The 144,179-nt window shown below is 47.9% G+C and overlaps 1 long non-coding RNA gene across 1 annotated transcript; it reads right to left on the bottom strand.

Annotated features, from left to right (window-relative positions):
- Positions 1-5,031: 5,031 nt before the first annotated feature.
- Positions 5,032-95,973, bottom strand: LOC144145540 (uncharacterized). The gene is made up of 3 exons (XR_013317521.1): positions 95,870-95,973; positions 39,023-39,068; positions 5,032-5,256 (listed from the first exon to the last, which is right to left on the bottom strand). It is a non-coding gene; the product is annotated as an uncharacterized LOC144145540 (long non-coding RNA).
- Between the last annotated feature and the right edge of the window lie 48,206 nt (positions 95,974-144,179).

Raw genomic sequence — 144,179 nt, forward strand, 5'->3', positions numbered from 1 at the left:
CTGTGTTTGTCGTCTAATCTACGTCCTGTCCTTCGCGCTGTTTCTTACATTTTTAAACATGCACCAACCAGCCCACTTGCTCCCCGTTCTAACCCACCTTTTGTAGTGTTGATAACCATTTCCCTAGATGTTGGTTTGTTCAAAGTAGCTTGAATTTGTATGGCACGCACGACCACCACTCAACACCACGTCTGTATTTTCAAGGTGCTTTTGTTTTATTGTTCCCCAAACTTCTCACTAGATGTGAACTGTTTAGTTTCGTAAATTTGCTTTGTTTTTGCGACCACCATTCAATCATTACTTTGTTTCTACACTTTTCTTGCGTTGTTTTCCACCCATTTCTCTTAATTTGGGATATTTGAAGTTGCATAACTATCTTGCGCTTGTACCCTGGGTTTACATGTTTGCTTTTTTTCCTATTTTTTGTCAACCTTTCGGATTTGTGTGACCTAATTATAGTCATGAATACTTGTAATTATACTATGCGTACCCTGTGGGCCAGGGCAGATAGGTATCAAAATTAAAGTGGTTGTGTTGCGAAAGCATTTTACGTAATTTGGAAGTCGATATAAACTGTTTTACCTGAACTATTTTGTGTTTTATGTGTACTTTGAAAGCTTTCTTACTACCCAGCTGCACTTACAGCTGGGTTGGCAAGAATGTGAGTTTAATTAGTTTAATTTTTGAATTGTTTCTCTGGTAGTTTATTTTCAGAAGGCCTGTACAGCTGTGTTTATTTTCAGAAGGCCTGTACAGCCTGTACAGTGTCAAGGGTGTTTGTGCTGATGAGGTCTTGTTTGCTGTTTCTTACGGCCACTTGTTTCCGATGCGACATTTCTTGTTTACAACTGTGCTTCGGGTGCTTCTGCAAGAGTTTGTGGTCAGCTTGGCACTTCACATATGAGATTCCATGCAGTATGCAGCACTTCAAAAATGGAAACACATTATTTAGAAACCAGGTGCCAAGTAGCAGCAAACAGTGCTGAATAGCTAGCAAGACATGTATTTGTAGTATAAAAGCCCACAACAGGTATGCATCCTTGAAAAGGGGGCTGGCCAAAGTCCCAAGTAATGTATAAAAAATGTAAATTTTAAATACACGTTCATCTCAAAATCATACTAACGTACACTAGTCATGAATATAACGAACTAATATTTGTGCCAAAGATAGAAAAACAATGTAGACAGACATCTATATGCGTCTTGCATGCGTACCACTACAATATTCATAAGATGTACCACTAAGAAAACGTCCCGTAAATAGCATATAAAAGTACCATGAGACGTCTATTGTACGTTATCCTTCGTGTGATTTGGATAATTTTTTTTCAGTTGTAGGAACGTTGAACAGATGTAACTTCGAACCCAACGGTACGTCTCCTAGACATCTGCAATGTCGATTGCTGACGTCTCCAGGATATCTGCACCACGTAACTTGGTTTGCTGGGAGGTGTCAGCAACAAAAAGAAATTACTTAGCTGTGTGCGGAAAATCCACTAATCGCGATTGTATTCATTGAACTATCGAAGGGCAACCCCCCCAGCCAGCTTCAGACGGTTGGATCCGCATACTGGGTGTACAGTTCAATGAAAACGGGGGAGCTCAGAGTGTCTGAGACAGCTCAGACCACTATGGCGAAGTCTCCCACACAATACGTCGCATCTCTGGCACTTTCAGCAGTGCTTGCCAAGATATCGCTTGACACCCTGCAGAGGCAGTGCTGGTATTTAAAGCGGTCTACGGCAACATGTGTTATGATCTCACGAAGCAGCAACTTCACCAGCAAGATGTCTCGTATTGGGAGGCGCTGAGGGCTATTCCTGGCCTGCCCCGTCACACTGGCGTCGAATAGCTTAACCGTTATGCTGGTTTGCCCACGCTTGGGGATACCATCTCTTCGTGCATAGCAGGCGCCAAGGATCGCTGCCACTTGACACTGCAGGGATGCCGCCTGCTACGCCAGGATGGTGAGCAACTACTAGATGAGCCACCCATCTATCCGAAAGTTCACCAACGGGAGGTCGTGCTGATTACAGAACGGAGACCACCACCCAGGAAACTGCTGGTGCTACAGATGCGGCGCAGCGTGTCACACTGGTGTGAGCCACCGCAGCCACTGACGCAGCAGATCCGCGGACAGTACACATTTATGTGGATGCCTCCAGGTAATGTCGCACGGTTGCTGCGGTGCTTGCAGCTGTAGCTCCAGACAGGAATGAACGCAGAGTTATAGCACGCACCTTGAGCTGCGCGCTATTCAACAAGGCCTACCCCTAGCACGTTCCGTTCTGCTGGCATGCATTCAGCACACGTACCAGTGTGGGCACAATTTCAGAAACTGTGCCGAGGTCTTACAATCTCTTAATAAAATTTTATGGAAACGCTCCGCAGCACACTGCACGAAGCGATCATGCAGCTCTCTGCACAACACCTTTCACACACCCGTAACAGTGCGGTGTATCCCTGGCCATTGAGAGCATAGGTAAGGAAAGCGACCACAGGCTGGTGAGTATGGCATTTTCGCCGTGCCACCGTGAGCTCGATGAGAGCATTGCCAGAGTAGCGCACTTCGGTCCTGACTAGGAGCGCCAGGATATAGACATGCCCGGCGCCTTCACCACCACTCATCGGTTCATCAGAACCCGCATTCTCTGCCTCGGGGTTTATCTGGCGGTGCGCAGGTTTTTCTCAACCGAGCCCGTTCCGGCTTCGCCATACCTTAACCACCAACATCGGCGCAAGGTGGTGGGTCGGCACATTCACTTGGAACCCGCGGCAACGACCCCCAAAAAGCCAACAACATATCCCTTGCAGGTGGTCCGACGGCAACCTGGGCGGGAAACTCCCCTTCCGTAGACCTCGCAGGCCTTCAACAGACCTGCTCTGCATCCAGTTCCTTCCCTTCTCCCTTGAACCCCGTGTGCTCTGCTACGCAAGCCATGGCACATTTAAACCTGACCTTCCGCACCTCATCTGGTCAGGCCTTTTTTTAGTTGTAGCAACGTTGAACATATGTAACTTCGAACCCAACGGTACGTCTCCTGGACATACCGAAATCGCGCCTTGCCGAAATCGGGCCTTGCCGAAATCGCTCCCAAAACCAACCGGCTTGGATTCACTCAGCACTCTGAAACTTTGTCTGTGCAGTCCCCCTTGGCTGGTAATTATTACCGTCCGCCTTGTCCTCCCCTTTCCCCTGCGGCTTCGGGCCATCCTCGGTGAGAAACGAGGCACCAGGACCACGTAATTACACCTTTACTTGCTTTCACCGACCACCCTACCCGATCAGGCCTAGTGTCGAGAGCCCGTGGGTACTGAATGTAACACAAATTATAGCCCGTTACAAGCAGCTTCTGCTTGTGCTTGACAATTACTTAAGCGGATAGAGAACGTTCAACAAACTATAAAACGATGTTTATTTTGAACCGGTTTTGTGCATGATACACTTATCTTTTTACGGGTTTCTCGTAGCACGAGTCATTGGAAAACCAGTGTTCCAGTGTTTGATTACTACAGTGACTGCACGAGAATATGACGATGACGATAGGTGACAATGACAGCCCTAGTATCTAAAGAGCTTAGCCCCTTAAAGTTTTCTGGCCCACTACATCACGTATTGTAGAAAACGTTTTGCGTGTATGGTGACCTGGCTATCTGACCGCGCTATCTGATCGTGAACCTCAATTTCTTTTGCTAACACCAGGCAGGCCGACTTAAAACGGTTGCCGTCCAGCATTCATAAGTTATGCTCTATGTAAAAATCGCCCCCATTGAATGTTTTGGCATACGAGCAGTCTCCCTTGCACAAGCCTTCTTCGACAGTTCATCAGTCCCATGGACAACGTCATTCGCTTTGAATATCCTGGATGTAAACCGCTTCTATCCAAGCCTCGGCTCCAGTGCGAATAGAGGAGAACCAAGAAAATTATTTCTACTGCTTTAAATACCACAATGAAGAACATTTGTGCATGCCAGTTAAGCTGGCTACCTCATCATTCTGTGGTTCTGCCACCTCGATTTCTTTTTCTGATCTTGGGAGAGCCGACTTAACATGGTGGCATCCTACCATTCTTACGTTATGCTGGGTGAGTGAATTTTATCCATAAAAAAATTCTGGATGTGTGCTGTGTCTCTCGCTCAATCCCCCTTCTCAATCCGCCAGCCGCAAGTTGAATATCAAATGTTTAATGCCTAATGTTACCAGCAAGCATTCAAGCCTCACATTTACTGGCCCCTCCAGCACTACGAACAAAATTATTTGTATTCACTACACACAATACAGAATATGCTGGAATGTACTGGCTGTCTGGTCATACAGTGCTGCTGCCACCCCTAGCTGTTTTGGTGATACAGAAAGAGTCGTCTCCAACGGTTGCAGTCGGTACATTACAAATGGTGGCGTGTGTGTAGATTGGATCCATGAACTGATTCTTCATACGTCGTGCGCTGCTGAGCAACCCCGATTCAGCAGTCCATCAGCCTATTTGTGAATCCACTTTTGTGAGAATTCAAATAACATTGCATATTTGGCAGCGATGTTTTGCTTTTTTAGGATACTCACTGTGCTGTTTACTTTTACATTTTTTTGACAAACTCCCCCGCTGTAATGCCTTTGGCTGTGAGGGGTAGAATAAACAAATATAATTTTTCGCGGAGAAGACGTGGAGACCATTCGAGCGCAGCAACATGGTCCCAAGCTTGCACGAAGATGTGGTGTGGGGCGCGCATCCTGCGTGAGCAATCTGATGGCCGCCTTGTAAAAATTGCAAAACAGATCGTTCCGATTTAACATTTTTTGTATCGCCATCTCCCCGCCACCCTATATCCGAGTAAATATTCGGGCTGTGCGACTTTCGTGCTGAAGTAGGCAAGCGCAGCTCTAACGAATTAACCTAAATTAAAATCCGCATTGCTGCGCCTCCTACGGTCACCGATGTTCCTCTGGAGGTTAGCCGAACATAATCGCCGAGACGGAACGTTCACGTCGGAGGCTAAACATTAGAATTTATTTTAAACATTTTAGCACAGTGTAAGAAATTTTTGCTTTCAGTAACACCACGAAGTAGAGATGGCAATCCCGTATTTCCAGAGAGGTATTTATGGGAACAAATCACGTCGCGGATCCTTTACTTTTCTTCCTTCTTCTGAGTCTTTGTGGACGCACTTTCCGGTCGTCATTGCACCAGAATCTTTATTTTCTACGCAGACACAGTAGATGCTACTGCAGTGTTGGCCAAGAAAATCACCCGGGGTACACTGAAAAAACAAGAGAGACTTTGCTTTCATTATTTAAACACAAAATATTTGCGGGCTTTTGAATATCAACAGTCTTCAAATTGAACCATTTATAAAGAAAGCGTTTTCGGTGGCTACTTCATGAGGTATTATTTTATTAATAAAAAATATAGGAGCGAAAAAAGTGCAACGTCTTACGACCACTGCAGGGGTGATGCTGATTGACGTTTCTCGGTAGCCTTAGAAAAGATCTTACCGATAAACAAGTACCAAAGACCATGCTTGAAAACGAAATGGGGAAAGTGAAAATGACGATAAAAAAGGGCGAAGTTTCAAAACGTTTTGTTCGCATAATAGAGACTAAATGAGCACGTTCCTATTATCTACATTTCTACAGGTAAAATTATCATCTAGAATAATGTCCTCAAACACCCAATGACAATTATTCGAAATATTAAAAGTATTCAATGTTTATGCTGTTTCTCATTTGTGTGTTTTAAATGCATCCTTGTCGGTAAACTACGCGTTTTCTGCCTCTAAGGGAGCTATGGTTTACCCTGGAGCAAACGCAAAGCGCTGAAAAAAAAACTCTGTGAAAGCACTGAATAACATAGGGGCGTGGCCTGTTGGAACGGGCCTCCGTCAATGGAACACGGTTTAGCACGTGTTCCCGCATTAGTAAACTCTCAAGGCGCCGCTGGTGCACCGGAGACGAGAATGCATCGCGCATGCGCTGTATTAGAGCGCCGAGGCTTACGCTGTACCACAGCAGCGCGGTCGAATCGGTGTATTCCAGCGGCCTGATCCATGGAGATGCTCCGACACTTTTAGTGTTCGCAGCCCTAACTATCGTAAAAAATGCAAAATTTCAGCGTGCCCTGCACAAAAATATGATGCACCCGAGGGAAGATAATCTCGTTCAATTGCATTGAAAATATCTGTCGTGAAGGCGGTTTGCTCTGTTGCTGCTCTAGCATTACGGTCGCGGTTGAAAAACCGTCGCTACAGATTTAAAATTAAGACCGCAACTTAGCACAAATCACGCTTATGTTACAACACGTGAGCGTAATATAATATCCGAACAAGTAAATATAAAATAATTTTATAAATTCTGACCGTTGTTTGATGGCTCCCAGTTGCATATATCGTGCTAGGAGCAATCAAGGATAAGCAAATGTGACAATAAGTGTAACCCGTGGAAAAAAACCGCGAATAGGAACCACCGAGGCGTGCTTTTTGAACACGCCTTGTAGTTAGTGCAGTCAACATTTCGCCGTGCATTTTGGGGCTGCTTTGAGCGCCCCACCATCTCGTTGTGTGTGCTGTTTTTTTGTAGTCACAACGCTTTTATTTTTACCCGGATCATGTGACTAATCAAGCGAAATAGCGGGAACTCAGTCAATAAAAAAAGTTAACAGGTTCCGCTAAACGTTTAGGAAAAAAATATGCCGCCAGTGAAGCCACTTCACCACTCAGCCGTGCTAAAAAGAGATATTCAGAAGCAATGACGCCGGAATGCATCCAGTTCACCCGGGAGCGCTTGCGTGTGGTGGGACCCGACAGTACGGAAAAAGTAGAAAGGCGGAGAGGGGTCGCGGAACAAGTGTGGTCCTTGCCCGGGGAACACTTCGTCCCTTCGGCTTTCAGGCTTTCAGTCATAGTTTGGTGGTGCGGCTTGGCTCAGTGTCTCGTCAACAAGTCAATACAACGAGTTAACCAGTTCCGCTAAATGTTTAAGAAAACATGGTGCCAGTGAGTTTACTCCACAAACCATCCGTTCCGTGCTAAAAAGAGAAATTCCGGAGGAATCACGACGGAACGCCTCCAGTTCGCACGGGAGCACCTGCGTATCGTGGGACCTCACAGTGCGGAGAAAGGAGCAGGGCCAGGAGGTGTGGCGGAACAAGTGGGGTCCTACTGCTGGAAACACTTCGTTCCTTCGGCTTTCAGTCTTTCGGTCATAGTTTGGCGGTGGCGGCGTGGCTCAATGTGTCTTCAACATTTCGCATTTGCTCTGTGCGTAATTTATAAAAAAAGGTTACGCGCAACATCTTTGCAAGAACGTGCGTCATATGGGTGCGGTAAGTGTTTGCACCAACCTGTAAAGTCATGAAAGCCGTGATGAAAAGAACAGTGGACCGCATTCTAACATTGTCGACGGGAGGACACCTCCAGTGAAGAGAAATCGTGGTGCTTTAGATTATTCGCACTTCGATGCGAAAGAATCCGACGAATCGCGCCGTCACGATGGTTTGGAGTACGTGCGATGTGCGGTGACAACAAACTGAAATTGGAACGATCCGTGCATGATTTTTGTAGGTACCGCGCGCGTTATCTTTGGCGGGCGCTTTCGCCACAGGATAGCCTTCCTTTTCCTGCTGCGCAAATGTGTCGTTAGCGGATCGAGGTGCACCAGGGCAGCCAATCCAGTAAACGATTCACTTTTCATTTTACTTCCGACGTTCTGCTTTTTAAGTAAAGCTGGTTGAAGAAATATTTATTCATTTTTGTCTTAACAGCCGCAATATTACAACGAACCTATTTTTCCACACTTACATATCAATGCTCCTTCAACTTCTTTCTATTGGGGAAAATAAAATGGCATTCATGAGCCGAATAGGTCTTTTGACGGAGTGCAATGATGAAACAAAGTCAGCAGTCCACAATCAACTCAATAGTGCCCAGGTGAGTCTGGCTAAATTATTTAGAGCTATTTTACTTTTCCGTGAAGGAAAGCGACGTGTGTTTCCTGTTACAAATATGCGAGTTGGTAATTTCTCCGCTATTACAGAAACTAATACCAAAAAATCCCGCCATCTCCACGAAGTGCCTGATGATGAGAAAGGGGAAGCTAAAATGCTTATCGGTGAAACCGTGAAACATTGTTATAGGTCTTCTTGACGGCGCACACCATCTGAATCAGTGAAGGACATAAGGCGGCCGTAGCCATGCTCGCGTCTAGGTTTGTAGCCCAGTGGGAATTGCGCCACGTACCTCCCCTTGCGGCCAGAGAGTCGTGGGATCGAAACTGGGCGCCGCCGCGTCAAGACCACCATTCCTCGTTCGCAAAGCTTGAGACTTTCCACCGCTCCGTTTACAAGCCCGTGGATGACGTCGATGTTTGTGGTAATTATGTAGGGCTTGTTTGGGACGATGAGAATATCCATTGCGAATTCGGTGTGTCACATTGTAGCCACCTTGGCCGTCGCCTTCTGCAGAGCCTCTTGTGTCGCGTACCCCCGGTACGTGTCTTGAGATCGCAGGCGACGAACGGCAACCTCTTCTTCTTCCTCTCCTCCTTTTTGGGTAGCAACGAACGCGTTGAACGTTTTGACGTCTTCGGCCAATGTTTGGTTGGCCAATTCCTAGGGGGATCCTGCCACAATCATCATCGTGGTGCCGTGTTCAGCAGCAACGAGGGACGGCACAGGGCCCGAGCATGAAGAGCTTCGCCCCTAAAAGGGAGCATCAGCCAGGCTGTCCGCTGGAGACGGTGTGGTCCCCGGCGTATTCCAGCGCATTGAAGCGCCAAGAGTACATGCGTTCCGGCGCGCGATGGATTCCCGCGTTTCCGCCTCCGGCGCATTTCAATGCTTAGGGCCCGGTGGGTTCCAGCTTTTCCGGTTTTCGCGTCCGGCGTATTTCGTCGTTTTGGGTTAGCTGCTCCTGCCATTAGCCAAACGCTGGAAGCGGGGCTCCAGCGTAACTGGGTTTCCCGATAGGGGTTGTTTAAATAACGTCCAATATATATTCGCTTATGTTCTTTAACTCAGTTGTGGAATACATAAACAAATCATTTCCTGCCCTAGAGAAAATAAAACTATTTCAAAGCGAGTATTTTCTTTTTCAATGAAAGGCTAAAACATACTGTTCAATTCAAGATTTGTTTTTCTATTATGAGACGTTATAGTTCAAAAATAAACCGTATGCATAAGACCACGTAATGAGAAAGGCAGGTTTACGGCACCTAACGAACGTTTTGGAGTGATGGGGCTGCACAATATCACAGACGAGCTTGTGGAAACCCAAAAAATAGCGCAGCTAGAAACACTCTACAAGCACAACACGGAGACACATTACACAAGAGCTTCACATCACCTATGAGACCCAACAAGAAAAAAGGTCGATGTCCTTACCGACCTGAGGGCACGTATAAACACAACCCCTCTGCCCAGAAATATGCATCCCGTGCATACCATACAGCGCAGGAATAAAAGAGCCAAAGCGCTTAAAGCAATTCGAATGCTTTGATGACGTGTCCTACGGGGATGCGGCCGAGTACCGTTGACATAACGCCAAGGCCGCAGCACTAGTCGATGGGCAGAACCATTACAAAGGCTCCGCAACGATCGCAACGGACACTCCGGAGGTAGGAGAATGCGCAGCCTTTGCCATGATGCTTTGTTAACCTACAGCAAAATTCATATTAAGCGTTTCCAAATCTGCAATCACGAATTTTTAAACTGGGAGGATCTCACGTTAGACCAATGAACCGTTAGAGAATTGACACAATCAAAACGCCTAGGGGTTCAAATAATATGGGCACCGGCGCCCGCTGCACTAACTGGAGAACGAAAACATTCAAGAGGCAGTTTGATGGTCTGAGCTTCCGAGACTGCACAGAAACACCGAGACATCGTTCCGCAGGGGGGTAGGGACCGCGCGGTGAACCATAGGGAAATAATTGACCAGTACCGCTTAGGGAAGGCCAGATGTCTCGGAGCTCAGTGCACCTTCGAAATGTGGTGGTTAGTGCCAGGCGGCTACTTCAATCCTACACTTTTCCGAACCCGGTTACACAGAGTCATTGTCATCCCGGGCAATACGAAAATAAGTGTAAATTATGTTCAGCAAAGGCTGACCTCGAACCCATTTTATGGGCCTGCCCCATTAGAGTCAACAGCACACTCTCCAAGCACTAGACATCTGTGATGTTATGGGAGGTTCAGGGCCGTCGTTTGATTGGATCACAAGTGACGAGAAAGGTGATCATATTGAGAAAACTAAAGTCTTTATGCAAAGAGGCAAATAGAAAATATTAAACGGCAAACAGATAAAGCAGTCGTGACGTCAGGCTAAGCACACGCACACGCGCTAGCAGCTAGTACCGCGAAAGTTCGAGTCGACAGCGCATGTACACGGACGCCTAAACGTTTTTGGCGTCGGCGGTGGCTGAGGTGAGCAGAAGTTGCAGTCGATTACGCGGCGTTTTGAAGGCATCCAACAAGAGTCACGGCGCCATGATGACGCTGTTGTGGATTCGCCCGTAGAAGCTGGTCAGACTGGAAGGACGAGCTGTAATTGGGGAAGCGCTCCAGCAGTCCGGTCGACTGCCGCGGGAGCCCTGGGTCTTCGAAGGATCGGCGTACCCGCTGTCCGGTTCACGTTCGCAGGTCCACGGGGTAAACAGTCCGCCGGTTGCTCCAGATCGCTTCCCAATGACCGTGATGATGATGAAGATGATGCCCCAAAAAAGTGGCGCATACACACTTAGTGTGATTGGCGAAGAAGAGGTTTTTAAATGAAAACGAATCAGATAAATCAAATAGTACAGCAGAAGAAAGGATGTAGTACCTAGATTAAAAAGAGATAGAAAATCAGAAAGAAAGAGGAACGAGAAAGGCGAACCATCCTAATAGGGTTAATTTCAGCATGGCACACAAACCGTCTCTGAAAGGACTGAATGGATGGCATGACAAACATCCCCATGGCAGGGCATTATCTGTTGGCCCACGAAAGACATAAGAACTGTGATAGTCAATGGCAATACTGGGCGTGGCATGGTATTTCCCAGCAACATTCTTCGATGATTACAAAATGGGCTGCAATGTTGATCACACTCAATTTCGAGGCAAAAGTGGCACATGGGAGAGGCTGTCAGATCTGTCCGAAATACGTATCGAATAATTGGGGCGACAACACGTCGAAAAGAAATTTATACAGGCTCTATGGCGGCCACACGTGAGTTACGTCGAGTAAACAATAACTTAGCTATCTCGACTGACATTCATGACATACTGGATACGTACCCTTGCCCTCTGCGGCTCTCGTGGGTCCGGTGAAATACTCACCCCGCTCACACTGCGGCGGATGGTGCCCGCCATGCTGCATTCTTTTCACGACCGTTGCCTTTAATGACACTAGATACCACAGCGCAGTTTCTCGAAAGGAAAGATCTTCGTCGCGCTACATGAGCTCTAATTCAACCGTTTTGAACGGACCTCCCTAGAAGGCTCGCTCGCTAGGAGCAGGTCTTGTTTCGAAGACTCCGTGTAGGTGTAGCCCTCTCTCCCGCTGTTTCCCAAAAGTTGCCGCCACGTTACCATGCCCCGTTCGCACAGAACTGCCCCTTTTGCACAGCTCCTGCCGAAGATGCGGACACTGAACATATGCTGTGGACGTGACCTTCATTGGAAGCGGATAGAACAACACACCTTCGAGGCACAGGCCTGCACTCTGGGAGACCACCCGGCCTTCATCGGTGGATTTGGGGACCCCATCATCGCTCCCTTCTTGCGTTTCTTCGTGAAACGGGAGGTAATCTATACTTGTTACATAGTATTTATGCCAACGGGCATACTATCGCAATAAAAATGTCAATTATGCTTTCCACGAGGAAGTGTTTTCCAGTTGGACGTGAGGTGTTCTTGTTCAGGAGAAGTGTGCGGCCCGTGATCTCGCACGTCTTGGGCTAACAGGTATTGGCGACAACGAGATAGCCACACACAAGCGAATACAAAGGGAAAGCACCCCTGCTAGAGGTGCTTTCCCCGAAGAACCTCTACAATCACTAATCACAAAGCCATCTTTTCGAAAGTATCAGCGGCTTCATTAAGGGCTAATCCACATTGGCCAGGCAAACAGACAAGCCTAATTACCATCACATGAGTGGGGACACAGGAATAAAAGTTTTAAGCATATGTCTGGCCGTTTCTGAGCAAAGAACCATGCACACGGAAAAAGCACCCGTGAGTAACATCAGTGTAGATGGCGCCGAATCAAGCTTCTGGAGGGCAGGAAGAATAGCAAAAATTCGAAATAAACGATGAGAATGTGACCGGGTAAACGCAGTGAAAAACACCAGTTCAATGCCGAAGAGAACACGTCCACCACAACACATACCCACCAGAACATATACACCACACCTCATATTGTAAACGAGACCAATTTGAACCGAAAAATGAAATTGCGTGTTGGATGAATACAGCCTGTTGTCTGAGCAGCGGGGACTCATGGAGCTTTGAAAGTGCATCGATTCTTTCGTATTTGAACCTTGAATAGAGTGTTGGGACTGCGGCTTGTAAATACACCCCCCGAATCGGGCGTAAGCAGGTTCGCCTAAGCAGCTGCGCAATCATTGTCGTTGCAGCTTCCCCAATGGCTGGAGCTTATAGGTCGCAGAGACAGAGAACAAAGCGCACCAAATATATAAGATTGGACGGAAATGCATGCTGTAAATCATGAAGAGCTTATCTACCCTCAGACTTGTTCGCTTGTGGGTTAGACCCTTTAGTAAAGCTTCAGCATGGGAGTCTTTCGCTAGTATATGTTTAATGTGTAGGCACCAGTTCAATTGGCTGTCATAGATTACTCCAAGATATTTTAGCGCATAAACCCGAGGAATGAATTATCCATGATAGGATAACGAAATTATATTGGGTATGTGAGAGGGAACAGAAAAATGCCACATTTAATTATGTATAAAGAAAACTTTAAAGTATCCAGGCGTGCTTCCAAGGCGTTCAAGTATGACCAACGAGAATGAAACAAGAAATTATTGTCAGGCGATGAAGAAAAAATGGCAACGTCATCTGCAGAAACACAAGTATGCAAAATTAGGTGAATAGGAATCGAGCTCAAAAGCACATTGAATAACGCAGTGGCGATAACTGACCCTAGGGGGACTCCACGCGTCTGCTTATGCGGAGAAGAGGAGTAGCCATATTGATGACACCATAAACGAAAACTAGCCGGAAATAGAGTTTTTATCAAGCGATGCGCCTTAGAAACTCCCCAGAGAAAAAGTATTTCTCGGTGCGTCGTAAATATCAGGATAAACTGCATTTTTATTCCAGTCGCCAATATGAGAAGTAGAAAACATAAATTCGCAATTACGTACCTCCCTTTCCTTAAGGAAGGTCCTGGCTAGGTTTGCTCCCAAGCTAAATAAAACCTCTCAAGTTGTGGTAATCGTGAGATGTGGCGTGGCGCAAAGTTAGTCGTGTTCTTTCCGTGTGTCAGAACTTTAACCATGGTTTAACGCTAATTAGAACGAGGGAGCAGGACGTGACGATGGTACGGTGCTCCAAAACCGATACAGAAAGCATACAAGGATAGGTACAGTCGCCAGCAAAAGTTTGCGGGATGTGGAGTGCGTGGCCGAGCTGCGCAAAACTACATTGCTGCGCCATCTGCAGCCAGCGCGCGCCGGGTCGAGGCTCACTTAACTGGCATGCTAGGCGTGCTTTGCGCATGCCTGTCCTTTATTTGTTACAAGCCATCTCTGATCACTCGCTTGCCCGTGATATGCTTCCGATATGCGCGGCAGCCGCTGTGGCGCCGCGTGACCATCGCCGTCGTTCTGCTATCACTGGTGCTACAAAATACGCAGCCCGCGGCTGCCGTTTTCGCTGTGGGCAAGGTTGAGTAAATTGATTGAGCGATTTGTTGGAGGGTTTAGCGTGCCGACGCAACGCAGGCGATGAGGCGCGCCGTAGTGGAGGGCTCCGGATTAATTTTGACCACCTGGGGATCTTTAACGTGCGCCGAAATGTCGTACACACAGGCATTTTTGCTTTGCGCCTCCATCAGAGAAGCGGCCGCCGCGGCCGGGAATCGTCCCGCGTCCAGTTGAATAAATGTTATTTTCCAAGCGATGTAATGGTCGACGGCTAAATATATTTTACAGGAGATATGTAGGCTACCTGAAGGAAACTGCGTCTGTCGATAGGGTGCATAGAAAACATTCGCGTCGCCAAATTTAATCTGGCCGCAAATCAAACTTTCCGGTACCATATAGCTATCAGTTTAATGTAGGTATCAAGTAAAAATATCTTACTGAAATTGACCGCGAAGACGACGTTAGCATTACGCCGAATCACATTTACTTGCCATAGTTAGTTTATAGGGAAGCTGTAAACGATACAGAATTCCTGTGTGCTTTCAATACATAAGAGCCTAATTGGTTACAGAAAACTGCTATAACTCTTGTTTTGTCGGAACTACCCCCAAACAAATTATGTGATAATTAGCCGCTCACACGACTACAAAGTTTTGCGAGCCAGTTGCAGCCCCGTTTTTGTCCTGTAGAATAAAACACCAGTCCGTTTTACTGAATAGCCATAGGAACTAAGGAACTAGGAACTCTTCATCTGAATAGCTAGGAACTAAGCGCAACTCTCGCACACAACCTGCTTGTTTCGTGACGTTCTTGCAATCCACCCAACTGGGCACGTCAACGTTCGTCACAGGCTAGAATGGCTCTGAATTTCTTTACATTTCTTTTTAATTGAACATGGGTGTGTGTACCGCGTCTTAGAACCGGTGCACCTCCTGGTCCTCGTAGGAAAAACCTTGCGTACGAACTGGACTATTTCCTCTGCACTCAACAGTTCAGAGTTTGTTTTCTGTTAAGGCAGAGGCCCGTAACGTGCTTCGCACTCATCTGGGTCTGTTTTTATTGCCACGTGCTCTCACCGTACAGATCATTGTTCCTTTTCATGTTCCGCAATCAGAAAAATGCGACCGCCACCACTGTAATATCTCGTGCCATCGTGCTTATACCTGTTAAATGTAGAATTTACGCGCCATCGGGTGTCTATGGCGGTGCCAAACGTGAGATTACGCACGCGCGGGTGATTTTGTAGGTGAAGCATTAAGAGGCCATTAGCAGGTGTAAACAAGAAGTAAACAACAGGTGATGAATAAACAGGTATATTTACCATGAAGTCCTTGCTCAAACAAATTTCTTAGGCTGACAACCTTATGTCCAAATTAATAACCGGCGAAGTTGCAGAGATAACTTCGGCTATTCTCTGCGGCATCGACGAGTACAGAGCCCTCATAGTTTCAGGCTCAGCGCTCAATGCCGAGCAAACGGCGGCCGCGGGCTACGTATTTTGTAGCACCAGTGATAGCAGAACGACGGCGATGGTCACGCGGCGCCACAGCGGCTGCCGCGAATATCGAAAGCATATGACGGGCAAGTGAGTGATCAGAGATGGCTGGTAACAAATAAAGGACAGGCATGCGCAAAGCGCGCCTAGCATGTGAGCCTCCACCCGGCGCGCGCTGGCTGCAGATGGCGCAGCAATGCAGTTTTGCGCCGCTCGGCCCCGCGCTGCACATCCCGCAAACTTTTGCTGGTGACTGTACTTCAGCTAGTGCGATCACAGGGAGATTGCGTGGTGGCGGTGTTTTAATCTGTTTATTTCGGTGATAGGCGTTGCCAGACTGGCTGCTCACGAAGAAACAGTGCTCGCAGTTGCAACGGTTGCAATGTTTATTAGCCACCTTGCTTGTGCACATATAGACGACCTAAATTTTTTTGTCAGGGCGCCAACGCACTCAAATGCAAACTTGCCCTGCCGGCATGATTTGCAGCCTGGATGTAAGCAACGTCACCTGTGCAATCAACTCAGTGCGGTCGGAAATTCGGTGCTGCCGGAGCTTCGAGCCTCACCTTGGGACATTGCTTTTTCTTATTTCAGAAGATCGAGTAATGCCAATTGGTGAAACATACGGCGACATCTGTGGACAGCTGACTTGTAAGTAGTCTGTCATCACTGGATGTGTTTGTCAGACACTTTCAATAGGGTTAACTGCGAAGTCCCCATGACGCACACAGAACTTACATGCACAGGCAAAGGACAAGCGTACACTGTCGTCTTATGTTACTTGATTGTGGGTTTGGGGAGTATGCCTTCGCATTGTTTTGTAAGCCGGTTCGTAACAGGCCATTCGAGATATGACCGTTCGTTGCCCTCGGGGTTGTTTCAAAGCAACCTGAGGGTTACTTAGTGGTGGCGTAAGTCAGCGCAGTCACAAGGAAGTGGCAAGGAAGGTAGAGGAGACTGGGAAAAAAGTTTCTCATATTTCAAAAAAAGCGTCATGCAAGACGACAAAAGGAGCGCAGCCCGCCTGCGTTTCTCTGCTCTTCTGGACAGAGCCGCACACGAGTATGTAAAAGGGGCTATGAGCCTATCGAGCGATTGAAGGCTTGTGGAATGAACCACGACAGACAACGTGGTTTGAAGCCGAAATGTTTTTATTCCCTTTCAGATGATAATGACGGGTTGGAAACACAATCGAGACCTGTCAGCCACCAGCTAAGGCCACGTAAATCAAAACAAAAAAAATTTCACGCCCTATAGAAGAGAACTGAGTTTGCCTTAGCATTACACATGCCTGCAGAGCATAAAAAGAGAAAGCATTATTTAGGAGAGCAATGCAGAGACTCTTTTTTTGGAAGAAACTTTATGCCATAATTAAGAGTAAGATGATACACAAAAATAACTTGAATCATCTGACACTCGACTTTGTCACGAAGCCTGCAGCTACAAAAATATGTATTGTGGTTTTGCGTGACGGTACTCCTACACGACACGTTAACGGAGCTTTGAAGAGAAAACACAAATTTGGTTCATTCAAAAGATTGCCTCGTTAGAAACATATTGACATCACTTTTAACGTAAACTTCGTTCATATGGGCTACATAACTAGGAAAAAGGCAATGGCCATGCGACCCACTAGCTCATTTCCCGCAACAGAACCTTTGATGTCATACCAGACGGCTCTGCCATGGGCGGAGGGCGGCAAAAGCAAACGCAAATTAGGCAGCGCTGGAAAGCTTGCCTAACCAGCTGTTTGTGCTTACATTTAGGGAACATTCTCTTCTGTAACCATAAAAATGGTGGGACAAACAGTGGAAGTTCCGAAAGCACACGTAAACATAGAAGTACCGATGCGTACTGCTGTTGGTACTGCGCGCACTGTGCTTGGCTTAGCTGCACAGCACAGCCGGGCTTTCGGGTTGTCTCAGTTTGCACTCGCCGATTGACGCAAGCAATGGTGTCTTACATGACCATATTTACCGAGCGAGCACTATGTTTCACGAAGGGATTATTTTCGCCCTGAACAGAAACAAGCCAGGTTTAATTACGGCCCAAACAAACCTAAGACAGAGAACGGCTTGCCACGGTACGTGAGCGGCATCTACGTTCAATAACGGTAAGCAAGGCTTTCTGATCGGCTGCAGAGCGGTCGGTTGCTGTGATGTCATTGCAGACCACGAAAAAGCACAATTTAGGGGAAAATCAAAATTTTACCAATTTATTTCTCAGTGACTAAAGCATTGTTTGCATTTGGAAAGGCTCTCGGGCCGCTATAAAACACGAAATACCTCGAATAACCGAAACTTGTACTTTCTCTTCATGGCTCCTTTAACATTAACTAAGGCAGGTGTGTGAAGCCTGTAGCGTTGGTGTGTTTGCAGGAATAACAATACAATCTCGTTTTTTGTGACGTGCAATCATAAGTAAATTTGGTGCCGTGAGTGACGTTTACGTTAGGTAATACCACTGTAGTAGCGGTTGCTGCTGCAAATTACCTTATGCAACAATCATGCCTGTTAGCCCGGTTACACAGAATATTAAGACGTGGGATTACCGATGACTGCATCTCAGTCGCCCATTCTCTCACTACTGCAACAAAAACGTTTTGTGTCCCAATGAAGGACTTTCCTATATTACGAGCTGTGGTATGACAGATGACCATACCAAATGACACAGCCTGTTACAAATTAGCTTTGGATGTAATATCATGAGGAAAATGGTTGAAGGTGTCTGCAAGCATAATTGAATCTGTATGTGGCTGCCGGGCATGAATTCATAATTTTGTGACGCGATTTTCAACTGATGATCCTGCTACATGATACAGAGTTGAATGACTCAAGATATCAGGAGGCAAGGCATGCTGTGCTGCTCACGGCAACAGTGCAGCTGGCAAGCAAGTTGGTCTTTCCAGCAGAAGTGAGTATCGCCACGGCTAATTAGCGGCACTTTTCTATGAAAGTAAGCCACGATGGTAGGGCAGAGGCAGTGTGAGGCTTTGCATCGTTAACTCTGTGGCCACTCACATCAATTTTGCAAACTGCCACCTTAAAGCAAGAAACAGCAATAAACAAAATCACCCAATAGCATTTTTTGTAAAGTCAGAAAGAGAAAAACTTCCACGTCTTCTGAAAGAACATCATGCAACCTCGTAAATGATAACGCGCGTTTGTCTCAAACAATCCGGGCAGGGCCTGTCAGGCCAATATAGGAATGAATTACGGTATAATTTCGAAGCATACTTTTAACCCATCCCTTTTGTTTGCATGCAAACATTGAACGAATTCATCGAATGAATTTTCTTGCGCGCACCTTTAAAGGCTGTGTATATGCCTCCATTCTTTTGCCTTGCTCAAGGGAAAATTTTGTAGGGTGTGTGGGAACTTCGTCACTTCAACGCCTACTTGGCTGGCTTGATATCAATTGCGATAACCACGTGGTGCAGTAAGCGCCTGAAATAAAGAATGGCATAGGAAAGTGTAGCTGTTGCATGTGGTGTGACATGTACCTCACTAGAGTATGTGAGTATTGTTTTACCGCAGCTATGAGGTAATGCAGCTCACTAAATGTTAGAAAAATTTAGGTAGGGGGTAAGAAGGAATATGGCGGGATACTGAAAGTGTGAAGAGAGTTTATTACATTGCCCACAGGCATGTGCCTCGTGTGTGTGCGTGTGTGTGCATGCGCACGTACATACATACATACATACATACATACATGCATACCTACTTACATACATACATACATACATACATACATACATACATACATACATACATACATACATACATACATACCTTACCATAACGAAGTCAGCGGGACGGTCAAACATTTCGTCATAAGCATGGTTTTGGTATAAGCGACAACTCGAGAAAAGCTAAAGCATTTGAGCTTTAATTGCGCTACAGCTGTGAGGAATCAAACACAATGTATTCCGTGAAGCAAAACTTTTTTATTACGGCGCAAAAAAGGCAGTGTGGTTTGGCTGTTTCAAGCTCTTGCTGGGCGCGAGCGACCGCTGCGTTACTTTGGCAAGCATTGCAAGACGCTGCGGTCTCCATATATAAAAGTGGCAGTAGCAATGACCACTTTTATAGAGGGCGAGTGGCCGTCACGGAACCCTACGAGAGTTCCAGGCTGGAAAGCGCTGCAAACGCAGTGGCTAGAGTTTGAGGTTTTATTTGCTGAGCCAAAAAAGATTAACCGCCCATTGTGGGTACACAGCGCCATCATAAATACTGACCGCTTTTACACTAGGGGCATTGCATGATGACTGGGCAATTTTTTCCCGGGCTGTGCAGCGGTTAAGTTTGCGACAAAAGAGTTCTTTGGGGCTCTGCCGACATTGCTCATTCTATGGAACGAGTGTCGGTGTTCGCGCACCATCTCGTTCATGCCATTGACCAATGTCCAGGCACAAAATTCAGTGGCCCTACCACGCATTTGGACGGTTTATATAAAGTCGGATGGGGAGAATCGAGCATGACCGGCTCGAGATAATCGCCGGGGAAACACCAGCTTGCGTTGACGCACCATGGGGATGTCAGCGGCTGTCTGGCCGCTGGCATGGCACATACCCACGTGGGGGATTGGCCAGGAATCGGGCGTGAGAAGGGCTAATGCACCCGCTTAAAGGAGTACTGACACGAAATTTCAAAGCTGAGATCCGCTCTAGCAATCAAGTACAACGACAACACAAATAGGTGTCTGTGAATAAATGCATCTTTCTTTCTTTGTAGTTGTGTGTGTGTGTGTGTGATCTCTCTTTCGCGAACATTACCGAACCGCGCAAATTCAACTCCTGCATTCGCACTTTCACATTCTTCACCTCGGGGAAATGCGGGGAAATATTTTATGTTTTCTGTGACGCATTCACTTTTCGTAGATTAGTCGAGGCTTGCTGCTAAAGTTCGCTGATCAAACCAGTTGGTCAATTGATCTGCTGTTAGGCCATTAGAAACTGATTGCGAAGCGAAAACAGCGCCTAGACATGATTTGTGCTGTGATGACTCTGAGTATTTTGTGGGTATGCAGAAGGTGTAAAGATTATTAAGGTCTGTGAAGTTAAAACAATTCCACACAGCAGACACGCGGTCCGTATTTCGGTTAAAGACGTGTTGTTGATTTTACTTCAGTAGAGCTCAAGCGTGTGTGCGTGTTCAACTGGTACGATTGCAAAAAATCAAAGGTCACTCTGGCGAAAGAGAAGATTTAACGTAGGACAACCAAAATAAATCAAAACATTCTGTGTAAACCATAGAACCAAGGTACAAGAAGCACTTTTCGTGCATGTTGTGTGTATGAATTTCCGCAGCAAACTCGATTGCTACACAGGAGAGTTCCATAAACGCACACCAACAGCGCCCGGAGGTTGCCGACGGTCAGTGTCCCAATGGGATACAGCACCAGCAGCTTGCTGACATGCTGCAGAATCGACCGACTGTTGGCCTGATGTCAACCCTTCTCGTATGATTAGGTGAGTGCCACAGGGATGAGCGAGGAAAGCTTTGAAACTGTGGACTAACCACTTTACAGTCGAGCGCCTTATCTACCACGTAGTGCGGTCAGCCACTACTTCCATCTTGGCTCCTCTTTTGGTACTTGCTCGCCGTGAATGCTCTGAGGGGTGCTGGCAGTTTTACCCGGCCCTTCTTGGTGCTGAAATTTGCCGCCAGAAGGATCGAAAATCGTCTTATTTCGAAGTTTACCTACATTGCCGCGTCAGAACTCTGGTGCTGAGTTTTGTTGCTTTCATTTGGTGTCTATTGTATTTGAGAGTAGGCAGATTGGAGGCGTTTGTTAAAGCGAATGAGGTGTGCGGAACTCCTTAAACGAAAAATGACATTTGCAGAAATGGCACTAAATTTTTCTGCGGAGCAGCGAATTAATGGCACTAAAACATGAGACCTTAAGTCTTTATTGTTATATTTCGTGTACGTCTGGCACGGGTATAAAGCCACTTGTAACATGACAAGGAACAAACGGGCAGGAATTATAATCCAAACTCTCATGAAAAACAGTGATGCAGATTCAAGGGAGACAGGAAATGTCTGGCAAGTAGCCCATAACTGCTTCCAGAATTCAGAACATATAATATGGTGGCAAAAGGCCCAAGACATTGCAGACACGAAATGCAGTCTCAATGCTGACAAACAACAGAAGTTTACTAAAAAAACACACTTTTATACAAAGACCCATTCCACCACTTGCTATGCTCGTTCGTTTCTGTACATTGCAGCTGAAGGTTTTCCAGTGATCCTGAACCGAGCTCTCGCAATGGCAAGCAATGCTACGAAATGCAGAATTGTTAGTGATACCGAGATTGAAAACATTTATGGGAACATTTTGTTTGTAGTGCGTGCTGAGCGTACAGGCTATGTTTGATTCTAATCAAGAAAAAATTGTGAATACTTTCGTGAGGAAGCGGGGAGTGCAGATGACGGTAAAACTATTTACTGGTGCTTCATTTAGGTCAAGGGGTTCCTTATACGGAATCCTTGTGTAAGGCCCACACAGCTGTTGTAATGTCACTTGTTGTAAGGTCACTTGTATATTGTGCCGGTGAGAAAAAGGGAGAACTAAGGTGCCAGCATCTATGGCATGAAGGGTAAGGATGCTGCAAGTCCTCAAAATTGTGCCCTTGTGTACCAGGGGGATGAGAGAACGGAAGAAAATTCACACAAAACAAATAAACCATCTTCGGAATCTCACCTTCTCAAGTTTTTTTGTTGTGAGGCAGACTAGGGCAGAATGTTCAAATAAGATACGAGTCAACAGGTTGGGGGGGTAGGGCGGGCGTCAGGGAAAGTTTGTTGTCGTTGTGGGCCCCGTGGTACGGTAATCCCTCGTTATAACGAAGTCAGCGGGATGGGCGAAAATTTTATGATAATCAGGGTTTCGATATCAGCGACAACTCGGGAAAAGCTAAAGCATTTGAGCCTTAATTGCGTCACTGCTGTGAGGAATCAAAACAAAATGTATTCCGTTGAGCAAAACTTTATTAAGGCACAAACAAGGCAGTGAGAGTTGGCTGTTTCAAGCTGTTGCTGGGCGGGAGCAACCGCTGCTCTACTTTGGCCAAGCATTGAATGCCGCAGCGGTCGCCGCACATAAATGTGGCAGTGGCAATGGCCACTTTTATTTAGGGCGTGCGGGCGTCACGGAACCCTACGAGAGTTCCACGCTGGAAAGCGCCGAAAAAGCAGTGGCTCGAGTTTGAGGTTTTATTTGTTGCGTCAAAAACCGATTAACCGATCATTGTGGGTGCACAGCGCAATCATGAAAACTGAGCGGTTGTACACTAGGGGCATTGCATGATGACTTGGAAATTTTTTTCCGAGCTGTGCAGCCGTTGTGTTTGCGACAAAAGCGTTCTTTGGCGCTCTACCGACATTGCTCATTCTATAGAACGAGTGTCGGTGTTCGCGCACCATCTCGTCTATGCCATTGACAATGTCCAGGCACAAAGTACAGTGGCCCTACCACGCATTTGGACCGTTTGTCTAAAGTAGGATGGAGTGAATCGAGCATGACGGGCTCGAGAAAATCGCAGGGGAAACACCAGCTTGCGTTGACTCGCGCTGAGTCTCCACCGCTCGGCGATGCCTCTGCTCGCCACGTCGCTCTAAGCGGGTCAAGCCCTTCGTGCTCTTCGAATAATGCGGACTAAAATAGATGTGTTTGGGTTGGGACCAGAAGAAATTTCGAATAAAGCGATATTTCGAGTAAAGCGAGTTGTTTATAAGGAGGAATTACTGTATTTTTAACGAATTTAGGTCGAGACACAGTGGTGTGCATATGCGTCAATGAGGATACCCACGAGGCCCACATCTGGTTTTATCATGCCAAGATAACTGGTGTAAGTACCATTACTTTTATAGGCCCGTTGCCTCTTAGGTGTTCATCGCCTGTTGCAGGTGCCCAGCAAATGAGCTGAATCAAACTGGTGCTCAGAAACTCGTACGTCAGGCTACCCGTACCTTTCTGATACTTATTTATCGAATTTAGGTGATTACTTTTTTAAAGAAACGTCATTTAAAGAAGTCAGGAATTGGCTTAGACTTCGCGATGTGGCGTTCTTGTCACCACTAGAGACTCAATGCAATTTCGCAGCCACAGGCTTGCAGCTTGCAGGCTTGCGGGCTCCAGTTTGCATGTTCAAACGTTGTGAACCCAGCTCTAAGCGTTCCGTTTCTGCTTGGTTACACCGCCAAAAGGCCACGAGAAGTGCCCTTCTTCGCAGCTCTGCGTTGTCCACCAAGCTATGCGAGTGGATTTTCAGCAGAAGGTTGTTTTGGATGTCGAGAGGACTTGAAATCTCCAAGCACAGTGTAAGTTCAGTGCCAGTAAGATGAACGTGCACAGGTGGCGGGCGCAGTAACGAGCTTTTCAACTGCGCTGCCAAGCAAATTGCGTTGACAGGACCCAAGAAAAGTCGGTACTACGAGGTGAAGGATGTCGCTGATCTGAAAGCAAAGAGAGCGTTGAATTCCTGTGACGACAGAGATAATTCAGGCACAGGCGAGGGAGATGGGAACCGTTTAAGCCGTCGCATGGAGTTTGTTAAAAGCCAGCCGTGGCTGAGTCGCTCGTCATTCAGGTTAAGCCTGAGGCGATTGACATCTGTGTGCCAAAACCAACCCCCTGACTTCGCGGAAAAGCTGGGTAGTAACATTCTAGCGCTTTGTTATCAGGAAGCAACTGGAAAAGGCGTACAGAATGGGCAGATCGGTAATGCCGAGCAGACTCCGCTTTATGCCTGTGGCCTACACAGTGAATGAGAACAGCGCAAAACAAGTGAAAGTCGAAACTGCCGGCTACGAAAAGCAGCGCACTAACGTGATGTTGTGTTGCATGGTCGATGGGCGAAAGTAGCCGCCAGCGGTAGAGCATTCCAGCTCACAAAGGGTTCTTTAAAAATGTCGTACGAGACCACGAGAATGCACGGATGAGTAGTGCCCTCACCAAAGACTGGGTGAAGAGTTTAAGGTACAACTCCTGATCACTTCTACCGTAGTTAATTGACAGGTGCAGTTACGTCCGTGATTTCAGAATGTGCGCCAGACATTGCTGTAATACCCGGAATCATTGTGAGCCAGCTAAAACCACTCGACATGGCCATCAAGAAGCCATTTAGGAAGATGCGTCGGAAGCGGTACAATGACTGGTTGACCCCGCACGACCAACAACTCACACCTACCAGGCGCATCAAGCGAGCTCCACTCACCAAGTAGCAAACTAAGGTCACCACAGTGTGCAGCAAAATTTTGGCAGAGCTAATTGTACGGGCAGGCTTTTAGTACTTGCGTAACTGCAGCGTCTCTAATGCGCCGGACGGAAGTGAGGACAGCGCTGGGGGAAGAGGACAGCGATGTCGACGAAAACGAGGACGAGTGAGCGTTGAACATGCACGACGAGCCCCATAAGCATAATAAAGTGGAGGTTCTAGTCCAAGTCCAACACCTTTTTTTTTATTCGGCTTACATCCGGGGTAAGCATCCCTAATTTTCCACCGTCTAAATTTCGCGGGTCTACCTAGAAATGAGGCTGGAAAAGATTCCCGTGAATATGGTGACTTTATAGTTAAAGTGGTGTTGTGAGGAGTGCATTTCCAATTCTTTCAGCGAACTTTGTCTCATGACTCGGATGTGAAAGTAATATTGTACACCACCCCTTCGGCAATAGTACTTATCTGTTAAATTCATATTGTGGTTTTGCTGCCTTTCAAGCAATCTCGCAGATTGGTTTTCAGGAAATGGGCATTCTGAAAGCTTATTTGTAGTGTAGTGTTTACAGAACTGGATCAGTTTGCAGTTTCTGTTTCAGTAGCAAGTTCATTTCAACTGTTTCTGTTTGCTTGCGTTACTGCTTGTAGCAGTGAACTTATTAGAAGACAAGGAGCTGCCGTATTTACCAAAATTTAGGCCGGCCTCAATAGTAAACCGACACACAGAATTTGGAAGGTCATAAAATAAAACAGCTACCTTAAATGTAAGGTGAATGAAAAAAGGCAATGCACTTGGGTTTAAATCATGCGCTTTACTGCGCTTGCGCCGCTTGTATTGGTATGTTAAATTCTAGCTCATCGACGTCGTCCTTGTGGACATGGCTGTCGTTTTTGTTGCTAGGTGCTTCCCAGAGGGCAGTGTACTCACTTGCGTCCAGCACATTTGAGACGCTGCTGTTATGGAACGTGAACTCAATTAGCTCAGCAGCCTAATTCTGCAGTTACCCTACTTTGCTGCTAATCTGAGTAAAGCACACCTAATGCGCCCGGTAAATGTGAGTTGGTGACTTTGCAGCGTCAACCAGTCCTTGTAACTCTTCCGCAGCTGTTCCCAAAATGGCTTGCTGACGGCAGCGTCGAGTGGTTGTTGCTGGCTCACCATTCTCCCAGGTATTACCGCAATGTAGGTACCACCTTCTGAAAGCACGGACTTAACATCTATCGAGTAACCACGGTAGGAGTGACTCCTAGGAGTGACCAGGAGTTACTCTCTAAACAGCACAGTCCCCGGCATTGCGAGTTTTCACCCAATTATTGATGAAGGCACTATTCATTCATCCATTCTCATGATCTCGTTCGACGGCGTTTTAAGATAAACTCTATCAGTTGGGAGGCTTCTCCTTTAAAATAACATGGGTGGCTGCGTTGACCCATCAGATGTGCAACATGACGTCACGGTGGTGTGCGGCTTCTCGTAGCCAACAGTTCTCACTTTCACTTGTTTACCGACCATCTCATTCACTGTGAAGGCCACAGCCAAGCCAAAATACACTGGAGACTGATCGCGGATACTGATCTATCCCACTCTTTTCACACATGCTTCATGACAACAAAGGGCTGGAATGAAACTATCCTCTTCTTAATGTCAGGGGCTAGGTTATGTCCTACAGATGGCCGCCATCATAAGCTGAACCCGACCTGCTTCATAAAACAGCCCTTCCTGGCCTTGAGCTGAGTACAGTGCGCGTCAGGCTTGTCTAGGGCAAGCGAGCACGCTGCTTCGGAGCGTGCTGGCGACAACTGCTGATAGCTGCTGGGTTAGAGATAGCTTACCATTGCGCGTGCGCCGATCTCGGACAGGGTTAGGCCGGTCGTCGTTTCGCATGTGCCGCTCGAATTTGCAGACGCCACCACCCTCGACGGGCGCTTGACTTTCACAGTGGCAGCTGGAAGCGTTCACAGGCCAGATAGACGCGTCGTTCGACGCGGTGCAATAACCCAGCAGGCGGTTACGTAATACTACAAAACGACCTCCGGTAATCTTCTGAATCTCACGTTCAGAAAACGAAAAGCATGCAACAAGAACGCAATGCAGCACCTTCCGTCGAAACTTTTGAGCGAATAAGTAACGGCTGCACTGATAATGCATCGCGTCAAATTACGCGCTTATGCCCGTGTCACCGCCTACGATTGGCACTGCACAACAAAAGCGCCCCTTGTGGGGCGTGGCGTCTCTAAGTTTGAGGGGCCCATGCTATAAGACGACCGACCCGATTCTCTCCGAGATCCACGCACGCGCAATGGCAAGCTATCTCCAACCCGGCCACTATAAGAAGATGTCGCCAGCGTGCTCGGAAGCCGCATGCTCGCTTGCCCTAGACAAGCCTGAAGCGCACTGTACATGCGAGACCTCAAATGTTTTGAATCTCCCTTCACTTCACCTGTAATATCTCCATCGTCACAGGCATTCCACCTTCTCTTGGTGCCGGATAACGTCGGCAACATCCTTCTCGACCCTGTGGTGTCGACATTTCTGAGGTCTTGTGAAGGCCATTCGCATGGCAGCGCAGTTGCAAAGTTGGTTCTATTGCTCCTGCCATCGGCGCACATTCTTCTCATTCATCCTGAAGTCGTGCTGTGCTTGGAAATTTGAAGTTTTCGTTCCCTCCAAGACTACCTTCCATTTAAAAGCCACCGTATAATGGTATTATTTGGTGGGCACCGTTGTGCTGCGAACACAGGTGATTCTCGAAGTCACTCGGCAATGCACAAAAGCCGGCATATTCAGCCAGGCTAACCCCACGTGATCATGCACAACACCCACCACCACCACCACAACTGCAGAACATTGACAGCTGTGTCCACGACGTTTGAATAAGCGAAATAAAGCCTGTAAACCTGCAAACTGCAAGCATGGGGCTGTGAGATGGCATTGAATGTGAAGGAAATACAGGAAACTCGCCTCATTGAATCTAAGACGGCCCTCCACTTTCTTAACGAATCTTTTAAAAACAGTACCGTCCGACATTCCAGCGAATACGGTAATATTTGTCTACAATAATAAACAGTTGTCTAAGAAACGTTTTATGGCAGAGGGTCATTTCAGTCTGCTGGTGGGCAATTCATAATGCTTTTTTTGTTAGGTGCATCTAGTTTTGTGCCTCTACACGTGTTTAACCCTTTCGAGTATGGGAATTTTACCTACTTTCCAGCCATTCCAGTCCACAACTATTTTGCTAGTTTATGGTGCTTTGAAGAAAAACTCGCATCACAACGCCATAGCCACTGTGGCGGGCGATTTTCTCAGTTGTATTTGTCATTCTTTGATTGATTGATTGATTGATTGATTGATTGATTGATTGATTGATTGATTGATTGATTGATTGATTGATTGATTGATTGATTGATTGATTGATTGATTGATTGATTGATTGTATGGTTTAACGCACCGACGCTACGCAGGCGATGAGGTGCGCCGTAGTGGAGGGCTTCAGAGTAATTCTGACCACCTGGGGATCTCTAACATGGGCCTAAATCTCCTACAAATGGGGGTTTTTGCTTTTCGCTTCCTTCAGAAAACCGAGGCCGCGGCTGGAAATCGAACCAGCGACCTTGTGCTCAGCAGCGGAATGCCTTAGCCACGGAGCCAAAGCGGCGGGTTGTCAGTCTTAGATGCTATGTGACGTAGCATCGGGTAGAGTCTTTCCAGAGTGAGCAGTACAATTGCTTACGGTGGCATCCAGTGGAGCTGTCTACTCATTGATCAGCTCCGGGAAAATATATGTCTCAGGAACTCATCTGATTCACGATGTATTGAGTGAAAGGGACCAGTGGACAAAGTTGACGATAAAAATTTTTCCGAGAATGGAAGACAGCAGTGAAACCAGCTTCGTTGGTTTATTAGTCGGAGAAAGGTCTATTGCGGCTGCCGGTAGTTGTTTCCCCCATCTGATTGTGTGTTAACCAGTCCTTGACACACAATGATCTTTTCTATGTATTTCGATGGTCTCTCAACCAAGTAGACTGGTGACAGATTAGGCTAAAAATTTCACCAGGCTTTTATGAATTCTTACGAAATTGTGATGCCGTATGTGCTAATTCACTGCAAAATCGTCGGCAACATTTCAGCTGGTGAAGCAGCGTGGGTAGGTCATGGCAGTGAGCGCCATTAGTGTGCTAGAGAGTTATCCTACTTCCGCTCGTGTTCCTCGAGGTTGTAAATAATTATTTAGGCTGCGACGAACCATATAAAGTGCCATTTAATATTTAGTGGGCTGATAGGCACTCATAACAGGAAAAGAAGCGTAACGCGAAAATTTTGTCAGTACGTTCAGTTTGCAAGTTAGGTTTGTTTGTTTAGAGGCAGGCATACATCACATTCTGCGATGAAATTGCAAGCTAAGTTCGCTACAGAGAGTGATCATGAATACACCACTGATGCACGATACTCGCGACAAAAACATTTTGTTGCTCTAAAAAAGAAAACGTGATTAAGGGAAAGCTTGTTCGTTAAAAATTAAATAATTTGAAATTACAGCTGATTTAAATTGATGTCTAGGCCACAGTGCTCCCGATAATTCGAACGGTACGGCATTCACATCCTTCAGTTCGAAGTAACGGCCCCTGGCTTTCTCCACTCCTTGGATATGTAAACATTGGCTCATAGCGAATACAATGCACTGTAAAACCAAAGCAAATTTACTAGACACATTTGGTGCAAAGTTCACTTGACTGGCTCGCCAGCACTCTGGAGCATGCCGTAGCATGTTTTGACTTCGACAGCGGGCGCTGCCATTGTTCGGCTCAAACTGTTGCAGGTTTTGTAGTGCCTGATCTTTGGGCTTGACATGAGCTACAGTTGCAGAATAGGCTTGAAAAGGCGGAAACGTAAACCCTAGCGCCCGATTCGTAATTCGAAGTACAGTTAACCTGAACTAGTTTTTGGTCCTCTTCAAGTTCAAATTTACGAGCTTCTACTGTGTTTCTTCATCATCAGCCTGGTTTTGTCTACTGCAGGATAAAGGCCTTTCCCAAAAACCTCCAGCCCCGTATTTACACTTAATTTATTGCAGCACTGTTGTATTCTTGATCCAGCCTAAACTTTATAACAACGTTAGTCTATAAGCTTTGGTTACTACACGAAATTGTGGTAGTTATTTTAGGTTGCTTTAACCATGGTGCTTACGTTATGTTTCATTTATGTGGCTCTTAAAATATTTACCAGGTCCTTACGTAAGCTGCTTTTGGATGTGGCTGATTTTTGTTTTCTTTTTACAATAACGTACCCCTCGCTCACTGACATCAGTTTGTCCAATGATGCTGTTGGCGTGGACGTATATGGCCAGCTTTGTTTCCTTGCGCCCATACGGTTTACCAGGCTGTGGGGATTTTTGGCGTATTGTTTGGAAGTTTGTGAAACACCCTAGGATGACCCGCAGTTTTCAGATTTTTTAGCATGTGTTAGGACTTGCAAGTACTGAGTCATTGGGGAGACCGTAGCTCTAATCAGGTTTTGCCACATCAGTCGGGAATTTGCTTTTCATGGGTTTACAATGATTGTACATAATTAAAAAAATATCAATGTTAGTTACGCTTCGTTTTAATGTGTTACCTTATATGGTTTTGTGTGAAACTACAATTTTTCCAGTTTGTATCTGGTCATTACCCAAAAATAAATTTCGGTTAAGAATGTCACAACCATTTTTCATCTTGGCATGATAATTTCTACCTTTCATAAGGTATGAAAGTAGAAGGGTAGCAATCGAACATGTAGTTTCTTTTTTCTTTGAACCGATACTATGCTATAGGCCAATTTAGAAAATAACAGAAGCAAAATCTACATTCCTAGCTTTGAGAAAGCGACCATTGTATTTCGCAATACCACCCCAAATGTGAAACTTTCACTAAAGTTCTTTACGGTGATTAACATACTGCTCATCTTTCAGTAAAGGCTCCAGAACGTTTTGTGAGCGCGAAAAGAGACTTTTTTTGTCAGATTGCCTTGTTGGACTAAACCTTCCCTTCTGGGTTTGTAAAAGCTACCCAAAACTGCCATAAAATACTGACAAAAGGTCCGTAAGCCTCGGTAAAAACTCGATTAAAAAGAATAAAATGTTGAATAAAACACTCCTAAAAACGACCCCCAAGTGGCGAGAATATCCTACTCCACCACATCAATACTCCACACAAATGGCTTAAAAATGCCGTGAGGATGTAATAACAGCTACATTTTAAACTCCTTAGATTCAACCAATCATTTCATAAACTCCCTAAGTGCCACTATTCTATCTCCCAAATACTACCTTTCTATCCCTGTTTTGAGGAAGTAAACGAGTCCTATCAACCCATGTTCTAAAAAAACTCCTAGCAGGAGGATCACTAGAGGAAAGGCGATCTCGAACATCTAGGGAGTATGTAAAGCTGTAGATTGGGCTAGTTGGTAATTCATAGTGATCAAATGTAGCGCAGCACAAACTCACGGGAAGGAAAGAATACACACGAAATAGCGCTCACTTCCAACTGATTCTTTTTTTTTATTCACATGATGGCAAATATATATGGTTAGCTTTAGCGGGAACAATAAAAAGAGGAAAACCAAATTTACGCCCACCTCCCCTCGCGGAACCCTGGTGTGATGCGACGCTTCGGGGGGTTCCATTGTGCGTTTCCGTTGGGTCGATTACTCGAATTGCGTGAGCAACCGTCGGGTAATGCGAGAGAGAGATAGAGAGAGAGAGAGAGAGAGAGAGAGAGAGAGAGAGAGAGAGAGAGAGAGAGAGCAAGCGTAGCGCGGACGACCGTCGGCTGAGAGACCGGCCGGAGCGCGGCCCTCCGCTTATATGCGGAGCGCACCCGAAGAAGAGGAGACCGCGGAGAGAGAGGGCGCTGCACATGCGCACAGCGCGCTTGCGCAGAGCGCAGCGCCACCCACCGGCGGAGTGAGAGAGCACGCCGCACGGCGCGCGCCACAGATGTTGGGGGAGAGGGCGCGCTATCACGGCGAGAGGAGAGGGGGTGAGCGGAGGAGAGACGCAGCTGTGCGGACTCGGACAACGACGACGCAGGAAGGACAGGGCCGCCGGAAAGAGATGCTCCTCTCAGCGTCGCATCTAAAAACAACCCAACGCGCACCAAACATTTTGACAATCACAGTGGCCTGTCGCGTATGGCATCACAAAGCAGGAAATGTAACTCATGGTCAGATAACGCGACCGGCTGTTTGCTAACACAGTCGTTCCTTTCAAAGGCCATCTGAGCGGCCTCACTGATTAGGTGCGCTTGCTTGTCCTTAAATATCTTGACTACTGTGGTGCCAGGGAGCTGCGCAGTGCAACCCCTACACGTGCTGACATGCTGTGCCAAAAAACCTTCCCTGCCATTACGCGAATTATTGGCATGCTCGCGTAGACGCTCATTGAGGCATCTGGCCGTCTGTCCCACGTAGCTGGCGCTGTATGACAAAGGAATTCTATATACTACATTTTTAACACATTCTACGAACTGTGTTTGACAGTGCATTGAACCCCACGTCGCTTTACGGGAAAGGCACTGCTAGCCAGCTGGGAAAACTTATCGGGAGCACTGAAAACGACTTTCACGTTAACACGTTTTCCCATTTTCTTAGGGCGATGGGAAACGGAGTGCATATACGGAATCACAACCACTCTCTCACGTCCTTCCGCTGTAGCTTGAACTTGTATGCCGCGGGCAGTGCCCCTGCATTTATGTTTCCTTCGCATTGCCTCGGCTACGGAGAGAAGCAATATGCGAGGGTACTCTGCTCCATCTCGACACTCCGACTAAGTCAGGAGACTGGCTAACAAGGCGTGGTGGCAATACCTCTGCAAAGTGTTCGATAAACATATCTGCACAATTGCTCTCTTAACAAATTAGCTGTGAGCCGTTCACATCAAATCACAGCAAGCCTATTAAGAGAGCAATTGTACAGACATGTTTTTCGAACACTTAGCGAACTTTGTGAACTTCGAACACTTTCGAACACATGTTTTTTGGCAATGGCTAAAGCAAAAGCACGGTATACCGTGGTTATGGGAAATTGAATTGTTAAAGTAGGCAAACATCAGGCTGGAGACAAGGCAGTTGGGAACTATGGTCTGGGGTGTAGAAATAGCAGGGGGGACCTACTAGTTGAGTTTGCAGAACGGAATAACCTACGCATAATGCATACCTTCTTCTGTAAACGGGAGAGGCGGAATTGGACGTGGAGGAGCCCGAATGGGGACCATAAAAAAATCACGCCATATCCACGGAATGAATGATGATAAGTGGGGCGATGCTCGAGAGGGGGAGATCATCGGTAACCGTAACTCTCCAGTGAAAGTTCGCCCATTACATCATTAAGAAAGACGTAAGACTGTGTGCGTACATTGTACGAATCAACTTTTATTTTGTTCTTTTATTTTGTTCTTGTTCAATTGTTGTTGTTGTTGTAGGGTTCGTGAGGCTGCAAGCAAGCGCTCGTATCGGCAGGCAAACCCCGATGCAGTGAGAGCTCGCGAGGCGGCTGCAAAACGCATCAAGCGAGCTCAGCCCGAAGCTGCCGACGCGCGGTTTAAGCGCGACTTTCTAGACGAGATGCTTCGGCCTCTCTTTCGCGCATTGCGGGATCCTGTCGGCGAGCGCGCGCTGCCGCCGCCCTGCGCGCCCTCCGCTCCGGAGCCTTGTCAACAACCACCTCCTCCATCCGGTGACTCGTTGCCAAAGAGGAAGCGCGTCAACAGCGATCGCGTTTTATAGTGTCGGTCACGTGCGAGTGACGTCATCATGACGTCACTCACACCAGCGCCACCTGCGAGTGAGTCATCGAAATAGGCGGTCACGTAGCGCCACCTGCGAGTGAGTCATCGTACTAGGCGGTCACGTAGCGCCACCTGCGAGTGAGTCATCGAACTAGGCGGTCACGCACCACGAGACACAAGGGATGGACAGACCCACGGCTTTAGGAGCTTCGCCCCTAAAATGAAAGAGACTTCATATTTTGCGATAACCCTGGCGTCGTGAAGGATGTGGAAGTGCTCGGAAGGGTAAGGTGTAATGACCATCGTATGGTAAGATCTCGAATTAATCTAGATTTGAGGAGGGACCGTAACAAGCGAGTACGAAAGAGTCCGATTAATGACCTTAACAGTAAGGCGTAAAGTAGAAGAATTCAGGATAGCTTTGGCTGTTGGGGGGTTGAATAACTTTTGCTCTTGACAAAAGGACAACTACAGACGTGGGAGTTCCGCTTCAGCTCTCCGTTTCGCATGCTGTCACATTGTCGCCCACGAAAACCGAAGGCACAAAGGTCAGGGTTACACACACAAAGTGTAAACTGTAATGATGTTTCCACAACAAGACGGTAAGCGATCTCGTACATAAGTGCCATTCCCTTCAAAGCACATGTATCGAGGTATCCGAGCGTTAAGGCTGGCGTTAGAACCGTAATCATTTAAACCAGTGAAGATAATTTAAAGTGGTAGAAGTAATACTGATATTAATAGTTTTATTTCTGCTCAGATCACGTGGAGCCAGGCGCAGGGTGCTGCAAAAAGCGCTCATGCCAATGTAGCCCATTTTCAACCTTAGAAGCGTCAAATAAGTTTGCGTCCCGGTTAGTGCATTTAAGGAGAAATGAATATATAATAAGAGTAGTTATAACCTTGCCATGAAGGACCTCCCACCATTATTGCAAGATATTCCCCACCTTTGTCACGCCATCTACGCAGATGATCTCACCTTTTGGACCCCTACAACATCCATGGGTGAGCAACAAGAAGCACTTCAAGCAGCTATAGACAAGACGCAAAGCTACCTTCGAGAACGAGATCTTTAATGTGCCCCAGATAAATCGGCACTTTTTACACTTATTGCTCGTACCCCGAAACAAAATAGGTACACCGCTACAGACCCGGAGCTATTCATAAATGAGCAACCCGTCCCAAATGTGCCTCACTTGAGAATTCTCGTACAACAGCGTGCACAAATTACTTACAAGGTAGAGTTTCTAGACCGTACCCTTCTTCGTGCCATTTATCCCACAGACTCTCCAGCCGCCTGCCACTACTGCCGAGCGCTTGGTACCCTATACCATCAGGTGTGGGAGTGAGAAAAGACACCGGAACTGCACCCAATCCCCAACCCCTCCTTACAACAGTGGACGGCGCGGTTGACCAGGAAGGACCCTACGTTCCAGCTTGATCTGGAGCAAAGAGCCCGCGCAGCCAGCCGCAGCCAGGGAATCCCGCAATAGGGATCCCCTCCAACGGGCGGGAGCCCTAACAACTGCGCCTGTTGTTGTTAATTAAAGATTTGTTTCATTCATTCATTCATTCATTCATTCATTCATTCATTCATTCATTCATTCATTCATTCATTCATTCATTCATGCATTCATTCATTCCTACTCATATTGGGTAGAGCCAAGGATAGATCGTCGCAAAAAGCGCTCATATCATAGTACCCCATAGCGAACTATAGAAGTGTCCGACAAACTTACGAAGCCTTTATTCCGTCCAAGAACCCAGCACATCTGTCTAGACTTCGTTTCACCCCACCCCACAGGGCGCTAAAAGAGGAATTTCGCGTGCTCAGAAATAAAGTACGGCGAAGCTCCGACTAGCAAAGAGACGTTATTACTCTGACGAGTTAAATAAGGCCAAGGGAAACATGAAAAAAACATGGCTGCGGTTAAACGAGCTTATGGGCAGGAACACTAATCGGCAAGCGGACTCGGCAATTCGCAAAGGCTTCGGAGATTCCTGCCAGACTACCTCATTGTGTGACACATTTAATTCATTGTTTATTGGTAGCGCCGTACTTCTTAATGAAAATATAAGGGTCCCTGAAAAAATTACTAATGTGCCCAGCATTGTTGAGTCAGCCTTTCTCCCAGACATGACCCTGGGGGACCTCCACAGTATTGTGGATACGATTTCAATTACGAAACCAGCGGGATACGATAAGATCCGACCGCGAGATATAAAAGTTCACATAGACAGATTAGGCTTGGTGATTTTGTCGATACTTAATGGCATATTAACGACCGGTAGTATTCCAGAAAAAATGAAGATTTCCGTAGTACGCCCTATACATAAGAGCGGTGCTAAAGACGATCCTGCGAACTACAGGCCAGTAGCCATCTTGTCTGTTATATCCCATATTCTTGAAAAGTATATTTCGACAGTCATGATAAATTTTTGCTGCAAACATTCCCTTTTATCTGAAACGCAATATGGTTTTCGACAGGGCCAGAGCACAACATTTCTTTTAGAAGAATTTAATGATTCTATCACTGAAGCGTTAGATAGCAATAAAATAGTGTTAGCTCTGTTTCTGGATATGTCTAAGGCTTTTGATACTGTTGATCATGAAATATTGTTACAGAAATTAGCACACATGGGATTCAGAGGAAAATATAGCCAATTATTCAAGAACTACTTTACGGGAAGGTACCAATCTGTTCGAATAGGACATGCCATGAGCGGAAAATTACTAATTAAAAATGGGGTTCCACAGGGCTCTACAATTGGCCCTTTACTTTTTAATATTTATACGAACGACATTAACAATTTATCTCTTTCGTCCAGGCTGTATCTGTATGCTGATGATACAGCATTAGTTTTTGAACATTCGTTGTACGAATATGCCGTTGAAGCTCTTCAAAAGGATATAAGCAAAGTACTTCATTGGATGCTTGAGAACTACATACACGTTAACAAAGCCAAAACAAAACTTATTTGCATTAGAAGCCCCTATAAGCAAATTCAATTGAACAGAAAGGTATTTCTACACTTAGAAAACTGTAATGATTATTCTTGCTCGACTTTAGAGTACAGTCAAAGTGTAAAATATCTAGGTTTGTGCAAAGACGAGTTTTTTAACTCGTATGAACACATAAATCACGTTTGTAAAAAACTGAGGACAATATCTGCCTACATGTATAAATTGCGAGACGGCACTAATATAGAAACACGATATCGTGTTTACCAGTCACTTGCGGAAAGCACTCTTCGCTACGGCATAACTCTGTACGGAAGCTGCCCAATAACTAAACATGAAAAGATAAATAAGCTTGTTCGACGAATCGTCAGGAACATTGTATATGCTACAAGCCTGCATGAAAAGAAAACAACAGATATAATGAATGAAATGGGAATATTAAATCTTGGTCAGTTGTTTCGTTATACCGTCTTTATTACGCGCTACTATCTCGTGGAATTCAAAATGCCTGTAGCTAAAGCTAGAACGTTAAGGCAGACAGAACGATTCCACATACCTAGAATTTTTACGAATTATGGGAAAAGGAATAAACAATATTATGTTCCATCTATGTTTAACTCGGTCCCAGCAGAACTTCTTAATTTAACCAGTCTTAAGCAAGTAAAAAAGCAATTGAAAAACTGGTGTCTATATTTTTAAGTAGACCTATAGTGGAAAAAAGAACTTCGCGGCCCATTTCAATGCATCGTGGTTGTCGCGGTTGGGTTGCACAAATTGTGATCTACATTTTCATCAGTGTGGCATTATTGTGCATCATGGCAATTACCTGTATACAAGTCAGTATATGTCTTTTGTAATCTTTTATAATTTTTTTCTTCTCTCCCTCCCTCGCATATTTTTGGGAAATTTTTGTCTATCCTTTCTTTCTTTACCGTCCTGGTTCATTCTTTATGCAAAAATTGTCTTCTTTGTTTGCTTGCAGCTATGACGTTATGTTTTCTGCTTTTAGTGCAGCATACATTGATATGCGTCAATTGTGTCGTACGCCGCTGTATGTTTGTGGTATCGGTATTGTGTAATCTTTTTCGGCATTACTGTTCTTGTTGCTGATTTTGTTTCACTAGCAGTGTTTTCTAAGGGATGAAATGCTTTTTGAGGGCATACATGGATGTATTTTCATTCTTTATTTTTTTCCCCCTTGTTTTCTTTTATTTCAATTTTTTTTGCGTTATCGCACGGTCGCTGCGCCTCTGATCTGCCTGCCCACTCACAAGCACTGCGTGCTTAGGTGTGGCAGTAAATATATCATGTATATAAAACATTGAATAAAGCTTATATTATTATAATATTATTATTATTATTATTATATCTGCTCACAGTGCCACCAAAACATTCAAAGCATCGAAGCAAACATGACAAAACAATGGGAGGCTGCTTAGTTCAATGTAGGGGTTCATTCCACTAATGATGTAAGCGACGAGTAATCGCGCCACCCGTCCAGTTGCCCTGTCCCTATACCGTTTCCGCTCCCTTCGTTTGGAACAAACCAGCGACTTGACGCATTCGCTGCGCTACCTTACGAGGCGCTGGTTTGATCACGGCTGATCTTCAGTGTCAAATAAACGCTGCGTGGAACGACCGGTTTTCTGGGTTTCTACGTGGAGTCATAGATATTCCGCTTTAAACTTTATAAAAAAGTAGCCATAAACATGACCGCCGTAGCAACGAAGTATTGTACGGAAGCCTTGGCCGGGTACATCTGGACTCACTCAAACGTTTGTAGTAATAAATATACAGCGAAACCTCGTTAAACTGTACCTGACGGAGACGCGAAGAAAGTACATGCTAAGCGACGCTACGGTTTATACAAATGCATTCGGTTAAAAAGACACCGAGTCGGGGATTCGGCTTGACGACGCATAAAAAGTAACTACGCTTTATGCAGGTACGGTTTAAGGAGGTTTGTGCGTTCAAGGACGTGGCAGGTCGGTTTATTTAGGAACCAAAACTGAAGGACATCACAGAAATATTGTCCTATATTTCGAATACAAGAAAAACTGAAGCTTCTGGGAAGGGACCACTACCCCATTTTATTAAAAGCCGTTTGGAAACAAACTATTCCAAGAACTACCGGAAGGGGAAGTGTTCGCTTTTGAAATGATCTTTGGAACGAAGACCACCGGTCATACTAGTATTCTGTTTGCTAAGAATGCCATTGCTGGGGGGTCATCTGCCCGATCTTTACTAATAGTAGCGTGGACTGATTCAATAGTGTAACCGAAGTGTAATATCGGTATTGCGATATTGTGCACGGCTAAGTAATTTAAACTCTAGAAATGAGTTTAATGTATTGGACCTCAAAAAAACATATTTATTAGTTACACCTAAAAAGGAATTCATGTAGTCAACAATCACGAACTAACATTTGAGGATGGTTTGATAATACAATGAAGCCGGTTGCAAGGCGGCAGTCACTGCCGTGTTGTGTTCAAACTCCCAATCCTTATAATTATAATGAAACAAGGTAGAAAGGTGTATTGACCTTCTCAGCACATACTGAGGAACGGGAACAGCACTTCCCGCACACGAAATGAATCAGGTGGGTTTCGACAGCCACAGAAAGCTTCAAAATCGATTTGGCATTGATTGAAACGGCTCAATTTTAGCTTATTTTTTGGCAGATTTCCTAGATAAATTTTTCAATGCAAAGTCAATGCAGATTGGTACTTACCGTCTTACCCATACACTCTGCTGTATGTACAGCATCTTGCAGCACGCTGGGGACAGAAAAAAAATGTTGTATAGTAGATATACTGTGATACCAGCTTTTGTATGTTATAAACTTAAAGGACTCATTCCAAATGCATTTCTTAGCATATAGGGGCATAAAATACGAATGCAGAGTGCACGGCAAAAAGTGCTGGCTGTTTAACTCATAGGGTCTGCTAACAACCGTTGCTTTGCCGTCACCCAGCTGTGCTCCGATTTCAATGGGAGAAACTGATTTTAAAACACTTGATCCACGCGCCGAAACCCGTAAAAGTGTTTGGTTATTTGAAAGATTTTGTGCTTCGAAATGATCTCGCTGGCCTTTCTAAATATTTGTACAAAATTCCAATATTGTCAATTTTCGTATTTTTGACGTCCTGTGGTCTCACCAAATGTTTATTGGCATTCCTTGTGAGAACCGCAGAAATTTCATCATTGTTTCCGTAATTCAGACTTTTTGAACTCCTCTACAGAGCCCATGTTGTACCCCCTGTTTTCCTCTTGCTTCGCTGAAAGTGCTGGTGTCTAATAAATAATTCGTTGAAGTCCCCCGGCATACTGCTGTTTTAGCGTGCCTAAGCAGCATTTCGCAAAGGCGAGGGCATCCACTGCAGAAATCCTCTCGTGAGGAATTCTTGGCTTGCTACTGGGAACGTTTGTCGGAAAAGACCGAAAACTTGGTCAATAAATGTTTGCGTTCTGCATAAAATGTTACACTCCTAGTGTGGCACAAATAAAGTTTTCTGTTAGAATGGAATTTCTATGAAGAGATTAAGGCGTGAATATATTAACCATGCACATAGAAGGAAACGGCTAAAAAGCTCCAAAACGATATCCATGTATCTAGCCGCTGACCAAGAGGTACAAAACATGCATTCACTATATGTTGTAACGGCCGTAGAAATTAGAGGTTCATCTTCGTGTCGTTGCGAAATGCCAGGCGGATCACAACAGCTGTCCGCCTTTTCTCTTGACGAAGAACAACTAAAACGAAGAGGACTTTACGCCACTTCCTTTCGCTGAGTCTGTGGGCTATAGCCCTATAGCACATTTCCACTATTTCCAGGCCCTACAAAATCGCGTTAGTTAGCACATGTCCAACCTGTTCCGTATTCACCTGAATACCGTCATGTGCAAAAGTGGCTAAAAAAGTTGAGTTGTTTTATCTCATCGCCTGTTTTCTGTAGGTAAAGTGTAGCCTGCTGTCTTTTGAAGCTCACTCGCGATGCAACACAGCGGAAAGTTGGAACACCATCGCAAGGAGGATAACTGAACTGGTTGCGCAATGAAGAAAACAAGCACAGTAGCAAGACAGCAATGAATAAAAAAGTTACTAATAACGTTGATTCATATCAATCGTGAAAAATTGTTCGTATTCATTCTATTGAAAACGTCGCTGCGTAGTGTCCCTGCCCTGCGCTTCAACTAAGATACATTAGTTTCAATGTTTGATCTACGTTTGGGGAATAATTTTTAGTGCAACAATTTTGTACATTGTAGTTCGAATATCAAAAAATACACGCCGTCGGTGCAATTAAGAACAGGTAAATTCCACATTTATATTTGCATCAATGACAAGAGCTTTTGGAACGAAATTTCTCGTACAATACAGCTCGCAAGGTCATTCATGGAGTGCCAGAGGACCTTCAGCCGCCGACCCGCAAACGACGCCTTTATAATCACTTTTCTCGCTTCGGGCCTCCCCTGTGTGGTATCATTTCAATAGGTCACAATAAAACGGTTGCTTGGCCAGTGCTTGATTGCTCAGCGCCGGCTGGGCCGTCTCTGCGTGCCCTTCAGCGTCAGGAAATAGACGAATCCAATCATTGATATATCAGGTAAAGCATACTTGTATGGAACAATGTGTGGATAGCCTTTACTTTCCCTAGTGAATAATAGGCATACTCGTGTTGAACTGAGCCTGTTTTGTAAATTATACAAGTATTTCGGCTAAAAGAGCGAGACTGCGTGCAGAATTCCGGTGAAGTTGGAGCACTGGCGGCACGGGGTTGAAAGCATGGTGTGTCCATTCAGGGTGAAAGTGCACATTTTGAGTGGAAATGGCACCCCGTGGCCCGTGAAAAGGTAGAAACAACGTTCTTTTCCGCGCGCTGTATCAATATTGTTACATGTGATAGCATTTTTACTAAACAGGGGCCCAACGTGGACTCCTTTGGTTGCTCAGTAGTTTCGCCGCTGTAACAACAATCCACCGTTTTAAAGTTTATGGCCACCGCTTGACTACCTTGAGTTGACTTGTAAGTCAGAGCAATGGTGCGTACTTTTAAATTATTGCACGCCATGGCCGTCACGGCAATAGAGAGAGAGAAGACATTTATTGAGCTCAAATGTGAGAGTGGAACCCTAGTCCGGGAATCTATGCCTCATTCTCTCTTCCCAAAATTGTGCTGTTCGAATAGAGGTGGTAACGCCCTCTTGTGGTCTTCGTAGTACGAGATGTCGGCCTCCTTTAAAAAGTGGTTTGTTGAACGAAGCTTCTGCTTCGGGATACACCCTCCATGATTCCACACTATCTGGCCGCCCTGATTCTCATAATGAGTGCGTATACCTTGTATACCGTTGAGTCGCTTTTATTCACCGGCAATCATGCTTCCTAATGGCGGGAAATCGCGTGTTTACATTATTAATATAGCCTGGAGCGAAACAGGGGTCGCGTGCATGGGGAAAAGGAACCACCGCAACACGTGGAATGAACCGCAGCGGAAGGAATCGCAATATTCCTTTGGACATTTGGTTTCCAATTTTCGTAATTACAACATGTTAAATGCAGGTTGAAATGCCAAATACTGCATTCCATTTCTGCCAACTTCAGCAACTACTAGTTTAGGGGTCGTATAGTGAACCCTTAAAGCAAAACTAGACGATTTACACTAACGTAGCACTGAAACTAGGCAATGGTAGGAGGCTTACGCGTAATCATAACCAGAACAGCAACAAAATTTTCATATTTTCACTGAAGCTGCGGCACTGTTCGGTCATCGCTAGGAATTTAGGGAGGCTAATATTAGGGAGTTCGCATTCCGCAGACGCCTTTTTGGTGATTTATAAAAAAACATTCATTCACGAAAACCACGTGCTAGAAGTATCCAGCCTCCAACCACAATAGCAGGGCTTTCAACAGCGGTTTGTTACGCTTTAAGAAGGCACCATTTTGTGATAAATTTAGCCAGGTTGCACTGAAGCCTCCAGCCTGCCTGCCTACCGCTGCGACCAAGAACAATTAGACTCCCCCTTTCGCTTTTGTTTGGACTGATGCTGCTTCCAACTTTGTCATCAAAACCTGACCAGACCAAAACAATCGCCACTGCATCAACGATAACAGCAACACCATGCGCTACTGTGGTCCAAACAGGGGCGCATCCTGGCACACGGCCGCTGAATGAAAGGCGCGCTAAATGCCGCCCGCCCCGAGCCCCGAAGCGGTGTGAGCGCGCTAAAGCCCGTCACTGCCACCATGGCGCCACCGTTCCTGGACTGGTCGCGCCGATAGCTTCCCGCAGGACGCCGGCTTTCGGACCGCTTGTTTCGAAGTGTGTGCCTATTACCGGCGTTCCACAATCCACATAAAGCATTTACCAGCACTAGTGTTAGGCCTGCTAAAAGGTAAGGACGATTAGCGGCGGCCGAGGTTCCTTTGTTCAAGATGGACGTTAAATTCCGTTCGCAACAGCAGCATTGCGCGTTGAAAGTGTGCACTTTGTGTGGCATTGCTGTGTCATTGTGTTTCATATTTCCCTGCGAGTGCTGTGTGACCTCACGCACCGTAGAGATTCGTGTTTTGTCTTCAAGCTGCGATTGCAGAGGATAATTATAAAATTCCGTACAAACAAAAATAATTTTTTTTGCGACGGCGTTTTTTATTTATGATTCATCAGTACCAACCCTTCTCAATGTTTAAGACATGACAAACATTTGTGAACGTCGTTCCTCGTGCACTAAAGAAAACACCGCAATTCGTTTTTAATTTTGCGGCACACAAGACTTCAACACGCTGCTTAGTTATGTAGTAATACTGCTATGATACCGTTTAATGAAAAAACTACTAGCCTTTCGGCTTGATATCAAAGCCTCAACATCTTCTGGAGACAGTGGTTATTGCACAAACTTTACAAGCCAATGCACAGTCGCATTGATAGTTCCGGCCAAGTTTCCTAACAAAGGTCGCAGTAGTTTTTTTGTGGAATATCTTCGGAAAGTTATTTGGTGTAGTGGGCGTGATTCCCCTCATAGGTCAAAGCAGAACATACATATCAAGTGCGGAAGGAGTGCCGAGAGAAGTAGATTCCACAATTCTATGTGATCCCACTAATCGCTGGTGACTTCCTCACTTCCCTAACGAATGTGCACGTCATCAGGTTAAATGAAGGTATAGGCGTCATTCGAATACGGGAAGCGGGGCGCGCGCCCCATCGAGGGTGCGGCAGTCCCGTTGGGGAAGTACGCATGTACCTCCCTTCCTCCGGCTACCCATGGAAAGTTGCCCCCTACAAAAGGACACACGAAAAAAAATAAATAAATGCTCTTTCCCAAACGATCTCTATCGGGTCTTGTGAAAAAACATTATGCGGACAGACACTGCTGGAAATGTGCGACCATGAAAGTGCTCGCCATTCTTATCTACAATGGTATGATCAATTAAGTTTCTGGTTATCATAGCTTTAAAAATGCTCAGGAAGGACGGGGTTAACATTGTAATAGTGAGAAAATAGTGATAGTGCTCTTGCAGATTTTTTTGTGGCGTAGCATAGTGGGAAGCCGTAAAATAATCTTTATGCGTACGCATTCATTGCTATAATGTCCGCCTTTTCCCAAAAAACAAACACAAAAGCAGATGTGCCCTGGCGTTACCAAGGGAATTGGACCGATGCTCCGAGGCCCGAAAGCTGATTGGTCAAAAGCTCACCTGACATAATCTCCTTACTTTCTTGTCAGGCTCGGACATTACACCCGTTCTTCAAAAACCAATTGCGAAGCAGCCAGTATACGTCTAGCAAAAAAAATTGCACTTTTTTTACTCAGTGAACTTACATCAGAACGTGTGAAAGCAAAAAAAAGGTTCAGCTTTTTTTCTTGGCCGAGTAGATGCGACGTCCGGGTGAACAAAAAATAAAAAAAAAATGTTTGGTAAGATTCGGCAGGCCAGTTCGGGCGCGAATTTATGAATCTTTACCCTAACACATAAGGAAAAAGCGAGATTGTTAGGATGTTCGAAAAATTGCCTTATAATTCTCAGGCATTCTAACACAGCTTTTGCATTCCACATTTTTTCGTTTCTTTGTTATTTTAAACCAAATAACTACGTCTAGACTATCAAAGTTATAAATTTTCTAACTGTGCCAATTCCGCCTGTTTTGTGAAGATACAGGGCTTCACACGGGCATTACGGAGAGATATTGCTTGGGTACTCGACAAGGAAAGCTGACATATTAAAAACGTACGTGTACATTTCCCTACGCTGCGAAAATTAATTCGAATTGAAGCGTAGTATGTTCGCAGAAAAAGTACCGCAACGCCTTTAGAGCGTTGTAATTTCGGGGAAGCTTTTGTTAGTCGCCGCGCTTTTGTGTCTACCCTACGAGCTGGCGCGGAGACGACGCATACAAACGCTTCGGTCACTCCATTAGAGCTGAAAGTTATGTGACCTTTCGGAGAAGGATTACCGCCACGAGAATCCTCGAAGTGGACGGGAGCTGAAGGTCGGTCAAGGGGTCAAACTTTGTGTCAGAGTTAGGAAGAGGTCACCAGACTTTCTGTCTGATAGTTGCACTGGGCGAAGTTTTCATTCGTCACGCGTCTGAAACTGGCGACGGGGCGGCTGGTATGCGTCAATAGATAGAAGACCAAGCTTTTTTAGGCGCTCCACGTGTTAACAAAGGAAAGAAACTTTGGCGGCGCGGAGCACAAACATAGGCGTGCATGGTAGGATAATACTTTAAGACGTGTCGGCAGAGAGCTTATTCCCGTAGTTGGGTCGGCTTTATGTTGGTTGGTTTTCATTTCTGTTATATTTGTGTTTTGCGAAATACCTTTGGGTTTCTATACGAGAGTGAGAGATGGGTCGCGTGAATATTTTGAACCCACCTAGCTTTGTTTGTCACGGTGCCACATCAGTGGCCCAGCAGCGAGCCCCGCTAAACGTGGGCCTTGCCCGACCTTTTGTTCGCTATCACGAGGCATGATTTGTAAATACGTAATGTAAACAAAGTGTACATGACGTATATTTTGAGTTTACTTGGAGTAGTAGTAGTAAAGCTTTTATTGAAAACGGGAGACCGCTGTTCTAAACAGGGAATTAGAAAGGGGAAATGGTAGTAAAAGAACTGGGACTAGTAGTTCAATTCTTAGTTTGCACTGCGTAGCTTCGTATTCATGCTTATCAGGGTTCAGTTCTTTTCAGGTTCACGCTTGAAATGAGTCCATCCCAACTGGTGGGCAAGGCAAAATAGTCCTTTGTGAGTAGGACCGGTGAGGTCTCTGCTCAGACAACTCGTGGCAGACCGCTCTTTAGAGATTAAAGTGCTATTTGGTGGATTATTTTTTTCAAGTTATTGTGAATCAGGATGCAGTTGTGGTGCTGTGAATGTTCGGTGTTTGGCAAAAGTAGGACATGACCACACGAGATTAATGAGGTCTGCTGAGGTACTTGTGTGACAGTATAGAGATCTTGGGGGTAAATGGGGAGTGTACCATTTACGATGCATTTCAGGTGTGTAGGCAGTGCCGGTGAGAAATTTTTTGAGAAATATTTCACTGGTGCGGGGTAGCGGAGGTAAAGCGCTCAAATATCCTTCTGGAGTTCTGTTTTTCAGCCGCTCTCTTTGTTCCTTCTAATACCGGTGGAGTAGCATCGCCGGTGGTGGGCTAGGCGACCGTGCCGGCTCTTCGTCAGGCGCCAGTGGAGGTTGTAAATGTGCACTCTCCTGTGCGACCTCATAGGCTGCCTGGTTTCCCGAGGAAGAGGGTTCATGGCCCGGCACCCAGTCAATGCGGACTTGTGTTTTGTTACGTTGCAAAAGTTGCGCTAGGTATATTATCTGATGTGCCAGGGGATTTGTGGTCTTGTGAGATAGTATTGTTCCCAATGCTTCATACGAGTCTGTGAGGATACGAATAAATGGCGGAAGCGGATAATCAGTATCATACGCAAGGAATGTCATGGCATGGTTGATGGCATGCAGTTCTGCTTCATGGCCCGTGGCATGGTGGTTGAACATGGTGTGATACCCCGAGAGGGCAGGAACCTCCGGGCATGTCCAGGCCAGTCCGATGACATTTAAGCTTACGCTAGCGTCCGTGTATATGTCAACTTCGTTGTCGAGTTTTGTCATCTGAAAGCGTCGGACGCGTTGTTGGCGGAGTGCAGGATTGTTGCGCCCAATCGGCTTGCTGTGCGTAGTGGGTACGATTTCTGGGCGGCTTCATGGGTCAAGTGGGGTGGGGAAAGTGCAGGGTGTTGGTGGGCTGCGCACATCCCATGCAGTAAGAGCATGTCCCTTATTTGTTAAAGGACGTTTGAATTCAGCCTGCGCCTTGGCTTCGTTGATGATGTCCTCAATGGGAGGAAGGGGAACAGCTTGTTCGAGTTTCTGGTTCGGTGTGTGCTTAGGCAAACCACTGATGGTTCGGAGGGTTGCCCTGTGCAACACTTGGAGGGCTCTTGTGTGGCTTTTCTTGAGTTCATAGGGGAGAGCACCGTACGTGAGAGTGCTCAGTGTGACAGCTCTTGTAATTGTCAGGGTGGCCTTTTGGGTTGCTCCTGCGTACTTGTTTGAAAGCCTGCGGATGGTTTGGAGCAGACACTTTCACTTTTGCTTCAACCTGGGCAGCCATATTCCCGTTCTGTTCTGTGTTCGGACTAGTAGGCCGAGGAGGGTGATTGGTTCTGTTGCTGCTTGTATTACTTGATTTTCTATTATACATTCTATTACATCGGATAGAGCGGGTGGTTTGCAGCCGTATACCGCCAAGAGCTGAGTCTTTTCGGGAGCCAGCTGGAGTCCCAGGTCGACAAGAGTCAGCTTGAGGCTATGAGCCGTGGCCTGCAGTTCTATTGTTTGGTCCTCAAGAGAGTCGAAGTCGGCTGCTTCAGTCCTAACTGTGACGTCGTCTGCATAAATGGTAAAGTGGGCAGCCGTGTCGACTTCCAACTGTCGTGCCACACTAGTCATGGCTACATTAAATAGAACTGGTCCTAAAATGAAACCTTGAGGGACCTCGCTGTCTATGTAATAGGTAGTGGTTTCCCAGCCAGGCTGTGACCCATGGAGTCTTATAGGTCGGCCTTGTAAGAAACTCGTATCCTCTTTTGAGCTCTTACACTCGGATACGCCTTTGCACGTTCTTCCAAAATGACTTTTTGGATGACGTTGCGTAAGTCAACGGCCATGACAATAGAGAGTTTTAGCTGACCGTTTTTGACGCTCCGCTATGCTCCCGACGGCCCGCTAAGCACAACCACAGCGTCAGCGGAAGAAAGGCTTTTAGCTAAGCGATAACCGTATCGCCATCGACGTGGAATGATTCGCGTCACTGGTCGTGCCCTGTGCGTGTGCAAACCAAAACGTCATGCCAAATTAAAGAGAAGAATAGGAATTTGTTCGCTCAATTATTCAAAAATACCATGTTTAGTGCCTCATTTCACATTTCTAATGGAATGTAGTAGCTTACATGGTATATTGGTTCTAAATAATTTTAAAGAAGCCGATAAACTCAGGAATAGCCAAGACAAGGCTGTGTTTCTCGGCGCTGCATGCAGCAGCACCGCGCTTCGGTCGACGTTTTTCGCTTCCGTTCTAATCTCGTTGAGGAGTGTGGCACCCTCGCCTATTCGGAAGCAGTAAAGATCGTTTCCCCGAAGTCCGGTGTCGATCAGGAACCCAATCGCCCGGGCTCCGGTTGATTTGGCAGGAGGCTGGCAGGGCGATGGTGTTGAAGTTCTTGGAGATGGCGGTAGAACTGACGAACTCGAGGCGTCGGGGCCGAATAAGTGAAACGGAAGTTTATATACAGCTATTTGTGTAAAATAACTGGGTACATGAGTAACAAAAAGAAAAACTCCAAACTTCAGCTAGACGCTAGCTCCAAAAGCCCACAAATCACTTGAGCTTCTCAACTTTGTCTAACTCTTACTATTCTCGGAGCGTACACAAACCGCCCGAGAAACAACGGCCGAGGCCCTGTCTCGCCGCAAGATCCGTCTAGTTGCCCGGTACGGCGCTGCACCTTCAACCTCCGACGCGATCTTAACCTCGACTAGGGGGCTCCTAACTCCCAACCTAGCGTTAACGGTCGAGACACCTTGTCCCACCGGGAACTGCCAGTTCAACGCTCAGACAAGTACGATTTCCAACGGCCAAGTTCGGCCTTATAAAACCTCGAGATCATCCTCCCTCGGGAACGCCCCTGTAGCGTTCGTACGCGCGTATGGGAGTGCCCGAATTCACGCAGACAGCTGTCACTCAGCACGCCACGGAATATTCATTGAGGCGCCGCCACCTTCGGGTCAAGGGCACGCCCGCAGACGAGCAGTTTCGTGCGACCCCGCGGGGTGAAAGCGAAAGACGGCGACAGTGCGTCATGCCGACCAGGGCGCGACAACAAAGGAGACACGCCGGTAATCCCACCACCTCCACGGGTCGAGCAGACGTTCCTGGAATCCGGCGGCGCTGTTTGCTTTCTCAATGGGGGATTATCCTTGAGGTAAGCGGTGGGCCAGACGATCCTTCTGCCGTGCGCGCCGTGACGAATTGGCGTCGACTGCTCTGCAGTGTTGGCAGTGTTACGTCGCTAGACAGAGCGGCGGGTTCTCATGCGCAGCTCGGGCGCCTGGCCGCTAATCTCGTAAGTGGACCTTACAGAAGCGCTTTCGCGATTTCGTCTCTGGTGTTTGAAATGAAGAAACGCAGTTCGAGGGAGCGCGCTCGCATCGCGGGGGCAGCCATGTTGTATTTCCGCGCGGTAGCGTAAGCTGCCGCGACGGCCCGCTAAGACACCTCTGTTAGCGGAGTGGGGCCCCGCTCCGGTACCTCCGCTAGCGCCCTGGCGCACCACGCATGCGCAATGGCGCTCCCGTTAGCTATCGGAGCGGAGCGGACCGTCACAAACGGTCAGCTAAAGCTCTCTATTGTCTGGGTTTCCTCTTGCGTAGTGGGATCGGTTGATGACTCTGCGCAGAAGCCAGAGGCTGTCATGTGTGCTTACATTGGGACGAAAGCCTGTTTTGGGAGGGGTGGAAGTATGGTTGCACATACTCCAAATAGTGCATGAGGCGATTATTAATTAGTCTCTCAATTAATTTGCATATGACCGGAGTAATAAAATGGGGCGTAGCTTGTTTAGGTTCCCCTGAGTTGCAGTTGGCTTGTTCGGTTTAGGTATAGGGAATATCAAGGTCAGCTTGAGATGGTCAGGGATGCAGCCTTGTTCCCAGAGGCCATTGATTAGGGCGAGCAGGTGCGAGAGGGCTTCAGATGGAAGATTTCTAAGGTGCTTTCACGTTACGCCATCATGGCCGGGTGCGGATTTCGCTAGCCCTTGTCCAATGGCTGTTCGTAGTTCAGACATCGTGAAAGGTAGGTCAAGGTTCTGGTCTGGTTGGAAAATTTGGAAGTCAGGGAGGGGTTCAGGGGGTGATGTGGAGGCGTGTGGAAAAAAGGTGGTTATGAGACGCCGTTGCAATTCCCTGGGGTCTTCAGCGAGGGCAAGGGTAGAAAATAGGGGGTTCCTTTCTTTGCCTTTTGATTGAGGCTCCGTTGAAGCTTCCAGAGTGCCGGAATGCCTCTCTCATGACTGAGATTATCACATAGAGATGTCCAGTTGGTTTGACTTAACTGTTTTTGGTAATCCGTAATTAGTCGATATTTCCTTTGGATCTTCTGCAGGTCTTTGTGACGCTTACCGTTGGTCGTGTAAACCTGAGTGAGCTTATGAACTCGCTTCCAGAGGTTTGCCATGTGGTTGTCGAAATGTGTAATTTCTGCAGCGCAATCGATTTCTTCCTGTGCATCTGTTGCTGAATGAGAGAACAGAAGTCATTTACGAAGCTGGCGGAGATGAGCCGAGAATGCTTTCTCGGAAATTATTCCAATCTAGCCTCTTCACCATTTTGCGCCAGTGACGTTTCTTGCCACGTAGGTGAATTAGAATTGGTCGGTGATCGCTGCCCGATGTCCTGGAGTAAGGCATCGATTTTCTGGTGAGTGCAGGGGTGGCCCAAGTAAGGTCCGGTGATGTGTCTTGTTGTGCAGCGTGAATCCCAATACGAGTGGGGATGTCAACATCGTTGATGAGCAGCAGATTGTATTCGTCGGCGGCGTCCTCAAGCGCGTTCCCTCGCGGGTGACTTTTAGAGTATCCCCACGTGGTGCTTTGCGCATTGAAGTCCCAAACTAGTAATATCGGAATACCAAGAAATTGGGAAGTCAAGGTGGAAATCCAAGTGAAGTTGTACTGTTTTTCGGATTGCGTGACTGGCTTGTAATAGGCTGCTGCTACAATAATTGCTTTCCCGCTTGGAAGGCTGGTGTGCACTGCAACGACTTCGTGTAATTTCGAGTTGAGTTCCGCGAAACATATTTGCTGGCTGCTCAAAGAAGAGTTCACTTACACGGCCGCATAGCCAGGTGGCGTAGCAGTTGTTATTGAGCTACAGCGAGTGTAGTGCGGTGTGGAGGGGATTACATATGTGGTATATCCTGGAACCTGAGGCGTGCAGCGAACTTCTTGCAGCAGAATGTATAGTGGCTGTATTGCTTCTTTTTCTGTTTAAGAATCGTTTGTTGCAATGAAAAACTGCGGCAGTTCCATTGCAATGGTGTTGGTGATGTTCCTATTGCTGAGGATTTGAGGTTCGTAAGGTTAGTTTTCGGGGCGGTTCCTCAGAATCGTCAAACGAGGGCAGCTTCTTTATTACGCACTGAATAAGGGACCTAATCTGGGATAGATGGTCATCCAAGTATTCCTTATCTTTTTTGCGGTACGCTTGGCGTGCTTGACGTTCGTGGTGAATGTCCGTGCGCACTGTTCGAAGAGCTAACTGGTAAGGAGATTCCGTGGTCAGTTGGGAAGCAGGGGTACGTTTTGGGCTCTTGCTACGGCTAGGTCGTGTCTGGGAAGGCGGCAGACGCTTTGAATTAAGCTGGGCTGGTGTCGTGTTGTTCAGAAGACACTTAAGCTCCTGATTTGCGGTTTTTCAGTAGCTGATTTTCGATGCGGAACTGTTGGATAGCTACACGCATTGCATTCAACTGGTTCATAATGGCGACCATTGTCGGTTCCTTAGGGTTAGTGCTGTTAAGGGTCAGGGATGGGTCAGTTGAATGAGGTGAATCAGATCCCTGTTCCCTAGTGGGATCTGCCCACGTGACCCCACGGGTGGCGTCCTTTTGGCGGTTGTTTGCCGGCGGCTTAGGTATTCTGCTGGGGCATGTGGGGTTTAGTGTTATGTGCCCGGGTTCTTTAAGGGCGGCGCAGTATATTTGGGGCCCACAGCCTTCATCCTCCTGGTGGTGCTTGCCACAGGTGTTGCACACTGCCTGCGCTGGGCAAGAGAGGGCTATGTGCCCAACGTTGTGACAGTTGTAACACACAAGCCTTTTGTGTTGGTAGGGGGACACCTTCACAATCGTCATGTAATATTTGACCACCTTTGGTAATGTCGGTGAGTCAAAGGTTATCACAACCTGGTTAGTGCGACCGAGTCGAGTGCAGGCTAATATTTTGGCCTGTTCACATCGTAGCCATTGGAGAGTTTCTTCGTTGGTCTCATCTGGCTCAATCGTGCTGACACCTCTGGTGGTGTTTGGTTTCATGGGGGAGAGTTTTACCTCAACAGGGGCACATTGGCGCGTTCCTCGGTGATCGAAAGAGATGGATGCAACATCGAGTAAATGGAGCTTTCAATAGCTCCCCGGTACCACACGAAGTACAACCGGTTATACCCAATTGCAACAGTACAAAAACAGGCCAACCGGCAAAGAGAATTTTGTCCACACGAAGGTGGAGAGAAATTAACGGGAAAGACTTTCTTGCGACCCACCGCCAGGAAGACGAGCCCGGGGGGACCCCTCTTGTCCCCCCTAGGAAAAAGCCGCATAGGGTGGGTTGCTGGGAACGGGAACTTGGACATCGGGATGGGTCATGGGAAAAGGGTGGGAATGAGGGAAGCAATTTTGCTCCATTCTTTTTGTCTGACTCTCTTCCAAGACTGATTGCTCAGCGAGGGCATCAGACAGTGCCAATTGCCAAATATGCGGCCCCTGCCACGGGTTACCGCTCACCCATAGGGTCCGATAACTGGGCCCCAACTTTCGGAGACAGGAAGTACCATATTTAGTGGCGACGGTCGGGCCCCCCCCCCGACCCCAGCTCTGCGGCCGATGCGTACTAACGTCCTCGATCAACTGTCCCGCACAAGGTACTCATGAATCACCAGTGAAGCTTTCCACTATACACGGGTACTTGCAACACCGGCTTTTCACGGTCTCCAAGCACCGGAAGTTTGTATGCGAACGTGAACTGAAATCCATGTTGGCAAGCCAACCACGTTCGCAAGGGTCCCACAGGGCTGTTCTGCGAGCGCTTTTCTTATGTCCTCCTCTGTGCCTACTCTTTCGCTCAATGGAACAAGAGTCTTGTGGCATTGCCGCTGGGCTGGGCGGCTCAGCAGAGGAGATCGGTCCGGGCCTACTAGCCGTTACTAAGCCAGGAGAGGTTCCCCGGTCGGTGTACTAACCTCACCTTTCCTCGTTTTCCCCTGTGCGGAACACCAAGTAGCTCGTGGTAGCACGTCCCGTAACAGCCAGAGAAGATCAGTCTATAGGCCCTTCGCAGCAAGGTTACAGGGGGGTGCGACCCCCCCCCCCCCCCGGCCTCATACGGACTGTACAACATCTAGCCCCCATGACATTTGGTTACAGGGGTATGTCACTCCCCCCGACTTATAGCGATCAGGTCGCTGGCCCCGCCAAAGCTTGCGGTTACAAGGGTCGCCAGTCCCCCGGCCCGTAATGGTTTCCCGAATTTAATGCAACAGTAAGAAGGCGACATACGTGTGTGTCATCGTAGACGGCTAGATGCAGCTGTCATACACTTTCTTCTTCAGCGACAATCGTAGGCAGCCATTCATTATCTTAGAATACCTGCCATATGCACCCCACCCCATTCTGATCCTTCATATTATCTCTGCCTCATGGTTGGGATCTGGGGTCACAACTTGGCCTAAGTAGATATATTCGCTTACCACTTCCACTGCCTCGCCACCTATCTCAACCGCTGTGCTGTCCCGAGGTTATTGATCATTACATTAGTTTTCTGCATATTATTTTCAGGCCGACGGTTGTACTATGTGTCCAGCGCGGAAACCATGCTTTAAAATTAGGCTATGTAGATGCAGTTCCCTGCTGTGTCAGATCTCTGTGAGGCGAGTTCCGCTAGATACAATTGTGGAGCGGTTGTTCCAATTAGGGGAGGAAGTTTATGGTTGGGGATATCGTTGATGCTGCATTTAGCGAGCGGTCTCAGCACAAGTTGGAAGCGGGGCCTACTTACCCGGTCCGTTCGGGTCACTTGGTCTTGAGCGTGAATGTGTTGGCGGTTCCATCGTTGCTCAGGTGGCATGACGTGCTGCGACGTGATTAAAGGGGTCTGTTGAGAGTCCGTATGGGTTTGCTTATGTACTGGTGAGGTCACCGGCACTACCTCGGTGTCTTCACCCATCGCCGATACAGCGTCTGGGTGCAGGTGAGGCGCAGTTTGCGGCGTAGGGGCTCTGCCTGAATGAGTGGTGGTGCCGGACATGCTAAGCATTGCCAGCAGCGCCGGTTCAGCACGAGAAGATGACGCAGAGGAGCACTCCTGCAGCGGCAGGAGAGGCTGCTTTGTCTGCAGAGGCGGCCTTAGGAGCGGCGGCCGAAGCAGCGGTGCACGAGCCGGCTCCGTCGACGTTTTGGCGATGTTAGGCTTAGCGTCTTGAAGATTTTTACCTGTTCCTTGTGGCACTATTGTCTCAGTTCCTTGGGCGTCTGATGGTCGGATGAAAGCACAGAACTTCACGAGTTCGTTGATAGCTATGTTATAGGATTCCGCGCAATAAAACTGCTTGTTTCATCATGAAACACGGAGCCGATGTGGAACCATCTGGCCTGTTTCGAAGGTCAACGAGCCGGAGAGTCGTCGTTTCATCGGATGAGCTATAATCGACCATCGGCGATCAATGCATCTAATTTAAAGTTTAACTATCTGCTTGAATGCCAAATGCAGGGCTCTAATGAAACTGTTACACGTTTCGGTGAAGACGTGCTTCGGCTCAGTACCCGTGGCCACCAGCACGCCACCGATGAAAAAAGCTGCTTTCATTGATGGGGGGTGTGAGAAGCGATATTTTCGGGGTGTTGTCCTCAAAATACCCACAACAGTCGAGGGCTTCGTGTCAGCGTCGGCAAACAGCAAGCCTTGGCACCCAGGAGCGATCAATAATCCTGTTTACATTCACCCTACGAGGGCGCGTTGAGTCGAATAAACAGGATTTTGGACTGAACCTCCCCATTTATAAGCGGACGGGTTGGGTCGGAGAGCCGTCGCGGTGACTCCAGTCGACTTGGAGTGAGGAGGTGGGTTGGCCCCTTCGTCAGACTGAGTCAGCGGGCCACGGGGAGCAGAATGCCGTATTTTCTCCGTTTCTAACGTGCCCCCAATCGTAACGCACGGTTTTTTTTCGCAGAAAAATTCAAAAAAAATAGAATTTCACGCGGATGGTACTGCGCAGATAATAAAGACATCAGCCCACCAACCTGGAAGAGGGAGGTTTCATTTGGCGTATGCAGCTGTGGAAGCCAAAAATGATTGTAGTTCATAAGATTGCTTATCCAGCTCCTGTCGGAAATGAAGTTATAGCGAGAAACAGTGGAACAGTTTGTGAATCCAAGTGCCATTATTTTTATAATTCTAAGCGTTCCGGACTAATTGCAGCAGAACAAAAAAATTGCAACAGCTGATAAAGGTATGCGGCATGACATTGAGGAATTAATGCGCCGAAATTCACTTACGTGGTGCTGACGGATTGCTTTTGTTGGATTGAGTTGGATTTTGCGGGGACTTCGTGTACGCTCCACAAGGCAAGGCTGCTAGCCGCTTTAAAGGCTTTTTCGGTTTTGATCCCGATTGTAACGCGCACAAAAATATTAAGGCTGCCTTGTAGGAAAAAAGGTCCGCGTTAGAATCGTGGAAATACGGCAGCTTCGTTTCTGGGAACCCCGCCGCTGCCCTCACCTCAATTCTGAGGACGGGATTCATATAAACGCAGAGGGGTCGAGGTAGCTGAACCCGCCAGTCGACTCGACCATTTCTCGTCAAGTCCATGTATCCGGGGCTATAGTCGCAGATTCACAGCGGTGCCGACCATGTGAACTTTCGGGACACAGTCATCTGCAGATCACGCTGGACGGGGATCACCCGGGAGATCAACCGGTATGTTGTGCGAGTGGAGTTGCAAAACATTTTCCCGACTTTAGATCTCCGGTTACTATTGCGCTCGTGCGGACTGTTCAGGAAGAAGTGAAACGAGATCTTGTACTAGACGGCCAAGTCGTCGCACCTCAGCGCTGCCCCGACCTCCCCCGCGTTTATTACCACCCAACCGCAGTCGCTGGATGTTGGAGCAGGCGTTCAACACCACGACGAGAGAGCTTCACCCTCAGCGTTACCAGCCGCCTGGGCAACAGCCGCGGGGATTCTGAAAAACGATTGTGTGGAGGATGGCGGTCAATTTGTCGCTCTGCTTCCCCCATGGTGATGCCGTCCACGTTTCTCGCCAGTGTCCCTACTTAGATATTGTACTTCGTGGATTCCGCTCCAATAATCCACGGCCACGCAACCGCCAGCAGCCTCCCGAATTGACGCCCTACCTTTGACGCCAGTCGCCGACGCGCCCCCTGCAGATCGCTGACGTAGCTTGCCGTCTGACAGACGGCAAGCGACGCCTCTTTGTGCAGTAGCCACCACATCCAGCATAATACGGAACGAGAGAGTAGTTCAGAGGAGATAGACAGCCCACCAGTAATGACAGAAGTAAGGCATTGAAAAAATGAAAGGGGCCTAAGCAACTCGTGAAAATTAGATAACAGGATACCTCTTGAAGGATACGGACCAATTGTACTAGCAAAACTGGCAAACCTGTACACGCAATGCCTAAAGACCCGAGTGAACGGGAATCTTGAAAGAACGCGAACATCATCCTAATCCATCAAAAATGTGACATCAAGGACATGAAAACTAACAGGCCCAATAACTTTTTGTCAGTCATTCACAAAGTACTTAACTAGGTAATCGCTGACAGAATGTCTGCCTCCTGAGATATTAGTCCACCTGAAGAAAAATCAGGGTTTCGTAAGGCTATCGAACAATGAATCATTCAGACGAACAATCAGGTATAGAAGTGTGCGGAGTTTACTGAACGCACAGCCTTCATAGATTATAAGAAAGCATTTGACTTGTTCGAAACCTTAGCAGTTATTCAGGCATTAAGGAACCAGGTGGGAGACGAGCAATATGTAAGAATACTAGAGGATATTTACAATGGGTCCACAGCTACCATCTTCGTTCATAAGGAGAGCAGGAAAACACCTACAAAGAAGGGCGTCAGACAAGGAGACAAAATCCCTACAATGTTATTCACAGCTAGTTTGCAAAAAGTATTCAGAACATTTGATTACGGTCAGGTGGGAGTAAGGGTTAATGGAGGGTACCTCAGTAACCTCAGAGTTGCTGATAACGTTGCCTTGCTAAGTAACTAGGGGACGAATTTTAAAGCATGCTTACCGCGCTGGACACATAGTACAACCGTCGGCCTGAAAGTATTATGCAGAAAACTAATGTAATGATCAATAACCTCGGGACAGCACAGCGGATGAGATAGGTGGCGAGGCAGTGGAAGTGGTAAGCGAATATATCTACTTAGGCAAAGTTGTGACCCCTGATCCCAACCATGAGGCAGAGATAATTAGAAGGATCAGACTGGGGTGGGGTGCATATGGCAGGTTTTCTAAGATAATGAATGGCTGCCTACGATTGTCACTGAAGAAGAAATTGTATGACAGCTGCATCTTACTGGTACTCACCTACGGGGCAGAAATTTTTCGAGGCTCACTAAGAGGTCTAACCTAAATTGATGACGACTCAGCGAGCAGTGGAACGGAAGATAATAGGTGTAACATTAAAGGAAAAGAAGAGAGCGGTGTGGGTCAGAGAACAAGCGTCATGATGCCCCTTTCTGAACTCTGGTTACGCACCGTCAGTTCACAGCCCACGAAGCCGCTAGCCGCCTGCACAGCTCGTGTCGTCATCCAGAACAATTCGTACACCATTTAATTCATCGTGCTGGCATCTTTCTCTCACGGCATCATCCTCGGGTGGGAATTTCTTTGCCACAAGAACGCTATCATTAAATGTTCCCGTGCTGAAGTCGAGCTTTCTTCTGTTCTTTGTGACGATTCCTGTCATACCCGTACGAAATTACTCGTCGCTGAAGACACCGACGTACCACCCAGCTCATCCGTCATCGTGCCCCTGTGCTGCACCTCTGTCCCCGATGCATCTGTTTTGTTTACACCTTCCGAGTATTTCTTCCGCCGCAAATGTGTCACCGTGCCTTCCTGAATTTCTAGAGGGAGAAACACTTGGCTTCACGGAGCTTGTGGACACTCGTCTAATTGTCGAAGTACCAGATAATGTTTCCCTACTTGAGATCAGTGAACTTAATATTGTTCGACGTTCACCAGGGCTATTGCCATCTGAGGCCTTGGCCCGTGGCATCGACGGCCATCTGGTCGCAACCCAACGAGAACGACTTACTTTATTGCTTTCAAGCTTTAGTTCTTCCTTTGATTACAGCCAAAGCGCGCTGGGCTGCACATCTGCTGTTCCGCACTCAGTTGACACGGGATTGCATGCTCCACTTCAACAGCGCCCATATCGTGCGTCACCGACAACGTCGAACCATTGAAAATCACGTAACGGATATGCTCCATCGAGGTGTTATTCTTCCCTCGAAGAATCCGTCGGCTTCACCAGTGGTTCTCATTCAGAAAAAGACTTCTCTTTTCGTTTTTGCGTTGGTCTTCGTCGCTTGAGTACCATCACAATGAAAGACGCGCACCGTCTTCAACGCATCGCCGATGCGCTTGGCTGTCTGCAGGGAGTGGCATTTTTCTCCTCACTCGACTTACGCTCTGGTACTGGGAAGTGCCAATGAGCGAGGCTGGTCGCGCAAAAACAGCATTTGATTGATTGATTGTAGGGTTTAACGTGCCGACGCAACGCAATCGATGAGGCGCGCCGTAGTGGAGGGCTCCGGATTAATTTTGACCACCTGGGTATCTTTACGCGCGCCGAAATCTCATACAGACGGGCGTTTTTGCTTTCCGCCTCCATCAAAAAAGCGGCCGCCGTGGCCGGGAATCGAACGCAAAAACAGCATTTCGTACCCCAGGTGGCTTTTACTAATAAGAGGTGAAGCCGTTTGGGCTTTGCAAAGCCACCCCTCACGTTCGAAAGGATGATGAACAGCCTCCTGCGCAGCCTCATGTGGAAGGCGTGCCGTTGTTCCCCGGGAAACGTAGTCGTTTTGTCTCCCGATCTAGACACACCTGACTCGCCTAGAAAAGTCATCACATGACTTGTGAACGGCTGGGCTCTAGCTCAACATCAAGAAATGCCACTTCACCGCATGCAACCTGAGCATAGCGGGTCTTGTCGTTTCTAAGGACGGCAATAGCTCCGTCAAATCTTCCATGCGTGGCGGAGTTCCAGAATCTGACAACACTGAAGGGGCTTGGAATCTTCATTTTGTTGTGCTCTTATCTTGGAAGGTTTGTTCGCAACTTTGCAAGCATCATTTCCCCTCTTACCCAGCTTGTGGGCCGCGGGCCCTTCGTCTACAGGGCACGCAAGCTTGAAGAGCGGTTCAGTTGCACCCTGGAAGATATGTTTTCAATGTACGGGTCGTCGGATTCGTTCAATGGGGACCTCGTACTACCGTTCATACCTTACGCATATAATAAGGCCGCGCATACCACGACAGGGTTTTCTCCGTTTTTATTAGTTTGCGGACGAAAGCTTACCTGTACACTGGTCGCCATCCTGCGTTACAACTATGATGCTACAGAATTTACACCGGTTTCACAACTATATCATCGTGCCCAAGAATTTCGCGCACTCGCCTGTTCATTTAGAACTCCAGATCGACAGCGCCAGTCCGTTCACAGCTGGGTTATAAGGTGTAGTAGGAGAATGGTGAATGCCACGGGGCTGAAGGTATCCTGGCGTAGATTTTGCCATCATCTAAGTTCCACGGTGGGTAATAATTACCGATGGACAGCCATGCTTGAGAATGATGCGACGTTCAATGAATTTTTGAAGAGTCACGGCTTCTATGTTGCGGACCGGTTTGGTCTCTACGAACTCGGTTAGGTAGTCGCTAGCAACGATGATGTACTGGTATCCCCGTGACGTCTTGAACGGTCCAACAATGTCGAGACCAACCATGTGTAATAGAGAATGCACTTCAATCGGCTGCAAGAGACCTAGCGGTACCAATGGTGCAGTCTTCATTCGTTGACAAAGGTCGCAATGGTTGACAAAACTTTTGATTTGCTGGTATATCTTCGACCAGAAGTATTTTCAGCGGATATCTTCTAACATGCATTGGATACCCATGTGAGCTCCGTACTTGCCACCGTGAAATTTGTTAACTTCAGCCCATTTGCTTGCAGGAAGGCACACTCGAAAGCGTTGGTGAATAGGCCCTGATCTCTCTTGTAGAGAACGCTGTCGTGTATGACGAACTTAGATCGTGCTCGCTTCTGCTGTTCTCTGGTAGCGGATTCTCCCACTAACAAGCTGAAGATGTCTTTGCAGAAATCTTCTGCATATTGTTCTTCATCGAAGTTTGCCAACGGTTGGCGTACAACTTCAGGAAAAATTTGAAGAACCTGGTCGGAGTTTTCTTCAGAGTGAGGGATTCTAGACAAGCAATCAGCAGGGCCGTGTAGTTTGCCGGATTTGTGGATTACTTCATAATGAAACTCTTGCAGGAACGGAGATCAACGGAGTAATCTTTGATTTCCCTCTTTGTAGTGCATCACCCAATAGATCACATGATGGTCAGTCATAACTTGAAACTTCCGTCCCATTAGATAGGGGAGAAGGTGTTCCAACAACCATTTCACAGCCACTGCTTCGAGTTCTGGTGAGTTGTAGTTGTTTGCAGCGCCTTTGGGAGAACATCTCAGGTAGACTACAGGCCGTAACGTGCTACTTCGTCCTCTTGTAGAAGTAAACTCCTAGAACCAACCGCGATGCGTCTTTGTGCACTTGAACGTTTAACCGGAAATCGTCTGCAAATAGTTTCACCAGCGGTGGCTCATAAAGGCGAGCATTTAGTACTTCGAAAGCATCTTGCTTTGGGGCTTCCCATTGAAATAAAGCGTCTTTTTTCAAACAGCGCGCGCAAAGGTGCGGCATGAACGCTGTAGTTAGAGATAAACTTTGTGAAGTACGACGTCATTTCTAAAAATGACTGACGGTCTTGGACATTCCTCGGTGGAGAGAAATTATTCACTGCTGCCAGTTTCGTCAGCTCCAAAGAAACTCCTTTTAAATGCAGAGCATTTCTTTAACCCACAATGTCACCCGTTCTTGGCGTCCGTAGTAGTCCGCATCGCTCGCAGGTGCGCCCTCTCGGCGCGATCGTGGCGTGATAAAGGCGGGTGTCGGCGAGGCTGGAACGCACTCATCGCCGCGCTCTCTCGCCAGCCCCGCTCCTCCTCGCCTACTCTCCGCTCGCATCGCGCGCTCTCTCTGTGGTCGGTTCGCGCCCAACAGGTGGGGGCGCGCGCGTCGCGGGATCAACAACATCTGTGGCGTGATCGTGACGTCAGCATCGCGCGCGCGTGGCGTGATCGTGGCGTGATAAAGGCGGGTGTCGGCGAGGCTGGAACGCACTTATCGTCGCGCTCTCTCGTCAGCAGTTGCCACAAGTGCAACAACATTAACGTAACGCAAACTACTTAACGTCGTGTGCCCCCGGAAATGCGCTGCATTTGATCGTGCCCCTCGCGAGGGGGATGTTTTTTTGCCCCTACCACCATTTGCGCTTGTTTGTGTAAGTAGGTGTCCAAGGTAAACAATTGATGTGCAAAACAGAAAACACTTCTGTGGTTTGAACTTAAGACCAGCCTTGCGAAATCGCTCGAAGACTTCTTGGGAGGGGCTCAGGTGTTCTTCAAATATTTTGCTATAGATCACACAGTCGTCCATTTAAACTAGAGCGTGGTCGTACTTGAAGTCTCCAATCACTCAATCTACTGCGCTTCTGACACGTGAAGGGTGCTCCTTTCAATTTAAAAAGGATACGGAAAAATTCGTACAGCCCCATTAGGTCACAACTGCAGTTTTTCAGTGTCCGCAGTGCTCATTGGAATCTGGTAAAAGCCTAAAACCAAGTCCATGACCGAGAAGAATTTGCAACCAGTGAGAGCTTCCAAGGGAGAGAGAGAAAACACTATTGGCTGAGGAACCGACCAAGGAGAATTGAAGTCCTTATGTTGGCGACGGGTAAGGGCTGAACGTCCACCCCACGAGGACGTCTTCTCTTGAGTTAGGTGGGTGAGCTCGTGGTGACCGTAGGCCGGTGCTTTTTAGGGACCTCTTCCGCCCTCTTGACCAGGCGTACCTGTAGGTACGGGTCGGGGCTGCGAAGCGACGCCTCCCACCTCTCCTCAGAAGTGATTTCGGGGAATGGGTCTTGGGGGTAGGCCGAGATGATGTGGGCCAGGTTGGCATGACCGCCACATAAGGGGCACGCCGAGGTTGGGTAAAGGCTGGGGTGGATATGCGTCATAACGGCCGGATTGGGGAAGACTCCTGTCTGGAGTTGGCGCCAGACGTGGCTTTCCTCCAATGTCAGGAATTTGTCCGCCCGAGGATAGATCCGGCGGGAGAGGAGGTAGTAGGTGCTAATATCGTGAAAACCAATCAGACGGTCCCGCGCGGACCGGGCTCCGTGGTGAAGATACGGGTTCGGCCCTGCCCGGATAGTAAATTCTCGGGCTAGGTCATGGGCCACCTGGTTTCCTTCGAGCCCAGTATGCACGGGGGTCCAGATCTGTTTTATTGGAAATTGTGGGGGTTCCTGAGCAAAATTTTGAGCGCCGTTGGGGATATGCGTCCAGCGGAAAAAGTTTGGAGAGCGGTTTTAGAATTTGTAATGATTGTTGCGGGGGTAGGGTTGAGTGAAAGGGCCAGCGCTATCGCCGCCTCTTCCGCCGGTTTGCGGATGGGCGTCGGGACTATAATGGAATCAATGATTCTGGTTTGGGGGTAATTGCGAACAGCCATTGCGGTGAAAGCCTCATGGTGCCTGTATTCCGCTGCATCTACGTACACTACTAACGGGTCGTTTTTGTATTTCTTGTGCAGGGCGCGGGCTTGTTGTTCCCTCCGATCAGTGTGGTACGTGGGATTCATGTTGCGGGGGAGTGGTTTGACTATGATATTAGCGTGAATAATATGGGGAATAGTTGTTGCATCCTGAAACAGAGTGTGGTATCCTATTCCTAGGTTTTGGAGGATTTGCCTTCCTGTGGGACTGCGAGCGAGGCATTCGTATTGTCCCATGAGATGCGCTTCGACAAGTTCGCTGGCCTTACTGTGAAGGCCTAACCCTTCCAGTCTGACAGTTGACGTTCCGGGGGGGAGGATAGCGCCGCCTTGTAGGCGCGTCTAATGAGGATGTTTATTTTGTCTGTTTCTGCCGTTGTAAGCTTAAGGTATGGAATGGAATAAACTATTCGGCTCACGATGAAGGCTTGGAGGAGGCGGACCGTGTCCTGCTCGGTGAGGAACGAGTGCTTATTGCTGACTCGCTTCAGGAGACTAGTAGTTTGGTTTACATGCCGTTCTATCGTCTTGAGAAAGTTGTTATTCATTCTGGATGATTGTGACTGAAGCACAAGGACTTTGAGTCAAGTGACTTCTGGAACCTCTCTCCCTTTGATGTGAACTTTCATGTTGGGTCTGAGTTGTTTGTTGTGGCTCGGGGGAATACATAGTAGCTCAGACTTGACCGGGGAGCAGATCAAGCCTGCTTTCCTCGCCTCCTCCACCACCACTTCTACGCCTCTTTAAAGCGTTTCTTCGATGTGGCCATCACTCTCCCGTTCATCCAGAGGGTGATGTCGTCTGCGTAGAGGCTATGGTAGAGGTAGGGAATGTGTGCTAGCTTTAGGGGAATATTTATTATTGCTAGATTGAAAAATAATGGTGGCAGGACGGCTCCTTGTTGAATGCCTCGACTGCCTAGCGGGATAGTGTCCTAGACGAGGCTGTCTAAACCTATGGCGGCTGTCTGGTTCGACAAGAAGTGCTTAATGTAATTGTGCGTTCTTTCTCCGCGATTGACCGATCCTAGACCCGCCATTATGGCATCGTGCACAACGTTGTCAAATGCTTTTGTCAGGTCCAGGGCCAGTATGGCCGCCGTGTATAGGCCACATGGGGGTTTGATGATTTGCACTGATAATTGTATAAGTACATCTTGATTTGACAGACCAGTTCTGAAGCCAATCATACTGTGGGGGAATTGTTCAGTGTCGTTCATGTAAGTTGTGAGACGGGCTAAGATTACGTGCTCCATGAGTTTTCCTAAGCATGACGTCAGGGAAATGGGGCGGAGGTGTTCTATAGTGAGTGGTTTGTTTGGCTTAGGAATGAGGATAACCTTGGCATGTTTCCATGATTCCGGTCTTTGCCCTGTTATCCAACATGTGTTGAGAAAAGCTGTTATTACGGTGATTGATAAGTCGTCGAGATTTCTTAGTGCCCGCTTCGAGATCTGGTCAGGACCAGGCGCCGAGTTAGAATTAAGTTTGCGAATTGCCAGTCGGACCTGTGCCTCGGTTATATCTCTATCCAATTCAGGATTAGGATGCCCACTGTACGGGGCAGCGCGATCTTGGGACCATTTGGGAGGTACATGTCTCGGATTTGGGCCGTGAGTTCGTCGTCGGAGCATGCATATGACTGAAGGATTTTAGATATGCGGTGTTTCTGTTCTGTTTTGCTCTGATCTGGATCGCGGAGGTGTCTAAGCAGCTGCCATGTCTTATTCATTTCAAGGTTTCCTTTCAGCTCGTCGCAAATCTGGCTCCACTGGTTGCGCGCGAGAGTGATCGCGTGAGTTCCAATCTCCGTTTCCAGTCTGGCCTGTTTCAGCCGCAGTTTCCGGTTGCTCTTGTTTCTACACCATCGTTTTTGGATCCCTCGGTATGCCTCCCAAAGGTGGTTGAGGCGGGAGTCTACCATATCGGAAGGAATTTCAGGGTCTAGGTCTTTAGTGGCTGCTGTTATGTCTGCAAATAATTGTTGCGTCCATACATTTATGCCCTGAATGCACTCCGGACTTTCGCGTTCGTCGCCATGTTTTCTGGTAATTTGCCGGACCACCCTGAACTCATCCCAGTTGGTCAGAGTTTGCTGTCTGAGGTTTTGATGGAGTTTTTGATTCGGTGTAATCACAACCTCAATTACTATGTGGTCACTGCCAAGCGTTTCTTCACTGACCCCCCATCTTAGTTTGTTTACGTTTAGGGAGAAGGTGAGATCCGGGATAGTGTCGCGTTGTGTGCTGTTTCCGATGCGTGTAGGGGTATGGATGCCTGTTTCTAGCTTCAGATGGTGTGTCTGTATTTGTTCCCATAGGTCTCTTCCCTTTGGCTCGCATTTTGGGTATCCCCAGGCCGTTTGAGGCGCATTGAAGTCGCCAAGTATGAGCAGAGCGTGCGGGCCCACCTCCTTCCTCGTGAGCGAGAATAGTTGATTGAATGGGTCGGCATTTGATTTGGGGGCGCTGTAGACGTTCAGTATATAAAGTCTTTGCGCTCCCCGTTTACGTGGGAGGACAGTAATTAGGTCATAGATAATTGCAATGGTTTCGAATTGGCTCCTATATGCCGGTATATGTCTCTGTACAAGGACCGTTGTTTTGAGGTCCATCGCACTTTGAAAGGCCTCATAACCGGGTAATTTGACAATGGCATTTGTCTCTCGCAGAGCTATAATTTCTGGGGGAGAGTCTATGCTTCGAAGGTACATGTGTAAATTATGTTTTTTGCGTTTGTACTCTCGGCAATTCCACTGCCAGACCTTAATAGGGTTGTCATTGCTATTGTTGCTGTAAGCCATTATTAGTTTCGGGTTGAGGACTTAGATTGGAAGCAATACCGAGCCGGCTCGTTATATCTTGCATGATGGCATGCAGTTCTGATCTGTAGAGGTTCATTTCTGATCAGAAGGATTCTATGCTGTTCTGCATGGTGTTGATATTTTCGTGCAGGGCACCATTGCTTTTCCCGAGAGCGACTATTTTACGTTGTAGTTGTTGTTGAGGGGATTCTTCTACTGGGCTGGGGCTTTGTACGGAGGCTACCGCAATCGCTTGCTTTTTGGGTTCGGGGTGGGCAGATGTTTGGTCTGAGAAATTTGTCTGCGAGCTTGCTGCGTTTTGACTACGGAGTTTAAGAAGTTCTTGCTTGAGGTCATTGTTTTCTCTCCTAAGGGCAGCCATTTCCGCTCTAATGTTAGCTAGCTCAGTTAGTAGTTCTTTGAAAGGGATTTGAGGGGTTGGGTACGAGGCGCAGGGGTGGGAGGCCCCGCCATCGAAGCTTACCGATTTTTCATTATCGGCCGTTTTCTGTGACGTGGTCGGAGGGGGGGTGGCGGCCCACCTCGTGGCGTTGGCTTTGGCGCTGCTGGCCGATGGGGATCTGGACTTGTGCTTCTATTGCGACCTCGGCGGGGCTCTTCCTCTTGCCGGATTCTGGGTTGTGGGAGAGCTGCGTTCTGGCAGGGCGGGCCACTATTGGTGGTTTTAAGTGCTCGGCGGAGTTCCTCTTTGGCCTCTCCGCCCCTCGTTGTTTCTGGCAGCGGGCGTAGGGGGCGACGTGGCTTGAAGTGGTACGGGTATGCTGTGGATCCCTGAGGTGGGCTCCTCCGCAAACGATGCGCTTTGGCTTGCACGGATGTCCCTCACTGGGATTGGCGATGCCGCAATTGGGGCACCTGGTTGTTGGCTTCGGGCAGACGTCAGGCCTGTCACCTCACTGCCAGCACTGCGTACAAGCTTCTGCCTTGTGTCTGAACGGCCGGCAGCGGCACGTGGTGTGGCCGTATCGAATCCAAAATGAAACCTTGTATCCGTCGAAGAGGATCTGAGCGGCGTCAGTGTTTCCTAGTCGCTTGACAGACAGGATGGGCACGTCTGGGTTGAAGTCGACCACATGGCGAGTTATTTCTTCCGGAGTACCGTCTTCGGGAATTTTGAAAATAATTCCCACCACCGTGTTGGCCGGGGCCGAGACGTGCGTGGAGATGTCGTATTACTTGTTGTTCATAATAAGGAATGTGATGCTTGCGAATTGGTGGGCTCGCATGTCGTCGGGGGTGCTGATCAGAATGTAGTTGGAATTTTGGTTCACACGAACTTGATCTTCTGGACTCAGGGGGACTGGTGCGGATTTAGAGATGGTGCTGGTGATAGTTGCAGACGCTACCGACCTTAGATTGAGGCCTCCTCGCGGTCGGAGCACGATTTTGATGTCGGTCTCCGGCAAGCGCTCCATCGGTGGACCTCGAAGCTGCGGCCGGCTTTTGCGGGAATTCGGTGAAACCACCACGGGCGTCGTGTTGGGACTTCCGGTGGTTGAGGTCCTCTTCAAGGTGAGTGCTCTCAGCTTGCGCCGAATTGCGGCCCATTCTTCGCTTGCGAAGTCCTCGGGGGGAATCTCTTCACCGTCTACAATGACCTCCATCGCTGCTGCTCGAAAGCATTTTCTGTGGTGGTGGGCGGCTGCGGAGCGAGCACGTGCACGTGGCGTTCGGCCACGGCGGGCTCCGGTGCACGCGCAAGTGGCTGCTATGCTCGCTCGTGAGTTCTATACTTTCATAAGAGGCCTCGCTACAGAATTTCAAGTCGTCGTAAAATTCTTCGTTGTCCACTCACCGACTTGAGTGTACGCGTATTAGATGTCGCTTGTAGAGCGAAATCGCGCGGTGCCAAGTAATCCACTGGATGGCAGATTTGACCGAAGATTGGCGACTGTAAAATGCGAGCCCATGCACCGCGCGTCAACTCGGCTCGGCCACCTGGTGGCGATTCTCTGAGAGCTTGCAAGACGTCTTCGATTCTTGGCATAGGATAGACTGTTTCTTTCGTGACTGTGTTGAGGCGCCGCTAATCGACAAAAATGAGTTATCGAGCCACCTCTTTTTGTGACAAATACCAACCGTGATGCCCATCGACTTCTGGATGATGCAATTATTTTGGCATCATTTAGGTTCTTGATCATCGCTTTCATGATGTCGCGTTGGACAGGAAATAGTCGGCGAGCACCCTCAGCGACTGGTTTTGAATTTCCGGTCGGTATTATGTATTCCTCAACGGAACAGTTCCCATCATCTGCACTGCTTGTGGAAAAGCATGCGAGGCTTGCTGCGAGGAGCTCGTTTGCTTGTTCTAACTGGCTATGTGCCACCGTTGAACGAACATTGAATGAAATGCCATTGAAGTTTAAGGTCTGATGCTAAGCTTCACTGCAAGGGGCGGACGCTGGTTCCTCCATATCCTCAGGAGACGCAAAGTAGAGCAGCGGAATATATTCTCTGCTTCGTCAGCTCTGGTATCTAACCCTGCGATGTCGGAGATGACTTCAGCCAATCCCACTGTCTTGCCAGAAGTCAGGATAACAGGTTGTGTGAAACAGTTTGTTAAGAAAACGTAGAATATTCGTTCCGTTGAGCTTACTACAGCTGGTTAGAGAAGAATGGAGTTTCGCTCAAATAGCAAGCTCGTTCCACCAACCTCCATCTGTACCTCTCGTTCCAATTGGGGTGAGCTAGAAAACTTCATCTTTACAACCTTTCGAGATGTCGCAGGAATGTGGGTTTGCTTTACAAGGCTAATCTTCGAAAGTCGCTGAGGCTTAGGCACCTGTTGTGTCAGTAATGGCTTTCGATGTCACTAGAAAGTGATTCTCAAGGACAAGTTGTTCCCTCTCGAGGTCAGGGACAATGATGAAGTTTTGGTTGAATGCTTGGCTGTCAGTAACAATCGACGCAGTCGCTTCTCGTCAATTGATCAGCGGCTGGCCGTGTGTTTCTTTGAAATACAAGGAAGATGGCTTAATTTCTAGCTCAGCTGCTGTGCCAACTGAACGTTCATTAGGCTTCTCATTGCTCCTGAGTCCAAAAGTGCTGAAATTTTTCTTCTCTCAATGAGAACATCCATGTTTTTTCCATCTGCTGCCGTGTGACATGCAACAGGCTTGACTAATAATTGCCTCTCGCGGGCGTCGGAGGCAATACATCGTCGTTTCCCTGGCTGGCACTGGTGAAACGCTCTTTCCATTCTAAAAACTGCTCTGTCAAAGGCTGTTTACAGCGCGTGACCAAATGTCAGAATTCTTGCAGTTAAGGGAAAGACGACGTACCTGTGTCTGCTGGGGAGTTGAACGCTGAGCGCTGTGTGAAGATGACGCTGGTAGCGACATCCTGCAAGCATTTCTCGACGTTCTAGGAGACGAAGTTGGAAGCGTGCTGCTTCCGCATCTGGCGGGTGGTTGTTCTCTTGGGGGAGAAACTGGTGGTATTTGCTTTATCGCTGGTGCAACCTTCAGTGTACCGGCGGACTTGAGAGTCACGGTGAGTGCTGGCGCTTTACCTGTAGTTGATGACACTTGATCGAAGCTCAGTAGCGAATCGAACAGCAGGTCCCGACACTTGAAAGTCTTGTCGAAGAAACTTTTCTTGGCTTTCGGTGAACGAGTGACGAGGATGAACTGGCATTTCTCGGCTTCGGCCTCGGGGTAGCAGCACTGCTTGATGAGCTCCAATTTTCGGAGAGCGAAGTCGGGCATGACTCTCCAGGACGCTGGCTCACGCCTCACATCTTCTGTTTCGTATCAACTTCATCATCAAGGTCGTAGGGCTTGCAGAAAACTGACTTCCGCCGATGCGAAGTTGTGACCTCCGCTGTCTTTAGGTGGTGTCTCATCCACATAATTTCTTTCGGTTGCAATTTGGAAATCATCGGGGGTGTGGCTAGGTCGTTGGCAAATTTGAAGGTTTTGAGTCGAAGCTCTGTTTGGTAGAGTCACGCTGTGACGTCCTTGCAAAGCAGTGGAAGTGAGTGGAAGTGAAGAATGCGCAGCGGAAGTGAGAGGCGCCCGCTGCACACCTGGAGTTTCAGTAGTTTCGAATTTGACCGAAGATCCTGGCTGTGGTGAGCCTTTCTACTTTTTACTTTTCACCGTACTTCCTGAGGCACTCGTGCCGGAGTCCTTTTGCCTGTCGCAGGTGGAGAAGCTCCTCACATCCTTGCTTCAATCTAGTCGAGGCGGCACAACACTGGTGAAATCATATCCGCGATCAGTTTTTGCGTAGCTTGCAGCTGCACTTCAATGTCAGTTGCTGGCGGCTGATGCACTGCAGACGTCTGTGAGGATGGCGAGGATGCTGTTTTCAGCTCCGTCAGTTGTCGCGGCATCTCTTCAACTTCTCAAACACTTCTCAACTCTTCAAAGGCGGCATTGTACGTTTGCATCTTGGCCGCGTCGTCTATGGTTTCGAAACTTTCGATAGATGGATTCATTATGTTCACAAAACGTGGACGACGTGGACCTGTAGCAAACGGTGACAGAAGAAGTGGTCGAAGAGAGTGTAGAGCCCACATGTGTTGAATAACTGCTTAAAATCCCTGGCCCCACGTTGCGTGCCAAATAGCAGTGCGCAGAGCAGCCGTCGGGGAAAAAAGACATCAGCAGACTTTTCAGTAATAAAATTATAGTAATAAATTACAGTAATTCAATTACTTTTACCTGTATTGGGTAATGTAATCAATTAATTTTGAGTATTGGTAATTTAGCGATGTATTAAATTACTTCAGGCCAGTAGTGTCATAGAAAAACCTCATTACTTTCCAAATTACGTTTGACTACGATATAGCAGGTCCACTTCTCTTACGGAATAAAAAGGTCACCAAGAAAAACTTCACCAAGTAGTTCCAATGTGGAGAGAAACTCTGGGCATTAGAGCTCTACGAACGCGAAGGAAACAACGCTGTAGTTCCCTTCGTTGGTAGTGTAAGAGTGATGAATTTTTTTTAAAGTAATGTGAAAATAATTTCATTACTTTTGAAAATTATTAGTAATGTAATGTCATTGCATTCGTGCACTGTTTTTTCCAAAGTAATGTGAATAGATTTTAGAAAATTCAAGGAAAGTACCGAGTAACGTAATTAAATTATTTTTAAAAGAAATATTTCCATCTCTGATTCTAGGCGGGTAACGTTCATTCGAAGCACTCTCTCTATCGAACGAGATAACACGTATTGCATAAAAAATAAAGAATGGAACACGTGCTTCACTTGGCACACAGATAACAAAGCCAGGGGCGGCCAGGCGGCAAAAACAAAACAAACAAACCCAATGCATGGTTCGCGCCACTGCCAAACCCCCCTAAGAATGCATCGACGTGATGCTGAAATCAAGCGGCAGTCCGGTCGAACAAATATAAAATCCCTCATCATGCCAAAAGGTTTCAGCCCAACCACGTGAGGGGAATTGGGCAGCGTGCGTCGTCGTGATGCTCCTAATTCCCATCAGGGATCACCTCGTACGTAAGTTAGCCAACCCGCTGCAGAATCCGATAGTGCCCGACATACCATCGCAGAAGCTTCTCACTAGGTCCACGTCGTCGGATGGGAGTCCAAACTGAAAACGGTACGCTAGGAAGTACTCGGCGTCTCGGCGACGCAAGTTGTAGTGTCCGGCATCCACCAGCTGCAGAAAGGTTGTGCGAACTCGAGCGAGCTTGTGGGCCTCCTCGGAACGCTGAAGGCATCCTTGGACGTGGACGTTGATGTCCTCGTCTTCTACGAGTGGAGGCAAGGCGTCAAACATCGTAGTCGGTCATCTTGCGAAGACAAGCTTGAACGGGGTTATCTGCTTACTTTTCTGGATAGCTGTGTTGTACGGAAACGTGACACACGGAAGGGCTTCGTCCCCCTTATACGCGGTCGTCTTGTTAAGCATTCCGTTGGTCCGTTCGTTTGGAGGTGGTGCACCATTGGTCTTCGGCGATACATATTGCTGGACTATAAGATGTCTTGTATAACCCCCGCAGTGAAGGTCGTTAGACGGTCCGTGATTAGGACTTCGGTCTGTATTGCATCTTACAGCACCAATTGTTTTCTGAACAACATCGCGAATTCTTCTGCAGTCCCCCTCGGAAGAGTGGGGATCTCTGCGTAATGAGTCATGTAGTCGTTCGCTAAGACAGTCCACGTTTTCTCGAATCGTGATGTAGGCAACCGGCACAGAAGGTACATTCCAATCTGTTGGAAGGGACTGGATAGCGCACTGATCGGCTGCAGAAGTCTGGTGGGTCTCGTCGGCAGCGTTGTTCGTCGCTAGCAGTCACAGGAGCTCCATACGTAGTCCGTGATGTCGGATGTAAGGCGGGGCAGTAGTACTTGGCATTGGTTTTCCCAAACTCGTGAGCTGTGCCGCAATACCCGGAATTCGGGTCGTCGTGGCACGCTTGCCAAATTACTTCACGAATGTGAGCGAGGATGACAAGATAATTCATTCTTGTTCCAGGACGGAAATTCTTCACGAGGATGCAATTTTCAGGCTGGACGCTTTCGAGTTCCGTTTGAACGCCCTAGGCACGAAGACATTGCGTCCTGCATCGTAGTCGATCGTGACGCGTAAGTCGGGATCGGCACAATGCTGGGCGGCTAGGTCGCTCTTCGTAACGACTCCGAAGAACGCCCGGTCTTCACCTCAGTATTAAGGCGCTGGGTCGGTGTGGGGGCGTGGAACACGCAGTCCACGTCGGAGTCTCTTCTGCCGGATTTAAAGGCGATTGTGACGTTGAACTCTTGCAGGCACAAGGTCCGTCGCCCAAGACGGCCAGAGGGTTCCCTCAAATTGGCGAGCCAACCGAGTGCATGGTGGCCTGTCACAACCTTGAATGGTCTACCATGCACGCATGGCAAAAAAATTTGAAATGGCTCATATAATGGCGAGGGCCTATTTTTTAGATGCGGACTAGTTTTTCTCCTACTACTTCTATACAACATATTGCTTTTGGACGAAGAAGGCAGCCGAACCTTTATCAGTGGCGTCGATGTGATTTTCGGCTCTGGCATTTTCGTCGAAATGAGCGAGCATGGGCGCGTTTTGCAGGCGTTGTTGCAGTTCCAGAATGCTGTCTCTTGGTCCTTTTCCCAGCTGATAGGGGTGCTATCTTTTGTGAAGCGCGTGAGTGGTTCTGCAATGCGTGTGAAGGTTGCAATGAAGCGCCGGTAGCATGCTCACAATCCGAGAAACTTCGCACTCCCTTCTTGAATTTCGTCCTTGAGAAGTTCGCAATGGCGGAATTTTTCGCCGGGTGAGACAGGACTTTTGCTGTGTTTATGATATGTCCCAGAAACGTGAGTTCCTCGTACGCGATGCGGCACTTTTCAGGCTTCAGCAATAAATCCGACGACCGAATAGCCTCACTACCGACTCCAACCTTGCAGGGTGTTCTTCGAAAGTACGTGCGAATACCACTACGTCGTTGAGGTATCCGAGACAGGTGTGCCACTTCAGGCCAGATGGCACGGTGTCCACGACTCTTTTGAACGTTGCTTCTGCCATGCACAACCTGAACGGCATCACCTTAAAATGGCAAAGCTAGCCCAGAGTTATAAATGCATTTGTCTCTCGGTATCCCGCATCCACTTCTATTTGCCAGTTCCCTGTCTTTAGAACCAATGAAGACAAGTATTTCGCATGGCATAGGTGGTCAAGTGGTCGTAGGTTCGTGGCAGGGGTGCACGTCCTTTTTGGTGATTTTGTTCGGTCAGCAGAAGCCAATGCAAAACATAGATGTGCCTTGTTTCTTCTTCACGAGTACGACCGGCGCAACCCAGAGGCGTTTCAATAGCCGTCTAATGCGGCTGGTAACCATGTCTTCTGCTTGTGTCCGGATGGGTTCCCGCTCATGTGAAAACACGCGGTACGGTCCCTGTTTCGTAGGACGTGCTCGATCTTCGGGTTTTAATTCCCTGCTTCGCTAGAGGTGCCTCACACAATTTTCAGTTCGACGAAAACCACTCGCTCTTGAGATGCAGCAAACGCAATAATTTGTTCCATCCTATTTGCCGTAGCACCGGATTCTTCTAGAAGGAATACGGAACGTTGAATGTATCTTCGGGTGCCCGTTCACAGTTTACGAGTGCGATCACGCCACCTGCTTCTTGCGTTTCTTCGGGGAACCTAAATGAAGCGCCCTTGTGTAACTATTGCAATCCTCGTTCAAATAGTGACCAAAAAGTAGGAATGGCGTTGCTTAAAGCGCGCAATCCCTCTTGCGAAAGAGACGCCGCAGTCAAGAAACAACCTTTGGTCACTCTGTCGATAGCGTCGACGTAAGCAGCAGCATCTTCACAGTAGACGGTGATCATCAAGCGCGCATGGGGGTCAGGGTGACATAATCATCGGCAATCCTCACAGCAGCACAGTATTCGGGGCTCGGTTCCCGCGTCATTGAGCGATCAGAGGAAAATATGGTCGACTTAGCCTGCGTATCAAATATTGCACGGTTATTTGTAAAGGGCCATTCCAAGAACTCTGTTGAACGAACAGTTAGGGCAAATTACGAGCGCAGCAAGGCACGTCGTGCCGTCTACGGTGACGCGCCATCTGCACGTTCCACTTGGCGTTAAAAGATGGCCCCCAGCTACCGTATGTTCGGACCGCCCTATCTTGTCGTACCTTCGTTCAGCTTAGATGCGAATGATCCGCTTTTTGCTGACGAGTCGACTCTCATGTCTATAAAGGCGATTAGATGAAAAGCCGTCGATGGGCAACTGGACACCGGACGCCGCCTTCCTCCTGTTCGGGCGGCGTCGAGGCATCGTATCTCGGCTTGTATGTGTTGACGGTCAATAAGTAGGCGTCTTCGTTGTCATCTTTACAGCAGTAGGCTCGGTGATGTCCAGTACGCCTCGAACCTTGTGGCTGTCGCCGTGTTCGCAATTCACGTGAGGGTTAGGTCGGGTCGTCGGGCTGAAGCATGTCGTCAATCACGGTGTTCGGTGCGGGCTTGCGTCCTCGGAGCGATTTCGTTTTCTCACCGTTTAGCACTTTACCTCCAGACGCTGCTGCTCTCAGTTTCCCTCTCTTTGGCTGGGGGACCTTCCACGTGTGAAGTCAGCATTGCTCTGGCGGTTCGGCTACTGGTATTGATAGGGCGGCTGCAAAAGGTTGAAACGGGCGGGACCACTGATGGTTTGAGATAGCTACTCGGCTATCTCACGTGGTCTTTGGCCAGGAAGAGGGCGAGCTAAATCGATGAAGAAGCCACGCCGTCCAAGTCTCTTGTATGGACAGGGATGATAGACGTGGTCGGCATCGGTGAAGTGGTAACACAGACGACGATTAGTGCGGGTTCGCCATACTTCCGTCTTCCTGGGCGTCTGGTTTTGGGCTACGGGGACTTCCCGAGGCGACAGTGGGCGGCAGTAAGGCGAGACATCTTGACGACGATTGGGAGGAGGGCGGGGTGAACGAACAGCTTCGACGTAGGCCATCGCTTGTGCTCACGCAGGGCTTCCGACGGCGTAGAAGCTCCCGTCGATATTGAACTTCTCACATCACGTCAGGGTGCGTGACTTGGGGTTGCGGCGTTGTTGGGAAACGTTCCCTCATTTCTTGTTGAACGACAGAGGGGATAGCTTCCCGTAAGTTTCCCGCGGCGAATGGGGCATTGTCGGGGTTCGCAAAAGAGCACCTTGAGTGGTACATCGCACTGCCTAGAACGCATAAACAGGGTTCTCTCTATCATAAAAGCCTCGGTCACGAGGTCAGCTACTGTTTTTAGTGATTTGCGAATGGGTCCAGCAAAAAGCTCTTGTTTAACACCCCACATCAGAAAAATCACCTTCTTTTCTCCAGCCATTTTGGGATCAGTTCATCGGGATAGCATCTTCATCTCCTCAACGAACACCACAACACCTTCGTTTGGGTGTGATTCGCATCTGCAACAATGGCTCAGCTCGTTCTCTACACCGATAGTTGGGAAGGTTTTCCAAACTTCCGTTTTAAAGATGCTTCGTGACGTTTGCGAGCTTTCGTAATTTTCAAACCAGACTCGAGACGAGCCTATGTGGTAGAAAAACATTGCCTCAGGGTTTCTTTGTCATATCATGAGTTGAAACATCGGACGCGCTCCACCTTCTCTTGCCGCGCTTCCAGATCTTAACCAGTGGTCCCCGTAGTGGTGGGGGTTTCCGAGGTTGCTTCAAAACTCTGGAACAATGTGCTTGGTCGACCGTGGCTCTGCTCGCTTCGTGATCCTTCTTCAGTTTCTCCGGTAGTAGATCGAAGTCGCGTTGGAGGCCTTGCTGTGGGTATGTGGGTAGCTGGAAGGAGTGGGGCTTGCTTGGCGACTTGCAGATGGTTTAGTGTCCATATACCCCGCGGCTTCACCAGATGTCATGCAACCACAGAGGACGCTCTTCCCTTCAAGGGAAAACAACTTTATTGGAGCGGATGTGTGCTCCCGTAACGACTGAAAATACACAGGCAGCGACGGAGCAGTCAACAACGTCACGTGTGCAGGCGAGCGTCGGCAAATAGAATGCCACGGCGTCTGCTCTCCGGGCATTTATATTTTGGCGCCGGTGTTTCTCTAACCGTCGAATTACATTGAGAACACTGGAGATAATAGAAGACTAGTCTAGGCTAGTGGCGCCCAATGCGATAATCTGCGTGGCATAAGAAAGAAAGAATAGAACACTTTACTCGGGATCTATATAACACAGCAAGACGCAGCCGGGCTTTAAAAGCAAAAACATAAACTAAGCAACGCATGATTGCTTCATTATACAGAAACATATTTATTTCATGAGCTTACGCTACCCCTAATTTAATACTGATCGTTAGTGGGTTCTCTCCGTCTCTTTAAAAATATCAAATTATTCATTGAGATATGTATTTTGGGTGTGTATGGCGTTTATATTCCAACGTTTTAAAAAGTGAACAAGAAAATGGATCTCGCAACCTCCACAAATGTTTCTAGAGCTGTTGTGCTTTTATTGTAAGGATTTGAAGGAATGAATGAACAGTATGAAAGTACGCCATGCACTTCTCTGAAAACAATGATGATGTGAGATTTTAGCCACAATAGGGTTTTAAGTTAAAAGAGAGAGCCAGCCCAAAAGAAACCTCAACTGGTAATGTCAGTCGCAATGCAACTTTGGGGAGTAAGGGAGTTGGGCCAGTGTCGCCAGGAAATCCCAGAGGGTTCTTGCGCCCTTCAGCTCCCACACCCTCCTGTAGTCACTGCCTATGATGTGACTGGAGATACTGTCACGAGCTGCGAGCCATGAGGCACGAGTCATGCGACTGACAGTTGGAATACAGCCTTCGAACTACAGCGACCACGCTCCCAATCTGCCACACTGAAACTCGATTGGCGCGACTACTCGCCCATACCCACCGCAGTTCGGCTTCTGCTAATCGCTCTATGCTCCTAATAATTGAAGTCCGGCTGTATTCTCACGTCCCCTTTACAATTCCTGACGATAGGGACCGCAATGCACTGGAATGCATTCACAGCAACCGAGTTAGCGGCCATCACCGACACTACATCAGCGTTGCAAATGCGATCTGGAAAACGTAAGCCAAGGCTTTACCACGCCAGTCTGTATTCGGAATCTCATCCCTCAACTACCCCACCTCACTTTTCCAGTACGGCAGATTTTCTGCGAAAGACACCCTTCTGTGTGGTTCACGCGGCTCGTAAGCCATTTTTGCGCCCCAGGCATCAAGAACAAGGCGTAGCGCTACAAAATGGCCATATAGGCTGTCCGAGTACCCATCGTGGAACAACTTCTGTTTACTAGGCAAATTTCTCCTTCCACAGCAGTAAAAAGTAATGCCTTTGCTCAATCACTTGCGCCCAGTCCTCTAAACAGCAATCCGTATGCACCGATACGTTACGTGGATTCATCACCTGCGACTGCGAAAACGCCACGTTCACTTCCGTCTTCCGTATCACAAGCCCAATCAGTGACCTCACCTTGAGCATTTACGCAAATAACCACCATCCACGCCCACACAACTGTCGCTGTCACCTCGCAGCTGATTCGTTTTGGTGGAGCTTTTTGTGTTGCGAATAATACGAGTGGCGTTTTCGAACCCAATTCCTACCTTCAACTACAACCACTTTATTCCAGGGATTTGAAGGCATGGCTGGCGCAAGCTAAGCGTTTTTCGCCGTCAACCTCATTCCTAGTCAAGATCCGAAGTTTGATCTGGTATTCGAGCCCTGGTGCAGTCGACCGCGTGCTTATCATTCGCGACACACTGCTTGCTGCTTCATCGTTCCAGTACTCCCTGAGGAATCAAGCGCTTCTTGTATATTCCATCATTCAGCACCAATCAGCATCTAGCCTGAATACCTTATCATCTCCCTTCACCACGACAGCGATGACTACCCGGAAAGACTGTGGGGATATCTATTAGGCCTACTTCTAATTACGCGAGCACGTAGCCCCCGATCCTCTATCCCCGAGGGGCGAGGATGGCCCCTCGCGCCCTCTCCCTGTAAGGGGCACGGGTTGACCAATGCGCGCTGGTCCGTGGGCCACGCGGGGTGTGACGTAGTGGCCCTGCCCAAGGGCTTGCGCCGGTGGGCGCGCGCTTCGGTCTGGCACTGGCGAGACTGACTGGGTGCCAGCTCCGTCAGGTACTTCCTTCTCGCACACTGCTCACTCGCTTCGGCTTGAGCGGCCGCCGTTTTCTTACTTCCGTGATGTTTGCGAACGTACTGGGAGTCGGACTCGCATGCACCCTCTGCCTTAGCGTCCCTTGCTGGCTATCATTGAGGCACCCTAGTGACCCTAGCTGCCGGCGGCCATCGCTGCTAATATTGCTGGCGTCACTGATGGCTCCGCCAGAGGCCTCGGTGCTCCCAAACGACGTGCCACTACCCGAAGATATGAACCTGTAGTCTCCAGACAATCTGACTGCATCGTCCCCGCCGCTGACTTCAACGAAGAACCCTGCCGCCACTGCCATGCCTTCAAAGGTGCTGCTGCAGCCAGACGCCAACCTATTCGCTGCACTCCGGGAGCTTGAGGAACAGGACGGCACTGAAGGCAAGCCTGACAATGCTTCCCATCAAGTTAGCTATATTTCTACCACCCCGAACGGAAAAAAAGGCGCGCGAGGCTCGCTCTTGTCGACACCCGTGCGACAGTACTCATACATGCACAGGGATTACCCTCACGCCAGAAGCGCACCTCCCATTCGCCCTGGTTCCGTTGACCGCCAGGACGCGGAGGACGGTTGGATACCAGTAAGCTATCGAAGTAAACAGCAGAACCCTGCGATGGTCGCGACGACTCCGAGCCCAGGTGCTCCACGCAACTATCAACACACCGTCATCCTGCGGCCTAAGCAGCCGGGCCGCATCATGGATGAGCAGTTCATACTATTAAACAAAAGCATAACGCACCACATTTCGGCTCACCTCAATCTCTCTGTAGAAGGCCCACTGGCGAAGTTCATGGTTCGCTATTTAGGCCATAGCAACCAGCTCGCTGTCGACGCGGCGGATCCCGATGTGCCCGACGTCCTTCTCGCGATAGCGTCTCTGCCAATAAGAGGAAAGAACGTGCCCTTTCAAGCGTACGAGGCCGTTGGTCGCAACCAAATCAGAGGCATTATAAAAAACGCTGGGGACTTGACTTCTGAGGAACTAATGAACCCATTGCAGTGTAGCAAGTGCAAAATCCTGCAGGCGCGCCCTGTTCTTGCCACGGGAACTGTCATGGTGACATTTGAAGGTAAGAGCTTACCATATAAGGTCGGCCTGGGGTCATTTACTATTCGTGTTTTTCCGTACCATGCGCGAGTGGCTGTCTGTGATATATGCCACAAAATTTGCCATCGCAAGGAGCAGTGCCCAATACTTTGGCAGCACGACGCCCTCAATGCGGTATGCGGCAACACGAAGAGGGCACACAATGTCCGGTCACAGAACCGAAGTGCCGCGACTGTGGTGGTTTACACTTGGCCACAGCCACAAACTGCCCAAAAAAACGACAACCAAACCAGAAAATTGAACAAAAACGCAATCCGGCTGCCGAAAGGCAACGCAGGAAAACGCGGACGCAGGGGCGCCAGCACCGCAATCCCGAGGCAGAACAAGGTCTGTCCAGACCCATGATCAAGGCAACACGCCAGAGTTTCTACACCTGGCCAACGGTACCCCCAGCTGCACATTCTGAGGACAGCAAGAGAAACACCTTCGCGGATGTAGCTAAACAGGCGAACGCGCGCCTAACAATCGGTTTTAGCTTCGGCGCACGGCGTTCATGATGCTCAACACTAGCTCCCTCCGCGGGGCAACCTGCCTCGGGTAGAGGGGCGAAGCTTTGTGGAAGGAACTCAACTCATTCAACAGCGCTCCCACCTCCGGGTCACCACCCACATCCGCCCGCCACTACGACACTCCAGGATCTCGAATGGCGTCTTGAAAACTGTATGGCGGAAATAGAGAAATTATTCCATGCAAAGGTTGATCAGCTCATTACCCGGGCCATAGAGAAATGCGTCCACATCATCATATAGCGTATCACACTTTCTCGCATGCTCCCTTTTGGCACAACTCCACCGACAACCGTAGGAGCACATGCGGTGCGTACGCCTTGGGCACCACGAAACTCCATTGCTCCTTGCACAACAACGCCCCACTATGGCTAGCTTTTCAAAATCATCGCAATGGACAACTGTCTTGCAGTGGAATTGCCGCTCGCTTCGTAGCCAAAGGGCTGACATGACTACCCGGTTCATCAGCAAGCAAGACAACAGTCCACTTGTCATTGCCCTTCAAGAAATCAACGGCCCTGTGCTGAAAATAGTGGGCTACGACGGCTACGCCCCGTCAGAAGACCTAGCTGCACCCACGCAGATGGCACTGTATATGCGACGGGGAACTACTCACGTGCAATTAGATACGCAACCGTGGTTCTGCAGCACTCTTAGCGTTGTTGGTTGCCGGTTAGAAGTCTCATAACAGCGTACAATCCTCGTCTTCTGCGTGTACGTTTTCCAGAAACCACAAGAAAAAGAGGTAATAAGGTGCCTGTTGATCTCGGTTTTATCACCCACTTCAAGAAGCTGCATCCACAGGACACCATATTGCTGTGTGGGGATTTCAAATCTCAGCACGTCATCTGGGGATACAACAAATGCAGTCCGCGTGGCAGGTGCATCATGGAAGATGCCTCGAAGTACGGGCTGACACTTCTCAATACGCCCCAAACACACACGAGACTGGGACAGACAGTTCACCAACCAGACACGTCACCAGATCTCACCTGGAGCACCCGCACAAAGCTGTTTCAGTGGGAGGTGCTGAACGATTGCATGCGAAGCGACCACTTTCCGATACTCATAGGTTTTCGTACAAGCCACACCAATAGAAAGGTTAAGTCAGACGCCACTACACGACTAAGCCATATCACACACTGGGACAAATACTGCGAGTTATTACAGCAGCAGCTTCCGCCCAGTAACATTGACCATCTGGCAGCAAAGCGGAAAACCACCAAGAACCTTCCGTTTGACCATCCAGAACATGATAGACATCTGCTCACCTTATGGAATAGAAGGCTCCGGATTCTCGCTCAATACCGGCGGTCCGGCCAGACTGCGCGCCACAAAGGACGGTTGCGCAAAATGCAGCGTTCCATTGAAGAGTACACGACTACGCTCGCGTCAGACCGCTGGATGGGAATTTGTGAATCTATCAATGGGCAGACTCACATGTCCAAGGTACGGGCGATACTGCGCTCTCTCCTCGGTCAGCGCAAGACCTACAATGGCGGGGCTCGTGTGGCCCTGCGGGAAGGCATTAGCGCTCAGGAGCCCGCCGAACAGGCCACTCAAGTGTTTTTCCCTCAGACGTCTCGCCCTACAGACACCACGTACCAGAAGGATGCAAGTTCACAAGCCAGCGAGCCATTTAATAGTCCCTTCACCAAGCTCGAGCTGGAGGACGCCTTGCAGCATGCCAACGCACGTGGTACTGCAGGAGCCGATGGAATCTACAATAACTCGAAAATCTACAATCGGAATACTTGGTATGCAGCTTGACGAGAACTCCACACCGAGCACTTGGTTCCAACGTGTTACGAGGACCAGAAAACAAATCCTGCACGCCTTACGCAGAATCTCTAACCGCATTTGTGGAGGAAACGCAAGGGAAATGCAATAGTTTGCTCAAGCTTTTCTCTTTTCCCGTATCATGTATGGACTGCGGTATCATCCGGTCAACCTGAGGCAAATGCTCGCACTCGATCGGCAACTTAACAAGGCCAAACGCATTGTTACTGGCCTTCCAAGCTACACACGCCTCGATGAGCTGTACCAAGGTCGACAACCTTTCTGAGCTCGTCGACATGCACATCCGCACACAAGAGACAAGGCTTCACGTGACAAATGCCGGGCGGTACACGCGCATGCTCCTCGGGTATGGCATCCACACATTGCCCACTCTGCTCAACAAAACACCGCCGAGGGAAGTTACTGCACTCACCGATGGCAAGCCACTTCGGCTTAATTAGGACCCCACTCAGCGAGTTCGGCGCCTTGCCTATGCCAAGAGGCATGTCAAGGCTACGAGCGCCCTCCCCTTGACTGAATGCATCGTATATACGGACGCTGCACTTCCGGTAGGTGGTACCAGCAGCACTTGCTATGCCACTGCGCGGTACGACCAGATAATGGGTGACAGAACCGACGCCATCATGTATCAACAGAGGCGATGTACAGCACCCGCACAGAGTTAATGGCCATTCTAGATTATTTGGAGTGGGCCCTCGAAACTTCATCTGAAACTGACCCCGTTCACCATCGTGTGTACACTGATTCTGAGGCTGCCCATCGAGCATGCACTAATGTTTACACCGATCATGTGCTGCAAACGATTCGGCACCAGGCGTGCCTACTCCGTGAACGCGGTCACGATGTTACCATCCAATGGGTCCCCGCGCATTGTGGTATCCCCAGAAACGAGAAGGCTCATAGATTAGCGCGCGCTCACCTTTACACCACACTAGCCAGAGCCTCCGATACTCCTTTTCCTCTCCTAGCTACCCCACGCGAGCTAGCAGGTCCGATGGCAGACATGTATTTGACAAAACAACAACGTGCGGACTACCTCACAACAGTTGGCAATTCTCTCTTGATACCACCGCTCCCCTTGAAGTTATTCACACTGTGAGAGTCTGTCCTGCTTCAAAGAATTCAGACAGGCACACTCCTTACTCCTTTTTTGCTGAACCGTTTCCACAGAGGTGACACACCACCGCCTATAACTGGCAACTGCTCGACGTGCAACTGCCGCGCTGATCTCGACTACCTGTATTGGGAGTGCCCCCTCTACATTCCATCTAGACTTCGTGCCCTGGCCACCATAAAACGGGACCCTGGCCGTGTTCTCTCCGGACATGGGCCTGTCAGGATCCCAAGCCTTCGGATCAAGCCAGCGAGCTCTGGCGAGAACTCCTGTTTTCTCAAGAACCGGCGGTGCCGCCGGTTGGTGATAGGCTCCTCGACAGCCACAATATTCAAGCGGCCCCACTTAGCTGCCTCCAATGCGCCCGTTAAAAAAACGGAGGCAGCCCAACCCTTTCCCTCCTCTATAACACCGTAGTCCTTTCCACCACAGTGCCCGCGGCACATTATAATATGGAATAAACGTGGTTTCATTCATTCATTCGCCCGTTGCTTCCGCAGGTGATTTGAATTGTTATTGGTTGCTCAGTCAGTCTAGTGGTCGGTTTCGGGCCTAGCCGGGCCCATCACCCGCAGCGCTTCGGTGGCTTACGCCACTGGACCAACAGCTGCCGATTACCCGCCCTGCGCGTCAGGCACTGTGGCCTAAAGCGTACGGTCGGAGGTACCCCCTTCTCTGCCCTAGGAGTGTTACCAGGCCTGGTGGCTGTACGTGCATCAACCGGAATGAAATCGAGTTCTGAGGAGCTACTTCGTTTTCTCGGAGTGACTGAACACGCGTGGCGAGGGCCACCGTGGCCGTTTACGGCTTGGCTCGCTCTAACCCATGGTGGGATTCTTGGCAGGCTGCACTGCATTCCACAGGTAAGGCCCACATTTCTGGCGCCCAACATGGGGGCCCAGAAATGTGGGCATATCCTATCCTTAATCCTTGCCATTAGCATTAAGGAACTGAATAAAATAATAGAATAGCACGCGCGTGGTTATTCTGACTGCTCTCGCGCAGCACCGAACTGCCCTGCCGAGAGACTCTGCCCACAACGGGTTCGAGAGCAAGCCAGGACTCTCACCGCGTGTGTACGTTATCAGTCACTTCACAGGGAAGTATTAACTTTCTTAGTACAGGGGTTTATTACGCGGACAACCACGATACAGACACTACACTGCACTACGCACCTAGCCCCTGGGGCATATACACCCGTCAGCGTGGGCCCAGCCCTTATTCTGGCAGCAGTTTGCGTCCGCCGGCATTGGCCGGTGGACTCTAACCACGGCGATCCGTGCTGACATAGGGGAATGGGCTCTCTGTTGCCGCTACACATTTCAAGCAACTGGACTCGACCTGGAGGAGTCTGCGCTGTTCCTCTGACCTTCGACGGCGCAAGCCGTCACATTGCGGATACGGCGACAACCCACCAAGGAGTGGAATATCTACCGGGAAAACACTGGACATCCTAGATAACGCATTGACGAAATCAAGGCATGAGCTACTCGACATGGTGAGTGCCGTGAACTACGGCAGTGGGAAACAACAGCCAATGCAATAAACGGCCAAAAGTGGTCGAAGGGCATTGACATACCGTGCGATTGCTGCGAGTCTCAAGGTTGGTCTCTCCGGGGACTCTCCTGTGCGCATCTCCCGTTGCCTTGTAGGGTCAGGAGGAAGGGGCGTAAGAATCGCCCTCGCCCAAACAAGGACGAGGACGTCGCTAGCGCCTCCTCGTCCGTTTGGTGCTTGGACCCACAAGACATACCTCCATCGCCGTGTTAATCATCATCGTTTTTTGTTACTTTAAGGGCCGTTAGCTCAGTATTGCTTAAAAGAGGTCCAAACAAGAATACAGACATACATGAGTGCAAAAAATGTACCTACAATATTTCAGACACAAAAACATGTAACAAATGTAAAAAAGTGTAGACATACTGACATGTAATGTTTCTCGTAATGAAGACCGGTGTAGTTGACTACCTCAAGAAGCATCCGAATTCAATCCACCCCACCCTCCAGTTGATGGTTGAATGGGAATCCGAAAGCCCCATGTGTTTTTTTATGAGCAACTGACAAGACGAAGCAAGAACCTGGAGGTCTTCATTCACAAGAATCATGCGTATACCATTCGCCACCTTTATTGTATTTCAGCTCATCCGATCAACTACAAGGCTTGAGCTGTGTCCACTTTATTCAACACAGTGACAGCGACTTGTTCTCGTGAATATGTGCACAAAAAGAAGAGAGCCAGTTATTTGCGGAATTCTAAGAAAAGGGCCACCTTAAATTGTTATTCGTTACGGAACTCGTCGCACAACGCAAGAAGGGCAATGAATTCCAAGAGGCCTAGCCATACGCTGACCCGCGCATTCATAATAGGAGAATTGCGCATCGTTCATAAGCCTTCGACGGCGATTGGCCACGTAATCCCCCGTTCGAAAGACGGTGCGACAATGGGCAAAGCATCACGAGCGGTGTTCGCCATTCTGTGCGCAGACCTCCCCTCGTCGTATTGTAACGAAGCCAAAGATGACGAACTTATCTTGAATGAAAAAAAAAAACGTTTATTGGAGCTAACTTCGGCTCCCCTAATAACTCAAAGAATACAGAGGTGGCGAAGGAGCAGTAAACAAATTGACGTGCGCAGGCGAGTGTCGGCGAATCAAGTACCGCAGAGTCTGCTCTGGAGGCATTCCTCAGGACACTGTAGATCAAAGTAGATCCTTCGAAGCTGAAGTTGTCAGTTCAGAACAATCTCCCTATCAAAGCAGATAACACGTGCGGACGAAAAAATACGGTATTGAGCACACGCTTCATTTGGCCCACGGATAACAGAGATAACATAGCCCGCCGCAGCGGGTCAGAAAAACAAAACATAAACGAAGCAAATGCAAGATTCGCGGCATAACCCCTCTAAGCGTGTATTGACTTCGTGCTCAAATAAAAGACAGTCCGAACACGCAACAAGAAATGTCCGTCACCTTGCGTAGTATGGTTTCAAAAGAACCACATGAAAGACTTCGGGCCACGTGCGCGGTCGTGATGTTCCGGAATCACCATCTGGTATCACCTCGAAGGCACGTTGGCCAAGACGTAGAATTCAATAGGGTACCAAATACCATCGCAAAAGCCCCTCACTGAGTCCCCGTCGTCGAACGGGAGTCCACACCCACACACGATCCCTTGGGCGCTACTCGGAGTCTCGGTGTCGCAGATTGTAGCAGCCGGCATCCAAGAACTACTTGTCCCTTGTGCCAACTCGAGATAGCTGGCGCGGCTCCTCCTCACGCTGAACGTTGTCATCTGCGTAGTTTTCTCGATGGCCGTGTTGTACGCAAACGTGACATACCGAAACACTTCGTCCCAAGTCTTATGTTCAACGTCGGTGTACATATACAGCATACGTGCGATGGTCTCGTTTAGGCATTCCGTTGGTCCGTTCGTTTGGGGTTGGTACGACATCGTTCTTCTGCGATTCGTGCTGCTATAGCGCAAACGCCCTTGCATATGCTCCGAAGGGAAGGCTGTTCCTCGGGTCCGTTAGTAGGACTTCAAGGTCTTCATGTCGCAGCAAACTTTTTTTAGGTGCCGGGTGTCTTATGCTCTGGGGTATGTCCCGCGGCGTCGGTGGTGGTCCGGCGTCCGCACACCACCATTTCTTGGCCAATCCCCCACGTGGGTACGTGCTTTAGAAGAGGAACAGCAACAAAAACAACTCCGGTTCTGCTTGCGCTTGACCCCGTGATTCTTCAGATGAAGTAGGATGGAAGCAACAGCCCCGTCAGTGAGTGTGCTGACGCAATTAAGTGAGAACAGGAGCGCAAACACTAACAGCAATTACACCCAACTACAGTCCACGGAACGTGAATCGATCTCTTCTTTACCAACTGCAACGGCGAAGACTACATACAACCGCTGCTACGAGATCCACTGACTGTGCACTTCAACGACCATAAGGACGTCATACCCAAGGTAAGAAGACTTGCAAACCTAAATAAAGACCTTTAGATACCACTTCAATCTCGTCTCACTGGTGTATATACGCATACAATAAGGAAAATTACACCTATCTCCCCGAAGGGAACCATGAGTAGGATATATCAGCATTACGGGGTTCACTACATTTCCACCAAATTTGGCTAACAAACATAATGAAAACGCAAACGGAACCCCCATGGCGCTCCGCATCTTACTCATGGTTCCCTATGGGGAGATGGGTGTAATTTTTTTATGAAGAACTTCGTGACTTCTTGTGCAGTCCTTCTCGTAAGAGCGCCGTTCTCCAAGTAGCGCGTCATGTACTCGGTCGCTACGACAATTTACTCTTTCTCGGATCGTTACATAGGAATTGGTCCCAGAACGTCCATTAAAATATGTTGGAAGGACCCCTACAGGGTGGCGATCGCCGGCATAAGTCCGGCGGGTCTCTCCGGTGGCTTTTTTTGTCACTGGTAGTCAGAGTAGCTCCGGACATAGTGGGTGACGTCGGAAGTAATGCGCGGCAAGTAGTAATAGTGCGTCCTGAGCCGAGGTGTCCGGAAGTCGGGTAATGATGGCACGCTTCAAAAAATTTGTCACACTGGTCTGCGGGGATGACAAGAAGATAATTCCTTGTCGTTCCGGGGCTGAAAACTTTCTTCACGAGGAAGGACCTTTTTAGGTTGAATGCTGGTAAGTTCCGTTTGAACGCCCTAGGCGTGGCGACGTTGCGTCCTCCGAAGTCCTACGATAACGTGCTCTGCGTTGAGTCCTCCGATCATGACGCGGAAGTCGGGGTCGGCAAGCCGCAGCGCAGCTAGGTCGCTCTGTCCTGATTCCGAAGAACGCGCTGTCTTCATAGAGGTTTAGTAGACGGGTACGCGGGACAGGCAGTCGGCGTCGGTGTTTTTTCTGCAGGATTTATATACGACTATAACGTCGAAATCTTGCAGGCGCAAGCTCCAACGCTCCAGATGGCCAGAGGGGTGTGTCAAATCGGCGAGGCCACACAGGGCATGGTGGTCTGTCGCAACCTTGAATGGTCTATCATACACGTATGGGAGAATTTTCGCAATGTCTCATAAAATTTCGAGGCACTCTTTCTCGGAGCCTCAGTTGTTTTTCTCCTCCTTCTACAGACAATGGCTGTCAAAGGCGATTATTTCTAGGCAACCGCTTTGCTTATCGACAAGGACGGCACCCACGCCTATATTACTGGCGTCCGTGCAAATTTTCGCTTCGGCGTTTTTGTCCTTAATCCGCAGGCATGGGCTTATTTTGAAGGCGTTGTTGCGCCTCGCAGAATGCTTTTCCTTGGGCGTTCTCTAAGCTTAAAGGGTGTCTTAAAGGGACCTGTGACGCAGCAGAGGGTGCTAAGAATCCCTGGATCCGGACAGGCCGCCAATGGAATCTGAAGCTGGCAATGTTTAACGCGCGAACCTTATCTAGCGAAGCAAGTCTCGAGGTGTTGTTCGAGGAATTAGAGGGCATCAAATGGGATGTAATAGGGCTTAGCGAGGTTAGGAGGGCAGGCGAAGCCTTTACGGTGCTGAAAAATGGACACGTCCTATGTTACCGTGGTCTAGAGGACAGAAGAGAACTCCGAGTGGTATTTCTAGTCAATAAAAGCATAGCTGGCAACATAGACGAATACTATAACAATAACGAAAGGGCAGCAGGTCTTGTAATTAGGCTCAATAAGAGGTACAAGCTCAAGGTGGTGCAGAGCTACGCGCCCACATCCAGCCACGACGACCACGTAGGGGAACGCCTCTATGAAGATGTGGAATCGGCAATGGCTAAAGTAAAAACACAGTATACCGTAGTTATGGGGGACTTCAATGCTAAAGTAGGCAAGAATTAGGGTGGAGGCAAGGCAGTTGGGAAGTATCGTCTGGGCTGTAGAAATAGCAGGGGGGACCTACTAGTTGAGTTTGCAGAACGGAATAACCTACGCATAATGAATTCTTTCTTCTGTAAACGGGAGAGTCGGAAGTGGACCTGGAGGAGCCCGAATGGGGAGCACAAAAATGAAATAGACTTCATATTATGCGATAACCCTGGCGTCGTGCAGGATGTGCAAGTGCTCGGAAGGTTAAGGTGTAGTGACCACCGTATGGTAAGATCTCGAATTAGGCTAGATTTGAGGAGGGACCGCAACAAGCTAGCACGAAAGAAGCCGATAAATGAGCTAACAGTAAGACGTAAAGTAGAAGAATTCAGGATCGCGTTGCAGAACCGATATTCCGCCCTTAACGAGGAAGCCGAGCTTACGACACAGGAAGCCAGCGACAACCTTACACGCGTTTTCACGGAGTGTGCAGTAGAAGTCGGGGGCACTATGGCTAGACAGGATACTGGTAAACTTTCACAGGAGACGAAAGATCTAATCAGGAAACGGCAAACCATGAGAAGCTCTACCGCAGCTGACAGAATAGAAATAGCCGAGCTCTCGAAGTTAATCAATAAGCGTAAGACAGCTGACATACGGAAGTATAATATGGAGAGGATCGAATACGCTGTAAAAAACGAAGGTAGCCTAAAAGCAGTGAAGAGACGTCTTGGCGTGGGGAAAAATCAGATGTATGCACTTAAGGATAAGCAAGGCAATGTCATCACAAATAGGGATAAAATAGTCACAGTGGCCGAGGAGTTCTATAGGGATCTGTACAGTAGCCGGGACATACAGGATAATGCCGAACAAGACAGTAGTTCAGAGGAGATAGACTTCCCACCAGTAACGACCGAAGAAGTAAGGAAGGCTTTGAAAGAAATCAAAGGGGGCAAAGCACCTGGTGAGGATCAGATAACAGCAGACCTCTTGAAGGATGGCGGAGAAATTGTACTTGAAAAACTGGCAAACCTGTATACGCAATGCCTAATGACCGCAATGGTACCGGAATCTTAGAAGAACGCGAACATCATCCTAATCCATAAGAAAGGCGACATGAAGGACTTGAAAAATTACATGCCGATCAGCTTACTGTCAGTCGTCTACAAGGTATTTATCAAGGTAATCGCTAACCGAATCTCTGCAACCTTAGATTTCAGTCAACCTGAAGAACAAGCAGGGTTCCGTAAATTTATTCAAAAATGGACCATATTCACACGATCAATCAGGTGATAGAGAAGTGCGCTGAGTATATTGAACCACTATATACAGCCTTCATAGATTATGAGAAAGCGTTTGAATCGGTCGAAACCCTAGCAGTCATTCAGGCATTACGGAACCAGGGGGTAGATGAGCATTATGTAAGAATACTAGAAGATATCTACAATGGGTCTACAGCTACCATCATCCTCCATAGGGAGAGCAGTAAAATACCTATAAGGAAGGGTGTCAGACAAGGAGACACAATCTCTCCGATGTTATTCACAGCATGCTTACAAGAAGTATTCAGAACGTTGGATTGGGAACAGGTTGAAGTAAGGGTTAATGGAGAATACCTCAGTAACCTCAGATTTGCTGATGACGTTGCCTTGCTAAGAAACTCGGGGGACGAATTGCAAAGCATGCTTTCCGCACTGGGTGAACAGAGTAGAACCGTGGGCCTGAAAATTAATATGCAGAAAACTAAAGTAATGATCAATAACCTTGGGACAGCACAGCAGTTTGAGATAGGTGGCGAGGCAGTGGAAGTGCTAAGCGAGTATGTCTACTTAGGCCAAGTTGTCACCCCAGATCCCAACCATGAGGCAGAGATAATTAGAAGGATGAGAATGGGGTGGGGTGCATATGGCAGACATTCTCAGATAATGAATAGCAGCCTACCATTGTCGCTGAAGAAGAAAGTGTATGACAGCTGCATCTTACTGGTACTCACCTACGGGGCAGAAACTTGGATCCTCACTAAGAGGGTTCAACTTAAACTGAGAACGACTCAGCGGGCAATGGAGCGGAAAATGATAGGTGTAATATTAAGGGACAGGAAGAGAGCGCAGTGGGTCAGGGAGCAAACTGGTGCTAAAGACATATTAGTAGAAATTAGGAAGAAGAAATGGACGTAGGCAGGGCATGTAATGCGAAGGCAAGATAACCGCTGGTCATTAAGGGTAACAGAGCGGATCCCTAGAGAAGGCAAGCGTTGCAGGGGGCGGCAGAAAGTTAGATGCGCAGATGAGATGAAGACGTTTGCAGTGATAATTTGGTCACAGTTGGCACAGGACCGACATAATTGGAAAAATAATGGGAGAGGCCTTTGCCCTGCAGTGGGCGTAGATAGGCTGATGATGATGATGACGATGATGATGATGATCCTATGTCAAGCGCGTAAGTGGCTCTGCAATGCGTGCGACGTTTGCAATGAAGCGCTTTTAGTAAGGTCACAGTCTGAGAAACATCGCACGCCCATCTTGTCTTACGGCCTTGGGAAGCTCGCTGTGGCTGAATTTTTTGCCGGTAGAGGCAGGACTCTCACGGTGTTGATCATATGGCCTAGAAAATTTCGTCCCTCGTACCCGATGTGGCACTTTTCAGGCATCAGCGTTAACCCCCAAGCGAATAGCCTCACTACAGACTCCAACCTTGAAGGGTGTTCGTCGAAAGTCCGGGTGAATACCACAACGTCATCGAGGTATACGAGGAAGCTGTACCACTTCAGGCCAGCTAGCACAGTGTCCATGACTCTTTGAAATGTGGCTGGCGCCGTGCGCAGCACCAAATCCGTCACCAACAGCGCAGCTCCAACTGCATCACCAAAGTGCGTCCGGGTTATGACTGCAGTCTTCTCTCGGTATGCCTCATCCACTTCTATTTGCCGTTAGCCTGTCTTTATATCCATGGATGAAATGTACTTCGCGTGGCAGAGGTGGTCGAGGGCGTTGTCGATACGTGGCCGGGGGTACACGTCCTTATGCGGATTTTGTTCAATCGCCCGTAGTCAACACAAAAACTTAATCTGCTTTCTTTATTCTTCACGAGTAAGACCGGCGCAGCCCAGGGGCTTTTCGATGGCTGTATAATGTTGTCGCTGAGCATGTCGTCCACTTGTGCCCGGATGGCTTCCCGCTAGTGTGAAGACACGCGGTGCGGTGACTGTCGGGTAGGTCAGGCTCCACCTTCGTTTATAATTCGGTACTTCGCTGGAGGCGTCTGACGTAATTTTGAGTTTCACGAAAAACACTCGCTGTAGCAAAAGAGCGTTCTTCTTGCGGTAGCACCGGATTCACGTGGAAGGGATGTGGAAGCTTGATGGCGTCTTCGGGTGTGCGTTTAAAGTCGGCGAACGCGACCATGTCACGTGCTTCTTGCGTTTCTTCGAGGAAAGCTATTGCAGCGTCTTTGTTTAAAGGCTGGTACTGCTCGGTAAAATTGTGACTAACACGTGGGATTGCGCTGCTTAAAGCGCGCAATGCCTCTTGCGACGGAGACACCGCGGTAGAGAAGCAAACTTTGGACACTCAGTACAATAGATTCGACGTGAGGAGCAGCCTCTTCACAGTAGGCGGTGATCACCAAACTTGCGCGGGGTGGCAGGGTGACATGATCATTAGCGATCTGTAGAGCACCACGCTGTTTCGGTTCCAGCATCATAGAGTGATGAGAGCTTGCTCTGAAGATACAATATTGCACCGTCGTCCGTCAGAAACTCAATTACAAGAATTCCGTCCCAAAATAACAGCAGTGAGGCAAAATAACGAATGCGGCTTCGTACGTCGTGCCGTCATGGCGACGCGCGATGTGCACGTTCCACTTGGCGTTACGAAATGGCGTCCTGCTTTGAGTATGTGCGGACCGTCCCATCTGGTCGTATGTTTCGTCAGCTCAGACGCGAATGATCCGCTCATTACGCAGTAGTAGGCTTCCGTGTCTATGAGGGCGACTTCCCTTCATTCCCTTCACCTTCATTCCCTTCAACATTCCCTTAACCAAGAAAGAGCTGCATGCCACTCTTTCAGCGTCCGGCCGTTGATCTGCGCCAGGACCTGATGATGACTGACAGCAAAGATAGGAAAGCTCCTGATCAATGATTCAACGCAAATTAAATCTCTGGCTCTGTGCCCAACCACTGCAACTGCACTGGAGTGGCTGCTCTACTAAAGCCAGAAAAATCCACCTTGGAGCTTCCTCATACAGGCCCATCGCCTTGGCAAGCTTCATCAAAAAGGTTATGGAGAAAATGCTGTTGGCATGACTCAAATGGTTTCATGAGATACACACCATTTCTGTATATAATTACAGGATTTTAAAGGCGGTTATCCTCTAGACAGTGTAATCACGCAGGTCGCATCCTTGGAGGCAGGAAGACACTGTCGCCGACTCGTGGGTGGACTGCTCTGTGACCTCAAAGGCGCTAGTGCCAATCTGGTTCACACTGCTATTATAGATGTTCTAGGTAACGTGGGAGTGAGTGGCCAACACTACGTGTGGATCTGTAGTTAACTTAATTGTCGCGCAATATTCATATCCACCTGCGCGGGCGAGAGAGGGCGGAAATCTGCTGTTCATGCTTATAAGCTGAATCTGGTGCAGTTTCAAGTATATCTATAGCGGTCCGCAGAATCTTCTTAGTGCGCGCCCTGTCAAAGTCTCATTTAAGCTTGAAGAAGATGCGCTGTTCTTACGTTCACCATAATGTCGATGCTACAATACCCCATCATATTTCATCATCATTCAGCCTATCTACGCTCACTGCAGGGCAACCGCCTCTCCCAAATATCTTCAATTATCCTGCTGCTGCGCAAACTTTGGCCAATTTATACCCGCAAACTTCTTGATCTCATTTGCCCATCTAACTTTCCACCACCCCCTGCAACACTTATTTTCTCTAGGAATCTACTCTCTTCCCCTAATGACCAACCCTTATCTTGCCTTCGCATTACATGCCCGCCCGATACCAATTTCTTCTTCTAATTTCTACTAAATTTTATTAACGTGAGTTTGTTTTTTACCCACTCCGCTCTCTTTTTGTCCCATAATGTTACTCTTATCATTTTCCGTTCCATTGCTCGCTCACTTGTCCTCAATTTAAGTTGAAACCTTTAAGTGAGCCTCGAAGTTTCTGCCCCGTAGGTAACTACCGGTAAGATGCAGCTGTCAAACTTCCTTCTTTGGGGACAATGGTAGGCTGCCATTCATTATCTGAGAATGCCTGCCGAATGCGCTCCACCTAATTCTTATCCTTCTAAATATCTCTGCCTCATGGTTTCGATCCAGGGTCACTACTTGGCCTAAGTAGATATATACGCTTACCACTTACACTGCGTCGCCACTATTATTCCCTTCACAGCTTGTTTCTCGTGGGATGCGTTCCTAGTTCTAACTGACCAGGAGCATTTCTTTGGCCGGTCCGCTTTACTCACTGCCCCGGACTCCAGCCCTAGTCACTCTGCGGTTCTAGCTATGCCCAACATCCCTGTGAGTCTTCCCGGACACATGGACTCCAACAGCAAACGCCGTCGGGCTCTGGCCGGTGCGTGACGAATTCCTTCTGGACAGAGCACCTCGGCCCACTGGCGCCCGGATCCTCGCCATCGGGCATACCCCCTAACGTGCAAAACGGAAAACACCCGGTGTAGAGAATGACGCCGTGGTCCCCCCATTCCAGAACTGCCCAAAACCTCGTTTCTTCCATTTTGGGCCCCTGGGTCCTTTTCTCTTTCATTCCCATTTCACTGCAGCCTCCCAGGGGCAATTCAAGTGGCCGGTGCCGCGCAATTCTCACCGGATAAAAAAAGAAGGCGTGTTGATGGAATGCAGAAGGAGGCGTGGGGTGCGGCCTGATCGCGACGAGCATTGCCGGTAACCCACTTCTTCACCAGAGTGGGTTTGGTCTTCCTGCTGTAGCAATAACCCCAATTTCCCTTAAATACGTCAATTGACCCCCAGCCCTCAGTCTCGAGCGCCTTCGAAGCAACTGACCACGGCGATGGTAGGACCTGTGACGCAGCAAAGGGTGCTAAGAATCCCTGGATCCACACAGGCAGCCATGCATTGCAATCTGAACCTTGCAACGTTTATCACGACAACTTTATCCAGCGGAGCGAATGTAGAGGGTTTGCTAGAGGAATTATATGGCATTAGATGAGACGCAATAGGGCTTAGCTAAGTTAGGAGGACAGGTGAAGCCTTTACAGTGCTGAAATATGTACACGTCCTATGTAACTGTGGTAAAGTGGACAGAAGAAAACTGGGAGCGGGATGTCTAGTCAATAAAGCATAGCTGAAAACATAGGCAAATACTACAGCATTAACGAAACGGCAGCTGTTCCTGTAATTAGGCTCAATACGAGGTACAAATTCAAGGTCGTACAGGTCTACGCACCGAAATCGAACCACGACAAGAAGCTAGTTGAACGCTTCTGTGAGGATGCGGAATCGGCAATGGCTAATGTAAAAAAAAACAGTATACCGTAGTTATGGGAGACTTGATTGCTAAAGTAATCAAGAAGCACGCTGCAGACAAGCCAGTTGGCAACTAGGGTCTGGGTTGTAGAAATAACAGGAGGACTTTTTTTAGAGTTCGCAGAACGAAATATTTCACGCATTTTGAATACTTCCTTCTGCAAACAGGATAGCTGGCAGTTGATGTGGAAGAGCCTGACTGTTGAGCATAAAAATGAAATAGACTTCGTACTAAGAGATAACCCTGGCGTCGTGAAGGATGTGGAAGCGCTCAGAAGGCTGAGGTGTAGGGACCACCGTATGGTAAGATCTTGAATTAGGCTAAATTTGAGGAGGAACCTTAACAACCAAGTATGAAAGAAGCCTATCTATAAGCTAACACTAAGACGGAAAGTTGAAGAATTCAGAATCACGCTACCGAACCGATATTCATATCTAACCGAGGAAGGAGAGTTTATGACACAGGAAGCAAGCGAAAATTTTGTGGACATTACCACGCAGTGTGCAGTAAAAATCAGACGTACGACCACTAGACACGATACTGGTAAACTTTCCCAGGAGACGCAAGAGTTAACTAGGATACTGGAATCCATGGCAATCTCCATAAACACTCAACCCTAAAACACAGACCTTTGGGTGATTTGAAGCAGATTGAATAATTTGCGGAGTTTAAGGTGACGTTTTTGAAATATTTTAGGGAAAGCGCAACGTAATATAAGGGCCATTAGGGAGGGAGAACTACAAGAATTTAGTTTATTCCTGCGTAACAACAGCATCACCGTTCCCGTCTTTCTGAGCTGGTATCATCTTTTTCCTATTTCGCAAAATAATTTTAAGGTCAAAATCAGCAGGTAAATAAACAAAAATATAAGGGAACTACACGGCCAACTATATAGCGGATGTGGGCAATATTGGTAATTAAACCACTGAGAATCGCACGAACGTAAAATAAGGAGTTGCGTCTCGTTCGTTTTGAAGAGCGGCAACTGTTTCATGAATGTAAGAAAAATATTTGTTTCCCAATCGAAGAAAGGTATAATCCAAAATGTGAAACGAGAATGCTCTTACTTTGCTTGCACGTTTGCTAAAACCGTAACGAAGACCAGAACAACGCCCAAAGTGTCCATTTCCGGTAGAATCCGCGGTACCAGAGCGTCCTTTTCTGCTGTAAATATCTTTTCGAATTACCTTAGAAGCTGCGTAGATATCTTCAATTTTGATATCAAAATTCTAAATATACATTTCTATGTTGGAGAACAAAACCCCATTCTTTCTGATGACGAAAGTGGGTAGACCGTAAGGTGTATTGTTGTTTACATTGGTATAACAGATACCTCAACATGCAAAAATATTCTTCATTGTTTGCCCACAGAATTCAACTTTGAGGGTCCGTAAGTTGAGAGAAGGAATTCAGAGTTATTTGAAGGGATACCACTACTCCCTTGGGATAAATAGACAAAATGATGGACGTGGGACTAGTAACGCCCCTTTACTAAGAAGCAAACTTTTATTGTGACGAGAACGCTTCTTTTATACGCCTTGTGAACACGTATCCAATCCACTTGTCATATGTGTACGCAGGAGGGGCGACTTTTGCCTTAGGTTTCGCAAGAACTGTGGTACGCGTCAAAGACCGGAAGGTAGGGGATCCTTGCTTGGCTGAACTAACGGTATTATTGCGAAGCATTATTGCATAAGTAGGTGAAGCACCTGGAGTCTGTAGCCGCAGACCACATATAAAATGAATGATGGACGGCACACAAATGGACGACGGTCTAAAGAAAGAAAACAGGGCATCTGATTTGAAAAAAAGGCCCATCTCCCCGCGAGGGGGACTCGAGTAAATGCGTCGCATAGGGGGTGGGTGTATTGCGTTAACGTTTAGTGTTTGGGGAGTTGGTGGTAGTAAATGCGTTGTATCAGCAGCTTCTTGACGTAGTTTGAATGAGTCAAGGATATAAGGCGGGTTCGTAGCCTTTCATTCTGTGTCGGTTTTGTGGCGCAGGGGGAAGAGCACCATGTACCTCGCGTTCCGCCCACAGGTAGTGAATTCTCTTGTATCAGCAGCTTCTTGACGTAGTTTGAATGAGTCAAGGATATAAGGCGCGTTCGTAGCCTTCCATTCTGTGTCGGCTTTGTGGCGCAGTGGGTAGAGCACCATGTACCTTGCGTTCCGCCCGCAGGGTCGTGGGATCAAAACCAGGCACCGGTAAGTATCATTTTTTTATATGGTGTAGGGGCAGGGGTGCGGATCTGTTCTTGAGAGCGAGGAGGGTAGCGTGATGCAGGAGAAGAGGAGTGGGGGATAGGGCGCACCTGGAACGGCTGTTGCGGACACCGAGGCACGCCAACGCCGGGTGATATCGTGAGTTAGAGAAATGCTCTGCATTTAAAAAAGCTTAATAACTTTGCCTATGAATGTCATTCCAATCAGGAACTTCATTGCCCCCCGAATCCAGCTGAATAAAGGTGAAAGCAGTGTTTCTTTGTGGCATTCAACTTCGAAACGTGTGTTCGGCACGTGTACCGAGCAGGTATGCATGAGTAATTCGCATATGCTAATTACACATGTAGTTAGCAAGTGTGCGGCAGAGCCAGAGTACATTCATGCAACACATCCAGTTTATTCGTGATGTCATTGCGGTGTGACGAGAAACCCGCAAAGGAGAGTACAAAATGCAAATTGAAAATTAAAAAAATTGCTGGAGTGAATGAGCTGTGGTATTGACGTAACGACAGCTGTTGAAGACTTGCACTGAGTTCTAAGAACTAATTTGACCATACTATTTCGCAAGTACCATTACGCATTGTAGCGTGTTATGCTCCCTCTAAATGTTCTGTTTCTTTGTAGTTGCTGACAAGGCTATGTGCTGATTCAGTAACCAACAAAATCGCAATAAACAAAATCTAAAGAGTGATGATAATAATCAGATCAGACGTTGGGCAGTTGAAGACTAACGGTTTTGCAAAACAACTTCTTGCGAAGTGGTTACGTGTCCCTTAATTTTGGAACTCTTGCTGGCACTGTCCTCGGCGACAATAATTTTTGTGACTGAACGTCTGGGACTGTGAGCGAGGAATGCGAGGCCGAATTCGCTGAGAAACTTCGTCCATTCTCTTATTGAGTATTGCCTTGATGCTGTGTCACACATAACTGTACAAAGCTAATTATCACAATGGAGCCAGATTTCAGTTTAAGTGCGTCATAACCGCTTGAAGTTGTAAGAAACACACTGTGAAAGGGAGTTGGAAGAAATTCCCTCATGTTAGTGTATACGTACTTGTGTTGCAGTGTTTGTTAGCAGAAAACTAGGACGTACTTATCTTACTTAATGTTTAACTCATGCGAAATTGCTGAACTAAGCTAGTAGCGCATTTCCGGGAGGGTAGAGCCCACCTTTGTTTGATGAAATGTGCCATAAAATCTGTGTGCGTGTTACAATCGGGCTCAAAACAAAAGACGGCTTCGAAGCCCACACCAGCATTGCCATGAACACGAATTCCTCCAAAAATCTAACTCATTTCAAAATATACCAATCCGTCAAACACCTGAGTACATTTTGACCTGTCCGTTCCTGAATGGGCATACATTACCCGGCTGTTTCCCATATTTCTGCTCCTGCAATTAGCCCCTCATTTTAGTCGTTAATGCTCCAAGATGTTCCACCATGAAACGTCTATCAAGCGCGAGGTAACTTTACTTGCTCACAGCGACGAGGAACTCATCACCACCGTGGACACTCCGTGTCCCTGAGACATGAGTTTGGGATGTGTGTGAACAAAAAAGAGCCATATTTTCGAGCAGGGCTTCATTGGCCTTGAGCACGGATATTTTCAAAAACTTGAAAACGTCTTCGCGAAATTTATCAATTAGCAGCGAACGCACCAATGGCTCGAGACATCTAATATTATAAAGGTCAAATCGCATAAAATCAGAAACATATTCATTGTTACCCGCTCCTGTATTACCGCCAGCAGGAGATGGATAATCATGTTTATGTTACGCATGAGACTTTCGCGACCACAGTTGCGTGCCTCAAATAAGTTGTATTCCACCGGTTACGTGGTCTGATGTCTTTTGCATCTGCGTGGTTGGTTCAGCATCCAAGTATAATTTTAAACTTTCCTAGGTACACATACCTGGCGTTGCAATCTATATCACTGATATTTCTTTTCGAATGTTCAAATACATCTTACATCAGTGAGGCTCCTGTAGTGTTTCGAACAGCAATTGTCCGAGCAAACTACTAACATCTCTGCGACGTCCCAAAAAGATCCCAACGTCTATGTCCCAGCAGTATCTCTATTAGACGTCCGTACAACGTGCAACATTTTAACAAAAATTTTTGGATGTTGAGATAACGTTGCTGGTAACTTAATGTCAGACGTTCTTTCAATTTTGCTAAAGACGTACTCTCAATGTTGCTGCTGCTTCATTTGGAGACGGTATTTAGACATATTTTGCTGACGTTGTTCAGATGTTGCTGGTATGTCTGTATTTTTACTTCGAACATGTTTATCGCAGTTACATTTATTTTAGCTATATCTGCTACACTTTATTATCAAAGTCTCCGCAGGCGTACTGTATTGAAGTTACCGAGGGGTTTTGTGCAAGCATTGTAATCCACCACTATTGCTTTGAACCTTGGACCTTCAAAACAGTAGCCCAATACCGAACCTGACGGAAAGAGGCGGGTTCGTAGCCTGCAGAATTCGTTTACAAGCGACGTTGCCAACGACCCTTGTAAGGTTTTTTTTTTTTTGGTGGGGGGTAGGAGGCAGGGGTCATTGCTGTCAAATCTGAACAAAATAAGATGGGATGATGAACGAAGACGCAATTAGCACAACTTTACTTGCTACTTAAATTAACCTTGATTTTACGTACCGAATGAAGCTTCATGAATTCAAAGTGTGAGCAAAGCAAATTTCGGGGCTGCCTTGATACTGAGGTTACCGTCAAACGTCACTTGTAGGTTAAACGGCAAGTTACTCTGCCTTTTTTTGCCTTTAAAAAAAGTCCATCGCACCCTCATTGCAAACAAAAACTAAAAAAATTTATGAGGTTTTGCCAAGATTCGAAACATAGACTTTCAAAACACAACACCAGCACCTAAGCTCCAATCCACTCGACCACGCCGGAAAACAATGCGTGGACCCAAGAATTTGGTACCCTAACAGAGGCTGCCAGCGAACATTTTCGGGTGATTCGTCGTGGTCGTATTTGACATATTTTGTCAGTGCTAATGCTTGTTTCTTCCGCACCGATCTTGGAGGCGAGGTCAATTATGCTAATACTGCAAGTGATGTAACCAAAGCTCCCTTATTTAAGCCAAGAAAAGCTATCGCGCTTCATTGTTCCTCCTATGCAAGCTACGGTAGCCGCGAATGAAATTGAATGCACCCCAGATTTCTGGCGTTGATACATTTTTTTCGTTACGCACCGATCTTGCAGACAAGCCCATCATGCTAACACTACAAGCGATGTAACAAGAGCTCCCGTATTTAACTCGCAAAAAGCTCTCCCAAACCCCCGATCTCCCCGATGAAAGCCAAGCTAGCCACGGAGGAATGCGCACTTTCGAAAAGAAATAGCTTGTTATTTGCCTCAAGGCACCCAATTACCGCACGTTAAAAAAATGATTGTTTTCTGCGAACGTAACGACCCCAGACCAGGAGATGGCAGCTGCGGCAGCAACTGGGCCACACATCTGAAGCTGTTTGTCCGACACTTGCAGATAACGGGATTTCTGGCCGTCGTCAGCTTCGTGACCGGCCATCGTGACCGCCCCCCAAGTGCACGTCACCGTCCATATCAGCCGTTTCTGCTGGCCACCGCCAGGGGTGAACGGGCTAAAAGAGACGCGGCATCCCGGCTCCGTCACTTGGCAGCTTCGGCAGCAACTGGGCCACACATCTGAAGCTGTTTGTCCGACACTTGCAGATAACGGGATTTCTGGCCGTCGTCAGCTCCGTGACCGGCCATCGTGACCGCCCCCCAAGTGCACGTCACCGTCCATATCAGCCGTTTCTGCTGGCCACCGCCAGGGGTGAACGGGCTAAAAGAGACGCGGCATCCCGGCTCCGTCACTTGGCAGCTGCGGCAGCAACTGGGCCACACATATGAAGCTGTTTGTCCGACACTTGCAGGTTGGAGGCAAAGCTATTGTATTTTTCTTTTACGTCTGCTTTTGTTGCTGCTGCTGCTGCCACTGTGTTTGTGCTATGAGTACCGACGTGGTCCAGTTATTGAAAGAATGCAGACAGGACATAGAAAGGGAGTTCAGAAAAGAGTACAGGGAACTGAAAAATAGCATGGACTTCTTCAACAAGTCGTTTGAAGAAATGAAGGCAGCATTAAAGGTGGCCGAGGCTGAAAACGCTGAAATCAAGGCCCAAAATGTCGCTCTCACCGCGGAGTGCTCCGCACTTCGCACTCAAGCGCTCGAAAATGAGCATAAGATTGTGCAGCTGGAGCAGTACTCTAGATGCAAAAACATTGAGATCAAAGGTGTGCCATCCATTGAAGGAGAAAGCCTCCCTGCCCTCCTGCATAAAGTGGGATCAGTCTTAGGCGATCCGATCGTAGAGAACGATATAGATTCCTGCCACCGCGTACCAACGAAAGACGACGCAGTCAGCAACATAGTGGTTCAGTTCCGGAGTAGGTCCAAGCGAGATATCGTCCTCGAGAAAGCAAGGAAAACGCGGGTTTCGACAACTGATCTTGATTTTACGCACCCTTCTCCAGTGTTTTTGAATGAGCACCTTTGTCCCGACCTGAAAAGGCTGCTGGGTATGACTGTGTCTAAAAAGAAGGAAAAGGGCTGGCGCTATGTTTGGACCAAAAGTGGCAAAATCTTTGCAAGAAAAACCGAATCCTCGCGCACATTGAAGGTGACACGCGTCAGCGACCTCGAAAAAATGGAATGATTGTAATCATTCCATCTAAAACTACGGCTCGTCATGGCAGCCGATTATCTGACGCCACGTGAAGTGGGCCGTTTACATGCGCAGAATCAAAACACGATGTCTTTTATTCATATTAACGCACAGTCGGCAAGAAATAAAGAGGATGAAATTCTTGCACTGCTTGGCACCTTTGCTTTCGAGCATGACATTATTATGATAACTGAAACGTGGTACGAAACCGATCTCGATGTACTGAGGCCTTCAGGTTACACAACCTATTTCATCAATCGGTCTTCTAAAAGGGGCGGGTGGTGTACTGTTAATGGCAAAAAACAACTCGCGTTGCCACTTGGTTGCGTCGCATTCTTATGTCACTTGCGATTACGAAGTGCTTACTGTAAAATCTAGGGACACTCTCTTTTGCGTTTTGTACCGACCACCGAGAAGCAATGTGTCAAATTTTCTGTCTTTTTTCGATAGCTACTTAAGTTGGGTGAACGAAAATCGTTTCAAACTAATCTTAGGCGGAGACTTGAATATCGATATCCTCAAGATTTCTAATACGCAACGAGACCTCCACATCTGTTTGGCGTCGAATGGATTTGTTAATACTATTCAAGCGCCTACACGTATCCAAAACATCTCCTCGACCTTACTTGATGTTTTTATCACCAATATTCACGAATGTATTTCTTTTTCTGGTGTTCTTAACGTACATATTAGTGATCATCTCCCTATTGTTCTTCTGCTATCTACCCCTCCTTCCATACATAAAGTGCCAGATGGTCGCGTGATTACTCGTGACATAAGCAGCTCAAACTTAGACAGGTTTCGTGACGCGATATCTCTAGTCGAGTGGTCAAATATCATGCGCACCACGGACCCTGATACAGCTTACGATTGTTTCCATGAAAAGTTCAAAATGGTATACTATACTTGCTTCCCGTACAAATCTTTCAACTGCGTACGCAGAGGCCAGAAACCGTGGATTACAAAAAAGTGTTTTAAGGAAATCCGCATAAAAAATAAATTGTACAAGAAATTTATTGAAACCAAAGACAACGAAAAGTTCAAACAGTTCAAAGTGCAAAGAAACAAACTTAATAACCTCCTGCGTTACGAAAAAAGACGATACATGCACAATTTATTCAGTAGTGGTGTAATGAAAAGATCAGATATTGCTTGGAAAAACATTAACTCTGTTTTGAATCGTAATACAAATAGTCATGACACGATACACGAGGTTATTCGGAACAATGAAATCTTATCAAATGCAGAGCTAGCAAACGCCTTTAACGATTACTTCATATCAGTATGCAAGAGTGCTCACAGCCCCAATTATGTAAACTTCATGAATGAAAGCACGTGTGATTCAACCTTGTTGGCCCCCGTCACTTTAAATGAAATTGTGAGCGCTTTTCTTTCTTTGAAAAATAGTGGTTGCCCTGACGTAGATGGATTAGAAATCCGGCCGATTAGGTATGTTCTAGACTTCGTTTCACCGGTGTTGGAACATGTCTTTAACCTTCTTTTTACTGCTGGTACTTTTCCTAAAAAACTTAAAATGGCTAAAGTTATCGTTTTACACAAGGGAGGCGACAAAAATGAATTCACAAATTATAGGCCGATCGCGATACTTCCAATATTTTCAAAAGGCCTAGAGAAGCTTATACACACTCGCATGATTTCATTCCTTGATAGGCACAAAATACTAACCACTGCACAATTTGGATTTGTTAAATGCCTTTCCACTGAGACTGCCCTTCTAGCGCAAAAAGAGGCAATTCTTAACTCCTTTGAGCAACAGTTATACACATTAGGAATATTCATCGATTACTCAAAGGCTTTTGACTGTATTGATCATGTCACTTTGCTAAAAAAGCTCAGCCACTACGGCTTCCGTGGTACCTTTTTACAGTTACTAACCTCCTACCTTAGCAATCGCCAGCAGAAAGTGCTAATTAATAATCATAGTTCCTATTTCAAGCCTGTTTCTGCAGCAGTACCGCAAGGAAGCATCTTAGGACCCCTGTTATTTTGCATATATATTAATGATCTGGCCAATATTGATAGCTCTGCTAATATTATAATGTATGCTGATGACACGACCATGCTTCTTAGCGCAAAAAACCAAAGTGATGTGTTTCGCATGTCCAATGAACTGCTTGATAAACTGTCACGCTGGAGCCGAGCAAATTCATTGACAATTAATGCAAATAAAACTAAAGCAGTCCTGTTTAGACCAAGAAACCGTACAGTTCACTGCCAGCACACGCTAAAACTAGGTGATTCCGAAATTGAAATTGTACCTACGGTGAAATGTCTTGGAGTAGTGTTTGAGCAACACATGTCGTGGAATGCTCGTGTTGACCTTGTGTTATCAAAACTTTTTCGCATTACAGGTGTTCTTTCTAAACTTAGGTTTTGTTTGCCCAAAAGTGTGAAGCTTGTGCTATATCGGGCCATGTTTTTATCGCATTTGCAGTATTGTCACTTGGTATGGGGCACCACAACTCAGGCGAATATTGCTAAACTTTCCAAACTACAAAAAAAGGCAGTTCGCATCATCATGAACGCAGCATACGATAGTCACACAGCCTCCTTTTTCGAAGATATGAAGTTATTACCCGTGACCCATTTCTATAAATCCTCACTTCTCAAACGCTACCAAACCACTGTAAAAAGAAATAACAACTTACTATGCAGTATTTCCAAACTTAAGACTAAAATGTACCCGCGAAATATTCGCCGAGTTGACCGCTGGCTAATACCGAAGAACCGAACGAATTACGGTGAACAAATGCTACGGTATCAGTTGCCATTTCATTTGAACAATGTATCATGTATATAATACTGTTCATGTATCATCCGTTTTATGTATGTAAATTTTATGATGTACCGTGTGTGTGAATTTTATGATGTGCTGAATGTGTGAATTTTATGAAGTACCATGACTGCTAATCAACCAGGTGTTGTAAATTTTATGCCTGTTCTGGTTGCATCTGCTTTGTATAGGGCCGTGGACCCTGTCATGCCCTTTCTGAGGCTTTTTGTTCACGGTCCTCAGCACTTTGTGTTGGAATAAACTGATTTGATTTCATTTGATTTGAATCCGGACGATATCGCCTGCTTTCGGATGCTTTCGGATGCGTCGACGCTGATATCTGCCGAGCAGCATAGACATCAGCGTAGGTACATAGGAGCAGTGGGAGAGTGAACTTGCCAGCTCGGACCTAAGGAAACAGCTTTGGCTCGCTGAAAGGGCGAAGATGGCTGGCCGCACCAATGGAGTCCTGGACTGAGACCCCGCCCACTTCGAAGCTGGATATACCTGTTCAATAAAGTTTTCTCCTGCTCCCCGTCCTCCCGCGTCAGCTCACGTCGCCATGCATTTCGCCGACGCCGGCAACGCGGGGCGATGTCGACGCGCGAAAGCGCGGAAAATACGCTGCAAGTGGTTGTGGCCTAATCTAGATTGTCGGTGCAATTACTGTTTTCTTTAAAAATACCCACGCTCGAGCTTTTCTTGTATATAATTGGACACTAATATCTGTATTTACCAATAACATGGGCATCTATTTCGCAACGCGTTTTATCAAGGTGGGTGTCTATCAGGAACTAGTTTTTCCCTCGGACGAACACGAGACACGAAGTCGCTGCGCGGCGTGTCCGATCGTCGGTCCGATCGTCGGCGTGTCCGATCGCCGTATCGATATTCTTGTTACAGGCCGGTGATGGCACGGGTGTGCCCGCTTTCAACTTTCGTTATTTCGGTGATTTCACTAGCATTGATTTATTTACCTGACGAAGAAATACTGCCAAGTAGTGGAGGTAAGTAAGTACTAGTGAACATTGTTTTCTTGTCATATGTATTTAACGTAGGAGAGTTGCTCTCGAACTTCGGTACGCCTAAGCGGTTAGCCCTAACGATTTGAGGGACTCGCTTTGCGCGTTGCGGAGATCTGTCGGTACACCTTTGTACCTGGATGCTGCGTTTGTAAACAGAATCCATTCTCGCACAATTTCTAGCCCTGTGTTTGGTGAAGTTTTTGTGTTTTGTCCTGTTGTGTTAGGCAGATGTTTCGATATGAAATGAAATAAGGGAAGCTGGAGAGTGCGAATATAAGTGCGTGTGCGAAATAAGCGTGTATGCGTTACACGCACATCGTGTACTTTTAGCGTGATATTGGTTTTTGTTTCGTTTCTGCAGATGTCGTTTTTTTCGTCGTAATAGTTTTCGATTAAAAACGTGCACAATAAATTGAATGATTTCCGTGCATGTAGCATTAAAATAAAATAATAAATCGAGTGAATTCCGAGAGTGCAACATTACATTAAAATGCCATCTGGATGCTTTTTTCATGTTTCGATTGAGTGTTCAATCTTTTGGAACGCTCAGTTTGGTCGTGAATTGTTGGAATGAACAACGTGTATGGAACCGGAATTTATTTGTAACGTCAGAACTACACACATGTCGTAACTGGTACAGTAGTGTGAGCAGCGCTGGTTGTGTTTCGTACTCTTACTGCAGCATCGCAAACGTAAATTAACCTTTCAGAACCTACTAAAAATATTCAAAAATGGCTGTTAAATTTTTGTGACTTATGGAATTTTCAGCTTAATGAATTTAGTGTGTACACACCTTGGTGATCACAGTAATAGCATTTGGGATTTCGCAGGTTTAAGGCAGAGTATGATTCTGGTGTCTCGCCTGTCGTTTCCTAATAACTTACATTTTGCAGGCTGCTGACTGGTGCAACTTAGACTATGTGTAAATGTGATTGTGCAGTAAAAATTTCTTGCACTACTTTGATTCTTCCTGCTGCACAACGTATACTTCAACTAAAATGTAGGCCTAGTAGGGCAAGCGATCAGGACAACATGACAAGTTTTTCAGTGATGGGGTTTTTGAAGGTTTAGTTATGCATATATACCAACAAGCCCACCTCGCCATTCCGCTGCAGGAAGTATACGTCCAAGGCAGTGACGCTGTCCGGGTTTGTGCATGTTTTCTTTTGCCAAATTTTGTGGACATGGCTTCATCCGTGTATATATTGTCACTTCAATCCACCAAGCGGTTACGATAGACACACAAAAATATTTTGCAAGTTCAGGTGGGACTTGCTGCTGGGCTAAAATGTCCTCAGAGTCCCCATTCACGAAATATAGTTCTTATATATAGTGGTATCTCTCATTAGCTGTCATAGGTAGTGTTAAGGTTGCCTGAGTAGTGCCAGTTCTTACATTATATTATATCCACTCCACTTTCTTCCTGTCCCTTAATGTTACACCCATCTTCTAGCGTTCTATTGCCTGCTAAGTCGTCCTTAATTTAAGATAGACCCTTTAGTTAGTTTCTGCTTAAGTTAGTTTCTGCCCCGTAAGCGAGTACTGGTAGGATGCAGCTGTCATACACTGTCTTTTTAGGGACAATGGTAGGCGGACATTCTGTATTATACCAGTCTTAAAATCTGTATTAACAACACAGATTTTCCTGTACCCATGCCTAGTTTGATGAACTGGCCTGCAAGGGAGGTGCTACTGCAACAGTCTACACAAGGCGCCTGCTCAAGCTACTGCTGACGGTCAACTTGGCGCAGGACTTGTCCTGGTCTGGGAAACAGGAAACACCCTTTTTTCCACCTGCGAGTGGCATCCTGCATTGTGTGTAACTAGATATTTTCAAATTATTTCACCAGACAATGTATAGGGCCCAGATTTTTATTGTCAGTCACATCCTGCGCAAATAGTAGCTTTGTCGACAACCTTCGGCTTCCTAGTTTTAAGTGCGAATGCACTTTATAAGCGACCCCAAACCATCCACCGCCAGCGGCGGCGTCCGCAGTGCTCCTCTATATTTAAAAAAGAAACAGCATCCGGCGCCAGGTTTCGATCCGAGGACTTTGGGGCCGCAGCGCGACGCTCTACCGACCAAGCCACGGACGCGACGGTGATATCAGTGTTAGTGACGCGCCTTATATCTTTAACGCATTCAAACTACGTCGTCAGCGGCGTGCGTTGGCGACTCAGCGGCGTTATAGCGGCTTGATAACTGCGTGGTGTACACGTGATACTACAAACCCGATGGAAGAGATGGAAGAGAAGGCGGCGAGGCGGTGGGCTGGGGGGGCCGAGCGCAAGCGCCGCAAGCGGGCCGACAACCGTGCATTCGCACTTTCACATTCTCACCCTCGGGGAAATGCGGGGGAATTTTTTATTGCTAGAAGCGGTATTGAATTTCTTTGAGCCTTTGGAGCGTGAAATTTTTACTCACTTTCCAAAAAATCCGGTCCAAAACTATTTTGGCAGTTTCTGACACGGCAACGAAGAACGGAAACGGTTCAAGAATTCCCTACCATAACTGATGATGGAGGTATGCACTGTTGAACCACCATTGAATCATTTCCACGCTTCCATGCGTTTTTATTTTGTGTTATTTTTTTTTGAGCGTATCACTTGGTGTGAATCACGTAGTCATGGAAATCTGTCTTCTTGTAACTAATATTCAATCATTACCGTGTTCCCCGTTTTCTCGTTTGTTCCCAAATCATATCACTTTGTGTGACATGTTGAAATAGTCTAACTTTTTGTTTTTCTAACCAAAATTCGATAAGTTGTTTCTGTTGTTTTTGTTGTTTTATTGTTGTCCTGCCGTTTCACTAAGTGTGAATCATTTCATCACGTCAATTTCTACTGCTCTTGTAACCGCCGTAGTCATTTCTTCATACATACCTTTTCTATATAAAATAACCATTTCCCTAGATGTTGGTTTGTTTAAGGTAGCTTAAATTTGTATGGCACTCACAACCCCCACTCAAAACCACTTCTGTGTTTCCTAGGTGCGTTTGTTTTATTGTTCCACAAACTTTTGACTACATGTGAACTATTTATTTTCATAAATTTGCTGTGTTTTTATAACCAAGATTCAATAATTTCTTTGTTTTCACACTTTTTTTGCGTTGTTTTTCGCCCACTTATTTTAATGTGCGACATTTCAAGTAGCATAACTATCTTGTGCTTGTACGCTGGGTTTATATGTTGGATTTTCTTCGTATTTTTTTGTCAACCTTTCTGCTGTGTGTGACTTATTTATAGTGATGAATATCCGTACTATTCTTGTAATTGTACAATGTGTACCCTGTGAGCCAGGGCAGATAGGAATGAAAATTAAAGTGGTTGCGTTGCGAAAGCATATTACATCATTTGGAAGTCAATATAAACTGTTTTACCTGAACTCTTTTGTGTTTTATGTGTACTTTGAAAGCGTTTTCACTACCCAGCTGCAGGTACTCACAGATAGGATAGGAGACTGTCATTTTAATTAGTTTAATTTTTGAATTGTTTCTGTGATAGTTTATTTGCAGAAGGCATGTACAGCCGTGCTGTATGGTACAATTAGATGACGCTACTGTGGTTGCCTTAGTGTCCAGGGCGCTTGTGCGGATCAGGACTGGTTTGCTGTTACTGCCTCTTGTTTTCGATGCGACATTTCTTGTTTAGAACTGTGCTTCGCGTGCTTCTCGAGAGTGTGTGGTCAGCTTGGCACTTCACATATGAGACTTCATGCAGTATGCAGCGCTTCAAAAGTGGAAACACATTAATCTAGAAACCAGGTGACAAGTAACAGCAAACAGTGCTGAATAGCTAGTAAGACATGTATTTGAAGTATAAATGCCCACAACACGTAGGCAACCTTAGAAAGCTGGGCTCACCAAACTTCCAAATAATCTATAAAGAATGTAAATTTCAGTCATACAGGTTCATATCAACAATATCATAGTAACGTACACAAGTCATGAATATAATAAACTAATGGTTGTGCCAAAAACAGAAAACCAACGTAGAACAGACATATTTATACGTCTTGCATGCGTACCACTACAGTATCCATAAGACATACCACTAAGGTAATGTCCCGTAAACAGCACATAAAAGTACCATGAGACGTCTACTGTACGTTATCCTTCGTGTGATTTGTATGGGTTTTGTGCGGTTGTAGCAACGTTGAATATATGTAACACTGACCCCAACAGTACGTCTCCTGGACAACTGCAATATCGATTGCTGAGGCCTCCGGGATACCTGCACGACGTAACGTGGTTTTCTGGGGTAGTGCTGCCGTTGAGGCCACTTATGGCTGTGTGCATGGACTATCATTTTCTGGTGAACGTCACTGAGGGCATCTGCCTATTAACGGTTGTTCTGAGTGGTGCTCACAACCAAACCCTACGTATGCGGCGTGATGCATGATGCGAACGCGGCGATTATGACAAATTATGTACCATGCGGTCTTCACATTACAAAAATCTAACTTAGAGATTGTTTTTTAAAACAGCCTAATTCAACACCTTTCCCAACCCAGTGGAGAACGCACACTTAGTATTTAGAAATATTGCAATAGTAACTAAAAATTTATAGTATGTAAAAAAATAGTAACTATAAACGATTTTACATTGCTCTTCTATTGCTTGTAGTGAATTCCACCGATATTATTATGACAGGAATATGAGTAAATTTGCTTATAACTTTTTATGAGAGCTCCACCAAAACTGTCTCGTTTTCCTTGACCGCTAAATCAGCGTGCGAACGTCATGTGTTGCCAGTGGCTCCAATTTCTAACACGGACAAGGCTAAGAAATATTCGTATTTCCGTAGTACAGGACCACCTTATTTGTGATTACCAAATAAAAATGTCACTGAATCCCGTAATGCAAAGCCCAACACCCCTCTAAAATCTAAGACTATTTGCAAGATATATGAGCATATAAAGGTGTGAACACGAATGGTTAAAAATGAGCATAACGACAGCTCTCGCGTCCCTATTCACACACACTTATCGCGTTCTCATTTTGTCAAATTACAACAGATCTTTTCAACGGCTACACTCCTCCGCCATGGTGGTGCATCACGCCACAAAAACTCCCGCAGGATAAAGCGGTCACACCAGCGATAAAGAGTTGGGAACTAAGAGCGCGCACTTTTATTGGGCATGGTCGTAGTGTCATTTTCGATCAAACACGTGCTTTCCGTCCCTGCAAAACTGACACTAGACAACCAGTAAGGTGATTAGAAGAGAATAATGGGCATTTGCTGTGGCTGCTACCGCTTCGGGACTGTCCAGTGAGTTTATTTTATGGTTCAGTGAAGATGAGTACCTGCACAATCGAATTATATAGGGGAAGCCGAGTACCGTGTAAACGCGCTTTTTCGTCTTCGCAGCCATGATCAGAGTGTTAGTGACACAATCGTGACAGTATCCTCTTATACACTAACGGCGGTCTTCATATCACAATATCATGTTAATTTCAACTTGGGGAGAGGGCGCAGGTGGGTGTGTCGACAGCGGGGTAATGTATTTCTATAGCATGCTGAGGCACATTGTAAAAGGTTCTGTACTTTATTGATTGAGGTACTCGGCTACCTTCTAAGAATAGCTTTTTTTGCCTGCGGCGTAAAATGGTAACTGGTGTATTGAGAAATTGCTAGCTCGTGCTCCAACAGGCGCCGTTTCCTCTGTTCTGCTTTGTGCCGCCCTAATGATTCTTCCGCATTTTTCTACATTGATCAGGTGATTGAATTGTTCAATTTAAAAACAGTGTCCCGACGATTTTTCACAGTCATTTCGAAACATCTAAGTGATACGGCACTCTGTCAATGAATTTTATTAACACAAACAGCTATAAAGAACTCAGCTAAACCAGAATTGGCCTTCTTCATAAATTCGTGAGACACTTGACTGATAGTTAGGTTTTCTTGCCGCCTAGGCAAGATGTTGTAGTGCCTGTTCGGCGCATACTTGTTGTGATTTGCGGATTGCTACTTATAATTTTGTACCTCAACATTTGGCGTTATAGCTGGGCCTCCCTTTCGCAAATTAGCAAACACGAAGTCAAACTCACGTAGCTGTCTCTGTACTTTATGCCAACCTAGGCACCGACGTCAATATTTGCCCACTTTCAACAGACACTCGAATTTTGCCATTTCGGGACAATGTATTGACAAATTGTACGTTCACGAAGGTCGCTCTGTGCATGTGATAGGGGGCTGTGAAGTATTCCTTCTTATTCACAGTAGATGTAGATAATTGTAGTGCCGCACAGCACAACCTCTTTCAGTTGTAATAAAGCCTCTAATTCATTTTGTCGTATAGAATCTACGTGCGAAGACAGGCTGAATTCTTTTTCTCCATTCTTATGCCAACCTAGGCACCGACGTCAATATTTGCCCACTTTCAACAGACACTCGAATTTTGCCATTTCGGGACAATGTATTGACAAATTTTACGTTCACGAATGTCGCTCTGTGCATGTGATACGGGGCTGTGAAGTATTCCTTCTTATTCACAGTAGATGTAGATAATTGTAGTGCCACACAGCACAACCTCTTTCAGTTGTAATAAAGCCTGTAATTCATTTTGTTGTATAGAATCTACGTGCGAAGAGAGGCTGAATTCTTTTTCTCCATTCTTATCGTTTTGGGTACTTTAAACTCTTTACAGCAAAACTAAGATTTCCGAATCTTTCACGAGCTGCAATCCTTCTTTTGGTCCAACTTCGGGTCGAGACACAAGCAGCGAAGGGCTCTACTTCAGGAAAGGAACGAGATTCTACGAGAACCATTGAAAGTAACCGACGAGTTTCTGAAAGACGAGAAAACACGGAAAAACTTCGTGTTTATAGGAAAGATGAAGCGCGATGAGAACTCAACATTTTATATTGCAGGTGGTGCATCGGTTGGTGGCGAACGTCACTCTTGTGGCGTGAATGTCCAACGAGACGAAAGATCCAACGAGTCTCAAGATCCAATTCGTCACGTGATCGGCGAGCCTGCATGTCCAATGAGACAATAGGTACAATCGAGCCTGAATGTCCAACGAGACGAAAGATCCAACGAGTCTTGAAGGCCCCACTTTTTTATACAAGACACGCATTTTTTGGGGAATATTAAGGCGATAGCGATAGGTTCAAGTGTGTTGTACCAAAGGTTACACTAAGTTAATAAAATGAGCGTTGTGACAGTGCAGGTAGTCGTGCACAGGCCTCATTTTCGCGTCAATATAAAGCGTTGCACAGGAACGTGCCGTACCGGATGGCTTTCGTAAACCTCCACGGAATAGTTCCACAACAAAACAAACAAGAAAGTGTGGTTGTGAGTATGGAAATCTATAAGACTAATCTGTTTGTTCGCGGCACAGAATACCATTCTATGATTAATGGCGTCTGAAGACTGTGCCGGAAATCACAAAATTTCGCCAATTACTCTTAAGCTAGAACTAACTTTTATGCTCAATTGATTCTCTTAGCCACGTATTGGATATCTTTTCTCAAGTTAACTGGAGCCGTCCTTAATGGTTGACTATAAATAACTCGCACAGAAAATCACCTGAACCGCTATGAGAATAAATAATTGCATTCGAGCAGCATCGGTGGCTGGCGCTCTTTCTTGGTCGCTCCTTCGTTTCAAGTAGTTATCCATCCCTGGGGAGTATTGGAACGGACCAACCGGGTGGCGGACTAACCAGTCGTCCACTCACATTTACTCCCTAAGGGGTGTGATGATTGGGGCAAAGTCAAATAGTTCCCCAGAAGACGAACTTTCAGTCCTTTTTGACTAAGCATGCATGCAGTCTTTTTAGGCCGACTATGCGGAAGTAATGTTTTCGGGAGGTTGAAATTTTGAGTGCGGTTCGCCTTTGAGCCAACCTGGACTTACCATCCCACAAGACGGACCAGGCTCCCATGAAGTACTACAACTCCAAAGCGCCACGACTCCGCTAACGAAGTTCATTCACCGAATCAAGCACAAACGGGCAGGAGTGAAGGAACCAGACATCATCCGAATAAAGCTTTTATCATCAGGCTCGTATGTATGGCACAGGTTACCTGTCTCTCAAACCAGCGGAACGGCGAACATTATGTGCTTGTGAAATGACGCCATGATATTATTCACTGCAGGTGAACAGGATATGTCATTTCGTATGCTGTGAGTGATCTCATGACGCCATGTCACAAGCACAGACTCGCGCACACGGAATAATATTACAAGTAAAACAAGAACAAAGCAACAAACGTGAAAAAAAAATCGTAAGGCTTATTTCGGAAATTGGGGTAACTTGGTATAGCAGGCGACAGCTGATCTGAAACCAAATGACTGGCGTTGACAGCAGTGAACCGCAAGGAATACAGTATTATGATTTGTACTAGCTGCTACGTACTCATTTGTGGCCATCCAAACATATCGACAAAAGAGGTTTTCTGATCGTCTGCTACCTCATTCGGCTCCTTCTTACAGGGAATAGTCATCGCTCATTTCGTTTTGCATATCTCAGGTGGCACCACCGATCCAAGGTCACCTTGCCCGTCCATTATGGCAGCCATTTTGCCATAGTCAAAAATTGATATTATGTATTTGCAAAATAGACAGGTAGCTAGTGTCGTTGTTTCCAGCGCCACAGAAAAAAGAGCACAAAATGCGACCTTTGTGTGAAGTTTGACCGCGAACGAAGCAGCTATACGCTCACGGAAATTTTTAAAGTGTTCCATTTATCGATGTAACACCCTGTATGCCAGAGTGCTGAGTCTATGCTGCTGACGGCATCGCCGAATTTCTAGTGTTGCGGACAGATTATCAAAGGAAATCAATGAAAGGAAGACGGTTTTTGAAATGTTTCCGGATTTGAAAAGTGAATATTATAATCATTCCAAGGCTTGAAGCTTGTATTTGGGATTGCCCTTGTGACAGCGTGAAGCACAACAACGTCGTTTTTATAAGTGCGAAAAAAATGCATACGTCATATCACAAGGAAAGATATTCAAGTTGGATGTTTGATATCCATAACTGATTAATATGTGAAATCTTCGATGACAAATGACACATCAAACTCACGCCTTGGTAAGACAGAACTGATAATAGACAACCCTCATCCGCATCGACCACTTCTTACGGCCTGCGAGCAGTTGACGAACACTCACGCCCGTACGCGGTGAGTGTCAGGCGAATGTCGTAGCACCGTACTTTTTTGGATGGAAGAGCACGTGACTGCTTTTTTGTTTAGCGGTCCCGTGCCTGCCATCCGCATGAAGCTCGGGAAAAATATTTGTCGCTGATATTAGCGCACACACAAAAAACGACAAAAACCCCTACAGTGTTCCCGATTGACAAAACAGCTCCAAATAAAAAAAGCTGGTCTTACTTCGGCACTCTCAGCAACGTACTCGCGACCAACCTTCCCTTCGTAAATAGCGTTGCAGGGAGCCTAAAATTTTACGACGTAAATCAGAGGTGCCAGGGCTAAATTTCGCTTCAAATTATCGTGTAAAAGTTATTGCATGTGAGGTATTGCGGCAGAGGTCATCGACACAACTATATCACAACTATATTATGTTAGAGGTCATTGACGGTAACTTTAGAGTGCTCCGGACATTAATTTATTAGGAAGAGCCTGAATGTCCAACGAGACGAAAGCTCCAATCGAGCCTGAATGTCCAACGAGACGAAAGATCCACCGAGTCTGAAGGTCCAATCAAGCCTGAATGTCCAACGTGATAAAAGGTCCACCGACAGGGAATATCCACTGTTGGACCATTCATCTCGTTGGATCTTTCGTCTCGTTGGACCTTTAGACGCTGAATCCCCTGATTTGCCCGTCCGGAACTCCGCCGTGTCGGCTTCACGCAACTCGGCCCTCCACCTCTAAGGGTTGCCGGTTAATCATGCTGTGTTATAAGTAAAACAATACCATGTACCCGGCACCCACCTGTCGCTATAGCAGCAATGAAGCAACAACAATGACAAGCCCCACTTCGTTCATGCTTTCAAGATTCCCCAACAATGCGTCTGTTGCAGGTTCAAATCAACTTTCAAGAGAAAGGAGAAATGCTTTTGAATACGTGTCTTCAATATTAAAGAACAAGACAAACAGTTCGTGAAGTTTGGAGAACAATCGCGCGCTCCCTTCCAAGAGAAGTTGGCTGTCGTTTGAGAATTTTGTCCAAAAAAGACAACTCCTATTTCGTGCAACCTGACATTTTAAACATGTCACAAACATAAGAATGTGTTCAACGTTTCCACTTCACTTCCCCTTCTATTCTTTGTGGTTTTAATTCGCACTCCGAAAGTATTTGGCCTGACATATCTCAAACGATTTGTTAGTAATTATGTTGCGGTATTGGGGCGGCAAACTATTTTCTTGTGCGTTCTTTAAAACACGCTTTTTGGCAACGTTGTGTGCCATTACGCTAAACGCAGTACGCAGGAGAAAATGTTACTTTATATTATGTCATTTCTTTCTCAAAAAGGCTCTTCATCACCACAGCAACGGGTGCTCCGACTATACAAATCGTACATTTTTCAGCAGTTCACCGCCAACACACCACGTGACTCTACATAGCCAAACCTTCTCAATTATGAATATACTAGGCATTATTCCTAAACGTCTACCCCTAGGCTTCAGCTGCACAGCTGCAATTTCCGCATCATAAAATTATTCTGCGAATATTCTGCGCATCATGAACACCTTCGTCAGCAAACGGGAGAGCCGGAAGTGGACTTAGAGGAGCACAAAAGGGGAGCATAAAAATGAAATAGACTTCGTACTATGCGATAACCCTGGCGTCGTGCAGGATGTGGAAGTGCTCAGAAGGCTGAGGTGTAGTGACCACCGTATGGTAAGATCTTGAATTAGGCTAGATTTGAGGAGGGTCCGTAACAAGGCAGAACGAAAGAAGCTGATCAAAGAGCTAACAGTGAGATGGAAAGCTGAAGAATTCAAGATCGCGCTGCAGAATTGATATGCAGCTCGAACCGAGGAAGCAGAGTTTACGACACAGGAAACTAGAGATAATCCTACACGCATTATCAGAGAGTGTGCAGTAGAAGTCGCAGGTACGATGGCTAGACAAGATTCTTTTAAACCTTCCCAGGAGACGAAAGATTAATTTAGAAAACGGCAAAGCATGCAACCTCCACCCAAGCTGAAAGAATATGACTATCGGAGCTTTCGACGTTAATCAATAAGCGTAAGACAGCTGGCATACGGAAGTACAACATGGAGAGGATCGAGCATGCTGTAAGAAACGCAGTCAGCCTAAAACCCGGGAAGAGGCGTCTAGGCATGGGGAAAAATCACATGTAATCACTGAAAGGCAAGCAAGGCAATTTCATCACAAATAGGGAGGGAATAGTTGTAGTAGCCAAGGAGCTCCGTAGAGATCTGTGCAGTATTTCAGTAATTTTGTTCAGTATTTGTGCAGTAATTAAGGGTAATACCGGACGAGAAAGTAGTTCAGAGGAGATAGACATCCCACCAGTGACGACAGAAGAGGTAAAGAAGGCTTTGAAAGGAATGCAAGAGGGCAAAGCACCTGGTGAGGATCAGATAACAGCATGACTCTTGAAAGATGGCGGGGAAATTGTACTGGAAAAACTAGCAAAACCTGTATACGCCATGCCTAATGACGGAAGTGTGCCGGAATCTTGGAATAACGCGAACATCATCCTAATTCATAAAAAAGTTGACGTGCACGACTTGATAAATTACAGGCCGATGTGATCACTGTCAGTTGTCTACAAAGAACTTACCAAGGTAATCGCTAACAGAATCTATGCCACCTTAGATTTCAGTCAATGTAGTGAACAAGCAGGGTTTCATAAAGGCTATTCAACGATGAACCATATTCACACGATTAATCAGGTTATAGAGCATATGAGCATACTGAACGATTCCGTGTGGCCTTCATAGATTATGAGAAAGCATTTTACTCGATTGACACATCAGCAGTTGTTCAGGCATTGCGGAAGCAGGGTGTAGACGAGCATTACGTAAGTATACTAGAGGATATCTACAATGAGTCGACAGCTACCATCGTCATCCATACTTTGAGCAATAAAATACGTATAAGGAAGGGCGTCAGACAATGATACACAATCTCTCCAATGTTAACAGCATGTTTACAAGAGGTTTTCAGAACATTACATTGGGAACAGGTGGGCATAAAAGTAAATTGAGGATACCTCGGTAACCTCAGATTTGGTGATGATGTTGCCTTGCTAAGAAGAATTTTTAGGGGGATGAAACTCGGGGGAAAAATTGCAAAGCATGCTTACCGCACTGGACAAGCAGACTAGAACCGTGGTCTTGAAAATATTATGAAAAAAAATTACGCCCATCTTCCCGCGAGGGAACCTGATGTGATGGGACGCATCGGGGGGTTCAATTGGCGTTTCCATTGGGTTGATTCTCTAAATCGGGTGAAACGTGTTGTGAACGCAAGCAAGTCACGCGGAGTCAAACAAGAGCAAGCGCTGACTAAACCGCCGCAGCGCGCTACCCGCTTTATATTCACAGCGCCTGAAGGAGAGGAGACAGCGGAGGAGAGTCACGCATGCGCGCACTTGCGACGAAGCGCGCGCACGCAGATGTTGTTTATGGTAATGAGATGGAGTGGGAGTGTTTTGCACAGCTGTCGGAGAGAAGAGCGGAGGAGAGTCGCGCATGCGCAGGTGGCGTGCGGACGCCGCTGACGCCGACGCCGACGCAGCAGGGACATGCCTCAGAGCAAGAGATGCGTCGCATGTAAAAACTAAAGTGATGATCAATAAACCCGCAAGAGTCCTGTGGTTTGAGATAGGTGGGGAGGCAGTGGAAGTGGTAGCTGAATATATCTACTTAAGCCAAGTTCTGACCCCTGTTATGACAAGGCTGCGGACCCGGCGCACCGAAGCGCAGAACTCGGCGCTAACTGGCGCGTTCGTCAGTATCGGCTCGCGCCACGTGTCCATCAGCATTGAATACAGCGGTTCATCAAACCTGCGTGAACCGAGCCCCTTCACTTTTCAGTGACTTCCGGGGAAACGAGCAGGCGTGTCCGGGCACGCAACTTCCTGAGCCATCCCCGCCCGGGCGATTCTGCTGAAACAGCAGAGACCACTTTGGAGGTGCGGGCTGTCAAAACGGTCATCGGCAAGCAGCGTGAATCAGGCACCCAGGCGCCCCTCGTACTTGGGAAAAAAGGTCTCGTACCAGCAGCGCCATCGCCTGCTCTCCGTCGTGATCGCGTGGCCCCTCCCTCGCTGGTCGCGTGGGGAAGAAACAATAACGGCTTCGCGTGAGGTGGGCGCCGATGTGCGTGACATTGATTGAGGTCTGTGATTGGACCAGACATTTGGTAGTTGAAGTTCCTCGGAGAAGTCTAGGGACTTCTGTTTGAACAAAAAGGCGGTGTTGCGCGCCGCCGAGCGTTGCGTCTGTTGCTTTTTGAGCACAGCATCGAAACTTGTACTTAGCATGTGTATACGTGTATATATTCAAACCCGATTATAGCGAACTGTAATATGCGGCGCGATTAGTTCGATATATTCAATAATTCGATATAGCCGAGCCCGTCAATAACAAATTTCTTTGTTATGAGTTCGCAATAGACGGGAAGCCGCCACTCCCATTCGTATATAACGAAACGAACACATAAAGTATGCAATTACCTCAAACGAAACAATCCATTTATTGCAGGCAATAAAGCTACTTTGTGCCTTAACTGCCAACTTCGCAATAAAGGGGTGATTTTTGTTTTACTTTCGTTTTGGCGGCACCAACTAGCACCGCATTCTCTAGACGAGACTGTTCAAGTGTAGCAGCAGTTCAAGTCCGTGTCCTTAAATAACGAAGCAATGTCGGCGGCGAACATCGACTGGCAAAAGCGCTTCATAGCGAATCGGACGTCTTTACGTTGTGACATCTTAAGTCTCTTCAGAACTTTCACCAGCACTAGCTGCCATGACATCGGCGATGGTGTTTGCGCTCGAAGGGCACACAGCAACGGCAACATCGTTGTCAACACTCAGGAAATCCTCTGAGGACGCTCCTTTCCGCACAGAATCTGGAAGGTTGGCGAGCTCTTCGCGTAGTTCGCCGATGATGCCGTCTTCGTCCGGACTCGCTGGCTGGATGGGCTCTGTCGTGAATCCTATGCGTCGGAAACCTTTACGGATGTGTCCAATCGGCATCTCAATCACCGCTCTGACATAATGCATTTAGGTTACAATTGTACACGCGCCGAGTTTGATATATCCGATGTGAACTTCGTTATAAGAAATACGCTTCGCATGCATTGTCCAAACGCATTTGCTTCTGTTCGATACATAGCGTAATTCGCTCTATACGCGTTCGTTATAATCGGGTTTGACTGTAGTCTTTCTCCTTCATCAGCAGCCATCGGTCTCTAGATCAACGTCTCCGGTCACCAGTCCGGCTGCCAAGATGTTCCACAACCCCGGAATCACGATAACTGGATGGCAGCGTTGGCATGTATCCCCGCAACGAAACCCGATTACTACGACGACGGCTATGTGAGTCGGACTTCCTCCGTTTGAAATTTACCCCGCTTGTGTGTCTCTCGGAAGTGTCGAAGGCTGTGTTTCTTCTTCGTTCAGAAACATGTGTGTGTCACGAATGTGCAAGTCTCGTGTGTATTAGAAGTGTCTGAGGTGGTGTGTGTTGTTCGTTTACAAACGGTTTAGGTCACGATTGAAAAGACAGAGAGGTAGCCCGGTGTCTGAGCCCAGTAGTCATATGGCCGAATTAATTGATGAGAGCTGACTTGCTCTTGAGTTGCAGCCCGCAATTTGCCAGTCTCGTGTGTCTCTTAGAAACGTCAGAGCTGATGCATTTTGTTCCTTAAAGAAACGTTTTTGTGTCACGAATGTACCAGTCTCGTGTGTCTTGTAGAAGTGTCTGAGCTGGTGTGTTTGGTTCGTTGAAAAACGTTTTGGGTCAGATAGAAAGCACAAAGAAGTAGCCTAGTGTCTGGTCCCAGTAGTCATGGATCTCAATTCGTTGTTGAGAACCGACTTGCTCTTGATGTGCAACCTATTGAATGTGATGATAGGGAACACTCGTAAGCCTCATATTATCGATGCGATTCTCGCCCTGAACGCAGTGGATAGCGAGCTAATGGAGTGCTGGGAAGAAGTGGAGGAAAGCAAGCGCGCAGCCGCTTCGCAGGTAGAGCGAAAACGCCTCGCAGCGGCAGAGTAAAGGCGCGTAGAGAAAGAGCGAAAATACCGCGAGAAAGCTGCAGAGAGACCTGAGCAAAGGAGGCGAGACGATAATGAGAAACGTAGCGACCATGAGCTAGCAATGGAACGGCTGAAACTAGAACTAGATCCCTCCAGTTCACAACCGCCCAGAGTAGGAGAGCTAACAGGACAAGCAAGCGAGACTGCACCCGATAAGGCGCAGAAGAAGACGAGAGAAAGAACTTGAAGAAGCTATGAAATATAGCGAGAGCATATGAGTCAGTTAAACTAGAAAGTGAGATTGAACACGAACAAGCTCACCAAGAACAAAGCGCATACGTGGAGGCTGAGAAACAAAGAATCAGCGCGCATGAGTACTTCACGCGGGGAAGAGAAAAAATGCGTGAGAAGACAAAAATGGAGGAAAGGCAGGAACGTGACGCAATCTGCATCGTGCAGAACCGGAGTTTAAGAAATAACTTCGGAGTGTAATTGGCCTGGGTTGTAGCGCGAGGAGCATTGGCGCAAGTAGCATTGACTGCGAGCAGACACGTCTTGGGTTGTAGCCGGGATGCACCCAGTCTGTAAGGGGAACAATGAAACCGAGCAGGGGGTCGCGTTCCTATGTCAGCGTTCCTCTCCGATGCCACGCATGTGCTCTTCCTGCGCGCTCGAAGCATTGCCTAACAGCGAGGCAATGACGACGCTTCATAACCGGGCTGGGGGGGGGAGCGGGGGCTCAAATTAAAGTCCCCTCTGAGCGTAACGCTTTGCCTACCTTGAAGTTGCACACACCTTGCAGGGCTAAATTGTCCAGATGCGCGTTGTCGTTTTGGCTCTTCAAAAGAGGGGTCACTTGCCGCGGTGGTTGTAACGGCGCGGACGTGAAGTCCTGTTTTTAGAAGGTCGTTAGAGGAGGCTAGCGTTGAATATCCTCCCAGCATTGATCCCGCAGTGGCGTACGTAAACGTTTCCATTCACCCGTCCATTCACAATCGCGTGCGTGTGTAGTTTACATTATTACTTTTATTCATTCATTCATTCATTTTGCATTTTTGTAACAACAACAAAGAAAATGCAGGAAGAAGGGCAAAAATCTGGTCGCAGCCAGCTTGACAGGGACCTAACTCCCTTTACAAAGCAGTGGGGCACATAGCGAACAATTCCGCTATTTCGCATTTGCAAATAAAAAAGCAACACCAGGAAAGAAAAACGTATTGAAAAAAAAGTTTTTTTGATATTGCTTTCACGTTCACAGAAAAAACCATAACACCGGACCATAACGTGACGTAACGTGACGTAACCCGACCATAACGGACCATAACCATAACGTGACACAGAAAAAATCTTAACACTGGACACTTGGAGTGCAATGTAAAGAAGAATAACAGACAAAAAGGACTATCATCTAGTACATAGTTACAACTTTGTAGGATTTAGCTTCGGGATAAAAAGGGCAGGATTCTATAGCACAAAGAATATAGGGAAAAAAACTGCAGCACATTGGGATCAGCCTTCCTCGATGAACGCGGTAGTGGTACCGGTCGTATGATATCGACGCTCATTTGAACAATTAGTGACCAGGACTGGCGTGCATTCATTCTGTAGGCTGACGAATCCTCTTGCAGCACATGTGTCTTTCTCCAGAAGCAACCGAACATTGTCTTCGGCGATGCCTTTACAGTCATCGAATGCGTCGCTTTTAGCCATAACAAACAAGCTAGCACAGGCGGGTAGAGTGACATCGTCGTCAACAATGCGTAACGCCCCGTTGCGCTTGTCTTCGGTGTGGCTCGCTATGGCCCTTTTTGTCGAGAAGGTAATTCTGGATTTTGACAGATCAATAACAGACCCGTTCTCAGAAAATTCATTTCTAGAATTAAATCTCGCGAGCACTCAGGGAGCACAATGAAACTGGCAACGTATGTGAAGCCACGTCTTTTTATCCGCTGAGTGCACCTACCGACGGGGGTTTTTGAGGTTTCCAGCTGTACGAACCTGCAGGTCAGTCCAGAGGGTTAGCATTTTCTTTAGCGCAGACACCAAAGTTTCGCTTATGACCGAATTGTCCGCACCAGTATCAGCCAAAGCTCTTGTCGCACGGCGGTCGATATCCACTAGTACGTCGCAGGTAATAGGTTTGGGATTACATTTAGGTTTCGGCTGTTTGTCGCCTTCTTGTCGTCATTGTTTCATTGGAGCATCTTGGCGGTCATTGACGCCAGCGACCTCACCTCCGGAGGTCACTGGTTTCAGTTTCCCCGCTTTCAGGGTTTCCAGAGAGTCCGTCGCCAGTACCAGAGGAGAACCGTAGGCTAGAGGACCTACGTCGGGCAGGGGACGGCGACCGGGACAGAACGCGTTGTGGAGGAAACGTGTTCCGGCGTTCGCGATGTAATCCGGCGGAAATGTGTCCCGGCGTTCGGCGACGTAGTCCGCGATCCCCGGCGGTCGCTGTCCGTTTCGCGGGGGTGGCGCATCGGGCGGAAAGCCCCGCAGACCAGCTCCGTGATAATGGCAGATACGGTACACGTGCCCTTCCCATCCGCAGTGGAAGCAGAGGGGCCTGTGGGCAATATATATATATATATATATATATATATATATATATATATATAGATACGGGACGAGGGACTCGGTAAAGATACATATCAAGGTTGCAGTCGTCATTGCCAGTGCTATTCGGCTTTTTTTTCGAAATATTTAATAGGGCCGAATGACGTGTGCTTGTCACGTTTCTTTTGATTCATTGATAAATAAGCGAAAATATAAGTCGAGAAAAAATCCGCCGTTTTCCGGGAGCGGGACTCGAACCCACATCTCCGCATGACCGGTGCGGTGCGTTAGCCATTACGCTATCCCCACAGCGGCTTCTCTCTCGACTTTAAAGCGGGGGTTTATATTTACAAGAGCTCTGAGGCCGGTCAACTAGCGCCGCCCCTCGACTACCGCGGGAGACGTAGAACGTCTTCTTTCCCAGCGGCCGCCACGTAGAACGTGGTCGGAGGTCGGGGTTAGCAATTGGCATATCCGAACTGCTGGAGCCAGTGCCTCGTAATGCATGTAGCAGAACAGAGAGATACGGGACGAGGGACTCGGTAAAGATACATATCAAGGTTGCAGTCGTCATTGCCAGTGCTATTCGGCTTTTTTTTCGAAATATTTAATAGGGCCGAATGACGTGTGCTTGTCATGTTTCTTTTGATTCATTGATAAATAAGCGAAAATATAAGTCGAGAAAAAATCCGCCGTTTTCCGGGAGCGGGACTCGAACCCACATCTCCGCATAACCGGTGCGGTGCGTTAGCCATTACGCTATCCCCACAGCGGCTTCTCTCTCGACTTTAAAGCGGGGGTTTATATTTACAAGAGCTCTGAGGCCGGTCAACTAGCGCCGCCCCTCGACTACCGCGGGAGACGTAGAACGTCTTCTTTCCCAGCGGCCGCCACGTAGAACGTGGTCGGAGGTCGGGGTTAGCAATTGGCATATCCGAACTGCTGGAGCCAGTGCCTCGTAATGCATGTAGCAGAACAGAGAGATACGGGACGAGGGACTCGGTAAAGATACATATCAAGGTTGCAGTCGTCATTGCCAGTGCTATTCGGCTTTTTTTCGAAATATTTAATAGGGCCGAATGACGTGTGCTTGTCACGTTTCTTTTGATTCATTGATAAATAAGCGAAAATATAAGTCGAGAAAAAATCCGCCGTTTTCCGGGAGCGGGACTCGAACCCACATCTCCGCATAACCGGTGCGGTGCGTTAGCCATTACGCTATCCCCACAGCGGCTTCTCTCTCGACTTTAAAGCGGGGGTTTATATTTACAAGAGCTCTGAGGCCGGTCAACTAGCGCCGCCCCTCGACTACCGCGGGAGACGTAGAACGTCTTCTTTCCCAGCGGCCGCCACGTAGAACGTGGTCGGAGGTCGGTGTTAGCAATTGGCATATCCGAACTGCTGGAGCCAGTGCCTCGTAATGCATGTAGCAGAACAGAGAGATACGGGACGAGGGACTCGGTAAAGATACATATCAAGGTTGCAGTCGTCATTGCCAGTGCTATTCGGCTTTTTTTTCGAAATATTTAATAGGGCCGAATGACGTGTGCTTGTCACGTTTCTTTTGATTCATTGATAAATAAGCGAAAATATAAGTCGAGAAAAAATCCGCCGTTTTCCGGGAGCGGGACTCGAACCCACATCTCCGCATAACCGGTGCGGTGCGTTCGCCATTACGCTATCCCCACAGCGGCTTCTCTCTCGACTTTAAAGCGGGGGTTTATATTTACAAGAGCTCTGAGGCCGGTCAACTAGCGCCGCCCCTCGACTACCGCGGGAGACGTAGAACGTCTTCTTTCCCAGCGGCCGCCACGTAGAACGTGGTCGGAGGTCGGGGTTAGCAATTGGCATATCCGAACTGCTGGAGCCAGTGCCTCGTAATGCATGTAGCAGAACAGAGAGATACGGGACGAGGGACTCGGTAAAGATACATATCAAGGTTGCAGTCGTCATTGCCAGTGCTATTCGGCTTTTTTTTCGAAATATTTAATAGGGCCGAATGACGTGTGCTTGTCACGTTTCTTTTGATTCATTGATAAATAAGCGAAAATATAAGTCGAGAAAAAATCCGCCGTTTTCCGGGAGCGGGACTCGAACCCACATCTCCGCATAACCGGTGCGGTGCGTTCGCCATTACGCTATCCCCACAGCGGCTTCTCTCTCGACTTTAAAGCGGGGGTTTATATTTACAAGAGCTCTGAGGCCGGTCAACTAGCGCCGCCCCTCGACTACCGCGGGAGACGTAGAACGTCTTCTTTCCCAGCGGCCGCCACGTAGAACGTGGTCGGAGGTCGGGGTTAGCAATTGGCATATCCGAACTGCTGGAGCCAGTGCCTCGTAATGCATGTAGCAGAACAGAGAGATACGGGACGAGGGACTCGGTAAAGATACATATCAAGGTTGCAGTCGTCATTGCCAGTGCTATTCGGCTTTTTTTTCGAAATATTTAATAGGGCCGAATGACGTGTGCTTGTCACGTTTCTTTTGATTCATTGATAAATAAGCGAAAATATAAGTCGAGAAAAAATCCGCCGTTTTCCGGGAGCGGGACCCGAACCCACATCTCCGCATAACCGGTGCGGTGCGTTAGCCACTACGCTATCCCCACAGCGGCTTCTTTCTCGACTTTAAAGCAGGGGTTTATATTTACAAGAGCTCTGAGGCCGGTCAACTAGCGCCGCCCCTCGACTACCGCGGGAGACGTAGAACGTCTTCTTTCCTTCTTCTTCTTCTTTACCGTCTTCTTTACCGAGTCCCTCGTCCCGTATCTCTCTGTTCTGCTACATGCATTACGAGGCACTGGCTCCAGCAGTTCGGATATGCCAATTGCTAACCCCGACCTCCGACCACGTTCTACGTGGCGGCCGCTGGGAAAGAAGACGTTCTACGTCTCCCGCGGTAGTCGAGGGGCGGCGCTAGTTGACCGGCCTCAGAGCTCTTGTAAATATAAACCCCCGCTTTAAAGTCGAGAGAGAAGCCGCTGTGGGGATAGCGTAATGGCTAACGCACCGCACCGGTTATGCGGAGATGTGGGTTCGAGTCCCGCTCCCGGAAAACGGCGGATTTTTTCTCGACTTATATTTTCGCTTATTTATCAATGAATCAAAAGAAACGTGACAAGCACACGTCATTGGGCCCTATTAAATATTTCGAAAAAAAAGCCGAATAGCACTGGCAATGACGACTGCAACCTTGATATGTATCTTTACCGAGTCCCTCGTCCCGTATCTCTCTGTTCTGCTACATGCATTACGAGGCACTGGCTCCAGCAGTTCGGATATGCCAATTGCTAACCCCGACCTCCGACCACGTTCTACGTGGCGGCCGCTGGGAAAGAAGACGTTCTACGTCTCCCGCGGTAGTCGAGGGGCGGCGCTAGTTGACCGGCCTCAGAGCTCTTGTAAATATAAACCCCCGCTTTAAAGTCGAGAGAGAAGCCGCTGTGGGGATAGCGTAATGGCTAACGCACCGCACCGGTTATGCGGAGATGTGGGTTCGAGTCCCGCTCCCGGAAAACGGCGGATTTTTTCTCGACTTATATTTTCGCTTATTTATCAATGAATCAAAAGAAACGTGACAAGCACACGTCATTGGGCCCTATTAAATATTTCGAAAAAAAAGCCGAATAGCACTGGCAATGACGACTGCAACCTTGATATGTATCTTTACCGAGTCCCTCGTCCCGTATCTCTCTGTTCTGCTACATGCATTACGAGGCACTGGCTCCAGCAGTTCGGATATGCCAATTGCTAACCCCGACCTCCGACCACGTTCTACGTGGCGGCCGCTGGGAAAGAAGACGTTCTACGTCTCCCGCGGTAGTCGAGGGGCGGCGCTAGTTGACCGGCCTCAGAGCTCTTGTAAATATAAACCCCCGCTTTAAAGTCGAGAGAGAAGCCGCTGTGGGGATAGCGTAATGGCTAACGCACCGCACCGGTTATGCGGAGATGTGGGTTCGAGTCCCGCTCCCGGAAAATGGCGGATTTTTTCTCGACTTATATTTTCGCTTATTTATCAATGAATCAAAAGAAACGTGACAAGCACACGTCATTCGGCCCTATTAAATATTTCAAAAAAAAAGCCGAATAGCACTGGCAATGACGACTGCAACCTTGATATGTATCTTTACCGAGTCCCTCGTCCCGTATCTCTCTGTTCTGCTACATGCATTACGAGGCACTGGCTCCAGCAGTTCGGATATGCCAATTGCTAACCCCGACCTCCGACCACGTTCTACGTGGCGGCCGCTGGGAAAGAAGACGTTCTACGTCTCCCGCGGTAGTCGAGGGGCGGCGCTAGTTGACCGGCCTCAGAGCTCTTGTAAATATAAACCCCCGCTTTAAAGTCGAGAGAGAAGCCGCTGTGGGGATAGCGTAATGGCTAACGCACCGCACCGGTTATGCGGAGATGTGGGTTCGAGTCCCGCTCCCGGAAAACGGCGGATTTTTTCTCGACTTATATTTTCGCTTATTTATCAATGAATCAAAAGAAACGTGACAAGCACACGTCATTCGGCCCTATTAAATATTTCGAAAAAAAGCCGAATAGCACTGGCAATGACGACTGCAACCTTGATATGTATCTTTACCGAGTCCCTCGTCCCGTATCTCTCTGTTCTGCTACATGCATTACGAGGCACTGGCTCCAGCAGTTCGGATATGCCAATTGCTAACCCCGACCTCCGACCACGTTCTACGTGGCGGCCGCTGGGAAAGAAGACGTTCTACGTCTCCCGCGGTAGTCGAGGGGCGGCGCTAGTTGACCGCCCTCAGAGCTCTTGTAAATATAAACCCCCGCTTTAAAGTCGAGAGAGAAGCCGCTGTGGGGATAGCGTAATGGCTAACGCACCGCACCGGTTATGCGGAGATGTGGGTTCGAGTCCCGCTCCCGGAAAACGGCGGATTTTTTCTCGACTTATATTTTCGCTTATTTATCTATGAATCAAAAGAAACGTGACAAGCACACGTCATTCGGCCCTATTAAATATTTCGAAAAAAAAGCCGAATAGCACTGGCAATGACGACTGCAACCTTGATATGTATCTTTACCGAGTCCCTCGTCCCGTATCTCTCTGTTCTGCTACATGCATTACGAGGCACTGGCTCCAGCAGTTCGGATATGCCAATTGCTAACCCCGACCTCCGACCACGTTCTACGTGGCAGCCGCTGGGAAAGAAGACGTTCTACGTCTCCCGCAGTAGTCGAGGGGCGGCGCTAGTTGACCGGCCTCAGAGCTCTTGTAAATATAAACCCCCGCTTTAAAGTCGAGAGAGAAGCCGCTGTGGGGATAGCGTAATGGCTAACGCACCGCACCGGTTATGCGGAGATGTGGGTTCGAGTCCCGCTCCCGGAAAACGGCGGATTTTTTCTCGACCTATATTTTCGCTTATTTATCAATGAATCAAAAGAAACGTGACAAGCACACGTCATTCGGCCCTATTAAATATTTCGAAAAAAAAGCCGAATAGCACTGGCAATGACGACTGCAACCTTGATATGTATCTTTACCGAGTCCCTCGTCCCGTATCTCTCTGTTCTGCTACATGCATTACGAGGCACTGGCTCCAGCAGTTCGGATATGCCAATTGCTAACCCCGACCTCCGACCACGTTTTACGTGGCGGCCGCTGGGAAAGAAGACGTTCTACGTCTCCCGCGGTAGCCGAGGGGCGGCGCTAGTTGACCGGCCTCAGAGCTCTTGTAAATATAAACCCCCGCTTTAAAGTCGAGAGAGAAGCCGCTGTGGGGATAGCGTAATGGCTAACGCACCGCACCGGTTATGCGGAGATGTGGGTTCGAGTCCCGCTCCCGGAAAACGGCGGATTTTTTCTCGACTTATATTTTCGCTTATTTATCAATGAATCAAAAGAAACTTGACAAGCACACGTCATTCGGCCCTATTAAATATTTCGAAAAAAAAGCCGAATAGCACTGGCAATGACGACTGCAACCTTGATATGTATCTTTACCGAGTCCCTCGTCCCGTATCTCTCTGTTCTGCTACATGCATTACGAGGCACTGGCTCCAGCAGTTCGGATATGCCAATTGCTAACCCCGACCTCCGACCACGTTTTACGTGGCGGCCGCTGGGAAAGAAGACGTTCTACGTCTCCCGCGGTAGTCGAGGGGCGGCGCTAGTTGACCGGCCTCAGAGCTCTTGTAAATATAAACCCCCGCTTTAAAGTCGAGAGAGAAGCCGCTGTGGGGATAGCGTAATGGCTAACGCACCGCACCGGTTATGCGGAGATGTGGGTTCGAGTCCCGCTCCCGGAAAACGGCGGATTTTTTCTCGACTTATATTTTCGCTTATTTATCAATGAATCAAAAGAAACTTGACAAGCAGACGTCATTCGGCCCTATTAAATATTTCGAAAAAAAAGCCGAATAGCACTGGCAATGACGACTGCAACCTTGATATGTATCTTTACCGAGTCCCTCGTCCCGTATCTCTCTGTTCTGCTACATGCATTACGAGGCACTGGCTCCAGCAGTTCGGATATGCCAATTGCTAACCCCGACCTCCGACCACGTTCTACGTGGCGGCCGCTGGGAAAGAAGACGTTCTACGTCTCCCGCGGTAGTCGAGGGGCGGCGCTAGTTGACCGGCCTCAGAGCTCTTGTAAATATAAACCCCCGCTTTAAAGTCGAGAGAGAAGCCGCTGTGGGGATAGCGTAATGGCTAACGCACCGCACCGGTTATGCGGAGATGTGGGTTCGAGTCCCGCTTCCGGAAAACGGCGGATTTTTTCTCGACTTATATTTTCGCTTATTTATCAATGAATCAAAAGAAACGTGACAAGCACACGTCATTCGGCCCTATTAAATATTTCGAAAAAAAAGCCGAATAGCACTGGCAATGACGACTGCAACCTTGATATGTATCTTTACCGAGTCCCTCGTCCCGTATCTCTCTGTTCTTCTACATGCATTACGAGGCACTGGCTCCAGCAGTTCGGATATGCCAATTACTAACCCCGACCTCCGACCACGTTCTACGTGGCGGCCGCTGGGAAAGAAGACGTTCTACGTCTCCCGCGGTAGTCGAGGGGCGGCGCTAGTTGACCGGCCTCAGAGCTCTTGTAAATATAAACCCCCGCTTTAAAGTCGAGAGAGAAGCCGCTGTGGGGATAGCGTAATGGCTAACGCACCGCACCGGTTATGCGGAGATGTGGGTTCGAGTCCCGCTCCCGGAAAACGGCGGATTTTTTCTCGACTTATATTTTCGCTTATTTATCAATGAATCAAAAGAAACGTGACAAGCACACGTCATTCGGCCCTATTAAATATTTCGAAAAAAAAGCCGAATAGCACTGGCAATGACGACTGCAACCTTGATATATATATATATATATATATATATATATATATATATATATATATTGTTACGGTGACGCTCAGGCGTTAAGGGGTGAGCTCAGGGTTTATTTAAAAAACCTGGGTGAGGACCGTCGCTGAGCGTCGAGTCCGAGCCCTGGGTACGCGAAAAGCAGCTCGTTCTGTGACATAGTCAATGCCATCTACTGTGCACAACATTCAACAAGTTATGTAGCGTTACATTTCCCCCCTCCGCAGACGAAACCCGCCGGGTGATTCACTCTGCAGCACGAGGGTGATAAGTGTTTAGAAGGCGACGTGCACAAGTTGGGTCTTGCTGGACCGGCGGCCATGTCTTGTGAGGCGCGAAATGACGTAGGTCACGTCGCTTAAACGGTCGAGAATAACGAATCGGCAAGTGTAACGTGACAAAAACTTGCTACACAGTCCGCGTTTCCTAAAGGGAGTCCATAACCACACCAAATCACCTTTACAGAATGATACACTGCGGTGGCGAACGTCGTATCTCTGTTTAGACCACGTCTGTGATGCAAGGGTGCGCAGGCGAGCTAATCGGCGGGACTCTTCGGCCAGGCACAGAGTCTTGGCAACTGACTCCTCGTCGTGCAACCAGAATGGCAGGATGGTGTCCAGAGGAGTGCGTGGATTGCGTGCGTAGACGAGGTAGAAGGGACTGTAGCCGGTTGTTTCGTGCTTGGCCGTGTTGTACGCGGAAGTTATGAAAGGAAATATTTCATCCCAGTTTTTGTGGTCTGATGCCACGTACATTGACATCATGTTGAGAAGTGTTCAATTTTTGCGTTCAACACGTCCGTTGGTCTGCGGATGATATGGTGTAGCATGGCGAAACTGTGAGGTCCAAAGGCGAAGTAGCTCCTCTACAACATCCGCTATAAATTGGCGGCCACGATCACTAATAATCACGCGCGGAGCGCCATGCCTCAGAATCATAACATTTAGCAGGAACATAGAAACCGAGGCTGCTGAAGCTGTTGGTACAGCCGAAGTTTCTGCGTAATGCGTCAGGTTGTCCACGCAGACGATAACCCAGTGGTTTCCAGCTGGCGTCCGTGGAAGTGGGCCAACGAAATCAATCCCGACTTTCTCAAATAGAGCAGTGGGTGGATTCACAGGATGGAGGAGGCCGGGTGGTGTGGTTGCAGGACGCTTGTTGCGCTGACACTCCAGACAACTGGCGACGTATTTTTCAGTCGTGCGCCGCATGTTGGGCCAGTAAAAGCGTTCTTGTACGCGGTTTAATGTGCGAGTGAAGCCGAGGTGCCCAGACGTCATGTGATCATGCATAGCACGAAGCACAAACGGGCGCAGCCGCTCGGGTACAACGAGAAGGAACCGCGCTCCAGTCGCATTGTAGTTTGCTTTGTATAGCAGACCATCCCGAATAGAAAAGCGGTTGGGGGGGGGTGGAGTTACGAGCAGGGGCGGAGAAGGACGCTAGCTTGGGGTCACCTTTCTGTTCTCGCCGGAAGGTTTCTATGTCAGGGAATGTCTCGACGACTGCTGCAAGATAGTCGTCGAAATTGTCAGCGTCGCAGGTGGTAGATGAAACTGGGAGCGGGGAGAGGCAGTCAGCGTCGGTGTGTCGGCGGCTGCTTTTGTAAGAAACAAAGAAATCATATTCTTGGAGTCTGAGGGCCCAGCGGGCAAGCCGTCCAGATGGATCACGTAGTCCAACGAGCCAACATAAGGAGTGGTGGTCCGTAACAATTGTAAAAGGTCGTCCATAGATGTATGGGCGAAACTTATGCACAGCAAAGATGACAGCCAAACATTCTTGCTCAGTCACTGTATAATTGTTCTCAGGTTTGCTGAGCGTGCGGCTGGTGTAGGCAATCCCATGCTCAGTGCCGCGAAGTCTCTGCACAAGAACTGCTCCGATTCCGATGCCGCTGGTGTCCGTATGCACTTCTGTAGGAGCAGCCGGATCGAAATGACGTAGTATTGGCACCGACGTGAGAAGAAATTTCAGTTGAGAAAAGGAGGCTTCGCACTCAGATGTCCAGTAGAAAGGAGCCTTTTTGCGTAACAGAGAAGACAGAGGAGAAGCGAGCTCTGGAAAGGTTCGTACAAACCGACGAAAGTAGGAGCATAGCCCCAGGAAACTTCGTAGGTCGCGCACAGACTTTGGCAGCTTAAACTGACTCACGGCTTCAATCTTTTGTGGATCAGGTCTAACGCCATCTTTGTCGACTAGATGCCCAAACACTAAGGTCTGGCGCTCGCCGAAGCGGCATTTTTTTGAATACAGCACAAAGCCGGCTTTTTTTAGGCAGTTCAGGACCATGTCAAGGCGGGTGTTGTGCTCTTCAAAAGTGCGTCCAAAAATTACTCCGTCGTCGAGGTAGCACAGACAAATCTCCCACTTTAAACCGCGCAAAATTGTGTCCATGAACCATTCAAATGCAGCTGGGGCGTTACAAAGGCCAAACGGCATGACGTTAAACTCAAATAGCCCGTCAGGAGTCACAAAAGCCGTCTTCTCTTTGTGGGCCGGATCCATCGGAATTTGCCAGTAACCAGATCTTAAGTCAACTGACAAAAAGTAGGAGGCGGAGTGCAGACAGTCAATGACATCATCTATGCGAGGAAGAGGGTACACGTCCTTCTTTGTAAGTGCGTTCAGCCGTCTGTAGTCAAAACAGAATAGCCAGGAACCATCCTTCTTCTTCGCCAGGATTACCGGCGCTGCCCTAGGGCTAGCTGATTCCTGTACCACTCCCTTCTGTAGCATCTCGTTGACCTGGTCTGCCATGACCTTCCTCTCGCCAGGAGAAACCCGATACGGTTTTTGCCGGAGCGGGAGGGCGGTTCCGGTGTCTATGCTGTGGCGCGTGCGAGAAGGCGGGATTTCGGTCTTGTTGCCGGGGCTGGTCAAAAAGTCAAACACTGTCGCATGCCTTGAAAAGAGATGGGCTAACGCCTCCCTCTCGGCAGAAGAAATACCTTTGTTTATCATATTCAAAAGCTGTTCGTCACGCTTAGCGCAGTCACCCTTGAAATCGCAAGTTTCGTCACTCACTGTTGCAGGGGTACTCTGGTATCCTTTTCAAATAGCGCAAGCTTCATTGCTAGCGGCAGAACGGTACTAGAGGCTGAGCAGTTAACTGCGCATATGGAACTGCGCACACCGTGTACCGAAATCAAACAGTGCGGCAACAAAACGTCCTTCTTGACGCAGTTCGGCAGAATGGGCTCAACAATTGCACAAAAGGAAGGCTCCACAGCACCGCAGACCATGACAGGTACAAAAAACGCCGATCGGGGAGGTAGAACCATGTCTTCCGAAACAACCAAAGCGTGTTCGCTCGAACGTGAAGATTATTCGGCAAGTGCAGAGTAAAGAACACTGCTTACACAGAGTTCGCCAGTCGCACAATCTAACTTAGCACCACATTCTTGCAAGAAGTCAATACCGAGAATAACTTCGTGTGTAGACTTCTGAAGTACCACAAATTCTGCTTTGAAGCTTTTGCCCCCTAATGACATATCCACTGTACAAGTACCAAGGGGCCACAACGGTTCACCACCAACGCCTCGAAATCTGGCACTGCGATCCCAGCTGAACATTACTTTAGCCCCAAAGCTGTCTTTAAATGCCTTACTCATCACAGAAACTGTTGCCCCAGTGTCAACCTAAGCCATCGTTGGCACACCATCAATTAAAACTTCAATCTTATTTTTTACCATGTAAACGGGCAGAGGTATATTTCGTAAAGGCTGCCCGGCGACCTCACCTCCATCGGCCGTGCCGGCTAGTTTCCCGGCGGTGGCGACATTGGACGGCGCCGAGGTGAGGGAGACTGGCGCTGTAGTAGAGGCGGTGGAGTCAAACTACTGTCCGAAGCGAGGGAGCCATTGCGTGGACCGGTCGGCTGGTCGTTATGTGTTGACGACAGTGGTGGATCCCATCTATTGCCAGGGTTGAGGTCATTAGGCCCAGGAAACGTGAACGTGGGATCGTCGTTGGGTCCTTGGCGCCGACGGCGACAAAACCGCGAAATATGGCCGACTAGTCCACATCGATAGCAGGTGGGTGGTCCGCGACGAGGAGACTGCTCACCAGGCGAGAATTGCCTTCTTGGAAAACTCGAGCGATGGTGCTTTTCCGGGTAGTAGACGCGCTGTGTACGATGGGAATCACCATGAAAATCTTCCCGTGGCTGGTAGTGGGGCGCCATAGTGTACACGCACCTTCGCTGGTAGTCGTCCACGTCAGCAACGTTGACTGACGGCTGTGAGGAGCCAAAATGTGTTGTTGAATGGCAACAAGTAGGTGACGCATCGCGGAGGAAGCTTCCATTGCGAGAGGGTGTCCCACAACGAGTTACGTCTCCATGCCGCAGGAGCTCCTCCCGAACGATTTGTCGGATAGTAGCAGAAAGGTCGGCAGACGAGCTGACGTCCACGCTGGCCACCGTTGTGACGTTGGCCAGTCGGCCAAACTTAGCCGTAATTCTACGCGCCTTCAAAGTTTCAAACGTACAGCAGTGGCGAATCACATCGGTGACCGTATTCAAGTTGTCCTTGCCGATAAGGAAATTATATACGTCTTCTGCGATCCCCTTGAGGACATGCCCAACTCTGTCATCTTCTGGCATGCTGGCGTCAACGATCTGGCACAGCTTGAGGATTTCCTCAGTGTAAGTTGTACACGTTTCCCCCGGCACTTGCGCTCTCTGGAGAAGCGTCTGCTCGGCCCTCCTCTTCTTCGCTATCGAGTCACCAAATCCCTTCCTAATTTCTTCAACAAACCGTTCCCATGTGGTCAACGCTGCCTCGTGGTTTTCAAACCACGTCAGTGCTGTCTCGTCCAAGTAGATTTCGACGTTCGTGCGTCGGGCCACAGCGTCCCAAGCGGTTATACTTACTCACTCTTTCATAATGAGCGAGCCATTCATCCACGTCTTATCCGGCCTTCCCTGAAAATGACCGGGGTTCCCGATGGGGCTGCCAGCTGCCCGTCGGTGGTGTCTCGGAACTGCCTGCAGGCGGAGCCATCATTTCTTGGGTGGGCGGGAGGCTAGCAACGCGAAGGCTTCGGCGCAGATCCAGGGACTCTGTTGTCCGCGGCGTCGTACCCCGCACCTCTCACCAAAAACTGTTACGGTGACGCTCAGGCGTTGAAGGGTGAGCTGAGGGTTTAGTTAAAAAACCTGGGTGAGGAACGTCGCTGAGCGTCGAGTCCGAGCCCTGGATACGCGAAAAGCACCTCGTTCTTCTCTTCGTCGCCCCGCCCGGCGTTTTCGCCGGCGGGATTGGCCTGTGACATAGTCCATGCCATCTACTGTGCACAACATTCAACAAGTTATGTAGCGTTACAATATATATATATATATATACATATATATATATATACAAATGTATTTGTCTATATATATACAGTAATCCATCGTAATAGCGAAGCGAAATCACTTTACTCGATCGAAATATCGCTTTATTAGACATTTTTTCTGTTCCCAACCCAGACACATGCATTTTAGACAGCATCACTCGAAGTCCAAGAAGAGATTGACCACGTAGAGCGAAGTGGCGAGCGGAGGAGGCGTGGTCGTGCGTCGGCGGGCTGTCACCATGGCGGGTCAAATCAAGCTGGTATTTCCCCGGCGCTCTTATTGAGCTGGTAATGCTTGGCTCGCCCCATTTGACTTTATAAAAATGGTCCAAGTGTGTTGTAGGGCCATTGAATTTTGTTCCTAGACATTGGTCAATGACGTGTACGCGACTGTGTACGAACAGCAACAAACTCGAATCGTAGAATTAGCAGTGTCGTAGACAACCGGGCGCCAAAAAACTTTTGTGTTGCAAACTTGACGCGGCAAACCTCAGGAAAACATTGCCCGTGATCATGCAAAACCCATAGTGCAAAACCGCTCCGTTTTCATGATTGCGCTGTGCAGCCACAATGAGCCGATAATCGCTTTTTAGCTCAACAAACACAACCTCAGACTCGAGCTACGGCGTTTGCGGCGCTTTTCATCTCGAAACTGTGGTAGCGTGCGCGAATGGATTACCAGGGGAGAGAATCTAAGCTAACAATGATACCGCAGCCTTCTACCCAGAATATATTATCCAAGCTTGCTGGTCATATTTGGTTTCGTGTAGCGTCTGTGCTAAAGAACGCTGTTCAGACACGAAACCATAACCGTCTACTAGGGGTCGCCAACTGATGGAAGAATATTGCCGCGGACCATACATTGGGTGTGTTTATTTGTGTTTTGCTTTTACCGCCCGGCTGCGCCGGTCTGTGTTATCTCTGCGCCAAGGGAAGCGCGTGTTCCATTCTTTCTTTCTGTGCCGCATGTGTTATCTGTCGTGATAGGGAGAGCATTCCGATCTAACGTGAACAGCCCAGAATAATCTTCTTGGATCTACTATGTTCTCGATGTGAATCGACGTTTCGAGAACCACGCGCGCCGAAAGATAAAAAGCCTGCAGAGCAGACGCCGGGGCATTCGATTCGACGACACTCGCCTGTGCAAGTCACTTTGTTGACCGCTGCTTCGCCGCCTCTGTATTCTTTTGAGTTGTTAGGGGAGCACAAGTTCGCTCCAATAAACGTGTTTCTCATTCAAGACAACTGCATCGTTCTTGTCTTCGCGACATCTGGTGGAGGTGCGGGGTACTAAGTCTTTATGCCCTCTACGACATCTCGAAGCCGCCAAGCCAGTCCAACCAGAGAAAGCCCCCGACTGCAAGGATTGCTACCCGAGTTCGGTCTTCTGCCAGAAGGGCCCAAGAGAAGGAACGCTGCAACCAACACCATGGTGCAAGAAACAACGTCGCCAATCATCCTGCAGCAGCCCCGAGAACCGCCATCGTTCCGGGGAGCCCCCGCTGAAGACCCCGAAGAATGGTTGGAGAAGCTGGAGCGCGTCCGCATCTTCAACAGGTGGGACGACGAAGAAACTTTCCGGCATGTCTTCTTTTACTTAGAAGATGCTGCTCGAACTTGGTTCGAGAACCATGAGAGCTCTTTGACCGACTGGACTCAATTCAAAAGGGAGTTCCTTAAGACTTTCACTACCGTGGTGAGAAAAGAGCGAGCTGCGCTTTTGCTTGAAACTCGAACGCAGCACCCCAACGAAGGAGTCGTGATTTTCGTTGAGGACATGAAGCGACTTTTTCGTCGTGCGGACCCTGAAATGACCGAGGAAAAGAAGCTCCGGTTTCTAATGCGAGGAGTGAAGCAAGAGCTTTTTGCTTGTCTAGTCCGTAACCCTCCGAAGACAGTGGCGGAATTCGCGTCTGAGGCGGCCGCGATGGAGAAGACGCTAGAAATTCGAACAAGGCAGTACGACCGCCCTGTCAACGCGCTGTTCTCGGAGACCATCGGTGCCGCAAATGGAAGCTCCGATACATTGCGAGAGACCATCCGAGCAGTGGTTAGGGAGGAGCTTCGGAAGCTTTTTCCAACGACGCCGCAACCTCAAGTGGCTTCCCTGACCGACGTAATCCGAGAAGAAGTCCAAAACGCACTGCGAACTTCTACGCCATCGGAAGCACCCCGCGAACCACAAGCCATGACCTACTCCTCGGCTGTTCGTCAACCCCGCCCTGCTCCAACCCGTCGTCAAGAGGCCGAGCCATACCGCCGTCCAATGCCGCCCGCCCGACGCCTTGTAGACCAATACCAGACGCCAAGGAAGACCGACGTGTGGCGAACGCCCGATAATCGCCCGCTGTGCTACCACTGCGGAGAGGCCGACCACATCTACCGTCGCTGTCCCTACAAGAGGCTCGGTTTGCGAGGGTTCTCCGTCGACGCCCCACGCCCCCGATACGGCCAGCGCCCTGCTGAGATCGAAGAATACCTCTCCAACACCAACCGAGGACCAGCCCGCTTCAACCGTTCACCGTCGCCCTACCCGTATCAGTCACCGAACCGCCGCAGCACTGCTGACTTCTCACGTGGAAGGTCCCCCAGCCCACGTGGGGGAAACTAAAAGCAGCAACTTCGGGAGGTAAAGTTGCACAACGGCGGAAAAATGAAAACCCTCCAACGACGCAGCGACTCGCTGAAGACCATCATTCACGACATGCCCTCAACCCGACGACCCGACCTAGCCCTGACGAGACTCCTGAACACGACGACAGCTACACGGCGCGACACGTACCCGACCTGACCGAGACGTCCGTTGAGAAGACGACGACAACGACGATGCACAGTGCCCGACCGTCAACACGTACAAGCAGAGATACGACGCCCCGACGAACCCGGAACTCGAGGAAGACTGCATCTGACGTCAAGGTGTCCATCGATGGCTTTGACGTAGTCGCCCTCGTAGACACGGGAGCTGACTATTCGGTAATGAGCGGACCATTTGCGTCTAAACTGAAGAAAGTTATGACCAGATGGGACGGTCCGCACATACGCACAGCAGGAGGCCACCTCGTGACGCCAAGTGGAACGTGCACATCGCGCGTCACCATAGACGGCACAACGTACCCTGCGGCGTTCGTCATTCTGCCTAACTGCTCCCGCGACGTAATTCTTGGAATGGACTTTTTGATGGACAACGGTGCAATAATCGATCTGCAGACCAAGTCAATAACTTTTTCCCCCAATCACTCCATGACGCCGGAACCGAACCCCGAACGACGTGCTGCTGTAAGGATTGCCGATGATCATGTCACCCTGCCACCCCGCGCAAGCTTGATGGTCGCAGTCTACTGTGAAGATGCTGCTCCTGACGTCGACGCTATCGTAGACACCGATCAAAGGGTGCTTCTCAACCGTGGTGTGTCGGTCGCAAGAGGCATTGCGCGCTTCAAGGAACACCAATCCCACATTTTGGTTACGAATTTCACTGAGGAGTACCAGCATTTAAACAAGGGCGCGGCAATTGCATTCCTCGAAGAAGCGCAAGAAGCAAGTTACGTGATCGCGGTCGCCGACTTTGAACGCACACCCGTAGAAACCTTCAAGCTCCCGCAGCCTTTCGACGTGAATCCGGCGCTACCGCAAGAACCACGGAACAAGTTATTGGCTTTGCTGCGTCGCTATAGCGAATGTTTTTCGTCGAGCGCAAAACTACGTCAGACCCCTCTAGCGAAGCACCGAATAATAACCGAAGATGGAGCCCGACGCACCCGACAGTCACCGTACCGCGTCTCTTCACACGAACGGGAAGCCATCCGGACTCAAGTCGACGACATGCACAGCGACGACATTATACAGCCCTCGAAAAGCCCCTGGGCTGCGCCCGTCGTACTCGTAAAGAAAAAAGACGGCACATTAAGGTTTTGTGTTGACTACCGGCGACTGAACAAAATCACGAAAAAGGACGTGTACCCCCTGCCACGAATCGACGACGCCCTCGACCACCTCTGCCATGCGAGGTACTTCTCATCGATGGATCTGAAGACAGGCTACTGGCAAATTGAAGTGGACGAGAGAGATCGAGAGAAGACTGCACTCATAACCCCGGATGGCCTATACGAGTTCAAGGTGATGCCGTTTGGGCTATGCACGGCACCAGCAACGTTCCAAAGAGTCATGGACACTGTGCTAGCTGGCCTGAAGTGGCACACCTGCCTCGTATACCTCGACGACGTTGTGGTATTCTCTAGGACTTTCGACGATCACCTCGCAAGGTTGCAGTCTGTACTCGAGGCCATCCGTACGTCGGGGTTAACGCTGAAGCCTGAAAAGTGCCGCTTCGCGTACGAGGAACTGAAGTTTTTGGGCCATGTCGTCAACGCCGCGGGAGTCCTGCCTGACCCGTTGAAAACTTCAGCCATAGCGAACTTCCCAAGGCCGAAAGATAAGAAGGGCGTGTGCAGGTTTCTTGGACTGTGCGCATACTACCGGCGCTTCGTCGCAAACTTCGCACGCATTGCAGAGCCGCTCACGCGCTTGACGAAAGACAGCACCCCTTTCAGCTGGGAAGACGACCAAGAAAAGGCATTCTGCGAGCTGCAAAAACATCTGCAAAGCCCGCCCGTGCTCGCGCATTTCGACGAAAACGCCGACACGGAAATACACACGGACGCCAGTGATATAGGCTTGGGTGCCGTCCTTGTCCAAAAACAAAGCGGGTGCGAAAACGTAATCGCCTATGCCAGCCGTGGTCTGTCGAAGGAGGAGAAAAAATACTCTGCCTCCGAAAAAGAGTGCTTGGCTATTATATGGGCCATTTCGAAATTTCGCCCATACGTGTATGGCAGACCGTTCAAGGTTGTAACAGACCATCATGCGCTGTGTTGGCTCGCCAATTTAAAGGACCCCTCTGGCCGTCTTGGGCGGTGGAGTCTGCGCCTGCAAGAGTTCGACGTTACAATCGTTTACAAATCCGGGAGGAAACACTCCGACGCCGACTGCCTGTCCCGCGCCCCTGTCGACCCGCCACCACAAGGCTCCGATGAAGACAGCGCGTTCTTCGGGGTTGTTACGGAGAGCGACCTAGCCGCCCAGCAGCGTGCCGACCCCGACTTGCGCGTAATGATCGACTACCTCGAAGGACGAAACGTCGCCGTGCCTAGAGCGTTCAAGCGTAACTTACCAGCATTCAGCCTTAAAAACTCCGTCCTCGTGAAGAAGAATTTCAGCCCCGGAACAAGAACGAATTATCTACTTGTCATCCCCGCAGACCTTCGTGACGAAATTTTGGAAGCGTCCCACGACGACCCGTCTTCCGGACATCTCGGCACAGCTCGCACTATTGCAAAAATTAGGGCGAAGTACTTCTGGCCCCGCCTTACATCCGACGTCACCCACTACGTTCGGAGTTGCCGGGACTGCCAGCGACAAAAAACGCCGCCGACAAGACCCGCCGGACTTCTGCAACCGATCACCGTCCCGTCGAGGCCCTTTCAACAGATTGGAATGGACCTCCTAGGCCCGTTCCCGACGTCACAATCGCAGAACAAGTGGATTGTCGTAGCGACAGACTACATGACGCGCTACGCAGAGACCGCCGCTCTTCCGCGGGGGACTGCACAAGAAGTCGCCAAGTTCTTTATAAACCAAGTTGTGCTGCGACATGGAGCCCCTGAAGTCTTAATCACGGACCGCTGAACGGCCTTTACCGCGGAGCTGATGCAAGGAATCTTACGCTACAGCAACACGGATCACCGAAGAACGACGGCGTACCACCCCCAAACGAACGGACTAACGGAACGTCTGAACAAGACGATTGCGGATATGCTGTCCATGTACGTCGACGTTGAACATAAGACTTGGGACGAAGTCCTCCCGTATGTCACGTTTGCGTACAATACAGCGACGCAGGAAACTACGCAGATGACACCGTTCGAGCTTGTCTACGGAAGACGACAGACTACGATGCTCGACGCCATGCTTCCGCATCTAGAAGACGACGACCTCAACGCCGACGTCCAAGGATGCCTTCAACGTGCGGAGGAGGCCCGCCAGCTCGCTCGAGTTCGTATAAGGGACCAGCAGCTGGTGGATGCCGGCCGCTACAACCTCCGACGCCGAGACGCCGAGTACCGCCCAGGGGACCGTGTGTGGGTTTGGACTCCCATCCGACGACGCGGACTCAGTGAGAAGCTCCTGCGACGGTATTCGGACCCTACAAGATTCTACGACGTGTTGGCCAACTTACCTACGAAGTGATCCCCGATGGTGACTCCGGCACATCACGACGACGTACGCGGCCCGAAGTCGTTCACGTGGTTCGCCTAAAACCTTTCTACGGACGATAACGAATTTTATTTTTATTTTCGGACTGTCGCTTATGTTAGCATCGGGTCGATGCACTCTTAGAGGGGGGGTAATGCCGCGGACCATACATTGGGTGTGTTTATTTGTGTTTTGCTTTTACCGCCCGGCTGCGCCGGTCTGTGTTATCTCTGCGCCAAGGGAAGCGCGTGTTCCATTCTTTCTTTCTGTGCCGCATGTGTTATCTGTCGTGATAGGGAGAGCATTCCGATCTAACGTGAACAGCCCAGAATAATCTTCTTGGATCTACTATGTTCTCGATGTGAATCGACGTTTCGAGAACCACGCGCGCCGAAAGATAAAAAGCCTGCAGAGCAGACGCCGGGGCATTCGATTCGACGACACTCGCCTGTGCAAGTCACTTTGTTGACCGCTGCTTCGCCGCCTCTGTATTCTTTTGAGTTGTTAGGGGAGCACAAGTTCGCTCCAATAAACGTGTTTCTCATTCAAGACAACTGCATCGTTCTTGTCTTCGCGACAATATTTTCGAGGGAAAGAAATGAACAGGCAAAACACCAGCCTGAGAAATGCAGAATTCCAGCATATGATAAAAAAGAGGAGGTCGTGGAGAAGGCGAAAGCCGAAATTTTAATGGGAGGTAAGACAAGTCAGTTTCCCTCAATTTTTATTGATGCCAAGCAAGGCGAACCTAAACCTATAGATGTGTTTTATAGTGTTTTAAATGTGTTTTAATGTGTTTTAAAACTAGATTCGAGAATTGTGGCACTCAGCTGTTCAAAAGAATGACCAAGAGTGTTAACATGCCTTGATAGAGGCAAAGAAGGGCAAGTTCTTGCATGACAGCGGTGATTCTCACACTTCAAACAGAAGGGTGTTTCATTCTGGCCGATGTATTGTTTGTCGCAGAGGGTGCATTCCAACAGGTATACTACGTCGGCGGAGTCACAGTAAAGCTCACTTTTAAATTAACACAATAGTTTGAACCTGGGCTGGCGGCGCGCTGTGTGGTTGTCATTTGTGGGCAATCCTTTCACCGTGGTTTGTTACGGGGCATGCAACCAGTAGTTGGTGGTCAGCTAATGCTGTATTTTGTGAAAATGTCGCCAAAGTTATTGCTGCGTCTCTAAACAACGCGTGACGGCTCGGGAAATATTCTTTTTAGCCGTTCACTTTGCACAAGCTTATTGTAATGTTTCCTTAGTACGGATGCACCTTTCGAGGAAGAGGCCGAATAGGTCAAAAGGAGGTTTGTTTGGGGATTGGGTTTCGGAGCTTTTTTACGGAGAATTTCGGTATGGCTCTACTGGATAGCTCACGTAATCGCGTCGTCATCACCTGCTCAGGGTATGTGTGATTTAAGAGCGATGTTTTACGTTTTCTACGATTAGAATCGAATTCCGCTTGGCTTGTGCAGATTTGCCAAAGGGGGTGTGGTTGGATATAAAGTATTGCGGTTTTACAGTATCGGACATCGCTGCTGTGAAAGTGGAACTACTGGCGCGTGTCCGTGGGTTTCCTGTAGAGATTAGTCTGAAGCTGCACTTAGAAACCATGACTGTAACATCCAGGAAATTTAATTTATGCTGTGCGTAGAGTAGGAATGATAGATGGAGGTACTACAATGCGCAAGGTTAAAAGCCTCAATAAACATAAAAAGTGCCATTTCACAATGCTGACATATCATGACTATATCGTCCACATACCCTTTTAAGTACACTGGCTTCAAATTTTGGGTCGCGAGGTAGTTTGACTCCAGACATCACATATAAGGTATTCGCGTAGCTGGCCCGATATTGGTTCTCATTGACGTTCCGCTGATTTACACGTAATATACACCATCAAACTCAGAATGGTTAAGCTCAAGGATAAGGTGAGGGATAGTTTGAAGGGTCAGAGAATCGA

The sequence above is a fragment of the Haemaphysalis longicornis genome, unplaced genomic scaffold (genome assembly GCF_048455015.1).
Source record: "Haemaphysalis longicornis isolate Haplotype H1 unplaced genomic scaffold, Haemaphysalis longicornis Haplotype H1 scaffold_7, whole genome shotgun sequence".
Lineage (NCBI taxonomy): Eukaryota > Metazoa > Arthropoda > Arachnida > Ixodida > Ixodidae > Haemaphysalis > Haemaphysalis longicornis.